The 128,232-nt window shown below is 33.1% G+C and overlaps 13 protein-coding genes, 2 long non-coding RNA genes and 1 other non-coding gene across 24 annotated transcripts; 6 read left to right on the forward strand and 10 right to left on the reverse strand.

Annotated features, from left to right (window-relative positions):
- The first annotated feature begins 619 nt into the window (after nucleotides 1–619).
- On the forward strand, nucleotides 620–691 carry TRNAP-AGG (transfer RNA proline (anticodon AGG)). The gene has a single exon. It is a non-coding gene; the product is annotated as a tRNA-Pro (tRNA).
- A 364-nt stretch (nucleotides 692–1,055) lies between these two features.
- Nucleotides 1,056–1,726, reverse strand: LOC108826711 (protein IDA). Its single transcript, XM_018600088.2, has one exon. It carries the CDS (start codon nucleotides 1,614–1,616, stop codon nucleotides 1,389–1,391), a length of 228 nt encoding a protein of 75 aa, XP_018455590.1. The 5' UTR covers nucleotides 1,617–1,726; the 3' UTR covers nucleotides 1,056–1,388.
- A 1,384-nt stretch (nucleotides 1,727–3,110) lies between these two features.
- LOC130499502 (piriformospora indica-insensitive protein 2) lies at nucleotides 3,111–5,393 on the reverse strand. The gene is made up of 2 exons (XM_056993626.1): nucleotides 4,775–5,393; nucleotides 3,111–4,384 (listed from the first exon to the last, which is right to left on the reverse strand). Exons 1-2 carry the CDS (start codon nucleotides 4,988–4,990, stop codon nucleotides 3,305–3,307), a joined length of 1,296 nt encoding a protein of 431 aa, XP_056849606.1. The 5' UTR covers nucleotides 4,991–5,393; the 3' UTR covers nucleotides 3,111–3,304.
- A 12,136-nt stretch (nucleotides 5,394–17,529) lies between these two features.
- Nucleotides 17,530–18,608, reverse strand: LOC108826717 (uncharacterized). Its single transcript, XR_001945522.2, has 2 exons — nucleotides 18,031–18,608; nucleotides 17,530–17,886 (listed from the first exon to the last, which is right to left on the reverse strand). It is a non-coding gene; the product is annotated as an uncharacterized LOC108826717 (long non-coding RNA).
- A 1,025-nt stretch (nucleotides 18,609–19,633) lies between these two features.
- LOC108826793 (uncharacterized) lies at nucleotides 19,634–21,172 on the forward strand. Its single transcript, XR_001945540.2, has 3 exons — nucleotides 19,634–20,487; nucleotides 20,578–20,715; nucleotides 20,827–21,172. It is a non-coding gene; the product is annotated as an uncharacterized LOC108826793 (long non-coding RNA).
- Nucleotides 21,173–24,416: 3,244 nt separating this feature from the next.
- LOC108826002 (CLAVATA3/ESR (CLE)-related protein 12-like) lies at nucleotides 24,417–25,547 on the reverse strand. The gene is made up of 2 exons (XM_018599364.2): nucleotides 25,515–25,547; nucleotides 24,417–25,149 (listed from the first exon to the last, which is right to left on the reverse strand). Exons 1-2 carry the CDS (start codon nucleotides 25,545–25,547, stop codon nucleotides 24,682–24,684), a joined length of 501 nt encoding a protein of 166 aa, XP_018454866.2. The 3' UTR covers nucleotides 24,417–24,681.
- A 29,542-nt stretch (nucleotides 25,548–55,089) lies between these two features.
- On the forward strand, nucleotides 55,090–57,069 carry LOC108824197 (transcription factor bHLH30). The gene is made up of 2 exons (XM_018597569.2): nucleotides 55,090–55,866; nucleotides 56,388–57,069. The coding sequence occupies exons 1-2, from the start codon at nucleotides 55,288–55,290 to the stop codon at nucleotides 56,868–56,870; spliced, it is 1,062 nt and encodes a 353-aa protein (XP_018453071.1). The 5' UTR covers nucleotides 55,090–55,287; the 3' UTR covers nucleotides 56,871–57,069.
- Nucleotides 57,070–60,508: 3,439 nt separating this feature from the next.
- LOC108823730 (uncharacterized) lies at nucleotides 60,509–63,493 on the forward strand. Of its 2 annotated transcripts, none has more exons than XM_018597003.2 (13): nucleotides 60,509–60,850; nucleotides 61,026–61,116; nucleotides 61,210–61,294; nucleotides 61,368–61,458; nucleotides 61,590–61,659; nucleotides 61,741–61,810; nucleotides 61,897–61,942; nucleotides 62,022–62,486; nucleotides 62,562–62,636; nucleotides 62,704–62,764; nucleotides 62,847–62,927; nucleotides 63,017–63,096; nucleotides 63,235–63,493. In XM_018597003.2, the coding sequence occupies exons 1-13, from the start codon at nucleotides 60,714–60,716 to the stop codon at nucleotides 63,311–63,313; spliced, it is 1,431 nt and encodes a 476-aa protein (XP_018452505.1). In that variant the 5' UTR covers nucleotides 60,509–60,713; the 3' UTR covers nucleotides 63,314–63,493. The 2 variants fall into 2 exon arrangements, with proteins under 2 accessions (XP_018452505.1, XP_018452506.1); XM_018597004.2 differs by having other exon boundaries at nucleotides 60,511–60,850; nucleotides 61,368–61,437.
- Nucleotides 63,494–65,886: 2,393 nt separating this feature from the next.
- On the reverse strand, nucleotides 65,887–66,488 carry LOC108826699 (small polypeptide DEVIL 5). Its single transcript, XM_018600079.2, has one exon. It carries the CDS (start codon nucleotides 66,389–66,391, stop codon nucleotides 66,251–66,253), a length of 141 nt encoding a protein of 46 aa, XP_018455581.1. The 5' UTR covers nucleotides 66,392–66,488; the 3' UTR covers nucleotides 65,887–66,250.
- Nucleotides 66,489–69,312: 2,824 nt separating this feature from the next.
- Nucleotides 69,313–72,021, reverse strand: LOC108823321 (serine/threonine-protein kinase STN7, chloroplastic). Its single transcript, XM_018596494.2, has 9 exons — nucleotides 71,589–72,021; nucleotides 71,423–71,509; nucleotides 71,229–71,348; nucleotides 71,066–71,164; nucleotides 70,810–70,978; nucleotides 70,556–70,743; nucleotides 70,409–70,465; nucleotides 69,730–70,143; nucleotides 69,313–69,647 (listed from the first exon to the last, which is right to left on the reverse strand). The coding sequence occupies exons 1-9, from the start codon at nucleotides 71,976–71,978 to the stop codon at nucleotides 69,486–69,488; spliced, it is 1,686 nt and encodes a 561-aa protein (XP_018451996.1). The 5' UTR covers nucleotides 71,979–72,021; the 3' UTR covers nucleotides 69,313–69,485.
- A 2,943-nt stretch (nucleotides 72,022–74,964) lies between these two features.
- On the forward strand, nucleotides 74,965–76,629 carry LOC130499543 (uncharacterized). Its single transcript, XM_056993697.1, has one exon. It carries the CDS (start codon nucleotides 74,990–74,992, stop codon nucleotides 76,532–76,534), a length of 1,545 nt encoding a protein of 514 aa, XP_056849677.1. The 5' UTR covers nucleotides 74,965–74,989; the 3' UTR covers nucleotides 76,535–76,629.
- Nucleotides 76,630–77,397: 768 nt separating this feature from the next.
- Nucleotides 77,398–79,319, reverse strand: LOC108825710 (peroxidase 11). The gene is made up of 4 exons (XM_018599053.2): nucleotides 78,757–79,319; nucleotides 78,343–78,534; nucleotides 78,076–78,241; nucleotides 77,398–77,975 (listed from the first exon to the last, which is right to left on the reverse strand). Exons 1-4 carry the CDS (start codon nucleotides 78,976–78,978, stop codon nucleotides 77,548–77,550), a joined length of 1,008 nt encoding a protein of 335 aa, XP_018454555.1. The 5' UTR covers nucleotides 78,979–79,319; the 3' UTR covers nucleotides 77,398–77,547.
- Nucleotides 79,320–87,715: 8,396 nt separating this feature from the next.
- LOC108824101 (protein SOB FIVE-LIKE 2) lies at nucleotides 87,716–89,325 on the forward strand. 2 transcript variants are annotated; one of them, XM_056995110.1, is made up of 2 exons: nucleotides 87,716–88,611; nucleotides 88,725–89,325. In XM_056995110.1, the coding sequence occupies exon 2, from the start codon at nucleotides 88,733–88,735 to the stop codon at nucleotides 89,105–89,107; it is 375 nt and encodes a 124-aa protein (XP_056851090.1). In that variant the 5' UTR covers nucleotides 87,716–88,611; nucleotides 88,725–88,732; the 3' UTR covers nucleotides 89,108–89,325. The 2 variants fall into 2 exon arrangements, with proteins under 2 accessions (XP_056851090.1, XP_018452960.1); XM_018597458.2 differs by having other exon boundaries at nucleotides 87,738–89,325.
- Nucleotides 89,326–101,096: 11,771 nt separating this feature from the next.
- On the reverse strand, nucleotides 101,097–101,807 carry LOC130499792 (UPF0496 protein At5g66660-like). The gene is made up of 2 exons (XM_056994198.1): nucleotides 101,615–101,807; nucleotides 101,097–101,542 (listed from the first exon to the last, which is right to left on the reverse strand). The coding sequence occupies exons 1-2, from the start codon at nucleotides 101,805–101,807 to the stop codon at nucleotides 101,097–101,099; spliced, it is 639 nt and encodes a 212-aa protein (XP_056850178.1).
- Nucleotides 101,808–106,623: 4,816 nt separating this feature from the next.
- Nucleotides 106,624–107,064, reverse strand: LOC130499793 (UPF0496 protein At5g66660-like). Its single transcript, XM_056994200.1, has one exon. The coding sequence runs from the start codon at nucleotides 107,062–107,064 to the stop codon at nucleotides 106,624–106,626; it is 441 nt and encodes a 146-aa protein (XP_056850180.1).
- A 3,526-nt stretch (nucleotides 107,065–110,590) lies between these two features.
- On the reverse strand, nucleotides 110,591–121,324 carry LOC108835571 (UPF0496 protein At5g66660-like). 7 transcript variants are annotated; one of them, XM_056993711.1, is made up of 4 exons: nucleotides 121,243–121,324; nucleotides 118,619–119,472; nucleotides 118,242–118,300; nucleotides 110,591–117,672 (listed from the first exon to the last, which is right to left on the reverse strand). In XM_056993711.1, the coding sequence occupies exon 4, from the start codon at nucleotides 111,772–111,774 to the stop codon at nucleotides 110,815–110,817; it is 960 nt and encodes a 319-aa protein (XP_056849691.1). In that variant the 5' UTR covers nucleotides 111,775–117,672; nucleotides 118,242–118,300; nucleotides 118,619–119,472; nucleotides 121,243–121,324; the 3' UTR covers nucleotides 110,591–110,814. The 7 variants fall into 7 exon arrangements, with proteins under 7 accessions (XP_056849691.1, XP_056849690.1, XP_056849686.1 ...); XM_056993710.1 differs by having other exon boundaries at nucleotides 110,591–112,007; nucleotides 112,577–112,635; nucleotides 112,954–119,472; XM_056993706.1 differs by having other exon boundaries at nucleotides 110,591–118,300.
- Nucleotides 121,325–128,232: the final 6,908 nt, after the last annotated feature.

Consider the following 128,232-nt stretch of genomic DNA (forward strand, 5'->3'; position numbering starts at 1 on the left):
CTGGTTCCATTCATCTGCTTTGGATTTTAGTTCTTGGCCTTTTCAGTCATTTGTTGTAGTGGTTTAGTTTTGTCATACATGTTATTTAATGGTATTTTTTACCTTTTGCTTCAATTACTTTGTATCTTTTGTCAAACACTAAAATAATACAAAAATTTTACATTTTACAAAAGAAAGTTATAAACAATTACAAAAACATTTTTTTAAAAAATAATAGAAGAAGTGTTATGGGTGGGACATATACTGTTGTAACTTGTAACCAATCATAACAACAAATCGCGTTTCAGCGAAATTTTGAGCTAATATTTAACTTTTTGAGCAGGCGAGAGCTTCGAAGGATGCGCAGCTAGAGAAGTGATGGAGAAACGGACGGGACTAGAGTCTAGAGATAGAGAAAATGAAACCTTGACTGTCACAGACTCACAAACAACGTGTTTAAAGGAGGCGCCCTTGTGGATTAATTACTGTGTTCATGCATGCGAAGCTTGTGGATCCGACTCAGGCGCTGGAGAAGTGCGAAGGGTACGATTGGTTGAATATCCCGACCCATTTGTTCTGACCGCTTGAGAAAATGGTGAAGATCAGATTCAATTATTTTTGAAACATGCTGGTATCTTAAGGGCATTTGGTCTAGTGGTATGATTCTCGCTTAGGGTGCGAGAGGTCCCGAGTTCAATTCTCGGAATGCCCCTTTGTTTTCCTTTTTTGATATTTTTTTTCAATACGGCTACATAACATGTTTCTTCTATGTATTGTGGGTTGTATTTTCTCTAATGCTTGATTCCATTATACCTTCAAACTCTTAACGTCTGATGTCTATTTATTAAGTGTATATATATCTTCTTAAGAGAGACAAATTTCACAGTACAAGTGTGTGTTTTACACATTTATTAAAGTATATCTTAACAACTTTTTGCACGTGTTAACTTCATGAGCTTTCGACATGAGTTGTCCGGTGTCTAATTGATGATAAAGTTTTGTTTTTGGTCAAACGATAAAGTTGTTAACTTCATGAACTTGCGACATAATTCAAGAACATGCCAAGACTGGGACGAACATGTGTTTGATTAAGCGGATGATGTGTAATGCAGTAAACTATGACACAAGGATTACAAGATGAGTTATTTGAATTTCTTGATCTTTATATGGCTTTCATGAGTTTGAACATATATATTAATCATATGAAAAAATCATTAGTGTATATAGACGTATGCAAACATATACAAAGAGTATATCCTATATGTTACTATGAAGATTTAAAACTACAAAACAAAAATGCAAACATATACAAACAGTATATCTTATAAGTAACTATGCAGATCTGAAACTACAAAACAAAACCCCAAAAATTACATTGAATAAACAACAAAATTATGAAGAAAAAAGAATCAATGAGGAAGAGAGTCAACGAGAGAGTTGTGTCTCTTAGAAGGAGCAGAAGGAGGAATGGGAACACCTTTGGGCAAGTAACCAGAAATAAGGCTGTCTTTAAACCCTAAGCTCTTCATATCCTTCGTCTTCACCGTGGCTCCAATTCTTGTGGCGGCCACAGAAGAGCTACTGGTCGCCAGAAACAGGACAAGACAGAGCAGAACCATCGTACGACACGGAGCCATTTGGTAGTAATAAATGTTTTTGCTTCTTGTTTTAGTTTAACTGATGAATAGAATGAATAATATGTAAGTCTATGTCTATGTGTATATATAACATGTGCGTGTGTGTGGATTTGATGGAAATAAGTGTAGCGGAAATGAGGGGGAAAGAGTGGAACGGTAAGAGAGGAGTGAATCCTACGTTAATGAGAGACTTTGAATTTTCCTTATTAATTTACTCTAAATCTTTTCAAATATTGAGTTTTTTTTGTAGCCGTCGTCGACTTTTGTTAATTTCTTATAATGTAAATAATTCCATTTTATACTTAGGAAATGGGAATCTGGTTTGAGGTGACCGTCGTTTATTTCAAGTATTTCCATTTTATTATGCCAAGTTCGTTGACGAGAATATTAAATAGTTTTATGGGCGTCATCACTGTTTAGCTAGTTTTGTTTTGTTGTTGTAATATTCAAACATTCAACAGTAATTATCATAAGATGTAGAATACTGGAATAGTAAAGCAAGATTAGCTTTTCGCTTTCGTAAGTATCATAATATCAAACTTGACTTGTGCTTTCTTGAACACCAAATATTTCGGGCACAAAAAGAGAAGACGAAGATGGTGAGATAGCATCCTTAAAATACGATACACGGCAAATAAAATTAAAACCATAGCAAAAATATATTAAGTTTCTGAAATCTTATTATAATTACCAAAATGCTAGTGCGATGATAATTTTAACTTAGACACTAAAGTGATGTGTTATATACCATATTGTAAAAAGACTAGAACAGGTAACATTGAGTATATATAGGTTAATCATGATACAGAAAAAAACTTATGTTTAATGAAACGAATGTGTAGAATTAACTAATTACACGTGCTTTTCAACAAAGTATGAAAAATACTGAAAGTTCATGCAGAAAACACGTTAAAACAATGTATACCAACCTAAATCTTTTGCGTGAGAAGGTATTTTAAGAAAGTAAGACAAACAAGTAGTTTGGAGGGTTGACTAGATTATACACTATTTGATTTGACAGCAGTTTTTATTCGTTTACTCCATTATTGATATGGATATCCACCTGATTCTTCATTTAAATCGGACTTCTTCTTCTTTTTTTTTTTTTTTGAAGATCAACTTCTTCTTCTTTGAATAGACTTTTCTCCGTATTTTACAAAATGCCAAAGCAAAGTAAAGTTCAAACATACTTACCACGTTTAGACATGTCGCAAAAGTCATACAATCCTGAATCCTCCTTTGATGAAATACTAATACATCTTTATAATCTTTATGGAGTGCTCAAAACTAAACGATAATTTCGAGTGCATTTTCTTATTAAAATAAACCCATCAAGTTTGATCCTCGTGCAGTTGTTTTGTTATTTCACTACATTTGATCGCCTTCTGATGGTGTTCACAAAAAAAAAAGATCGCCTTGTTCTTTGGTGGCTCTGCAGAAAAACAAATAACGATTTTTTTTTCTTCCAATTGAGGTTTTTTTTTTTTTTTTTTTTTTTTTTGAAAAAGGGCATATTCCAATTGAGGTTTCTTTCCTTTATTTATACGTACACATGTTATGATTGATACTTACTACTATTAGTAACAAAAATAGAAAAAAATGCACACAAGATATACTGGCAAAGTTGAATTTAAATGCATGGTTGAAAAGACCACAACTTCGTAACTTTCCAAGTTCCACGTTCTGTCTTAAGCCAAAGTCTCCGCCTTGATTCTCTTGCATTGGTTCACTCCAAAAGGAGCATGATCACGAATGTTCTTGATTTCATCACCGTGGTAACACAGATTAGGGTTTCCCCAAACACCAAGTCTTCTTCCCATCCTCTCATAGAACTTCTCAGAGAACCCCAGCTCTCCACTGATGTTATTTCCATTTACATAGAGCGCGTTGAGACAAGGCATTTCTGTTTCCATTTGAGGTAAGAGTTTGCCTCCGAGACTGTTGTTACTTAGACCTAAGAACCTCAGTTTCTTGAGCTCCAAGATTGACCATGGAATCTCTCCTTTTAACCCTGTGTTGGAGAGATCTAAAACCACCAAATTCTTCAGATTTCTCCACTTTATTCCTGATAAGTCCCCTTCTAGCTGGTTGTTGGACAAAACTAGTTCAACCAATGAACTCATCTCTTGGATCTCTTTGGTCAATCCACCTGAGAAGCTGTTGTTCCTAAGATCCAAAAGAGTCAAATTCTTTAAGGACTGTAACTCTTCAGGTAACTTTCCTTCCAAGTTATTGTTACTAACATCGAGTTTCAGCAGTGAACTCAATCCTCCAACGCTTAAAGGCAACGGTCCAGAGAAGAAATTCCTGCTTAGATCCAATATCAATAATTCGGTTAAGCCATAGACCTCCGGGATTCTCCCTGTAAACCGGTTTCCAGACAATACTAAGCGTCTGAGTCTGGTTAACTTGGCTAAATTCTCTCGCAATGAACCTGTTAACCGGTTTTCTAGCAACACTAGAGATTGAAGATTGGTGAGGCTAGTGATGAAAGAAGGGAGTTCACCGATCAGTCCCGGGTTTGATCTGATCTCAAGTGTCTCCAAGTTCTTAGAGAGATCTAGCCACTTCTCATCTGAAATTGAAGCTAGATATTGGTTTGGTGATGTGAAGCAGTTGAATATAGAGAGAGACTTGAGGTGCTTGAGCTCAGAGAGTTGTGGTCTGATGACTGGAATCTCAGTACAAGAAAGAGAGTTGTCTCGCATAGACCCAAAGCTTAAAGCAGTCACATACCAAAGATCATCAAATAGATCACAAGTTACACCCTGCAGAGTTAACAACAAAGAATTGGATATTTAAGGACGATATATATAATTGAATTTTTTATGTTACACAAAAAAGGAAGTGATATTGTTCTCTGAAACTGGAGATATAACTAATTATTATTCCACTGGTGAAGTTGAGTACACACCAAAATGGAACAGAGGAATTTTGATTATTAATTACTAAATAAAGAAAGTAAAATCTCGCTTTGTATCTTCTGGCTTTAGATCATATAAATAGAAATATGCTCTCCCTTTCTTTTATCAACGAATAGATAGAAATATGCTTACTTCAACTTTCAACCATATTCATAAGTTCAACGTCTTTTATCATAATTGGTAATGTTTTGAACAAAAAATGAGATCAAAGAAGAAAATGATGAGAAAAAGGACCTGGATCGGAGTCCAACCACATGGGTCAGGAAAAAGGTAGGAACCATTCCAAGAGTCACCAACAAACCCTTGAATTGTAAAGTAGAGAGCAGCTTTCTCTGTTTTCTCCATTGGACCTCCTTCACTTTCCTCTGTTTCTGCGCTGCTCCAATCCACCAACATACACCACACACATAGTAAAAAATACAATTGCTGCTTCTTTGTGAATCTAAGCATCTTCACTGAAGCTATAATGAGAAGATACAAGAAGAGGAGGATAAAAAAGTCTTGTGTGGATCTTATCTCTGTATTGGAATTATTCCACTTGTTGAAGCAAATCTTGGAAGATGAAAACAAAGCTATCACCACAATGTGTTAATGGGACCCTTTTGAGAACCATGAATGTTGGTTGATATGTACACAAGATTTTTCGAAGAAAACAACCCTTAACAGTATTTATTTTTCTCCAATAGAGATTAGTTTGAGACAAGAAATTTCATGAGAAAAAAGGATAATGGTTTAGAGTTCCTCTGCTTTCCATCTTTGTTTCTCTTTAGGGTTTGTTATAGAGGAGATGCCAAGAAGTAGTGACCCAAGAAAGAACAAGAGAGTAAAAGCCAAATCTGTTTCTCTAACTTATGATTACATAAAAACACAGCTGTATGTGTTATATAGACATATGTTAGCACCTCAGCAGTCCACAACATGACAAAACTGAATTTATGGGGTTAAATCCAAATAACCGACCAAGCATTTGCAATTTTTCAAAATATTCATGACAGGTTTATCGTTTGCTTAATATATGCGCATATTGGAGTAGGTTGTAAAGTTACAGGGTATATAGCCAGAGGTTTAGACAAGGACTAAGCATTAGCAATATTTTTTTTTTGTCACAGTCTAAGCATTAGCAATAAAGATTTATAAAACAAAACCTTTAAAAGCAAGGCACAGTTAACAAAGCAGGAAAAAAAAACAGAAACAATAATGGTATTGAAAATGATAAAAGAGAGTAGGTCGAGTGAAAGCGAAAGGTAGAGAAGATCCAAGTCACAAGAGGACTGTTAATTCTGCAACCTCCAGTTTTGAAACTCATCTTAAAAAATACTACATTTTTGAAAAACAATACTCTATCAATTTTAATATAAGTGTCACTTTGACATTTTCACATAGATTAAGAAAGTGAGGGAAATATATATAAGTTATTATTAATTACACATGTCTAATCAATAGTATCTGAGATAAATAAAATTATTTATAAATCAATATAATTTGTAATTTCAGCTGAAAATAAGTATAATTTCCATTAGAATTTTAAAATAACATTTTTGTATAACAAAAAAAGTTAGAATGACACTTATTATGAAAGAGAGGGAATATGTCTTACAAAAAATATCTTACATGCAACTATGTTCCTTTATGGATAATACTAAATATATATTTTTTATTTATAAGTTTGTTGTAATAAAATTCCAAATATGTTAATACTAAATAAGATATGTCTTATTATCCGTTTAGCTAAGTCATGTAAAAATATTAAAAATAACTGAATATTTGAAACTAATTAAAAATAAACACATTTCAGTTATTACATGGTTTTAACAATTAAGTTAGTAAAACTTCATATGCTGCCTAAATCATTTTTTTTTTTTGAATTGAAATCTGCCTAAATCATTGGATTTACCACAATGAAATTTTTATTCTTGAGAGAAACAGAGACAACAAAGGCTCCAAACCTCCTTGACCATTATCTTCTGTTAGTTTGTGATGAAAATATGCATTAAAAATATTTTCATTTTATTCTTTAGAGAAACGGAGACAACAAAAGTTCAAAAGCTCTTTGATCATTATCTTTTGTTAGTTTATGATGAAAATATGCTTTAAACAATATTTTTAATTTTTTTATTTCTCTCAAAATATGTGGGTTAACTCCTACGAAAATATTGAGTTTTAATTTAAATGCTCTATATTTTTAAGCTTATACTTATTAGTGTTGTTTAAAATTTTCTAATCATTTTATACATTTTTATCAGTGTATTGTAAACTTTCTTTCATGGTACATGGGCATCGTTCTAGTTTTTAACAGTTAATTTAGTAAAATTTCAGATGCTGCCTAAATCATTGGACTTACCACTATGAAATTTTTTTTTTTGAGAGAAACGGAGACGACAAAGGTTCCAAACCTCCTAGGCCATTATCTTCTGTTATTTAATGATGAAAATATGCATTAAAACAATATTTTCATATTTTTTATTTTTTCTCAAAATATGTGGGTTAACCCTTACGAAAATATTGAGTTATATGTTAAGTGCTCTATATTTTTAAGCTTATACTCATTAGTGTTGTTTATAATTTTCTAATCACTTTATACATTTTTATCAATGTATGAAAACCTCTCTTTCGTGGTACAGGGGGATCGTTCTAATTTTTTAACAATTAAGTTAGTAAAACTCCATATGTTGTTTACCACTATGAAAATTTTATTCTTAAGAGAAACGGACACAACAATGGTTCCAAATATCCTTGTCCATTATCTTATGTTAGTTTATGATGAGAATACGCATTAAAAAATATTTTCATATTTTTGATTTTTTCTCAAAATATGTGGATTAACCCCTACGAAATATTGAGTTTTAGATTAAATGCTCTATATTTTTAAGATTATTCTCATTAGTGTTGTTTAAAATTTTCTAATCATTTTAAATATTTTTATCAATGTATGATAAACTCTCTTTCATTGTACAGCGGCATTGTTCTAATTTTTTAACAATTAAGTTAGTAAAACTTCAAAAGCTGCCTAAATTAATTGGACTTCCCACAATGAAATATTTATTCTTAAGAGAAACAGAGACAACAAAGGTTTCAAACCTCCTTGACCATTATCTTATGTTAGTTTATGATGAAAATATGCATTAAAAATATTTTCATATTTTTGATTTTTTCTCAAATTATTTGGGTTAACCCCTACGAAAATATTGAGTTTTAGGTTAAGTGTTATATATTTTTAAGCTTATACTCATTAGTGTTGCTTATAATTTTCTAATCACTTTATACATTTTTATCAATGTATGATAAAATCTCTTTTATGGTACAGGGGAATCATTCTAATTTTTTAACAGTTAAGTTAGTAAAACTTCATATGCTACCTAAATCATTGGACTTACCACTATGAAAATTTTATTCTTGAGAGAAACTGAGACAACAAATGTTCTAAACCTCCTTGACCATTATCTTATGTTAGTTTATGATGATAATATGCATTAAAAATACTTTTTTATATTTTTGATTTTTTCTCAAAATATGTGGGTTAACCCCTACGAAAATATTGAGTTTTAGGTTAAGTGCTCTACATTTTTAAGCTTATACTCATTAGTGTTATTTATCATTTTCTAATCACTTTATAAATTTTTATATGATAAAATCTCTTTTATGGTACAGGAGAATCATACTAAATTTTTAACAATTAAGTTAGTAAAACTACATATCTGCTTAAATCATTGGACTTACCACTATGAAATTTTATTTTTGAGAGAAACGGAGACAACAAAGGTTTCATACCTCCTTGGCCATTATCTTATGTTATATTATGATGAAAATATGCATTAAAAAAATATTTTCATATTTTTGATTTTTTCTCAATATATGTGGGTGAACCCTTGCGAAAATATTGAGTTTTAGATTAAATGCTCTATATTTTTAAGCTTATACTCATTAGTGTTTTTTAAAAAAATTCTAATCATTTTAAATATTTTTATCAATGTATGATAAACTCTCTTTCATGGTACATAGGCATTGTTATAATTTTTAACAATTAAGTTAGTAAAATTTCATATGCTGCCTAAATTAATTGGACTTCCCACAATGAAACTTTTATTCTTAAGAGAAAAAAAGACAACAAAGGTTCCAAACCTCCTTGACCATTATCTTGCGTTAGTTTATGATACAAATATGCATTAAAAAAATATTTTCATATTTTTTATTTTTTCTCAAAATATTTGGGTTAATCCCTACGAAAATATTGAGTTTTAGGTTAAGTGCTCTATATTTTTAAGCCTATACCCATTAGTGTTGTTTATAATTTTCTAATCACTTTATACATTTTTATCAATGTAATGTGCTCTATATTTTTAAGCTTTTACTCATTAGTGTTGTTTATAATTTTCTAATCACTTTATACATTTTTATCAATGTATTATAAAATCTCTTTCATGGTACAGGGGAATCATACTATTTTTTTAACAATTAAGTAAGTTAAACTTCATATGTTGCCTAAATCATTGGACTTACCACTATGAAATTTTTATTTTTGAGAGAAACGGAGACAACAAAGGTTCCAAACCTCCTTGGCCATTATATTATGTTATTTTAGGATGAAAATATGCATTAAAACAATTTTTTCATATTTTTGATTTTTTTTCAAAATAGGTGGGTTAACCCCTACGAAAATATTGAGTTTTAGATCAAATGCTCTATATTTTTAAGCATATACTCATTAGTGTTGTTTAAAAATTTTTTAATCACTTTATATATTTTTATCAATGTATGATAAACTCTCTTTCATGGTACAAGAGAATCGTTCTAATTTTTTTTAATAATTAAGTTAGTAAAACTCTATATGCTGCCTAAAACATTGGACTTACCACTATAAAATTTTTATTCTTGAGTGAAAGGGAGAAAACAAAGGTTCCAAACCTCCTTGGCCATTATCTAATGTTAGTTTATGATGAAAATATGCAATAAAAATATTTTCATATTATTAATTTTTTCTCAAAATATGTGGGTTATCCCCTACGAGAATATTAAGTTTTAGGTTAAATGTTCTATATTTTTAAGCTTATACTCATTAGTGTTGTTTATAATTTTATAATCACTTTATACATTTTATAAATGTATGATAAACTCTCTTTCATGGTACAAGGGAATCGTTTGGATTTTTTAACATTTAAGTTAGTAAAACTTCATATGCTCCCTAAATCATTGGACTTACCACTATGACTTTTTTATTCTTGAGAGAAACGGAGACAAAAAGGTTTCATACCTCCTTGGGCATTATATTATGTTATTTTATGATGAAAATTTGCATTAAAACAATATTTTTATATTTTTGTTTTTTTCTCAAAATATGTGGGTTAACCACTACGAAAATATTGAGTTATAGATTAAATGCTCAATATTTTTAAACTTATACTCATTAGTGTTGTTTAAAATTTTCTAATCACTTTATACATTTTTATCAATTATGATAAACTCTCTTTCATGGTACATGGGTATTGTTCTAATTTTTTAACATTTAAGTTAGTAAAACTTCGTTTGCTGCCTAAATTAATTAGACTTACGACAATGAAATTTTTATTCTTAAGAGAAACAGAGACAATAAAGGTTTCAAACCTACTTGACCATTATCTTATTTTACTTTATGATGAAAATATGCATTAAAAATATTTTCATATTTTTTATTTTTTCTCAAAATATGTGAGTTAACCCCTACAAAAATATTGAGTTTTAGGTTAAGTTCTCAAAATATGTGCCTCATTAGTGTTTTTATCATTTTCTAACCACTTTATACATTTTTATCAATGTATGATAAATTATTTTTCATGGTACATGGGCATCGTTCTAATTTTTTAACAATTAAGTTAGTAAAACTTCATTTGCTGTCTAAATCGTTGGACTTACCACTATAAAAATTTTATTATCAAGAGAAACCGAGACAACAATGGTTCCAAATCTCCTTGCCCATTATCTTATGTTAGTTTATGATGAAAATATGTATTAAAAAAATATTTTCATTTTTTTGATATTTTTCTCAAAATATGTGGGTTAACCCCTACGAAAATATTGAGTTTTATATTAAATGCTCTATATTTTTAAGCTTATACTCATTAGTGTTGTTTAAAAATTTCTACTCATTTTATATATTTTATTACTGTATGGTAAACTCTCTTTCATGGTACAGGGGCATTGTTCTAATTTTTTAACAATTAAGTTAGTAAAACTTCATATGCTGCCAGAATCATTGGACTTACCACTATGAAATTTTTATTCTTAAGAGAAACAGAGACGACAATGATTCCAAATCTTCTTACACATTATCTTATGTTAGTTTATGATGAAAATATGCATTAAAAATATATTTTTATATTTTTGATTTTTTCTCAAAATATGTGGGCAACCCCTACGAAAATATTTAGTTTCAGGTTAAGTGGTCTATAATTTTAAGCTTATACTCATTAGTGTTGTTTAAAATTTTCTAATCACTTTATACATTTTTATATGATAAACTCTCTTTCATGGTAAAGGGGAATCATACTAATTTTTAACAATTAAGTTAGTAAAACTTCATATGCTGCCTAAATCATTGGACTAACCACTATGAATTTTTTTTTTGAGAAAAAGGAGACAACAAAGGTTCCAAACCTCCTTGGATAATATCTTATGTTAGTTTACGATTAAAATATGCATTAAAAAAATATTTTCATATTTTTGATTTCTTCTCAAAATATGTGGGTTAACCTCTACGAAAATATTGAGTTTTATGTTAGCTGCTCTATATTTTAAAGCTTATAATCATTAGTGTTGTTTATAATTTTCTAATAACTTTATACATTATTATAAATGTATGATAAACTCTCTTTCATGGTACAGAGGCATCGTTCTAATTTTTAAACAATTAAGTTAGTAAAACTTCATATGCTGCCTAATCCATTAGACTTACCACTATGAAATTTTTATTCTTAAGAGAAACGGACACAACAATGTTTGCAGATCTCCTTATCCCATTATCTTATGTAGATTATGATGAAAATATTCATTAAAAATATGTTTTTATATTTTTGATTTTTTTTCAAAAATGTGGGTTAACCTATACGAAAATATTGAGTTTTAGGTTAAGTGCTCTATATTTTTAAGCTTATACTCATTAGTTTTGTTTATCATTCTCTAATCACTTTAACATTTTTATATGATAAAATCTCTTTCATGGTACAAGGGAATCATACTAATTTTTAAACAATTAAGTTGGTAAAACTTCGTATGTTACCTAAATTATTGGACTTACCACAATGAAATTTTTATTCTTAAGAGAAATAGAGACAACAAAAGTTCCAAATCTCCTTGCCCATTATCTTATGTTAGTTTATGATGAAAATATGCATTAAAAATATATATTTTATGATTTTTTCTCAAAATATGTGGGTTAACCCCTACGAAAATATTGAGTTTTAGGTTAGGTGTTCAGTATTTTTAAGCTTATACTAATTAGTGTTGTTTATAATTTTCTAATAACTTTATACATTTTTATCATTGTATTATAAACTCTCTTCATGGTACAGGGGCATCGTTCTAATTTTTTAACAATTAAACTTCAAATAATGCCTAAATAATTGGACTTACCACTATGAAATTTTTATTCTTAAGAGAAACGGAGACAACAATGGTTTCAAATCTTCTTATCCATTATCTTATGTTAGTTTATGATGAAAATATGCATTAAAAATATATTTTCATATTTTTGATTTTTTCTCAAAATATGTGGGTTAATCCCTACGAAAATATTGAGTTTTAGATTAAATGCTCTATATCTTTAGCTTATACTCATTAGTGTTGTTTAAAATTTTATAATCACTTTATTTATTTTAATCAATGTATGATAAACTCTCTTTCATGGTACGGGTGAATCGTTCTAATTTTTTAGCAATTAAACTTCAAATAATGCCTAAATCATTGGACTTACCACTATGAAATTTTATTCTTAAGAGAAACGGAGACAACAATGGTTTCAAATCTTCTTACCCATTATCTTATGTTAGTTTATGATGAAAATATGCATTAAAAATATATTTTCATATTTTTGATTTTTTCTCAAAATATGTGGGTTAACCCCTACGAAAATATTCAGTTTTAGATTAAATGCTCTATATCTTTAGCTTATACTCATTAGTGTTGTTTAAAATTTTATGATCACTTTATTTATTTTAATAAATGTATGATAAACTCTCTTTCATGGTACGGGTGAATCGTTCTAATTTTTTAACAATTAAGTTAGTAAAACTTCATATGCTGCCTAAATCATTGTACTTACTACTACGAAATTTTTATTCTTGAGAGAAACGGAGACAACAAAGGTTTCAAACCTCCTTGACCATTATCTTATGTTAGTTTATGATGAAAATATGCATTAGAAATATATTTTTATATTTATGATTTTTTCTCAAAATATGTGGGTTAACCCCTACGAAAATATTGAGTTTTAGGTTAGGTGCTCAGTATTTTTAAGCTTATACTCATTAGTGTTGTTTATAATTTTCTAATAACTTTATACATTTTTATCATTGTATTATAAACTCTCTTCATGGTACAGGGGCATTGTTCTATTTTTTTAACAATTAAGTTAGTAAAACTTCATATGCTGCATAAATCATTGGACTTACCACTATGAAATTTTTTTTCTTAAGATAAAATGACACAACAATGGTTCCAAATCTCCTTGCTCATTATCTTATGTAGTTTATGATGAAAATATGCATTAAAAAAATATTTTCATATTTTTTATTTTTTCTCAAAATATGTGGGTTAACCCCACAAAAATATTTAGTTTTAGGTTAAGTGCTCTATATTTTTAAGCTTATACTCATTATTGTTGTTTAACATTTTCTAATCACTTTATACATTTTAATATGATAAAATCTCTTTCATGGTACAGGGGGATTATACTATTTTTTTAACAATTAAGTTAGTAAAACTTCATATGCTGCCTAAATCATTGGACTTACCACTATAAATTTTTAATTCTTGAGAGAAACGGAGACAACAAAGGTTTCAAACCTCCTTGGCCACTATATTATGTTATTTTATGATGAAAATATGCATTAAACAATATTTTCATATTTTTGATTTTTTCTCAAAATACGTGGGTTAACCACTACGAAAATATTGTGGTTTAGATTAAATGCTCTATATTTTTAAGCTTATACTCATTAGTGTTATTTAAAATTTTCTAATCACTTTATATATTTTTATCAATGTATGATAAATTATCTTTCATGGTACAAGGGAATCGTTCTATTTTTTTTTAACAATTAAGTTAGTAAAACTTCATATGTTGCCTAAATCATTGGAATTATCACTATGAAATTTTTATTCTTGAGAGAAACGGAGACAACAAAGGTTCCAAACCTCCTTGGCCACTATCTTATGTTAGTTTATGATGAAAATATGCATTAAAAATATTTTCATATTTTTGATTTTTTTTCAAAATATGTGGGTTAACCCCTACGAAAATATTGAGTGTTAGGTTAAATGCTCTATATTTTTAAGCTTATACTCATTAGTGTTTTTTATAATTTTCTAATCACTTTATTCATTTTAATCAATGTATGATAAACTCTCTTTCATGGTACGGGTGAATCGTTCTAAATTTTAACAATTAAGTTAGTAAAACTTCATATGCTGCCTAAATCATTGGGCTTACAACTACGAAATTTTTATTCTTGAGAGAAAAGGAGACAACAAAGGTTCCAAACCTCCTTGTCCATTATCTTATGTTAGTTTATGATGAAAATATGCATTAAATTTTTTATTTTTTCATAAAATATGTGGGTTAACCCCTATGAATATTGAGTTTTAGGTTAAGTGCTCTATATTTTTAAGCTTATACTCATTAGTATTGTTTATAATTTTCTAATCACTTTATACATTTTTATATTATAAACTCTCTTTCATGGTACATGAGAATCTTTCTTATTTTTTAATAATTAAGTTAGTAAAACTTCATATACTGCCTAAATTATTGGACTTACCACTATGAAAATTTATTCGAGAGAGAAACTGAGAAAACAAATGTTCCAAACCTCCTTGGCCATTATATTATATTATTTTATGATGAAAATATGCATTAAAACAATATTTTAATATTTTTTATTTTCTCTCAAAATATGTGGGTTAACACTATGTAAATATTGAGTTTTAGACTAAATGCTCTACATTTTTAAGCTTATACTCATTAGTGTTGTTTATCATTTTCTAATCACTTTATATATTTTATATGATAAACTCTCTTTCATGGTAAAGGGGAATCATACTAATTTTTTAACAATTAAGTTAGTAAAACTTCATATGCTCCCTAAATCATTGGACTTACCACTATAAATTTTTAATTCTTGAGAGAAACGGAGACAAAAAAGGTTCCAAACCTCCTTTGCCATTATCTTCTGTTATTTAATGACGAAAATATGCATTAAAACAATATTTTTGATTTTTTTTCTTCAAAATATGTGGGTTAATCCCTACGAAAATATTGAGTTTTATGTTAAGTGCTCTATATTTTTAAGGTTATTCTCATTAGTGTTGTTTTTAATTTCCTAATCACTTTATACATTTTTATCTATATATGATAAACTCTCTTTCATGGTACAGAGGTATCGTTCTAATTTTTTAACAATTAAGTTAGTAAAACTTCATATGCTGTCCAAATCATTGGACTTACCACTATGAAATTTTTATTATTTAGAGAAACGGAGACAACAAAGGTTCCAAAGCTCATTGACCATTATCTTATGTTAGTTTATGATGAAAATATGCATTAAAACAATATTTTCATTTTTTTATTTTTCTCAAAATATGTGGGTTAACTACGAAAATATTGAGTTTTAATTTAAATGTTCTATATTTTTAAGTTTATACTCATTAGTGTTGTTTAAAATTTTCTAATCACTTTATACATTTTTATCAATGTATAATAAACTCTTTTTCAGATACATGGACATCGTTCTAAATTTTTAATAATTAAATTAGTAAAACTTCATATGCTGGCTAAATCATTGGACTTACCCTATGAAATTTTTATTCTTGAGAGAAACGCAGACAACAAATGCTTTTTTAGAGTTCTGGCTGAACGAAGAAAATTTGGTTTAAAATTTCTTACACTATCTTAACCGTTTCTAGATAAATATTTAGGGTCTAACTAGTGACCAAGGAATGAAGAGAAATAATGCATTCCTTAATCTTCCTAACAAATTTTACCATTCGTTAGGAATAGTCATTCCTTCTCATTCCTTTTATTGTAGAGAATTAAAGAACAAATTTATTCCTCACTAAATTTGATATGGAATAACCGCTCCTCACTATTCCCATAATTTTATTCCCATCAATTATTTTCCTTTTTGTTCCTACTATTCCCGAGATGGTCACCAGTTAGACCCTAAATATATTTGCCAACCAAGATTTTAATTTTTTTTGCATTAATATTTCATTAGTTAGTATAACTTCATACGTGACTATTTCATTATTGCTCTAAAAATTTATTTATACTTGTCTTAATAATTTGTAGAGTTTATATATGAACAGTCACAACTTTTCAAATTATAAGTAATTATTTCAAAATGGTATATGTACAATATTATAGGAAGACACTTATTATATATATTAACAACTTTTAGAAAAAAAACGAGTATGTTTTTACAATGGATACATGACTCTTTAGCTAATAAATTATTATAAATAATGAAAACATATCTTTTAGATGTAAAAATACATTCATATGATTAAAAGACAGATCTGAAAATGTTTCACAACCATTTATAATAGTTACATTTTGAAAAAAACACAATTTTCATATAAATTGAGAATCTAAGAATACATCTATTATGAAAATATACTTCTAAACATTTTTTCACAACCATTTTGAATAGATGCATATTGAAAAGACACAACCTTTTAATATTAATTAAAAAAATTCAATAGTTGCATATTAAAAACACACAACTTTTTAACATTAATTGGGATTTCTATTATTAATAGATTATAATCTTTTTCCTTATAGGTTTATGACAAAAAATCATCCAGTGTCTTTTTTCTAACAAAACAGTTAATTTATCTGTTTAAAAATATTAAATATTTTCATATTTGATAAAATATTAAATTTATTAGCAAATGTATAACCCATCATATTTTACAACATGTTTTGTAATTCACTAAGTTGTTTTGGATTATGTTTTTGATAATATATTTAGTTGAAAATAAGGTTTATAATCTCTCTGGCCAAAACATATATGGAGTATTTATCTTAATTAAGCGCTCGTAGCTTGGTGGTAAAGGAGGTACAGTTGTACTGCCCGCCACCCGGGTTCGAGTCTTGGCCACAACGGATTTAACATCTCTTCTGTTGGGGCGCTGGACCCCTTTCGGAGGATAGTTGGGAATGTAGCTGCCTAGATACCAGAATTATCAAAAAAAGAAAATGAATAAAAATAAATGAATGGCGAGGAGATAGTTAAAAAGTTAAAACTCAAACGAACTCAAAGGAACAGAAGCTTAACTGAGTGGAACTAATTAGTAATGTTTTAGTTAATAAAGAACATTCAGAGAATGGATTCATGGCTAATCAAATGTTATAAAACTCTGAAACGGAACTCTAATGGAAATATTTATTTTCTAGAGCAATGAAGGTGAGTAATGGATGCTCTTGCATGGCCATCTTTCCTTTGGACCACACTCGTTTTGTACTAACATTGAAAGGTGAGGCATATCTACTATCTACTCACTCTAAACCTATTCATTACAAAAACTGAAAATCTTGGTAAGATCCTACATATAAGCCGTGTAGTCCTTTTCTTCTTTTTACCATTTTGTGTTGTGGGCTTGCCTTTTTTTGTTTGGTGATTTTCAGGCAAACATAACCAAAAAAAGATGTCAGGTCCATGACCAGGACTTATGTAACTTTGTTTCTTATCTATAGATCTTTGTGTGGTTTCCTTGAACACTAGCACTATTACAGAAAAGCATATTTGAATCAAACATTGCATTTCCTACAAAGCCCTTAGCTTCCAAGATTACACTTGCTTTTGTTTCAGTTGCTTGGAAAAGAAAGTAAATAAACAACAAATAACAAGATGTTTTTTTTCTCAGGAAGCTTCTACTTATGAGATAGTTTTGTCTTTCAGAAAAAGAGAGGGAGAAAATGATTAGGCTGTGAAAAAGACCCAAAGCTTTTTTTAATCATGCTGAAAGAGTGAAAGTTCCAATCATCCTCTTCACCACTATGCTCTTTTATTTCTTTTTTTTTTTAACTGAATATGCTCTTTTATTTCACTGACCTCTTTCCACTACGTGTAATCCTTGAACTCAGTCTCTGCTTCAAACTGCACAAAAACCATTTCTCAGAATTGAATAATTTGTATGATTAACATGCCCACATGTTCTCTTTCAGACAGAGGAAAACATCTGCACATGCTTGCAAAAATAAGGGGATGATCTTTAATTTGATGTTTCAGGGAATCATATACCTTAAAATATCTTCATGTGTTACTGCCTCTACTAATGAATCTTACAGCATTTCCACTTTCCCTGAGATAATTATCTGCTTTGCTCAGGTGCCAGAGAGACTGAAAGAGCTTGTCTGTCTCTTCTTCCAACGTCCACCAGTTTGTGATGCTGTCTTCATCGCTATCACCACCTTTGTGTTTTTTTTTCTGTATTTCTTCTAGAAGCCTAGCCTGTTCCTGTTGTTGTTGTCGCTTCCTTATCTTCCATATGCAGCTCCCTTTGAGGAGCACCATTTCGTGAGTCTCCACCTCCTTAAGTTTCCTTTCCAATCAGAACTCTTTCTACTAATCACTTAAAAAGCTTCTCTTCAGCAATTCCCCTCTTATCTCCTATCCACCTATAAAGCCTTGTCTCCTTTAATACCCACAACTAAACGAATTTTACTCAGGAGTAGACTTCACCTCAGTATGTTCTTGTTGCAAACATTTCAAATCCCTTACAAGCTGAAAAACAAGATACCTAAGCTACATATTGCTTATCGGAGATTAATGCTTTCCTAATATTCTCTTTTCTCTTTTCTCAGACTCGATCAAAGCTATAAAAGTTGACGTCCTTTCACGTTTAAGAATCTCGATTGTTGAATCAAGTTTTCACACTCTTTAGCAAATGACATTATCTTGCTGGGCCATTTTGGGCCTTTTTTCCTTTTTACTACCACATGTTTGCTCTTTGAGGCTTTTAATTCTGTTGACCCTCTCCCCCCACCCGTTTTAACTGTATGAAATTGAAAACTCTTGTTTGAATATTCATTTATATTTTCAAATTTTATCTATCTAATACGTTATAACTCTATCGATATTTCATCACATTCAACACACAAAAAAAAACTAACGGGAGCTAAATTATACATAACTCTTTATTTATTAAACTCATCCCAATATATAAAAAACTGAAAGGAACATTGAAGTTTGCTTCATTCTTTACAAAATTTAAAAATAAAAATAAATAACATATTATACATATGATTTTCTCTCACATTTTTAGAAGATTATTCAAAAAATGCATGAAATTTGAAAAATATCAATAAATAAAATTAACTATTTATTCCTATTTTTTTCTTCACTTTTCTGTTTAACAAACTATTGTCATCAAGTTAAACATATATATTTTTGCTTGCATTGTTGGAGGATCTTTGAAAACACTACCACAAGTGTTACAGTAACTTTGACAATGTCTTTTTGTGGTGCATGTTTATTTACTCTCTAAAACAAGTCGCAATGATTTTAAGAAACAGCTGTAATATACAAATGTCAAAAGTCTTGCACTAGCCACTAACAACAATTCATTTTGAAGCTTGATCCAGTTGATTAACTGAGGTCTTTTTCATTTATCATTTACTTGGGGGGTTTTAGAATCTTATGCTTTTGATATTATCTATTTATATATAATACAGTTTAATCACTCTTCCTTGCACCACGACGGATTCCACGCTGGAAACTCATGCCCTCTGCGTCCGCCACGTCAGCTTAAATGAAACGCAGTGTGGCGACCTCGGTGATCAGTGCGTTATTTCATATGGGCTTCTCTGTGTTTTGATTGCTCGGCCCATCTATGACGTGAAGATCTTCCCTTCGTCCTCTTCGCTATCGGCGACGAGATGATCGAGATTTCATAACGGTGGGCGTATTGATGTTTTCGTCTTTAATCGTCATAATTAGTGAGCCTTCGAGACTTCCGTTGGTCTGTTTGTCGGCTTAATATTTATATATATATCCACATATCTCTCCTCTGTGAATCGCGCTCTCCAACGAGTTAAGCACAGTGGGGAGCTTTTGGGTTTAGACATGTGCTCCTTGATGCCCAAGTCCCGTAATGTGAAAAACGCAGCATCTTGTGGGGTTAACAAGCTGTCTGTCGGCGAGCAGATGAGGCCAGCGACCATTGGCAGTACCCGGAGCAACCACAACTTCAAGCTTTCTGACTATATAATATCCATACGCTTCTGGGTATTCTCAAACCTTGGATATGAATTTTTTTTTCATTCTAATCTCTATGGAGGATTGAGGGTATGATTTGATCATGTGTTTAGATCGGTTATCTAAAATAGCGTTGCCAATATCTGATAAACTACAAGTGTGGTCAATTCCTTTACTTTTTAGGATAAACTACAAGAGTGGTCACTTAGCTAATCCAATTGTACATATCATTCTTTGTAAGAACTTAGCAATGTTGAAAAAGCTTCAAAGGAGAGCTTTGTTGCAGAAACTTCAAATCTAATGACCACTTTTTGTGCCAACTGATGAATGTAGAGCTATGATTACAGCAGCTAGGCTCCCATATTTGATGGTGACTACTGGCCAGACACAGCAAAAGAAGATGGCAGAAATGACATTAAGAACAGAGTGATCAAAAACTCAATTACATAAGGGTTCTAAAAGCTTCTGGGCATACTGATCTTTTTGGGAAGGCATCCAAAGGTCAGCTGCTAATGCTTAAAGTAATCTGTGCTTTCTATGAATTATACTATCTTCTTTAATAGATTGTTCTCCTTTCGCCTTTGTTTCCAGCTTGGTGAGATCATCCGTCCACTGAATGAGGACTTTCTCATAGTCCACTTGCAACCTTCTTACACACATTGCTTATGGTGATGGTATCTGGAATCGTTGGATCAGCAGTCAGTGAAAACATTTTCAGATTTGTGATAAGTAATAATTTTCCTTTCTCTTCTCATCTTTGATTTTTATAAAGTTTTTTTGTTGTATTGCCCTTGCATATAAAAATATTAGTGATTAATAACATGTTATCCTCCCTTTCAGATGTTATGAAGCTGAACAGAGGCATGAAGACATGGAAAGGCACATCTGTCTGATCTTCAAGACCAATTCCACTGCAGATTCTTTGCATTCCGACAATTTGCTGCTCTCGGTAAATCTCGGGTTCATCTTATTTATTTTTTCCTCCTAAATATGGGTCTTCATTGGGTTTCATTAGTTAGGGCTCCTAAAATTCTTTGGCATGTTTGTATATTCAACGGATCAAAAATGATATCTCACTAAAAAAAGATGAATTTTTTATATATAAGTTTAATAGCATTTCAGCTCTATAAAAAGGACATGGAAAGCTATCATGTCCCACTAATAATAGATGTATCTTTTTATTGCTTTGAAGTTTAATAGCGTTTCAGTTCTATCAGAAAAGACAGGGAAATGTATTCTGTTAATTTCAAGGATATGCATGTATTAAAAACCGGCGTCCAAATAAATAAAATACTCCAAATTTTTTTTCTTCTTCTGGACTTTAAAATACTCCAAATTTGGTAATGCTCATATTTCATTCTTGGAATATAATTATTTATTTTATAGTTATAGTTACACTCTATCTCTTACAATTTTAAATATAAACAAAAATAAGTTAAAAATATATATAACATTTTAACTATATTTTCACAAACATGAAATTTCTGTAAGTTCCTTATATTTTGATGCTTTTAAAAATATTAATAAACTTTAGTATAGATATAAATCAGTGTTATAGAATAACTTGCAAAATCCAATCAAATGACATAAAAATTTAATTTTATTTCTTCAAATAATAGAAATATATGAAGTCGAAAAAAATTATATTCTGTATAAATCTTTATAATTACACATTGTGAATAATATACATGATATAAAAAGGAAAACCATTGAAAATACAAGTTAGATCAGATCTAAATAAAAAAAATATTTTTTGAATATTCTCATTTTTGAAATAAAATTATATTGTATATGAAAATTAGTCAATGGTAATAAACTTATGTTTTCATCAAACTAGAAAAACACAACAAAAATATAAATAATAATTAAAATAGTATGGTCTCGCAACATGTCATATATCAAATAAAAATTAGAATACATAAGAGTAACTTAAGTATTTATCAAATGTCAAACTAAATAAATATAGATATTCCGCGCGAAGCACAAATAACACATGAAATATGGAATTATATTTTATAAGAGAAAACAATTTGAAAACCATTCGAAGCCCATATGATATAACATATACTACATACAAGCAAAATATATTTTATCACATATAGTTTTTCCTCACATGAAATTTTCTAAAAGACAAAAATAATTATTACATCTCTTGCAAATGTAAATCAAAATAGCTCCCACAAATCATATAAAATAGTAATTTAAATCACAAATAAAGTATATCCCGCACGTAGGGCGGACCGACCCTAGTATTAATATATTTCTATGTATATCATTTAGTATAAATGAGTTAATGTATATAGAAAATAGGGGTAGAAATACGCTTCGAGAGAGAGAAAGTAAATCTGAGAGCTTCTGTCTCTGGCGACCGGGCGGCGCGTCCGGGCGTGTGCCGGCGCCGGAGGGCACCATCTTCTCCGTTTTCCGTTGTTCTCTACACCCTCAATACTCTTGTGGTCCACCTGCTTTGCTCTCGGCCTCTGGTGAGAGAGTTCGTCGTCGATTCCAAGCCGTCTTTGGTGAGGTCTTGGCGTTTCCGGTGGTGGGCTGTCTTCTGCTGGAGTCGAGGCGCGGTGTTGCCGTCTGGATTGTGTTGGGGCTGTTGGTTTGTAGTTGTGTTTAGCTGTTTGTAAAGGTCTTGGATCTATCTCTTTATTAGCTCTGTCTGTGGTTTGAGATGGTGGAGGATTGCCTAGATGAAGCTTCTCCTTTCAGCGTCTCGAACCCATCCTCGGTCCATGGTGTCTACGTTTCTTTTGCGGCCAAGATTTGTATGCTTTTTTGTGGTAGCAAAGCAGTCTTTACTCAAGGGTTTGTGCCAGTCGATTGCTTGTCGTTCGACTCTCCTTCTGAGGTTCGGAGAGAGGTTCTGTTGGTAAGGCTTGTGTTTCAGGTGTATGGGTGTACTTCATTATTTGGGCGTAAGTTGGTATCTTATTCAAGGTGCGTGGACCAGGAAGCGGTTTCCCTTGTCGAATTATGAAGTCCATGAGATGTTTGATCTTATCGTTTGGCGGGCGAGGCAGCAGCGATAGAAATGGCTTTTTCTCTTGTTTTTTCTGCTTTGTTCCTTGTTGTGGCTTGCGTAGTTTCATCCCGAGTTTATAGGAGTTAGTATCGAGTTAGTATTGGTCTAGTTTTTCCTTCAAGTCACCCCTATGTGGGCTCAAGTCACCCCTATGTGGGCTCAAGTCACCGCTCTCTATGGGTTTTAGTTCTTGGGGCTAATTTGTTTTGCCACCAACCTTGTATGATCCTTGGTTTTCAAGTTGGAATGAATATCACTTGACGGGAAAAAAAAAATATAGAAAGTAGGGGTTGCATGTGTTACCGACGCGGACGCCCATTTAATTTTGCCTCTATAAATCATTTTTAAAAATATAGCAAGGTAACTACGCCACAAAAACCTAATCTTTGAAAATAGGTCCCATTAAAATATGATGGCACACAACACTAGGCTCATGTGAGGGAAACAACTATTGTGAAAAATATCATATATATTTTTTAAAGCGTTCTTTTTAATATACTAGAAGACGATCTTATTCACTCTAAAATTATTGTCAGTCGTTTACCATTTGTACATCTTGGTCCCTCTTTACAATTTATTATTTTGTCAACAGCATTTGGCCATTTGTAATATAAATATCTTAAAATAAACAAATTAGTTGGTGTAGAAAGAAACCAAATAGAGAAAAGTCGGCACATCCTGAGATTGAGAGACAGTGAAGCTTATGTAAAATGACAATTTCCTTATTTTTATCGAAAGGGCAGCAAGGCACGATACTGGCCAAAGTCATGTTCAGATTTACCAAATAAATGTCTTTACCGTTTAAAGTTTATACTCTACTATTTACGAGTTAGCTTAACAACACTAGACTGCATGTAAATATTATTCAATTACTCAATGTATTTTTTTTTAAGAGGATTAAATACTCGATGTATTTTAAGAAATGAAAGTGGACGATCCACATATATAAATTTTTGCTTGATATATAAGCGTGAAAAGGAAGTTATGAAAATCTAGTAGTTCATATTTCGGACGTGTGAAACAAATATTAGTACTTTCTTATCATATGTTATATTTGTACTTTTTATAGAGTTTATATTTGTATCTTATACTAAGTTCTCCCGGCAGACGCAAATGTCTTTTTACTCTGTCTATATTTTTTTGTCAAAAAAAAAAAATCTTATACTAAGTTTTTATTTTATTTCGAGCAACTGTATCTTATACTAAGCATTATTTTGTCTATGGTATAATAAGGCATCTGGGATAACTCTCAGTTGTGACGTGCCGTCGCAGCTACTGGTTAGCTAATCCCAAAGTCAAAGCAATTATTTAAGGATCCATCATTGTGATCAACGACTAATTTTTCTTCAAAATTTTATAGGGATAACTAATATACATTACAGTCAGCATAAAGTAACAAAACAAGCCAAAACAATAATCTTATCTTAATTATTTCTTTTGAGTAAACCAACATATTTACAGATAAAATCGTCATAATAAAGCTAAATATACTTGTGTACTATGATAAAAAAAAAAGTATCAAGACCAAAACTATTAAAGAAAACAAAAGCGAAAAAAAAAACTCTAAATCTTTAACATCTTCCTTGAAGATAAAAAAGCTAGGTAAAGTCTGATCAGGCTTTGGTTTGATGTTACCACTCAAATCAAGAACGTGTAATCTTCATTCATCAATGGTGCAACGGATTGGGTCCGGAGGGAACTCGGCGCTTCTCCACTCCATAACGAGGATCGATCTCATCGCCAACGTCTTTCTCGCCGGAAGGACGGTGATGGTGGTTGTTCTCTCGGTGTTGGAAAGGAGTGAAGTCAAATCTCTGGGAGAGAGCTTTTCTGCTGACTAATCCAATGGTGTAGAGACGGTGGTCGTGGTGCTTCGTCAACAAGGGCTCATACGCATTTAGAGAGTAAAGATGGTGGAGGTTGAAGGAATACAAGTGGTGGAGGAGGAGAAAGAAGAATGAGAGCCAAAGAACTATAACGAGAATTATAGAAAATTTCAAAGCCATGGAAGACGAGAGGAAATAAAAGATGACGAAGGATATTTTAGCATAACAAGAGCCAAGAGGCCAACATTTTTTTATAACCTGCCAAAAAAAACTGTTAATCAATAAGAAAAGGCCAAAAAGATGTTGTTTCTAAGTTTGTGGATGTATTTGGAAAGAAACAGAAGAAAGTCTTGCTGGACAGTTTGGAAGACAATACTGCAAAAGCTAATCAATATATTTATATATTATATAGTTGACAAAGTGTATAGTTTAAGAGATGTGAGGGAGTGGGATTTTGTCTTTTCAACGCAGGATGCTTTATCATGTGTGCTCTATTTTCATAAAAGTAATACCCAGTTTTTGTGTTAATTAAAGTTAGCTTTGGTGGTAATTCGTGTTTTTCTTTCTGTTGTTAGAAAAATGTTTGATAATACTAATAACTGATTTCCTTTTCTGTCTTTCACGTGATCTGTATATTTTTTTTTGAAACACAACTTCATATTAAACTCATCAACCATTGTTTGTTGGTACAATAAATGCAGATTCATCTGCCAAGATACGTTTTGCTAAACTATCAGCAACAACAGTAAACTCCCGAGGGATCCAACGAAAAGAAATAGCTTCAAAAGATGAGGCTAATGCTCTGATATCAGCGACGATGCTGTAGAGTTCCGAAGCATTTGAAACAGAGTTCACAGCTTGTATTAGTTGACTCGAATCCGATTCACAACAGAGGCGGGTGTAGCCGATTTCCTTGCATTTGATGACCGCTTCTAGTAGGGCCAAGGCTTCCGCTACAAGAGGGGAGCCTACGAAATATGCCGGAACAGCAAAGGAACGGGTTCTGTTCTGGTCAGCAATTGTCCAGCCAAATCCTGCCATCATTTGCTCCTCCCTCCATGCTGCATCTGTTCGGACCACAGCACAGTTAACAGGTGCTTCTACTCTTTCCCTAGTGATCTGTATATATACCATATAATATACTAATATAATATAACATTTTTATATATTTGTACAGATAAAGTAGTTTCAATTGTTTTAACGGGAATTTTTATATGTTTTATAATTAAAAAAAAACTCTAGATGTACGCATATTTTGAATTTCGAACAATAGATCAATTATAGATACTGAATCCAGACATGTCTGGTCTAGAAATTTTTCGTTGTTATGTCATCAGCGGGGTCAAAACATGATAGAGTGAATAAATTATGCAAACTGCCGGGAGAAAGATAATAACAGTGTTTGAAAAGATAAACCAACGAACCGTTGGTATATTGTTGAAAGAGTGTATAGTATTAGTAGCCAATCCGCCACTTAAATTTTTTTTGTTTGGAATAGATTTTTTTTTTCAAACGGTGAAACTATCTTTCCAAAAATAGTTTTCAATCAGCAATGGACACGCCTCGGTTAGTACTTCATTCCTCATTAACAGCGTCGTTGCTCCAAGTGCAAAGATGAAACCATTTTTACTTTAACATGATTATCAAAAAAAATTGTGTTGGGTAAATTTTTTATAGTGATTAATTCTCATCGCAAGCTGTGTTTCTTTAAAAAAAAATTAAGAATTTTTTGAAAAGACATAAAATCACTGTGCAAACAGAAAATCGAACATGCAACTTTTAACCGTCTCTAAATAAAACCATTATTATCATGAAAAATGAATATTATGAAATACACGTACATAAACAGAATCTACATTGGTTGATGATTGGTATACAAAAGCAAAACCATTATTATAAGGTACTAAACCTTGTAAAGAAAATAAAACTAATCCATCTAGGTATCTTAGAATTCAAGAAATTGAAAAAGAGGCATGATTGCAACTGAGCAATCATGAAAAAAGTATCTGGAATGGTGAAAAATAGTATAATAAAATCTTCCGAATAATGAAATATTTGATTTCGAAGTTGTGTAATCGATGGTATTATATCTGCAGGAGAAGATTGCAATAGGTCTAATTATAGTCGACGTGTGAGCAGAGTAATGAATGAACTATTGATCCATTGCCTTTACATGTGCTCTCCCAAAAAAAAATAGATATTGCGTCGTGGACTTTTGATGAAACTACGTTCATATATGACTTTCTTTAATATCTGTTTCCGATAATAAATTTGTTTCTGTCATAAAAGGTTGACTTTGATAGATGCAAGGTGTTATTTTCTTCTTGTTGCACAATATATCTTATTAAAACTTGCATATATTAAATCACTTTTTATAAGGAAAAACAATAGAGGTATATATTAATATATATATATATATATATATATATATAATAATACTATGAATCGTTTATATGGTGTTTTATACTTATATTGATGTTTTACGGTGCCTAATTTAAATAATTATACAGTTTTCTTTATCTGAGAAGCTTGGATTTTGGAAGATTTATGCATAAAAATTAAAGTTAAGGATATAATAGCATTTAACGTAAACTTCCCATAAAATATATATATTGGTTTGGGGTTCGGTTACTGCTAAAGCATAGAGAAGAATTGCATCCAATATATAGTACAGAAATTTACCAAAAAAAAAAATATATAGTACAGAAGTTTAAGTTGAAACCTGAGAGATGAGAGAATTGGAAAGTATGCTAACAAACAACTATGTAATATATCTGATATTTGAATATTTCATAATAGTTACATACGAAGATGATAATAGACCAAATGGGTTTGGAGAGTTAGAACACCTCCCATCGGGAGTTATTAGATTTTAGAAACTTTTGGTTGGATTTTTCTTACTCTTAAAAAAACTTGCAATTGAATATTAGTATTTATATTATATGTGTATTAAATATTAAGAAACTTTTGGTTGGGAATGTTCCCAAGTTTTTAGAAATTCCTAACTAAATACTAATATTTATATATACATACATATGTATATTAAGAAATTTTTGATAAGATGATGTGCATATATTTTCAGCTCTATACATGATTTTTGTTTGCTTGGGAAAGAGATCAATTTTTCGTGGCTGAGATATTTACATTCGACTCATAACTTCTTTCTTTCGCATTAAACAAGAAAGACAAGGTTGAAAGAATAGTATATGTTATGGGAAAGTCTGTTGGGATTTAACTAGCTAATGTTTAACTTTTTATTGTCTAATTAGTACGATATTGTCCATTTTGAATTTAAAAAATAATTTTCTACATATTATGTTAATTAGAAGTTGGTTATACTTAATCTTAAAAAGTATTATGTTAATTAGAGTTCGAAATCTCTTTATATATTAAATTCTCTTTTGTCTAAACTTCTGATATGAGAATTAGATTGACATCTCTCAAAATCGAGGTTTAAACCAAGCTAAGTTTTTTAAGAAGTTGGTTATACTTAATGTTTTAATTAAGTAAATTGTAATACATATTTTAAACGATAAGGCTTGACATGGATTAAGATTAGTCAGTGATATACCTAAAGTTTAAGATTATCTATACAATAATAAATGCTGCATATATGGTTTAAGATTCATCATGGGGGCTATGCGATTCACGATACACCATAGGGTTAGCATATGATTTCAAAGTTTTCCACTGTGATGTAAATTATGATTATTGATTATGAACGTTTACAAAGTAAAAATAACTTTTTGAAGCCTTTTAAAAGCAGTAGATTCTTTGATAAATGTCAGTTAGTTTAATAAGAATTGAAATAAATGATTTATAAACCATGCGCTTTATAAACTCACATTCAGACTAAATCTTGGACATGTGAACGCTTATATTTCTGCATCCAAAACTTTTTAAAACAAAAGATAAATTTGTGTGTTACAAATTATAAATATTTATATATTATATTTATGCATGTGTGTTTTCTGAACCAATCACACAAATTATATAATAAATATATATTTTATTTATACATTAGTGTATTCCAAACCAAAATCCAAACTGATCCCTAAAGGTCATAAAATTATTTCTATTATTATTTATAATTTTTGCAGTAGCCAACCATACATATATACACTTTTTAATCTGATTAATTTAAGTTCAAAAATTTTATTAAAAGATTAGACAATGAATGTATGTTGAGAGAGAAGTCATAATATTGTTCAAATGTTTTTACAAAAACTTGTATTGTGAATCTCTCATAGTGAAGAAAGGAAAATATGAAGATGTTGTAAATTTGATTAAAGGTCTTACAATGCACGAAAGAGGCTCTTGAGTGGATTATGGAACAAGAACTGGTGGGTAGTGTGCAATTCCAAACAAGCTTTTTAACTGTTTATATTTTGCCTTGCACTAATGCTGAGTGCTCGAAATATGATTGCACTAGTAAAAAACGCAAACATCAAAATATTTTCTTATACTGGAGAAGTGTGCAATATCACAAATCTTGAAAATCATATGCAAACAATATACAAGAAATATATACTGCCAAATGCCACGAAACTATCTTCATTCATAAAATGGTAAAACCAATTGCTGCCCTCTAAAATATGTAAAATATATATAGATTTAGAAAAAGAAAACTAAATGGAATTCTAAAAAGATACTATTGGGTTGAGTGAAGAAGAAATATCTAATATAGGAGTACATTGCAAACGAAACATTGTTAGAAATTTAAAACTAAAAGTATGTTTATTTGTTATTATGTTTCTGACTTTAAAATTGCAAACACTAGTAAAAGCATAAAATGTTATGGTTCACTTTACCTTCCTCCTTCCTAAATCATGCTTGCATAAAATTGAGTCGTTGTGTTCGCATTTACTCTGGTCAGGAAATATTGACTCTGATAGCTGTGCTTAAAATTTTCATTTTTCTATAATTTGGGTCCACATGATTCACATGTAAATACCGTCGAAGCGACCTATGCCATTTTTTGTTATTTGACACAACTTCAACTTAAAATTCATCATAAACGTTATTACAACATATTATTAATAGTTATATTCGTAAAAGCCTTCTACCTTTTTTTTCTTTGAAACACAAAAAAATATCATCTTCGAGTCTTAGTAGTTGTGGAAAACATTTTAGCAACCGATTTTTATCTATGTTTCAAATAGGTTATGAGGTTCAGTCCAAAACTTCTTGCAGTGAAAACGTAGGCTCATTAATCTCTAATAAATTTCTTTTTTTTTGGTAAAAATGTTAAAAATCTCTACTAAATATTTCCGACAATAGGGCACAATAATTTAAAAACTAGGGATATGATTAAAGAAAAGAGAGATTTCTTAGCAATTCTATTAATGTGTTCGTCGTATAATAATATTTGTATGATAAACGACCGAACAAGATCTCCCCGATCAAACCAAGGGAGCCCTCGATGAGGCATATTGTAATGAATTGAAGGAACAGTTTGTTTGGGCTTTAATCAGCGACATAAAGTGTGGCAGTTGTATGTTTCTTTAGGTCTTACATGTTCTTGTTCGTTTCTCGTACAGGTGAGTTAGTTTGTCAAATATCAATTCATATTCATTTTTACGTACATAACTAAAAAATATACAACCCGAATGGATTAAATAAAAAGTAATTAAATATATTTTTGGTGTAAGTAATTAACACATTTATTTTTAAAAGTCATTTATTCTAAAATGTAGTGGTCATGTAGATTATTCGGAATATCTGAATCACAGAATTGAGGTGGGTAAATTTCTTTTTGATGATTTTGGTATTTTGATGTCCTCGAAAGAGATCCAAGTGTGATGACCATCAACCGGAGCTAGCTAAACTAGGGAGCCCGCCGAAAGTATTTAAGGGAACTATCTTTTTCATTTTATTTTAATTAACGGTGATCAAAACTCGAATTTAGATAGCAGAACTCACGGGCCGTAAATCTTTTACCACCAGATTACAAGCGTTCAGTTAATTTTTCTTCTTCTTAAAGTATCCAAATATTCTTATTATACTAAAATTCTTCTGAAATGCATATGAAAATCTCATAATGTTTCTAATTCAAGATTCTGGACTCAATTTTCATTATGTTTACGTTTATCAATGTTGTTATTGCTTTTAATTAAATAATGAAGAAATATAAGAGACTATGATTCAACGAGATCTCCCATATTCCGGCTGGCATAGGAGTTTTGTAGCCCACACATGCAAATGCAAGACTTTGTTTTTGGACGGACGGCTCTTTCTTAGACCATCTCCATTGGGAGTTTTTAAAAGTTCACACAAAAACTAAGAAAAAAATAGTATATTAATGTCTCTGCAGTGAATCCAGGATGCGGAAGGTCTTCGCGGTGAACCGAGTTCATCACTATTCTATGGGTCTTACGCGATGTGGCGGCCCACAACTGATTCATTTTTTTTTAATAAATTAAACCGAAAAAAATACAAAAATAATAAAAAAATACCTTTATGACCCTTCTTACCGGTTCTTTGATGGGGCCGGGTTGCTCTTATGTTTTCACTAGACGGTTCATGGCTGGATGAATTGCTACAAGAAAAAGAAAGTTAAACGAAATTTAGGGCCAGGGTATTTCCTTTTGTACTTTAGATGGGCTTAGTCTTCTTATTGGATAGCAGGCTAAATGATATTTAGAACCAGTGGCCAAGAAAATAGAAGGGCTTTTGACATATTATTAGAGCACCAATTAAAACAAAGCTCTTTAGACGAGGCTCGTAATGGACCATTACTAACGGTGGATGTGGATGGTTTTACGACATTTGTTTAACGCTGATTTATTACGATATTATAATTATGCGAAAGATTACATAGATGATCCATTTTAAACCTCTCTTCCGTTGTTTGCATAATTGTTTAATAAACCGCTCTCTCCGAGATTTGAAACCTGGATTTTCTGCATTCTGCAATAATTTGTGTATAGTCTGGGATTCGAACCCCAGACATGGATGTAGAAACCTTTAAACTTTCACTATTAGGCTACGGTGTTTCCACAAGTCACTATCTTTAAATTATAACATTTTGTCTGCGAAATGTAAATCAACTCCTATCTTAATTATATTTATTCCAAGTCTGGCTATTATTGAAAAGTAAACTAAAGAAACAAAAACGAGTTTGTTAAATATATCCATAGACACAAATACATATAATTAAAAAATATATTTAAACCTAAAGTGAGTTAAAGTTTAGTAACTAGAGAAACAAAAGCGAGGTCACAATTTAACACCTAAAGAAAAGAGCTGTGGACCGGAAATGATGCAAATGCATGTGGTACGAGACGTCAAATTGAAGCAACGGCAAAGTCTCGAGAATGTATGTGAGATGTACGACCTGTCTCTCACGGCAGAACACACTTTGTGTATTATATATAATTACGCACACGATATAGACACTCGCAGGCACACGTATATGCAAATTAATGATAAGCATGTATGCATGTTAACAATTAACATTCGTGTGGTACCAAAACAAAGGGATCGAAAAATTCTTGATGTTCCTTTTTGTCATAGAAAGATATGTACAGTGTATCAAGTATTTAACAATAGCTTCACATGCCCCTGGGGGGGGGGGGGGGGCAATCCACATATATAGTCGATAGAACATTAATATCTGACTTATCACGATTTGGGTGCTACCATACAAAGAGATAAACCTCATCCGAGAAAGGAGGCATTTCTACGTTGGGAAATATTAAATTCCACATTGGAAAATTAGACAAGAGATGTATAATATATAAAGAGATATCTAACTCTAATTAATACAAGGATTTTTAGAAATAAATCTAAAATTAAATCTATGTGGGTCAATCTCTAAAACATAAAGTGGATAATATCGTACTAATGAACGATAAAGAATTAGAATTAGGCTCATCATAAACCCCAACATACGTGACACAAATACAAAATGGCCACGTGTTTTGTGATAATTTTGTGATAATTTAATTACCAAAGGAACATTGTTTTTTTATTTAAAGGAACACTAGAGTTTGGTTTTCATTTTGATTTTGATTTTTTTGTAAATTTTTTAATAACATTTTAAACACATATGTTATTTAGATATTTTTAGGTTTCTACAAAACTAATCAGACCCGAAATGATCCAACTTGAATCCTATCCGAAAATATATAATATCCAAATAAAGTTTAATTTTAAAACCTAAAAACCCTAATATCAAAAAAACTATTCACTCGAATGGGTACTCTGATGCCTATGTCTAACTGAGTTTGTAATCAAATAAAAAAATTCTTTGTTAACCGGTTTAATTTTTGTTATGAATAAACTAATTTCATTTAAACTTGTGAAATTATTATAGTTAATACGTATCATAAATGATGTTGAATTATTATAGTAAATATATTTAATAAAGTATTTAGGAAGAGTAAGAAAAATAATATGTAACTAAACACTTTTAGATAAGTTATGTTATTTACTTTGTGATAAATGCTGTCGATATAATTAGAAAATACAATAAATAAAATAGTTTAAAATTAGTTTAAAATGAAAATCTAGAGTAAACCATTTAAAAATAAGCAAGTATTATTTTGTACATCAATTTTAATAGAATGAATTGTTTACAGTTGTTTGGCGAACATAATTCGATTCAAGATGTCCAATAAAGTAATTAATAGGGAAATTAGCATGGATGACCATAAAAAAATTAGTTCAACAAATAACCATATGAAAGATATGGCTAGAATATGTTATACACTATTATGTAATATTATTATATATACCCTTAGATAATCTTAACCTCTGATTCATTTTATTTTTTATTTTTCTTGTTCTCTTTTCTTCCTTTCCCCTCTCATTTTATTTGCACTATATTTTATTTATCAACATAATTTAGCCAAATAAAATATTAGAGTAAATTATACATACTAATATAAATTTCTTTCAAAACATAAAAAATGTTTTTTATACGAATATCTTATTCTATCTATCTATCCTATTAAAAGTGAAATACAAATATAAATTAACCCTCACTTAGTTTATATATTTACAATCATTGCCACTGGTTTTAATAATACATACATTAATATTAACAAAGCCTCTCACGTAATACACCAAAACAAATCAACAAGCCCATTAACAAATTTTTAACTCAAATATTGATGTGTGTTACTAAATCGAATAATGTCATCTATACCTTTATTATTGTTATTGTACTATTTAAACATGGGTACCACCAACAATTCCAAAGCTTATTTATATATAACTATCACAAAAAGTTGTTAAATATTTTAGTGATAGATATGAACCAAACAGATTAATTTTGTATATTCTAATGCTTCAACTATAAATTATCTAATTATATAAAATCATGACCATATTTTTAAAAATGTTAATAGAATTTTCTCATATACATATAATCTACCCAACTATATCTGATCTATAATTTTAGATAAGTTATGTTATTTACTTTGTGATAAATGCTGTCGATATAATTAGAAAATACAATAAATAAATAGTTTAAAATTAGTTTAAAAATGAAAATCTAGAGTAAACCATTTAAAAATAAGCAAGTATTATTTTGTACATCAATTTTAATAGAATGAATTGTTTACAGTTGTTTGGCGAACATAATTCGATTCAAGATGTCCAATAAAGTAATTAATAGGGAAATTAGCATGGATGACCATAAAAAAATTAGTTCAACAAATAACCATATGAAAGATATGGCTAGAATATGTTATACACTATTATGTAATATTATTATATATACCCTTAGATAATCTTAACCTCTGATTCATTTTTATTTTTTATTTTTCTTGTTCTCTTTTCTTCCTTTCCCCTCTCATTTTATTTGCACTATATTTTATTTATCAACATAATTTAGCCAAATAAAAATATTAGAGTAAATTATACATACTAATATAAATTTCTTTCAAAACATAAAAAATGTTTTTTAATACGAATATCTTATTCTATCTATCTATCCTATTAAAAGTGAAATACAAATATAAATTAACCCTCACTTAGTTTATATATTTACAATCATTGCCACTGGTTTTAATAATACATACATTAATATTAACACAAAGCCTCTCACGTAATACACCAAAACAAATCAACAAGCCCATTAACAAATTTTTAACTCAAATATTGATGTGTGTTACTAAATCGAATAATGTCATCTATACCTTTATTATTGTTATTGTACTATTTAAACATGGGTACCACCAACAATTCCAAAGCTTATTTATATATAACTATCACAAAAAGTTGTTAAATATTTTAGTGATAGATATGAACCAAACAGATTAATTTTGTATATTCTAATGCTTCAACTATAAATTATCTAATTATATAAAATCATGACCATATTTTTAAAAATGTTAATAGAATTTTCTCATATACATATAATCTACCCAACTATATCTGATCTATAATTGAAAATAATGTTAATAATTTAACATGACTTTATGCATTTTTAAAAATATTAAAAAATATTTTCTAACACAAATGAATGAATAGAAACATATTAATATTTATTCTAATTGGTTGTAAATACAAACAAATTCAAATAAACTCTATGATTAAAAACATATGTTTCAATAATTTGGATATATAAGAAATAACTAATGTAATTTGTCATTTAATTTATAAAATTAGCATAGAATACATTATTAACAAAATCACACTTATATAAAATATAGTAGATATTAAACATTGCAAACCGAAAAAGAACATCCGCGGGCGCACGGATCAAGATATACTTTAATTTCTCAAAATATAAACAAAATAATATATTACAAATAAATCTGAATAACATAGTTTGAATACCTAAACTTAACATATAAATTGGTTTGATTTTAATATTTGGATAGAGAATCAATAATTATTTTAAGTATTTTGGTGTTTTGAGTATATTTAACTATTTTAGATATTTATATTTGACTATTTATATATATTTCAATTATTTAAACCAACTTAAAAGTACTGTATATATTTTAGATGTTTTTATAAACTAAATCTAAAAAATAATATATATAATTTGAATAATTTTGATATTTAATCAATTTCGGTTTGGTTTTGGTACTTCTTTTTGGATCGGAATCGGTTCGATCTTTTGGATTCATATTTTTGCCGAACTCTAATATTGACATGAAAACAACATATTTTATAAAAATACACCCGCACGGGTGTGCGGGTCAAAATCTAGTTCTATATTATTTGTATAGAATAACACATATTTAAAATCTCTTCTTTTCCTACCTCTCTCCTCTCTTTCTCTCTCCATTCTATTGTTTGTATAGAATAGACAGTTCCAAAATTGTCCTATCGTTTCTCCTTCCCCATGCTTTTCATGTGTGACTTCCATAATTTTTGATGGAAGTTAACGTAACTAAAACTCTATTTTTTGCTCCACATCACTGAGGGATGCATATGTGCTGCAGCAAAGCGATAAGCAGTTGGAACATTTTCAACTTTTAACTATGATGTACTTTCTCCATAATGGTTTTAGTTATCATGATTTTATGTGGTTTTGCGCTATTTAACGATGTATGTTGATATATTTGTATTTTTTAAATGGCTAAACTCTACATTCCGAGGAAATGGATGTACTCTCTCTCTCTCTCTCTCTCTCTCTCTCTCTCTCTCTTCTCTCTCTCTCTCTCTCTCTCTCTCTCTCTCTCTCTCTCTCTCTCTCTCTCTCTCTTCTTCTCTCTCTCTCTCTCTCTCTCTCTCTCTCTCTCTCTCTTCTCTCTCTCTCTCTCTCTCTCTCTCTCTCTCTCTCTCTCTCTCTCTTCTCTCTCTCTCTCTCTCTCTCTCTCTCTCTCTCTCTCTCTCTCTCTCTCTCTCTCTCTCTCTCTCTCTCTTCTCTCTCTCTCTCTCTCTCTCTCTCTCTCTCTCTCTCTCTCTCTCTCTCTCTCTCTCTCTCTCTCTCTCTCTCTCTCTCTCTTCTCTCTCTCTTCTCTCTCTCTCTCTCTCTCTCTCTCTCTCTCTCTCTCTCTCTCTCTCTCTCTCTCTCTCTCTCGTTTTAATGTCTTCTTCTCTCCAACATCTCCAACTGTTATCTCATCGTCTCACTGGTTTTTTCCTCCTTCATCCATGTGGTGGTTTTTTTGTCTTCTTCCACCGTTTCTTCTTCATCACTACCTTATGTACCAACAACAATGTCCCCTTTTCCGCTGCTTACAAATACATTTTCTCTTTTGCTGCTGTCAATTACCAAAAATGATCAACAAAATAACACATTTTACTATTTGTTTTGTATTCTACAATTAACATATATAATAGAAATGTAACACAATATGTTATATGTATTATATTTTAGTTATATTATTACTATGAGTCAATTGTTTTATTCCACTTGTTCCAACTTCGCCCACAATTGTTCCATCAGAGAATCACTTTATTGCTATGGTTATTTCCTAATTTTTCTCCATCATGTGTATTCTGAAAATTAACCTTAATTAAAAAGGCTTATTATTTTTTTAAAAAAAAAGCACGAACCCACTTTAGTTTATTATTCAAGCGAGAGCTAGAGGCCTAGAGTAGTAAAAGATTCATGGACGTCTTCCTATGCAGACGAGGTAAGATAGAATCCTTGATAAATGATACATTGATTATTTTGCTTGAACACTTCAGACTAATTTATAAACTGAAAGTCCAATAATTTCCTGTGTACAAGTGAATAGGGTTATAATTTATCAACTAGATTTATGAACGTCTTCCTATGCAAACGAGCTAAGGTAGAAACTATAGATTCCAAGTCAATGTGTCAAGCAAACAACCAACAAGTTTCCAAGGTCTAGAACTCTTAGATAGATTATTTCATTTTCATGATAGAAATCATATGTAATCAACATTAAACATCAAATCCATTTGGTCTAATGCAATCAAACATGCATTTAAATCAAATCTACTAGCCATGTAACAATTCTAACATTAAATCACTTTGGTTAATCATGCTAAAGAAATACTAAGTTCACTTAAGCATTTTAACAAACACCTTCAATAGTCTAGATAAGAATGATAAATTTTAGTCTAGCATTAAGAACACTTATTAAGCATGAAAACAAGCAAATGTGACAATAAACATTTTAACTCTTCAATAATAATCCTAAATGTACCTTACCATGAAATCAAGATTTGTCAACTCACTAATCCCAATGAATAAAGTTAAGCACATACAAAGTTCAAGACTAGTCATGTTTAAAAAGAAAGATAAAAACTAAATACTCAAGATTCAAAAAATAAATTGCAGAAAAGATTAAAAATATTTGCTCTTTCACCAAGAAATAATTATCTTAAGATAGAAAATAAGATAATTAGGGTTTTGTCCTTAAAATATATTTATAGGTTTCTTAAAATCGAATTGGGTTGATCCAATAAACATATATCAACCCGAAAAGAATTGTATAAATGTAACTCAGAATCATAACACGGCCTGCTTTGGACTGTGGTGACAGCCAGTGGCCAAATGATCTAAACTGTGGCTTCTGTCAGAATGCATTAGTAGGCACGGTCTCCATCCTCTCTTCCATGCCTCAATTTCGCGGGCGATCCTATCCTGCAATGATAGCTCATGTCTTGCTCCTCGCTTCCCTAGCTTGATACCGTGGGCAAGCTCATCCTGTGGTGGTAGCATGTGGTCCTCTCTTCGACCTCCTCTTGGCTGCATTGGTAGCATGTGTTCGCCTCTCGATCAAGCTGATTCCCTGTTCTTCGAACATTGCATTGACCCACGTTGCTAGCTTGTGGTCGTCACTTTCTACTCTTTTATCCATATTTATATCCAAATCCTTCCAAAATTTAACTAGAACCATTCCACACCTGAAATTACACAAATGCAAATGTAATTAACCTAAATGTACCTAAATGCTATCATAAATGGTGCAAAATAAAGTTAAAAAGGTGGCTAAGACAATGAAAATCACAATACGTCAGATATGTTATGAAAAAGAACCAAGGATCTCGTAAGTATTAAAGGACAAAGGTAAAATTATCATTTTTTGGACAATTAGTAAAATTATTATACAATAATATATTCACAGTAATAAAAGATAGCTTTAATGATTTTTAAATATACATTCTTTTTAAAATTATATACATTTTTTACATTGCTATAGAATGCGGATACTCTTAGTTCATATGACCTAGCTTCTCGGACGACTTGAAAATGTCTATAGTAAGCTTCGAATCCACGATACATTTGCAAGATTTTCTCCGTTTATTCGTCTGAAATACGTAAAATATACTGATTTCTTATGAAAGTATGGTGATCATGGTGAAATGTAAGTTAAAAGGGGCCTATGAAACCGTTACTCATGACAGCATTGACTGTGTATTATGGTAATTATGAGATATACTATTATTTAAGGATCCATTTTGACCCCAAAAAAAAATTAAGGATCCATTAGTACCTATTTTCATTTTTTTCTCTTTTTATTAAAGTTTCATGAAGTCAAGAGTAACACTAGTGCTTTGTGAGAATGATTGCAAATAAATAGTAGTACTAGTTTGAAGTAGTTATGGAGCAAAAAAGACCATTGTCTTACCTCGGGGACACATTTGTTTTGGGGGATATGGACTATATTTGACTATCCCCACAAGATAATTTAGAATAAGCTAATTATGCATTATGAAACATACTTTTTATCAGACCAGACAAAAACAAAACTCATAATGTTTGATCTCTGACTCAAACCACATAAGTTTTTTGCACATTGCTTTGTTTGCTAATTAGACTACTATTCTAACTATTTATTAGGAAAACATAGAGTGGTAAGATTACGATTATAGTGGTGTAAGATATTGACTCGCAACACATAAATTAATTTCACTAATTACATAAATCACACATGTCACTGTATATGTGTAGATAGAGATTATTTATCATCATGCAGCTAGTATGACAGTATGTGTAGGATTTTGCTTTGATATGAATTTGTGGATATTAAATGCATTTTAGAGTTCTATTTGAGTAAGTCAACTACTGAATAAGTGAAACTGCAAGTGTGTATAGTATTTACAATTTATATCACATAGATACCAATGCATAAAATGTCAATATACGCACATTAACACACATGCACATCTATATAATGATTGCAGATCGTTAATGATCAGTGATCACATACTAAGCTAAATGGTTAATTCATGTGTTTTTAAATTAAACTAAGCTAAATGATTAGTTCATGTGTTTCAGTTTTTATAAAATCGCAAAAATTATGTATATTTTTGGAAATAATTGAAAAATCGATGATCTCTTATGTAATAATTTTAATGTGTTTGCAAATGGTATATAGTATACTGTACACACATGAGACTTAAGTAAATGTAATCATGTAGTAAGCGTGACGCAATATTCAGGGGTCGTTTAGTGGTGATTGATGTGCTAAGGTTTTGGTGGCTTAGTGATCATCTGTCACTTGAATATGTTAGTTCAATACTTCAATCTAATTTTTCTGGAATATTATATAGATATATAATTATATATTTTCTCTATTTCATAATAAACGTCGTTTTAAGATTTTTCTGTTACGCAAAAAAATTATTTTATAATTTCAATGCATAATAATATTTACTTTCAAATTAATTGCAAACTACATTAATTTTATAAATAATTTTATTTATCTCAAATAATATTGGTCAGAGATGTAATTAATAATAATTTGTATATATTTTATCACTTTTTAAATTTGTGTGAAAAATGCTAAAGCGACATTTCTGAGGAAGAAGTGATATATATGCATGTGGAAGAAAAAGCGTATATATATACTGAGAAGGTACAAAAGAAGAAAAAGTATAGGGGACCAATAGACCCATGCGTGTAACCAAAAACTGACCCTTTGTTCTTTATTTTTCTTAGTGGAAGAAAACTAAATTCGTAAAAGTGATTGAGTCAATCTTTGCATCAATGGCTCGTCTTAGAGATGTTGTAAGCTCCCAACAAACCGGTCGATGAAAAAATAGGTTGATCAGACATTAAAGAATCTTGGGATTCTTGTGTCTACTCCATCATTTCATATAATTAGTTGCTGGTCGTATATATATTTTTTTTTTTGTTCACGATAAACTTGCATTAAAATAAAAGAGTTTAGCCCGTGGGCCGGCCCATTACATAACTTGGGTTTCTGAGAATGAATTTGGCCAAAGCATCAGCCTGCCCATTCTCAGCCCTTGGAAGAAAAACAAAAGAAATGTCGACAAACAGAGAAGCAAGCGATTCAATGTCTTTGACGACACCATAGATCTCTTTCTCGAAGTGTTTGTCGGTTAATGCCCTGATAAGGGTTTGGTTATCGGAGAGCATCCGAAGCTTGGTGATCCTGAGAGAAGCTGCTGAGTGGAGCGCTGCTCTCATCGCTAAGGCCTCTGCCGTAAGCGGTGAAGAGACGTTGTGATGAATTTGGCCTCCTCGCAATTCCAAGTCCTGAGAGGGATCCGTTATGATCCAAGCTAGTCCCGCCGTGTTTGATCCCCTATCCCACGCTGCATCAGATTTACAAATCGATGAGGTCAGTCGCGGATTGTGGGGGATCGATGCCCTAGGAGTTACAGTTCTCCTCGTTTGCGTGCCTTCCTTCTTCTCCTTGAGAGGTTGAGCTCGGATCCATTCCCTTGCTAATCTAATCCCTCTGGTAGCTGTATCCATTGCGGAGACCGTCCTGTTCTCAAAGATCAACATATTCCTAGCTGTCCAAATAGCCCAGAGGATCCAAGGTAGGATGTTGGTGGAGACTCCCAGCGGGGGGAGACAAATACTTCTGCGTGAATTCACTAACGCCGATGAGACTCCCGTTTGGTCATTGGGGTCAAACACTGGTGACAATTCGATGAAGCTCCATACCCTTTGCGCAAAGTCACATTTGAAAAAGAGGTGAGCTTCCGTTTCTATCTCTCCACATCTTATGCACTTTGCTTCTTGTCTAATTCCTCTTCTTTGTAGATGTTCGCCTAGCGGGATTGCTTTTTGAATAACTGACCATACGAACGTCTTGATCTTGGGCGAATACTCTCCCTTCCAGACATCTTTGATCCATTCAAATTCATCTTGATTAGGGGGCAAAGCTGAATCCTGGTGGCCTCCTTTCTTCCCCCGGAGGGAGTGGTAGCCAGATTTTACAGAATAAACTCCATTGCTCGTTGGATACCAGATGAAGCTATCCTCGGCTCCTGATTGACTTGGTTGCAGAGCTAAGATCCAGGATGAGAGTTCCGGCAGGACCTCCTCCACCCGCTTCGAATTCCACCTTCTATCATCCGTGAGGAGGTCAACCACCATTAGGTCGCCTGCTTCCTCAGTGACGGGACCGTAAGGTATGATCTTTTGTGATGTTGATACCCATGACTCCTTCCAAACTTTAGTTGACATGCCATTTCCTATTGCTTTTCCAAGGTTAGCTTTGATAAGGTCTCTTCCATGGAGAATGCCCCTCCAACCATGAGAGCAAGATTGGGGTGTTGAGGCATCAAGGAAGCTTTTGTTTCTGCAGTATTTCCCGGTAAGAACTCTTGCCAACAAGCTTTCCGGATTTGTAATGATTCTCCAGCTGATTTTAGCTAACAGGGCCTGATTGAATTCTTGGATTTCTCGGAATCCTAGACCACCATCCGCTTTGTGGTCTGTTAATTTAGACCAAGCTATCCAGCTCATCTTTCTTATTTGATCGTCATTGTCCCACCAGAACCGTGTTAATGCAGACTGAATCCTTTTGCAGAGGCTTGCCGGAAGGAGGAAACATGACATGGAGTATGTAGGAATAGCTTGCAGCACTGATTTCAACATAGTCAACATAGTGATTTCAACATAGTCATTTTACCAGCTGGTCGTATATATAAAATATATATTATATATGTAATATGTCTACATATCACAATACAGATCTTCAAATATATAGATGCAATAACTCTATATCTCAATCTGTTAAAGAATAACTTTATTATAGAATAAATCATTGGATAAAATATAATTCTATAATAGAGTTAAATTATTTTACAATGAATATGAAGAAAACTATAGAGTACAATTGGAGATGGTTTAGCACATATACTACTTGGCAAAACATGCATTAGCACGCATCACTTATGTATATAATACCAAATATGCGCCAATATACATCACACTATTTTAGGGTTTATAACACGACTGCATTCCTTGACGATCTGTTTTTTCGCGGTTGTCTTGAGTTCTAAGTGTATAGTAGACTGTTAAGAAAAGTTATGGCATATAACACAAAGCAAAAGTTACCAAAAATGGTCTAAAGAATTGGAGCCTGCGGGAATGAAATGGTGAAAGTAAGAGGCAGAAATGAAAGTGTAGCTTTCTTCGTGTTAATAAACAAACATAAAATGTTAAGTTAGGTCTTATGATTCGGCCTCTTTTACTTTTGTTAACCAGACTTCTTACAAAGACTGCGTCTGTGTCCGCACTTTGCCGGTCAAACTCTTTATTATGTGTTTTTTTACTTATATGTGTTATTTGCCTTTCTGTTCCAAAACTCTTCTGTTTCACTCATCTCTCGCCTCTCTAAATATAAATATATAATATTACCAGCTTTAACAAAGACTAGAAATCTTATATAATAAAAGGAGGTGGTTTTTTTCATTTACAGAAAAGGTAAACGAAATGAAAGATTTTTAATTTTATTTTAGTGAATATTTTACGTAATTTTGTATCTTTTCGTTTAAGTATCTTGAAGATGGAGTCTGTTATGTAAAACAATTGCAGCTCTTCACTTTAATATAATTGATCCTTGAGGAAAAAAAAAATTAAGACAGGACGGAGTAATAATATTGCTTGCACAAAAAAGTATTTTATTTTAACATTATTGTCATGACTCTATATGTACTCCTTGTTTCATTCTTAATTCCGAAAGCTATAAGAAATTGATCAATTCAAATAACTTGTCACATAAGTACATAACGTCGTTATGATTATAATTCAAATGCATTGTCACCGAAGGAGTAACACATCAAGGTGGCTAAAACATATAAATGAGTTAATTTTGATAAAAAAAACAATGCGAAATATAATACAGATGGAGTATTTTACAAGAGGAAAAAATCTCTTACAATAAGCTATTATGTTAAAACTTGAGAAAGAGAGAGAGAATGATGAAAAGGTCATGGGGACGCCATAAAGGATTAGCGTGGGAAATGAGCTTGAGAGAAAGAGCACTGGTTTTTCATGAGCAAAATTGACCCCCTACTTTATTTCTATTGCCGGGCTCAATTATTCTGTTATTTTGGCTTTTATCAACATATTTTTGCCTTCGAATACGATTTGAGCAGTGTCTCAGATGTTTCTAACATAGTCGGTCAAACTTTAACCCCGATACCTCATAATCGTTTACCATACTATATAAAACCAAAGAGAACTGCTCTATTAATATCTATCTTATTAAAAAAGAAACATTCTATTGGACCTAACATTTATTTTGTAAGTTTTTAAATTAAATACACCTTTATACTTTATAGTTAAACTTACATTAAATCATTAATGTTTCTTTCTTTATACTATTATCTATGTTTCCAAACAATATATTTATTTCTTTATACTACTATCAATGTTTCCAAACAATATATTTTTTTATACTACTATCAATGTTTCCAAACAATACAATAATTAATCTTAGTTATGTTATATCTATCATTTTCTTTTCAAAATTTTGTAGAAACGTCATATTTTCATAAATTGTAAAATAATGAACTTTAAAATTTGGAGTATAAGATTACAAATTATGAAATTATTACAATTTAAATCAAATTAGATTACATATCGGTCATCCAACAGTTCAATCGGTTAATCTCGGGTTTTAGTAATTTTTTTAATATGAATATTTTAAAAACCTAAATTGAATTGTCAGATCTCCGAATTAACCGGTATAATCACAATCGGGCTGAATTTAAAAACGCTGATTTAAATGCAAAAATATTTTAAATACACACTTTTAAAAATTACCAAAATATTTGTTAAGTTATTAGTGAATTTTTTGATCGTAAAATATTCCGCGCTTCCAAAGCGCGGGTCAAGATCTAGTTTTATTTTATAGGAATTTAAAGGAATATATTTCCATAGAAGACCGTACATAATTCTGAAATAATCAAATATTACATGCTAGCTAGCTACATGACATAAAGGTCTTATCTGAAATTAATGTGGACCGTCTTTTTGCCACTGATTTGGCTTGGTCATGTATTACATTCTTGCGATAGGAGAAAGTAGATGCATCTTAAAAGATATTGCATGTTACAAAAATCCACATCGGATAATGGAAATGATCTTTAAAATACATAAAATAGATGGACTACTTCACTAATTATTAATTGGTTTTAAATTAAAAGTTCATTTAGTTTTACATAACATAGTATCAAAACCCGATCCGAATAATTCAATCCGATCCAATATCGATCCAACCTAAAGTTGGTTTACCGATTTTTGCCTAAACATTCGTAGATTAACGTTCAAACAACCATCATCTTGAGGGAACGTATTTAGTACAACGGTCTCACATCTGATATTAGAATAGATCTTTAATAATATAGTAATAAATAGATGAACCACTCCACTAATTACCAATTGGTTTTAGATTAGAAATCCATTTAGCTTACATGTATTTTTATCTCGCTAATAAAAACAGAGTATGCACATTCGTGCATGGATACATGTGCATGCGAATTTTCTAACGGAGACTCGGTACTGTATATTAGTAAATATTTGTTTGTAAGAACGAACTAGATCATGACCCGCGCGCCTGCGCGGATTTATTTTTTGATTCACATATTTTATATACATATTGTATATTATTTAAGATTTATAATATAAAAAGTTAGAATGATCCGGAACAAAAAAAATCGACCCGGACAAAAAAAATCAATACCTACTTAGATCCAAATGTTGAGAACTCGAAGAACTCATACCTGAAATGAACAGATTTATACCCGACCTAGTGAGCTAAATTTCAAACATAATATCTTTTGTTATATTTTTAATTCATTTTTTGGATTGGTGAGATTTACTATTTATTCGGAAGATTTTTGGCTAACTTAATGGTATATATTCGTACGTTTCTTTTTTTCTGAACAGGGAAAAAAAAAGATTTGGGTCTATCTTATATAACAAATTGCTGCTATAAATAATTTTTATAAAAATTAATTTGTGACAGTAATATTTTTTTGTTATAAATTAGTATATCATGGTTTATAGGTTCAAAGTAGAGAGTTAGTCGTCTTCATAGTATTGTTAATATTGATAGATGCAAGTTAATAAATACAGATAATATATTGTATTATTAGTAATCTGTCGTATAGTATTATATGTTAGTAGATGTATTATTAATAATCTATCTTATAGTATAATATTGTAGTGGATGTATTTACCTTATAGTAAAATATATGCAATATAAGGAAACATGCGTAGTGGATATAATAATAAGGTAAGAAGTGAAAAACTATGGTAATGGTTGATATTAGTTATTTATAAAAAGACATGTCTAATAATAAGTAAATTAAATAACATTAATTACATAAGGTCCAACTTTAAAATTCACCTAGAAAAAGTTGTAATGTTTCTGTTTTAATAAGATAGATTTTCAGAAGTTGACAAGAACAAATTAATTTCTACTCGATAAAATTTATTAAGAGCTTTTACAATGAAATGAAAGTGCGAAGGAAAGCAAAAGGGCTTTTTGATTGCAAGCTTGGTAAGGTCATGATGATGCGGCCAGCCTTTTTTAGTCTTTGGTCGGTCCGACAATCTGTGTGTTTTGTATTCACTCTGTGTTTAGTTTCATTTTTTGTATTTATTTATTTCTCGGTTATAGTTTTTCTCAAGCTCCCATGGGCATATATCCTATAGGATGTAATGTAAAGTAAAATATGGACCGATCACAACGAAATAAGACAATACTAGTTTTGACTTTATATTACTGTGATAGCTACACTCCTGAGTTGAGCTTTCCGTAAGTTGAAAGCAAATACGACTTGCAGAGTGACTTTCCAAGTTGCTGACTATCCATCCATATTTACATTCATCGGATAAATTTTTTTACTTAGGAAAGCCTAGAAGTTGTAAAAGGTTTATCCATGTATCAAGACATATATTTATATGCATCTCTACGTATATAGACCCATGTATATAAAACCAATAATAAATAATTTGTAAATTTTGACCAAAAAAAAGAAAACTAATTTGCAAGTTATGTCGTCTAAGACGTTCTCACGAACAATTGTGATTTTAAGACGATACACACTATATATATATATATATATATATATATATATATAATGTTCTTATTATGTATATGTGAGGATCAGCAACGATTAAGCTCAGATATATTATCATATAAGTCTGGACATGGATCGGATATCCGGGATTTTAAAGTATTTGTGATTTGTTTTGTATGTTACGGATATTTAATTTTACGATTTGCTCTGCTTCGGAGAAATACGGATATTAGGAAAAATTGATATCCGGAAAATAAATAGATATTTGCAGATATTTACGAATACTTACAGATATCTCATATATTTTGATTAGTAGAAATAATCTTAAAAATTTGATATAAGTTTATTTTGTAGAATATATTTTTGTATGATATATAAGATATATATTAAAAGAAGTAGTGAATTATACATATTTTGTAAAACTTTTAAACTTAGTTAATAATTATAATAACACAAAACTTAAGAAAAAAATTACAATTGTCATAAATTGTTTCTCTTCCTTTTATGTAATACTTTTATATAAGTAATAATGTGAATATAATTTGTCAAATCATATGTTAGAATAATTAATTATATAATTTTATACATTTAAAACTTTAAACATAATCAAGATATACATGTATTTATATATTATCGATCGGATCAGATATCCGCTTCCCAAAATTTTAATATTTGTGATTTGCTTCGATTTTGACGGATGTTGACTTTTAGTATTTGCTTTACTTAAAAAATTATGGATATTCAGAATTTTTGGATCGAATCGAAACGAATAACAAATCGAATCAAATTTAACGGATAACATGTCCAATTTAGTTTTTTCGGGTATGGATATTTAGGAGTCATTCGGATACTTATTAAATTTGGTTCAATTATTTTGGTTTTGGTTCTATGACAAAAATGGAAACTAGCTAATATTTATATTTTTTGGTTCAAATTCAATTTCGGTTTGATACTATTTTCTTGGTGTAATGTCAGATCATTCGAATAAAAAACCAGACAGTTTGAATTTTTAAATATCAAGAAATTTGGTTAAAATATAATTTAAACATTCCAAATAAAAAATATTCGGAAAATTTAACTTTTAAAATGATTCAGTTTATAAATAGAGTTCTAAAATATTTAGTCATTGAAAATAAATATAATTAATTTAAGTATATTAACTATTTTAAATATTCATGTATCTATTTTATTCTTGGTTTAGTTTCGGTTTGGTTTAAATTTCTTCAATTCAAATAATATAAGCACAAATATTTGTGAACATTGGTTTGGTTTTAGTTTCAGTTTTGATTTCAATTTTGTTACAACTTTTCGACTTGGTTACTGGTTTTCAAATTTCTATTAATTTGCCAAAACCTAATGATAACGAATATATTCATGATTCACCAAAAAAAGTCATAAATGGTTAAAAGAAAGTGATCACTGTAACGAGTTCAGGTGCCGAGATCATTATTTTTTTTAAAAAAAAATCATTATTTTTTGTTTAAAAAATATTCCACCAAACCTCTGTTGAAACTAGATCAGTTGAAACTAGATCAATGTATGCTTTTTTGTGTATGTGAATACAATATAAGACTAATTCTCTTATATTAGTCTCTCAAGGCAAAACTCACTCAAAATTTTGATGTTCTCAAACTCATACATTTCTATCCTCGCTCGATGGATGTATTTATATATAGCTAAACATAAAATCTAATCCTACTAGTAAAGACATATCATATAGATAACTTCTATGACATCATTTATCTTTATCTCAAACATAACTTAGATTAAGATTTATCTTTATCTTGCTCTCCAAATCTTCATGCTTGTTCCAATAACTTCAAGCTTACTCCAATATTGCCTCCCTTAAACTTGAAGTTAATTTTTGAAGTATCTTGAACTCCGATCAACTCTCATCTCTCTGAACTTCATCCTCCAAGTCCTTTTGTCAAAATGTCGGCATTTTCTTTGCTTCCACAAATGCGTTCCACCTCCACCTTTCCATTCTCGACACACTCTCTTATGAAATGGTACCTCCTTTGAATATGCTTTGATCGTCCATGAAAGACCGGATTTTTGGTAAGTGAAATAGTTGACTTGTTATCCACATATGGTGACTCTTTCACAATCATCGCCAGTGATCTCACTTAAGAGCTCATGAAGCCATATCGCATGCTTCGCCGCCTCAGTAGCTGCCATAAACTCAGCCTCGTAGAAAGACAACGCCACACTCTCTTGCTTCTGAGAGCACCAAGTAATGGGGCTTTCATTGGCATAAAATATGTGTCCAGTTACACTTCTTCCATCATCAACATCCACATTAAGAGAGCTGTCACTATATTCCAATAATTTTACTCTGTTCTCACGTCTGTAAGTAAGACCATAGGAGAGAGTTCCACGCAAGTATCTCAGAACCTATTTTAAAGCCGCATCGTGTGATTCTTTAGGTTCAAGCATGTATCTGCTCAACACTCCAATGCTGTACGAAAGATCAAGACGGGTGTGGAGTAAGTAACGTAGGCACCCAATACTTCTCCTATATTTCTTCTCGTCCACACCTAACTCTTCATGTGCCTTTGATACTTTCAGATTCATATCCATTAGTACTTGAGTAGGATTGCAGCTATCCATACCTGACTCGACAAGAATTCTCGAAGCATATCGTTCATGTCTCAATGTGATGCCATCTTCATGCTGAACGACCTCAATACCCAAGTAATACGTGAGTCTCCCCAAATCACTCATCTCAAATTTGGCAGCCATCTGCAATTTAAACTCATTGATCATCGAGATGTCTGAGCCTGTGACGAGTAAATCGTCTACATAAACAGCCACAATAAGAACATCTGCATTCTGCCTCCTTTGATATAACGAAGCTTCTTTGGAGCACCTTGTAAAATCCAAATCTCGAAGTATCTTATTTAGTTTTTAGTTCCAAGCTCTAGGTGCTTATTTGAGACCATAGAGAACCTTAGAGAGCTTGTATACCTTCTCTTCACTTCCTTCTACCTCAAAGCCCTCAGCTTGCCTTACATAAACTTCCTCCTTAATATCAACATGGATGAATGCAGTCTTTACATCAAGATGATACACTTCCCATCCATGTGAAGCCGCCAAAGCAATGCTAAGTCGAATGGTCTCTATCCTTGCGACTGGTGCGAACACTTCGTCATAGTCTATTCCGTGTCTCTGCACATAACCTTTTGCCACTAGTCTTGCTTTATATTTGTTCACACTCCCATCAGGATTACGCTTTATTTTTAACACCCATTTGAATCCAATGGCCTTTGCTCCAGCAGGTAGATCAACCAGAGACCAAGTATGGTTCTTCTCAATAGAGGCAATCTCATCTTAACAAGCCTTTATCCATACCGTTATGTGCTTATCTTCAGAGAAATCCCAAGGCTCTTCATTGATCGACATTAAGAGCCATTCACACTCCGTTTCAGCCAACATAATATAATCAAACAAGTATCGGTGCTGTTTTGATTCTTGTTGATCGTCGAAGCTGCGGTTCTTCATGAATCTCATCTTCATCGTCTGAGATTTCCACTATCTCATTATCAAGTGTCTCGTCGCTACGTGTTTCTTTGCTTACTTCCTCCACCCTTGTGTTGCCATTATCTTCCTTAGAATTCACGTTAGAGAACTCAACTTCTCTAAGTCCTCTGTTTCCAAATTCTCCAAGATTAATACTAAACGAGCCTGCTCTGTTTTCTTCTATACGATCATTCCAATCCAACATTCTTCCTCCATAAATACCACATTTCTGCTTACCGGGATTCTTTTACTCACTGGATCAAATAGACGGTAGGCTTTGCTCCCTGGTTCCGTTCCAAGATGCACCAAAGCACGAGACCTATCATCCAACCTCTTTCTATGAGGAGTCTATGTTCTTACGTAACCAATGCAACCGAACACTCGGAGATGGGATATGCTTGGTTTTGTTCCTTTGAACATCTCGTACGGAGTTTTATAAGCAAGGGTTCTTGTTGCAGAGCGGTTGACGAGATAAGTGACGTGTTTCACGGCCTCGCCCCACATGTAATTAGGAACTCTCATGTGTTTTAAAATACTCCTTGTCATCTCCAATATTTTCATGTTGCGTCTCTCGACTACGCCATTCTGCTAAGGAGAGTATGGTGCAGTCAAGTGCCTTTGGATCCCATTCTCTTCACAGAAGCTATTGAACTCACGATATGTAAATTCCCCTCCTCTATATGTTCTGAAGCTTTTGATAGGAACTCATGTATCTTTCTCTATTGTTGCCTTAAATCCCTTAAATCTCTCAAACGCTTCACTCTTCTCCTTTAATAGCATTGTCCACATGTAGCGAGAATGATCGTCAATTATCACAATTACATCTGTTTCGACCGATCGTTGGAGGACTTATTGGTCCGCAAAGGTCTCCGTGCAGTAACTCAAGTTTCTGTGAAGCTCGGAACTTTGATGCTTGGGGAAAAGATTACTTTGTTTGTTTTCGAAGAAAACAAGAGATACAAGTATTCTTAGTGATCACAATTTTGGGTATGCCTGTGACAAGTTCCTTATCGATCATTAACTTTTTGTTATCGGAGTTGATCTGGCCCAATCTCGCATGCCACCTACTTGATTCATTCGAAGTTATTACTTGTAGGCACTTCGTGTTCTCAGCCTCAAGCGCTACTCTATACTAAAAGTTTCTTCCTCTGTTAGTCTTTATCAATAACTTCTTTTCTCGATTATAGATGTATAAATAATCCTCCTTCATTCTCATTCTGAATTCGCATCCTGCCTCTGTTGTTTGACCCAAACTTATAATATTACTCCCAAGAGCAGGTATAAACTACACGTTTGACATGTTCTTCTTCACCCCATTCTTGAAGATAAAGCTAATGGATCATTTTCCTTTAATGTCAATGCGAGAGTCATCTCCAAACTTGACCTTTCCCGTGACAGTTTCATCGAGTATGGTTAAGTAAGAGAAATCTCTAGTCATGTGATTGCTAGCCCCATTATCTAAGTACCATTCATTGCTCTTATCTTGGCTTGTCTCAAAAACATTGGGGTTTACTCTTTGTTCATTGAGGAACACCACCTCATGTAGCATCAACTCATCTGCCTCGTGTGTTTCATCTTCTTCTTTAGTCTCTTGAGTGTCTTGCAATTTCAGTAAGCGATCAGGGTAGTCAGTAGCGTAGTGTCATAATTTGCCACATTTGTAGCAATTCACTCGCGATGCATCTCTGACTTCTCTACCATAATTGTAACGACCAGGGCCTCTTCCTCTATAGAATCTACGTCCACGACCACAGCCTCTTTTTCACCACCATAACAACGGTTATATTGCTGCTCTGAATTAGTATACATCAGCTTGTTCTGCTCTTCGGGTGTTTCCTCTTCATCACAGATGCGTTCCTCGTAAGCTTTTAGGCGTCCAATAATGTCCTCAAAAGTAGTTGTCTTAAGGTCGAGCACATGTTCTAACGCAGCAACAATGTGTATATATTTTCTTCGGGGAAGGCTCTTTAGAAACTTCTTGACGAGCTTTGATTCTTCTATTTCTTCTCCGAGTGCAGAAGATTTTGAGGAGATTTCGGAAATCCTGCTGGTAAACTCATCAATGGTTTCAGCTCAGCTCTGATCCTATCAGCTCCCATGTGTCTTATTCGCTTCCCAAACTTTCTTAGCTGTGTCTAGCCCTCAGATCTGTAGAACTAGTGTTTCGGGAATAGATTGAACTAGCAGTGCTATGGCCATGTTGTTCTTCTTATCGTCTCCTTCTTCTTCAATAATCTCCTATACGTCATGTACTTTCAATAAGATTTTCATCTTGATTGCCCAGACCGTATAATTCGTGGAGCTCAATGTGGGACACTTGATCGACGATGATCCTGTGTCCTTCTTTGTTGTTATAGAGATCGTAAGATCTCCCATAGTTTCAACTTTGTTGCTCTGATACCAAGTGTTGAAACTAGATCAATATATGCTCTTTGTGTATGTGAATGCAATATAAGACTAACTCTCTTATATTAATCTCTCAAGGCAAAACTCACTCAAAACATTGATGTTCTGAAATTCATACATTTTTATCCTCACTCGATGGATGTATTTATATATAGCTAAACATAAAACCTAATCCTACAAGTAAAGACATATCTTATAGAGAACTACTAAGACATCATTATATTTATCTCAAACACAACTTAGATTAGGATTTAACTTTAGCTTGTTCTCCAAGTCTTCATGCTTGTTCCAATAACTTCAAGCTTACTCCAACAACCTCCAGACAATGGTCAATATTACAACTCTCTCTCACTCACTCACAACAAATGTGTTTACTCCTCTCAAGTTTTATCACTCTTTCGCGCGCATGCACGAGGCTCTATTCTTGTATTTCAACATTAAGATAACCAATTGGGACCTCTACGGCTCTACCTGTAGTCGAGACTCTCGGATCGTGTACCTCAAGAATCACAAGCTTCTTCATGACTCTAACAACAAATAACACACACACATCGACTTTTGGTGAATTTGGAAGTTCTTTTTTCCTATGTGTTTGATTTATCACTTCCTCGATATATATCTGATGGAAAATATAATTAGAAACAAAAGATAAGTAGACCTAGATCATATGGTGGTTCTTACAAAATTAGTTTACGTATATTCTAACAGAGTAATAATAACTAAGTAATAATACACGTTCTAGCCCTTTTTCCAAAAAAAAATAATAATACACGTTCTCCACGTAATAAATTATTTTATAAAATATTTGTTAAGTAAATATGTTTTTGAAGTATATAAAATAACAATAAAATAAATATAAATATACTTTAATAATTTGATTAATTATAAAATTCAATTCAATTCAAGTATTATATTGTTTCTAAAATTTCGAAATTAAATAGTTATTAATTTTTAAAATGTTATATGATTTAATTTAAATGTTATATATATATATGTTTAATTTGAAAATCTATTAAATGAGGTTTTCTACTCATATGGTTTACGATAATTTAAATTTTTGTAATAGAAGTTTTAAACCATTGATCAGAATTTTTTAATATGAGACTTTTAATAATTTTAATAATTTATAATCATTTAAAAAAACTCACGATATAAAATTATTAAAAATTTAAACTTATTATATAATTAATGTAATTATTTAATTTATTACAGTAGTAAAACATTATAAAATGATAGATGATATAAAAATTGTTATCACATTTTTATTATTAATTATCATATACGTTGTAAATCACATTTTTAATCCCTTATATTTCATTTAAGGAAAATAAAGTTATTTAACGAAGTTTTTTTTTTGGTGAGAAACATATAGTAACGTTACGTATCACTACCTTAATTATGAAAATGCTTCGCAAATACTAATATATAGGTGATAGCCTTGTTTATTTCCAGCTCAATTCGAAACCTCATTATTCTCAGTATCAAATTAGACGAACACTGGATAATGTAAAGGTCACATTTTATCCCATCTTGGTCAAATGTGATCTAGTTTGCTTAGTATTAATTTCGAAAATGATCACTATTTTGTAATAACCAATGAATAAAACTGAACACTATTCTACGATATGTTATGTGCTTATACAACCCAACAAATTATAACGTCCTGGATTTGTGGTCCAGTGATAAAAGTTCAACCTAGAAGCCAGCAAGTTTTGAGTTTTATCTATCTACTATCTGAAACTACAACACTTTGCTCTTAGAAACCCACACGAAATGATATTTTGTTACGGTCCATTTACATATCCAAAAAAGTCTATCAGTAGATTATACCTCTTCTATAGAGTAGTCTAAATCTTTCATAGAGGATTTACCTAGATTCATCAAAAAAAGCTAAGTTTAGTGGTCTACTACACATACAACTTTAATAATTACAACCCATTTGTTATTGAAGTAAAAATATAAACTGTTTACTTATACAAATCATATATCGACAATGAAGTATTAGATCTACATGCGTAGGTTAAAGAGAGGGATAATCTAAAGAAACGTAAACCCATTAACCTTTTTGCTTTTATAATAATTCCACCACAACACAACATACAAGTTGCAAACTCTATATATATTCTTGGAACAATATAAGTGCTCCTACATAAATCTGCATTTGAAAGCAAGCTTTTGTCTCTTTTTAACTCTCTAAACTCTTACCTTCTTTTAACCAACCTTTCCGTACTTCTACAAACACACATAAAAATATATAGAGAGAGAGAAAGAGAGAGAGAGAGAAAACGAAAAAGAGAGAGTAGAAAGATGGAGACTTTTATGTCTTCATAGAAACTAGTGATGTGCGCAAAGAAAGAAGAAGTAGAAAGCTCAGGAGCCATGAACAACATACAAAATTACCAAAGTGACCTCTTCTTCCACCAACTCATCTCCCATAATCATCACCAAGATCCTTCTCAATCCGAATCCTTTGGAGGTCCAAGTAATAACGCCGGATCCGGATCCACTATCTTCTCTCAAGATACCGTTTCCCCAATATGGCCTACTTTGGTCCAACCACCGTTCGATCCGTTTCCTCCTCCCTCTCAAGCATCTTTCTACGGGAGTTTCTTCCATAGAAGTCGAGCTCATCATCAGGGACTACAGTTTGGGTACGAGGGTTTTGGTGGAGCCACGCCAGCAACACATCACCATCACGAACAGCTTCGGATCTTGTCCGAAGCTTTAGGTCCGGTAGTGCAAGCCGGGTCAGGCCCTTTTGGGTTACAAGCTGAGTTAGGGAAGATGACAGCACAAGAGATCATGGACGCCAAAGCTTTGGCTGCTTCAAAGAGTCACAGTGAAGCTGAGAGAAGACGTAGAGAGAGGATCAACAATCATCTTGCTAAGCTCCGTAGCATATTACCAAACACCACTAAAGTAAGACAACTTTTTTGTTACAATTTTTTCTCACAGATTACACATTCATGACCATGACCATGACCATGACACACCATTTAGATGCAAAACGTAAAAAATATATATAAAAGAATATTGCAAACAATGGAGAGTTGAGATGGACAAACATAGCAGCGGTGACATGAAAGTTCATGTCACATTTCGTCTCTTTTTATTTAATTTTACATTTAGGTTTTAAAAAAAAGAACCAAGTTATTCTCTTGAATAATGAATCTTCTAGGGTATATGTTAAATTCCCGAGGAGAGAATCAGTTAGGGACTGTAGAATAAATAAAAAGTGTGGGAATATGGAACGTCGATGTCGCTTCATGCTTAGTTGATGTAATAAAGAGAAACAATCGGCGCTGCTCAAAAAGAATAAAAGCAAACCAAATCATCACTTCGTCGACCACATGATGTTCTCCTCGATAATAACAAATTTATGTTTGTGATTATGTTACGTTTGGGATAATGATATGTTTTATCTTTTGGTACGCATGCAGACTGATAAAGCGTCGTTACTAGCGGAAGTGATTCAACACGTGAAGGAGTTGAAGAGAGAGACTTCAGTAATCTCGGAGACAAACTTGGTTCCAACGGAGAGCGACGAGTTAACGGTAGCTTTCACGGAGGAGGAAGAAACCGGAGATGGCAGATTCGTAATCAAAGCGTCGCTTTGCTGTGAAGACAGGTCGGATCTATTGCCGGACATGATCAAAACGTTGAAAGCGATGCGTCTCAAAACGGTCAAGGCGGAGATCACGACCGTAGGTGGACGAGTCAAGAACGTTTTGTTTGTCACGGGAGACGAGGGTTCGGGCGAGGAGGAGATGGAAGAGTATTGTATAGGGACGATAGAGGAAGCTTTGAAGGCGGTGATGGACAAGAGCAACGTTGAGGAATCGTCTTCTTCTGGGAATGCTAAGAGACAGAGAATGAGTAGTCACAACGCTATTACCATCGTCGAACAACAACATCACAGGTAATCAATTTTTAATCGCGTATTTACGTGTGTGTTCTATGGAAATGAATGTTGTTTGTCACGTTATACCATAGATATGAGTGTGTTTGTGTGTGTATGTATAACGGAGATATTTGTATTCCTTGGCGCTTTGTTTGGTTCTAATATGTACTTTTCGTTTGCTTGTTTTGTTGGGAGTTGGTTATATGATTATTTTTCTTCTCTAGATATGTATCCGCCAAAAGATGATGCCATGGGTTTTGCAACGTTTCTCTGTGGAATTTGAGTTTAATTCTCGTGGGGTTTTTCGGTTGTTAAAGTGAAACCAAATAGAGACAATATTGAAGAAGAACATGAAACGTACCAAAGATGATGTGTGTTATTAATTGATTTTTAGACGGGTTCGGTCCGGAGAAAAACAAAAAGAGACAAGTTTTGGGTTCTGAGCTTTGTACGTTGATGCCCTCTGACTCTTTTGCCTTGTGTATTTATGTGTCTCTTGTTAAAATCTTGTTCGTGCAAAGAGTTTACATATATCCATTTCTTATAAACAACCAACTTTGAGGAATAAGACGTAAAAGAAAGAAAGTAACATTTCCCGTGTTTCTCAACAAAAGCATTTGTCTCAAGAAGCCAAGTTAACAAAAAAAGTTACACAACAAAAGTAAACAAAAAGAGTGATTTTGCTCCTGAGTAGAATATTACATATTTATTTTAGTAAAAAATATAACAAATTTATCTCTGTTTGTTAAAACTTATATTATTATTATTATTATTATTGTTTTAAGCTTCTATAAATGCGAAGTAACTAAGGGTGAATAAGTGATTGTTAAAGATCAAATCGAGGAACGTATGACCGCTTAATATGCATGATCGACAGGTGATATGTGATTGGCCATGACGAGTAGATTACGTAATCGACGTCGTATTTGTGTAAGATTGCATCACTAGTTAAAGTACATAAGACGTTATTAATTATGATGTTTGGTACGTACTATTGTACCCTAACTGCCATTTCATGTCTTTAACATTTCTACCCAAGTGACGGTCTTATTAACCGTCTAGTAGCGACTCCTCTTTTGGCTGTTTTTAGATATGACAATCTCTTGTTTTTGTGCAGCCTTTTGATTCTATTTTGACATTGTCTAATTTTAAGAAAAGCCCAAACCAAGCCCAAACTAAGCTTTGAACTCTGAAACCAATTATTGAGTTTTTACTTTTTAGTGTTTTAGTTAAATTTGATATTACTTTTATATGATTCGCTATATGTTTTTTTTTTTTGAATAAATGATTCGCTATTTGTTGCTTCACAAAAAAAAAATTAAAATATATATAATCAGCTGATCAGTTCAACTGAATCAAACAGATAACTACATGACTTAGAAATATTAATCTTCGGTTAATCTAAATAAGCAAACTAAACAAAAAATTGTTAAATTCGGTTTAGAAACTCCGATTCTGTTAAATGTCAGCAGCTCCCTGCCAGGATTACTGCAGTTTGTGCTTACCCCCATTTAAGAAAAAATAAACCCATTATTTATCGTTATTAAACCATTGGTGTTTGTCAACCGCCAGCAATCTTATCAGCATGAAGAATCTCTTTTTTTTTTTTGTCGTCTGTTAAATTATATTAAGCTGAAAGCATAGTTCTACAACCGCTACCCGCTTTACAAAACAGATTTGACTAAAATCCAACCTACCAAAGCCAAATCACAGGAGACAAAAGAACACCCCTGCACCTATCATTAAACGACTGTTAAACAAGACCAGTCACTATACCAAAGACCAAAAAACCGAAAGATCAGACTGCAGGCTCTTATCCAGAGGATGAAACGACCTCACTATCAAATAGGTTACGTAGCCAGGAAGGTGCTCCCATCGCTACATACGAACTGTGCCGGCCTCCTTTTGTTACACTTTGAGCAATGAGGTGCGCTCCTCTGTTGTTCAACCTGTTTTCTTTAGTTACCCTCCACCATTCAATCTTCACCAGAGACTTCATAATCCTACCAATCTCCCCTTTGAAGTTTGGCCACGCTTTTGGCCTCAGAATCATCTGTGTCAAATCTCCATCTTCAATCGCAAATATCACCCGATCGAAATGATGATCACAGATGCTTTCTATAGCCCAAATCATCACCTCCAGTTTAGCTTCCCTGAGGCTTCGAATGAAAGAAAAGGCTCTTCTACTGTGTAGAATTACCCTTCCATTATGGTCACGCAAAACCCAAGCTCCTCCTCCTATCTGGCCGTTCTTTGCCCAATCTACCCCGACGTTGCATTTCAACCATCCTAATGGAGGGGAGGACCATCGTTTTTGTTGTTCCAGCTCGTCTCTCTTTTCCTCCATTTCAAGAGCTTTCTCGTGACTCTGCGCTAGAAACCATAATTCCGACTCTTCAATAGCTTTTGCCACCAAAACCAAGAAGTTATTTTGTGAACCTTCAAACAACAGTTTGTTCCTGTTTTTCCACAAAAACCATACAATCCATGGCATTGCCTTAGCTGCTTCCTCAGAGCACTTCTTGTTTGAACCCAAAGACAATAGATAGTGGAAATTGGAATAATGAGAAACCACATCAAATCCATTCTCCGGGGAAGGAACATTGACCAGCGCCCATATTTGCCTAGCAATAGGACATGTGAAGAGGATATGATTGATCGATTCCCCTTCAAAGCCGCAAGCCTGACAGCAAGAATCCATTTTAATCCCTCTTTTAACCAAAAGTTCTCCTACCGAAATGGCATTACTCAAAGCTCGCCAAAAGAAAGTTTTAATTTTAGGGGGTGCTTTGAGCTTCCATGCTTCGCTCTTTAATCCATTCACAGAGGGCAAGGCCTCAGCATCTCTGATTTCTTCCATTCTCGTCACTCTGGTTTTCAACCAATAACCAGACTTGACAGAATATCCCCCATGCTTGTTATGCTGCCATACCCAGTAATCATCTTCTTCAAAGACTGGTTTCATCAAAAGAATTCTGGCCACATCTTCATCATAAAACAAGTCATGTAGCGTGTTGAGATTCCAGCACCTGTTCTCTTGGTCAATCAGCTTATCGACACACAATAGGAGTTGTATACGTGCACGACAAGACGTTGATATTTAATCAAAGAATGACAGAAATGCCTTTGTACTAATGAAGCAATTATTTTAGTTTAGTTTATTTAAGTAACGCTTGTTTTAATTTTTTCTTTTATGTAATGCTACATACAAAATATTTTTCTTCTCGAGAAAAAAAAATTCACACCTTAAGTATTTAAAATTTTAACTAAATTTATTTTTTAAAATTAAGAGTTACATGATTGTTTATAGTTAAAAATTGTTTAAAGGAATGTTTAGTTAGTTAACTTTGATAAATTTATTAGTATCTTCTTATAAAAATTACAATTCACTGACATAGTTATTTAATAATTTCGTATTACATATTGTATACTTAATAATCGATTTTAATTTTTTTTAACACACGTAAAAATTGAATATAGGAAATAAAGACAAAACGTCTAATAGCATGTCAATTAAAAGAAACATTTAGCCATATTAAATCTAATATTTACATTTCCAGAATTACCCCTCTGTGTTTTCCCAGTCGTACGCAAAAACAAAAGGGTATTATCGAAAAACCAGCTTCTTGTCTTCTCTGCCTTCTGGCGTGGAAACTCAGCCTTTGTTACGAGTCGGAAAATTAAAAAAAAAAAACTGTCTTTTTCCTCCAAAGCAAGAACGATCCTTTTCCTCTCTTCTCTTCTCTTCTTGAAATTTTCCGCGGAAAAAAATCTCAAAACTTTATCACAATCAGATCTTTCAAATCGAGCTGAGTTTAATTGAGAGAGGCTTTAGGGTTTCTTTGTTTTTTTAAATAGATTAAAAATGTTGGTGCAGAGGAGAGTAATGAGCTGGAGAAGAGTTTGGAAGTCGTTTCAAGCGGTTCTTGCTCATGCTCTTCTCTTCTCCTTCACCCTTCTTCTCGCTCTCAAGCTTGATCATCTCCTTTCTCACTCTTGGTGGTCAGTTTCTCTCCTCCTTGACTTTCTTTTTGATGGGTTTTGATGGTTCTCTGTGTAATTGAGTTTTGATTTAAGTGTAGTTGAGGCAGAGGATAATAAAGTTTGGATCTTTTGTGTGTTTAGTTGTGTCTTTAAAAGTTAAAGTCTTTATCATGCTCTGTTTTTTTTTTTGCAGGTTTGTATTTACACCGTTGTGGCTGTTTCATGCTGTGATAGCTCGTGGTAGATTCTCGTTACCTGCTCCTTCTATGCCTCATGATCGGCATGTATGATGTTTGTTGCGATTATCATGTACTTATACTCTTTAGTTAGTTTAGCATCCTGTTTTGTATAACCTTATGGGTTTTGTTTGGTGGCAGTGGGCTCCTTTTCATTCAGTAATGGCGACTCCACTCCTTGTTGCGTTTGAGATTCTCCTCTGTGTTCATCTTGAAGATCAATATGGTAGGATTCATTAATCTTATTAAATGATGGTGTTTGTGTGTGATTATGATGATAGAGCTCTGTGTTGATGCAGTTGTTGATTTGAAGATTGTCTTCTTACCTTTGCTTGCATTCGAGGTAGCGATTTTGGTAGATAATGTCAGGTATTTCATCGATATTATAAGGTTTGGTTATTGTTTCCACCCTTCTCCAGAGTGTGCTGCGTGATTTAATTTAAAAAAAAAGTGCTTTCATCTTGTTTAGTTTCATTGAGGCGATGATGACTATTAAACATGCAACTTCTTCCTTCCTGCAGAATGTGTAGGACACTCATGCCTGGAGATGAAGAAACTATGAGTGATGAAGCCATCTGGGAAACACTCCCTGTAAGTTTCTTCTTCTCTAACTCCATCTGAACCTTTGCAAACTTGTTGGTTCTGACATTACTTGTTTGTTTGTTTCTGTAGCACTTTTGGGTTTCCATATCTATGGTTTTCTTCATCGCCGCCACAACCTTCACTCTCCTTAAACTATGTGGTATGTTATTGCACATTACTATCCTATTTAGCTAACGATATAAGCTTAGAGGTGTTCCTGAAGTTACTATTTCGAGACTTATGTAGGTGATGTAGCTGCGTTGGGATGGTGGGACTTATTTATAAACTTCGGGTAAAAACTATTAAAACATCTTCTCTTTAGTAGTTATGTAATGAACCAATCTTCAAAAACTCTTTCACAATCTATACAGAATAGCAGAGTGCTTTGCGTTTCTCGTTTGCACAAAATGGAGCAACCAGTCAATCCACAGGTACACACACGTACCGGAACCTAGCTCATCTTCGATGGCTGTAAGATATCTTGACTGGAACAGAGGTTTAGTCGTGACCGCCGACGAAGAGAATCAGCAGAGTAATAGAATCTGCGGTCTCCAAGACATCGGTGGACATGTAATGAAGATCCCTTTCGTTACTTTCCAGATCATCCTTTTCATGCGCTTAGAGGGAACGCCTCCTTCTGCCAAGAACATTCCTGTTTTAGTTCTGTTTGTGCCTTTGTTTCTGCTGCAAGGAGCTGGGGTGGTGTTTGCTACGTATAGGCTGGTGGAGAAGTCTGTCTTGTTGGTGACTAGTGGTGGTGGTGGTTCTTATGGAAGATACTTTACTGCCACGTCATCGGCTCGTGAGTTCTTGGGGTTCTTTCAACATGGTGCAAGGTATTTATTTGATCTAAATGGTGAATCTTTCTGATGACGTTAATCATTTTTGTTATAATGTATGTAAATAAACAGATTGCTTGGGTGGTGGTCTATCGATGAAGGAAGCCGAGAGGAACAAGCTAGGCTCTACTCTGGAGAAGCTACTGGGTAAATAAAGCTGATCTCTCTCATCTTTTTTTTTGGTTTAACATAACTTATGATTGTATGTTTTCAGATACAACACATTCTCACCAGAGGTTGTGAAGAAGATGCCAAAGTCTGATCTAGTTGAAGAGGTAAAGAGATTGTTTTAAAGTCATTTCATTTTTTTTTTTAAACATTTGTGAAACCAAAGAAAAGATCTGGTCTTAAAACCAGATATGGAGACTACAAGCTGCGTTGAGTGAGCAAACAGATATCACTACTTATAGCCAGCAAGAGTACGAGAAGCTTCAAAACGTAATACAACCACTCGCTCTATTTCATGATTTGTCTGTTTAATAGGGCCAACCATGGATGGTAGTTGACTTCTTTATCGCTCTTTTCAGGAGAAGATTCTTTGCAGAGTTTGTTTTGAAGATCCCATCAACGTTGTTCTACTCCCTTGTAGACATCACGTCCTCTGCAGGTAAACCAAATACATTTTGGTCTGTATTATGATTTTGCTAATTTTGATATTTTACTTGTTTATGTGAGACACATCTGTTTTCTTGAAATGCCACTTTGTAAATTTTTGTTTTATGTCGTGTGTTTTTGTGGGTTGCAGCACGTGCTGTGAGAAATGCAAGAAGTGTCCGATATGCCGTGTCCTGATTGAGGAACGCATGCCTGTATACGATGTGTAGATTTTTTAGACGACCATAAATGAAGATATGTACACATTCTTCTTCTTTATTCCGGTTCGTTGCTCGTTTGTTTTTTCTGTTTTTAGTGATGAAGCAAGCATTTATAAATAATATATATATGTAACACCTTGGAATTTGATTGTTTTTTCTACCTAATGTAGATAAAAATATTGTAAACCATTGTCGTATATGTCAATCATCAACCTTTGTTTCAACAAACAAAGTTGCGAGGTTCAGTTTTTTTTTTTTTTGCTTCATGTAATTCATTTCTGTTCATATCACTCTTTCTTTCACTCATTAACATAAGCCCTCGAACAATATGCATTCTCTTCATATCATAATGTGGAGGAAAAAAAAAACAGTTTCTCTGGCCTAATCATATAGTCCAGTTTTTCTTTTTTGCGGTGGTATTAACAAAAAGTAGGTATAATCTTGATACATATCGTGTGTGTGTGTCTGCGTAATCTGATAGGTTTTGTTATTATTCTGTTTACTCACTGCTGCTCCTTGGCGTGCGAATTTTTAAAAAGGAAAATATAGATGAGGAGACGTCTCTTCAATGTGGCCGACAGCAACAATAGTTTTTTCATTTCACAAAATTGTTAATACCCTTTTTATATATGCTCTGTGAATCTCTCTCTACCTTGTTTATATCATTATATGTATATATATATCAGAAAACTTAGTTTCGATGGTAAGAATAGCTCTCTCTAGAGTATTTCCTCTCCCTTCTCTCTAGAGCTACATCACCGTGCAACTTGTGTTTCCGGCCGACGGCGTGGCTCCTCTCCCTTCTGTTGTTTTTTTTTCTTTTCTAATCCTGTTCGGCTTTTCGTGTCTTAGTTTTCCGGCGTCGCATCTTTTCATAGTGGACGGTCGGCTTAGTCTCCGGCGCTACACCTTGACGATGAGGGTGAGCGGTCGGTTCTCTGCTTCCGCATCGTACGGCATCTCCGTTCTTAACGGCGGCTCTGGTTGGATTCCGGTTTCCTACTGTAACTTGGGTGTGTGTGCGGCTTTGTTTCAGGCGGAGACCTCGATGTTTCGAGGAGCTACTCCGGTGAAGGAAGCGATGGATTAGAGGATTACGACTTCCCTGGCTTTTGGAAAAGCTCTCGGAATTGGCTTCGATGTAGCTCTTACTTTCAACGAGTTCAGGTGAAGATAATGAGTGTGGTTGCTGTCTCCGGCGGTGTTTCCGGAGGACAAGTCTCAGATGCAAGGATTCGGATTGTTCGGCCGGCTTGAGAGTCCGATCGTGGTCCCCGGCGTTTGCTCCGTCGTGTTGTCGGTCATGCGGTAGTGGTCAAGACATGTGCTCTCGTGTGGAGTGAAGGTCTAACATGTGGCGGTGATCTCGACGCGTGTAAACGCATTTCATCGGGTGGGCTTGATATGAGCCTAAAAATTTTCCGGTTTTATTTAGGTTTCATGGGCTTTGGTCCTTTTGGTGTTGTATTTACCTTAGACCTGTAATGGTTCTTGGGCCTTTGGGCCTGTTTAATAAAATTTTATAGATGGCAAAAAAAAAACTTAGTTTCGATGGTATCAAATCAATTGTAACAGAAAAATTCAAAGTCACAATATTATTCTATTTCATAATTGATAGTTTTTTTCTCTTAATAGACATGAACAACAACAGACACCAGAATCCCTTGGAACTTTATCTGACGAGAGAATAAAATCTGTGTGTTCCCTCTGTGTTTTTGGTGTCGAGTCGATCAATAATGTGCGTGACATATGGGAAATAACAAGTCAGACACTAAACGGGCCAACGGCCTTTACAACTTAAAATATTACTAAACGGCCTTCACAATCTTTTTTTTTTTTGAATGAATAAACGGCCTTCACAATCTCCTAAATCTGTATATAACTTGAGTATTTTTGGTTTGCTTTGCTATACTACAAATTACAAAACGGTTATAGTAAGCAGTTTAGGCATTGAAATTAAACCTATTTGTCTTGTAACATTTTCTCCTCTAATGGAGTTTGAAACTTGAAATTAATGAAAGCACTGTTTGTCCAAAAAAATTCTCCATCTATGATAAAAAATATTTTTGTCTTTCTACTTTTACAATTTTGCTTCCCACTTTTAATTTTTTTGACGTTCATGACCTGCCATCGAACTATTTTAACTTAACTTAAAAGTTTAATTTGGGTTTCAAGTTATGAAATATTTGCATAGATACTATTTACGTCTGTAAACACTTGAACCGCATAAAATATCCTACGTTATCTGATCCAAATTAAAAGAACTAAAGGCTAAACCACAATCATTTCTTATGTACTGAAATTTATATTTTTTTTAGATCTGAGATCAGAACATATAATTTTCTAATATCGCTCGAGTTTAATTTTTTAGGTTTTGTCTTTGATATCGTCAAACTAATGAAATATATTACGTGCCAGTGGTTACTTTGCTCAGCTATAATTTATGTGCCAATGGTGAAGAAAATATAACGAATCATGCATCCTGTTTCTTTCATTAAGTAAATATTTTGAGAATTAAATAATAATAACCTATAGTTGTATATATTATTATTTTGGTCGTTTAACTGCAAATAATAATGCAATTCTAACAGTGAAAGTACAATTCAACCTTCATCAATTTTGGGTCAGAACTTAAGGTAGTTATGTAACAACCAGATCTCATAAGATAAACTTAATCAACCAGAAAGAAGAAAACAACAACAAAAGATAATCGAAATCAGCTACTAATTTACATCTGAAAACCCTTCTTTGGGATGAAAAACTACAAAAATACATGCATAGCTCCTTTCCGTATAGAAAGCCAATACATATAAGCTTCTTCCCAGGGGTTACATAAGCAACATCCGCAACAACAACAAACAAAAGAACTAAATATTGGGTTAGTCTTCCTTAAGCCGATAATGATGGTGATGATGAAAATGATTTGATTTGTTTCTTCTTTTGTTATTAGTCATGCCAACAAAGAAGCATGACAACACACCTCCTTATGATGTAAAGTTTAGCCTTTTGCTCTCTAACCACTCCTCCAACTCCTCGGCTCCACATCTTCCTCTTCGTTCCTCCTACGCTCGAACTGTTCGTCTTCATTTTCGCTTGATCCTTTGGAAGTGAAATGTGATCGACAGAGAGAGAGAGAGAGAGAACAATTAAGGTGTCTGTGTGGATGATAATGAGGAAGGCAATGAATGATGAATGAAGAAGAGTATTGTGCTTTATATATACAAGTGGGAAAAAGGTGGCTGAGGACAGAAACCGAACCGTACCGGACTAGACCGGTCCACCAAAGAGGCAACGAGTGGGTCCATCGGGGGTTGTGCACTGTTCCCTAACTCACCGGACAGTGTGTCCCTCCATACCCACGTGGACCCTCACCGTGAGGAATCTTTGCCCTAACTGTGATTATTTATTATCTTATCACATGATATATCTTCATGAAACCTTTACCCAAACTCCCCCAAATTGTAGAATCGAATATTACTAAATTACCATTTTAATAACAAAGGAAAACCATACCGATGATCAAAGTGAGCCTATATTTTTGAATCCGATTTTGGTTTAATCTTTGATATTTCGGTTTAAACCGACAAAAATCCTAAGTGCAATGTATCAGTTGGTTTTCAGAACCGAATTCGACGTCAGCAAAAAACGTCACCAACCAAAACTGTCGGGACTAACTAATAGTCTAATACTAGCCATCCAAAATCAACACCTACTCGGTCCCCTGACGTTGCTAATAGTCTAACACTAGTCTAATAATTGTGATAATGAAAACTTACATTTGATACGTTTGATTGGTAGCTCACTCATCAATTTCATGACCTGATGATATTTCCATATCGACAAATTCTAGTTAATAAGTAATATGTTCCAAAACCTTGTAGGCACCTGCATGGAGATATATATTCAAAGCATCGAATTTATGATTATCTATAATTTTCCACTTTGAGTCAGATTTAAATTATTGCTATACACAATAATATGGAATACTACTATAGACTATACAAAAACGCATTGCGCCGAAATTGGTGAGAGAAGTTATTAAATACCAAACTATAACTAAATGAGGGACAGTTAGGCGTTAATTAGGTGGCATGATCTTAAATTACAGATTCTTCTTCTCATAATTCAGATTCAATCAATCTTTTTAGCAAAAACCGACAACGGGTTGGTATGATTTCAAGAAGTAATTAAACCCTATTTTAAGTTACATTAATTGTTAACTCAAAGGTTATAGTAGGAGTAACATTAGCAAATCATATATCACAGCTATATCACAGTTAATAATACAGTACTCCTCTAAGATAAAAGTTAAATAATATAATTAGCTACACAATTAACCAAGTAGAGTTTGGTGGTGTGCTTTGATGTGGTTTACGCGCTGTTGTCATTGATTATAGTGAAGTCCTCCTCGAACTAGGAGAGTGGAACCGCACGTGAGGTTCTCGTGATTCACAAAATGCCTCCAGCTTTTGGTCGTCTAAAAGAACAAGTTTATAACAAATAAAAATTACATTCTTTTTTAATCTATGGTTTTATTATGTGAGTTAGTCTCTGTCATTCTTCTTTCCTTTCAATCTTGTCGTTCTTTTATCAACCAACTTTTTCTTCACCCCTCGTGGTTGTAACAATTCATTACTTCCGTATACTTAGACCATCTCCAACCCACCTCTATTTTAATCTCTATTTTTTCCTCTAAAATAGAGAAACTCTATTATAGAGGTGGATTTGCTCCAATGTATGCCTCTATAATAGAGTTCCTCTATTTATAGAAGAAAATATAGAGATATGCTATTTCCATCTCTAAATATAGAGACAAAAAGTAGAATTCCTCTATATTTTCCTATAAAATAGAGAAACTCTATTATAGAGGCATACATTGGAGCAAATCCACCTCTATAATAGAGTTGCTCTATTTTAGAGGAAAAAATAGAGGTGTACATTGGAGATGCTCTTAGTTAATATAAAAGTTACGTACGTGTGTGCTTTGTGTGCAATGGATAAACGTGAGAGAGATCATTCACACCTTTCAGATCCAGCAAAACAACTACTTTTATTTTCCTTTTAACCAAGAGCATGTGGCCTAGTAATTTGCTGGAGTTGATAGAGTATATTCATCATGTAGATGTAGTAGGTAAAGACCCAGAAGCAGAGATCGAGTACTTGTACCATCTGCGAGCGAAATAGTTGTGCGTCTATCGTAGCCACTCTAAATGTTATGAATTATGAATTTTGTTTGTTAAATATTTGGATTTATTAGGATTCAACTCTAAAATCAGTTAATAATAAATGAGTTGATTTTTTATTATTTTTATTATTTATTTTACTTTCTTACTATCAATATAATTATTTTTTTGACATTTCTACATGCTCATGTATCAACTTTTGAGACATAGACAATTGTAAAAAATGATATCTAGGTATGATTTTACATAGAATGATTCTGATATTATGTTTTTTTGAGTGATTCTGATACTATGTTAAATTCAATTATATCATAATTTTTCAACTGAAAACCAACTAGTAAATAATAAATTGATCTTTACCTTTTATATACACTATATTGGTTCTTCAATTACTAATGTGGATTTTTCTTTCATTTACTTCCAAGATTAGTAAGAATTTCGACACATTATCTATCTTATTATCTAAAAAGAGAATTTTTTTTTTTCACATTTTAACTAATGAATATGGTTCCCTTATACGATTAACGGACGCATGTGCTCTCCTCTGTGAAGAGAGCTTGAGTGTGAGAAACGACTTCAGCTTCAACGGCGTACGGAATTATTATTTTGACAATTTTCAAATAGGCAAGCACTTACTTCGATAGCCAGCCTAAATATCGCTTGACGAGATACTTCTCTGACTCTTCGTGCGGAGCTCACGGTTTTCTCAGGTCCAAAGCCCGAAGGGGTAACGTGCTAATCAAGAAACTTGCCTTTTCTTTTTAATACTATATGGTTTCACTAATTCCTATGACATCAACAAGTATTCACAAGAGTACTCAAAACTTCAGAAACAGTCAGAGTCTACTGCATGTGTGTGGATTTAGGTACAATGTTTTTATTTACGGTTACTTGCTTTACAAGTAGTAGTGATAATTTACTAAAGGCTAATAAGATATACATTGAGATTTACACTATTGGGATGAAAATGAAACACTGATAGATGATACCGCAAGTCCTCACTCCTCTCTGGGGATCCACCTGTTCCACCACACGGTCTTGCGGCCATCGGCAATCTCATCAATAGTCTCCGCAACTGTTTTCACAAGCTTCCTCTTAAGCCTAAGCGCTGATGCGAGAGCGTTTCTCTGCGCACTCGCTTTCTTTCGAGGCTCTTTCTCCTATAACAATAACACAAAGAATCCACATTAGGGTTTAAGGTCATTTCACACGTTACAACTCTTTGAGGTAACAGCCACAAACCCTAAGTTCCTGAAGCTGCGTTTCCGTGAACCCTCCATCTTTTTCCGTCCCGGACCTTGCCATCAACTGAATCACCCAGTTTGCAGCGTCGCTGTAGTCTTGTTGCGTAGCCCTGAAGTACTGCATCCTCACGTTTTGCATGACGGACAGCGCAAGCAACCCTTGTCTATCGAAATACGGGTGAGCGAGCGCTGCTTTTGCGCTGATTCTTTGTCTTGCTTTGAACCGGACCATCGATGTAAGAAGCTCCCATCCGATCCCTCCGTCTAGGTCTAGTAGCTCAAACCCTTTACGGAGATCAGGGCCTGCACGAGGCTCCACTAGTTTTCTCCACGCGGTTAGGTCGTAGTCGCATCTTTTCAGCTGGCGGTTGAACTGAATGAGGTTGCTGTCAGACCGTAAGGATGGGAATGCCTAGGGGAACGATATGAGCATGGTCAGAACATTAACTTAGCGTGATTGGTTCGTTTCCCAACACAAGGAAGATGGTAAGAACAAAACTAGTTTCTGCTCTGAACAACCCAAACAGCAGAACCAAAGGCCCAACCAACAACACACTAAACATCCCTAAAAACATTAAGAACAGTATCTCCTATTTACTTCAAATCTTAGATAACATGCATGAGTCAAAAAACTCAAGAGAAAACTAAATAGCGATTGGTGGATTGTTACTCATTACCATTTGAAGGAAGATGAGGCCGATGCTATAGATATCAAACCTATCAGGCAAATTCATCTGATCAACACAAAACCATAAACATTATTAAGATCCAACACTTAAAAGTTCATGAAACTATGATAGCTTTATATTAACTAAAGTTAGCACCTGCCACAGAACAGGGGAAAGTGCAGCTGCAACAGGTGCTGAAGGTGCAGATGGAGTTTGGGTGCTCATGATGTATTGCTCAGGTGCTGCATACCTTGGATCCAGGAGAAATTCTTTTGGAATGTAGTTAATACCCACTCTCAAATCAGCAGCAGCTCCAAGATCGATAATCTTGAACGCACGAGAGCCTGTTAAAGTTCACCAATATTTATCCTTTTTCGACAAAAGAAGTTCAAGAACTAAGATCATTTTACCTTCCGAGAAGATAATGTTCTGAGGCTTAACATCCCTATGAACAATCCCGGTTGAGTGGAGACCATCCAACGCAAACAAGAGCTGCCTCATGATAGTCTGAATAATTATGTTCTCTCTTTCCAGCCCTTTAGGCAAATTCTGAACTTTCCCAAGGATGATAGTTTCCACCTACACGATTTGCCTTCAAAATGTGACAAACGTATACAGGAGAGATGTCTTGCAATACATAAAAAGAAAAAGATGGAAAATACAGACATTATAAGGGAAGTCTTTACTCTGCAGCAAACCAGCAAGTGTAGATTCTCCTTCATACTTCCATAACAGCCAATACTCAGGTCCTTTCTTTGAAGACTTCTGCAATGGTGACAAAGATGAGTAAAGTGAAAAAACTATCATCTACAAGGAAGATCAAAACCACCTCGAGAAAACCGTAAACAAAGTCAGCACAACTGCTCCCACAAGCTCTACGAACCCTCTCGTTCATCCAAATCTCCACCGCACCGTACTCAGTCGCCTTCTTCACCACATACTCACCATCCTACCAATTTTTTTAAAATAGTAACTTTTAGGTTAAAATCTCAGCTTATAACAATTTGAATCAAAAGCACTTACGTCATTAGCACGTTTCTTGGACAGCGAAGCTCTATAAACAACACCAAACGAACCCTCACCAAGTTTCTTCCCCAACACGAAATCATCCTGCAAAAAAAAATCTAATCTGAGAATTCGCGGGCCATAAAATAGTGTTTCATTGGGCTTGGCCCAAATCCGGCCCAACCTTTCTGAAAGTGGGCCTGAACAGTCTCTCAGCGAAGGCGAGAACGAACATGTCGAAGAACCCAGGAGCGACGCCAGGTGTGGCCCAGAGATAGGAGAGAGCGGTGAGGGCTAAGGCCACTCCAGGCGCGGTGATCGTTAAGCCGTTGGATTTGGGTAAGGTGCTGCGGTAGATCATGTCGCCGCACTCCATGACGGTGCATGGGAGCCCGACTCCGACTCCGAGGAAGAGGTTGTGAACGGCGTCGATCAGGTGAGCGCGAGGGAGTTTGTTGACCGTTGGTTTGGAGGTGGAGATGGTTTGGGTTAGGGAGAATGGTTTGAGTTTCTTTCCGAGGAAGGGAGTGGGAGTTCCGATGTAAGCTCCTCCTGGAGAGATTGTTGTGGCCATGGCACAAGGAAGAAGAAGAGGACGAGAGAGGGAGAAGAAGAAGAGATAAGATATTATTTCTTTTTGTAAATGATAATGCAATGTCCTCGATAATGAAGGCCCATTAATGGAGACTAAGATAACCGCAGCCCACTGAAATATTCGTTAAGGCCCATTTGTCGAATGATTACTCTTGCTCAGTGTTCTAGAAAAAACGGTCAACGCGGTCGTTTAGGCGGCGCTTAGGCACTAGCCGTTACATGACCGTGACGATTACTTTTTAAAACCGCCTAAATAATTACAATATTGTAATAATAAATAATATATTATTTATTATTCATAAATTATAATAATTAATATATTGTAATCTATATTCTTATGATAATAATTTTTATCATATATAAATAATAGTTTTTAGTATTATTAAGTATAAAACATTACATATATTTAATATATTGTTCTAATTTATAAATGTCTAAACCGCTTAGTCGTTCTAGGCGTTAGGCGTTAGGTCGCCGCCCGTTTAGCGCCTAACGTTTTCTTGAACACTGCTCTTGCTTATGCGTTTATTTCATGATATTTAGGCCTGGCCTGCAGGGTTTGGTTTATATTATTACAAAATTTATTAAATCATGTAACTAGTAGTTTACGAATATTAAATTTATAGTGTTTATATTATACTAAATAGAAAATATAATATTGAGCACATCCACTGGAAAGCTCTAAGTAAGTATCTAATAATTAAAATTAAAGACAAAAATAAGAAATTAAGAGAAAAGTATAAGAGAGGTTAAAGATAAAGTTTTGAAATTACATGTTTTTAAAACCTCATTGGAACTTCTCTGTACATTTGGCAAACAATCATTGGATTTTTTTAATTTAAAACAATTAAAATTAATCAGTTATTTTTATCAAATTAAGATAACAAAACTTTTTTTTATAACTTTCAAATGAGCAACAACTTACCGTTGTGGTTGCTCTTAGATTGGTATTTAATTTTAGATTTTAATTTTTTTAATTTTTTAATTTTTGATAAATTTTTAATAAGTGGCAATTTTTGGTAGCAATACTAAAACAGTTTGCAAGACATTATTTCAATACAAATACAAATTCAAATTCTTAGTCTTTTAATGCATATTTGGCGTGTCAATCAAAGCTAAGATTTGAAGATATTACTGCTTCTTTCTTCTAGAACCTACAACTCGTCTTGCTGTTGTTACCTTTAGGAATATGATTGTTGTTCTTCGCCTGCACTTGCACTGGTTTGGGTTGTTTGGCTTTAGGTTTCTCTTTCTTTTTTGTATCTTTTTCAGCTTGTTTGATCTTTTACTTTTTAAATTATGCTTTATTCTCTGCTTATTTCTCTTCATCATTATTAGTTTTTGTCGTCTTATGTCTGCGGCGAGGAGCAGACTGGCGAGAGCCTGCAGCCTTGTTTGATGGCTTTTTGGGAGGACCTTGGCACTGCTTTGTCATTCATATCAAAGATTCGATAAGTTGGAAGTTGCACATGCATGTGCAAAAGTTTTAATTAACAAGAAAGTGTCGATTAAGTTTTGTAAAGTTATTAGGCAAAATGGCTGCTTACTTGTGATGTAGTTGGCAAATGTGAAGATGGATTCTCTTGACCGGAAGGTGCTGCCTCTTTGTGCTGTTTTTCCATTTGAAGCAACTCAGAAGTTGGTATGTGTTTACAATCTTGTTCCATGCATTGAGCAGCAAGGCCTAACACTAGAATTGTCTCTTCAGTTGGGAAATTTCCCTCCAACTTTGGATCCAAAAAATGCCGCATGATCCCACAACTTTGGATCCAAATTTGTAAAAAGTTTTCATATTAAAATGCACAAATAGTACAAGTATGAGTACTCATAAGTCTGAGAAAATTTGCAGCAAGAAAATAGTTTATTTGCTTCAATAATGTATGTCTCTAAATCTAAACTATACTCTTAGGCGCCATATTGGTATAAACAATACATTATTTCTGGGAGGTTGCCTTAGTTTTAAAATTATTTGGGGGTCTCATCCCAACAAATTTACAATCTTATTCTTATAAAACTAAAATTTATATTCAAAAATTATACAGAAAATAATTTAACAAAAGTAAGATGCAAAAATCTTCAGATGGAAACACTCATTCAGTCATTTATAAATGATTTTTAAGCGAACAACAATTGTAAATTTTATAATAGAGTGGTATGTATAATTTATGTTTTTACATATTGAAATTGCAAACAATTTTTTATATAGTTCGTTTTGTGTCTTCAATCACCATAAATTCATATTCAAACTTCCAAACACAGAATTATATATATATATATATATATATATATATATATATAAAAAGATCAATTTCCTTTTAAAATAAATAAATTATATATGAAAGTTTTTTTTTTTTTTTGACAAATGCGAAAGTAAATTTGCTAATGCATGTTGATGTTGTCATGTATTAACAAATCTGCAGTTTCTTCGAACTTGATCTCCATCGACCAAGCTCTTACTAAAAACTATGCACACATGCACGTATTAAAGATAAACAATCCAAGCCGGTGAATGCGAGAAAGAGTGACCATTCTCCTAAAGGTAACTACATCAACATTCAACACACGTTCTAGGTTCTAGAAGAAGAAAACTAGCATTTTCGAATCTTCTTTTTGATTGAGACAAGTCAAATATGCTTTCGAAGACTTTGAGAATTTGTATTTTGTATTGAAATAATAATTTGTAAACTGGTAGATACTTATATTATTTCCATTTCTTTTGTTTTTTCTATTTCTATTTTATTTTTTGTTAATTTTCTTTTCCGGTATAATAAAAGACTATACACGCGCGTTCAGTTTAACAAAATCGAAGAAATTAATTATCAAACTGGAAAATACTAATAGTTTACATACTTTTTATTTGTAAAAATTTATAGAATTAAATAGATAATATGAAATCTTGCAAATTTTTGATATCTTCATATTTCACAAAAGGCTTTCAACATTATTTAATAAGAAAAGTAAATCGATGATATCTCATTCTAAAAAAAAATAATGATCCACGGAATGGAGGCAGACAGGTTAGGTCTTGTGGCACATCCAAAACGTTCCTTGGCTGGAAAATTCTTCACAAGTCTCGTACCACCGTCCCTTGACAGAACAGAAATCTCACTGCGGCAGCAATGGAGACTTTCAGGCAGCTTGAAGGTTCTCCCATTGGAGAAAGACAATATTATCTTATTTGAGTTCGAGAAGAAGAGAGACAAGAAAGAGGTTGTAAAGGGTGGACCTTGGAACGTTGATGGCACCATATTAGTCCTCAAGGAATGCTCACAAGACATATCCATGGTCGATATGGATTTCTCTGTTTCTTGCTTCAATGTCAAGGTAATAGGCCTACCCAGATTTAACTACACTGAAGATGATGTTGAGAAGATTGTGAAAAATCTTAGTGATAAGCCATGGATTTCATATAAATATAAGGAGTTTACAAGATGCTTTTGTGTTAAAGTTGAGATAGATTTGAAAAAACCTCTGCCTCCTGGGTTTTACATTAATGGTGACGGTCCTAGGTCACCTTTCGTTCAGTTCAAGTACAAGAACCTTGGTGAGTTCTGCGAACATTGTGGTATGATTAGCCATAGGATATGTGGAGAAGCCGCAAAGATGAGACCTTTGACCCGCAAGTTTAAAACGCGTGTGTATGGACCATGGCTTAGATACGACCATGAAGTATTGGCTTGTAATGGTTTACCCGTGAAGTTGCACTATTCTCAGCCTAAACCGTTTGTTGACATGGGTTTAACGTACGAGGATACAGTTACTTACGCGCAGTTCATGGTTGTGGTTCAAGTTGATACTCTTTACAAGAGCGAGCATGAGTGGGGAGGCAAGAAACTGGTTCGTTCCTTGTTAGTAAGTGGGGACAATGATTGCTTTCGGTTTTCTTGTTTTCCGACACAAGTCATTAAGGATGTTTTAGCGTTTGAAATCGATAGGATCTCACCTCTGGCGAAGTTGAAGTCAGAGGACAAGACCAGCATCGTCCTTGGCCTTGTGGCTGGCTTAATGAAGCAGAGGAAGACTTGGTCGAAGAAGAGATGGATTCCTTACAAAGTTCGTGTCGAGAAAACAGTAATGGTGCCACCAGTGGATATGGAGGTTATGCTTGAAGAAGCCAAAGATAAAAAACTACATGACACCATTTTTACTAATATTGTTAAAATGGTAGGCTTCCCTTTAGGTAAGTCAGACGATTTACTGATGAAGACTATTCGAGATGCGATCCGTGAGGTCGGTCAGACTCAGTTCCCAGATTCTTATGTTGAGTCGTGGCTGAGATGTGTGAAAAGGCCGGGGTACTATTCCATATTAATTTTGAAAGAAGACTGTCACAAGCGTGTCAAGGTGCTTGGCCCTGATATGGATTTGTTTGACACATGTTGTATATGTCAAGACGATTTCTTTCTTGGAGACTGCGCAACAATTACTTCTTGTTCTCATGTTTTCCACTCAAGCTGCATTAAAGGATGGATCAATAAATCCACCAAGTGTCCACTCTGTTGTGTCCAGCTTGAAGTATATACTCGTATGATTTAAACCAAAGTCAAGGCTTTGATATCGAGTCTTTATGTCTTTAGTGAATGGACTGGTGATATCGAGTTTTATGTCTTTAGGCTTTGATATCACACCTCATCTTTTCAGAAAGACTTTCGATACAATTTTTTTTTATCATGCTATTTTGCGAGATTATCTTCAAAAAATTAACTACACAAAACATGCTGTCTCCTATGCCCTTTCAGTTGTTATCAGAACATCACTATCCATGTTCTGAAAATAAAGCATTCGTAGCCACGGCGAGGTAATGATTCTGGTAGAAATGAAACAACACAGTCCAGCATTAAGTAAATATTTTTGACAAAGAAACAAACCCTGCTCAGTGCAATTTTGAGAGAGAGAGAGAGGGGAAAACTAATACTCCATCCGTTCCTAAATGATGAATGTTCTGGAAAAAAAAATTGTTTCAAAAAGATAGTTTTTTTACATTTTCAATGTTTGGTTTAATGAAAAATTGTAAGTTTCAAAAAAAATTAATGGTGTTTATTGAATTTTTATGGCTAAAAGTTGTGGAAAATTGTTATTCACAAAAAACAATGCACTTACAATCAAAATTTAATGAGTTTTCTTAATATATGTGAAAATTCTAAAATAACTATCTTTTAAAAACAGAGGAAGTATCTCGTAAAATCTTCATACGAAAAAAATGCTTTTAAGCGAACAACAATTGTAAAATTATCATAGTATAGTATGTATAATTTATGTCTTTTTACATATCGAAATTGTGAACAACTTTCTTTTTTTCTCTGTAATTCATGTTGTGATTTTAATCACCACCAGATAATTTACGTTACACTCCTAAAGTTTACAGAATAGTCGATTAACCTTCTCCTTGGACACTATAGTTAATTCAAAAATAAAATTATCTTGTGGTTTCAATCACCACAAATTCATATTCAAGCTTCCACACACATAAACGTATAAATAAGGAGAATAAAAAGATCCATGTCCTTTAAAACAAAAATTATATGAAAATTCTTTGTTGATATATGTTTTCATGTATTAACGAATCTGCAGTTTCTTCGTACTTCACCATCGACCAAGCTCTTAGAGTTCAAAATGTTCCCCATCTTCACCATCGACTTAGAGAACTGCTCGAAGAAAGCAACCGTATCCTCCGCGTACTTGCTCACTATCCGCCGCGTCTGTATACCGAACATGCTCGTGTACATCTCCTGGTCCGAGTTCAGCAACCCTTCTCCTCTCAGCAGCGTGTGGTAGATCGAGTTGTCGAAGAGATTCGGCGTCACATTGTCCATCGCCGTCACGTTGCTGTCACCTTCTCCGCTCCTCTCCGGACACAACTCTCGGAGGCTCGCCAGGTACGTCTCCGACACAGGATTCAGGGCTGACGTCGCCCGAAAATCACCGTAGATCCGTGAACGGAAGTTCCTGCATTGTGCCTTCCCGATCGTGTGAGCTCCTACGTACATGAAGTGATCGGTTTGATGTTATAATAATCCGGTCTACAATAATACTAAAATCAATTCCCGGTTTAGTTTGGTTTAGCGGATTGATCTTACCGACAAGAGCGACCATGTCATCAACAGAGAGACCCTGGTAGTAGAATTTAGAGATGATGCTGACTAAACCTTCTTCGGGAGTTGGAAGGTTCGTTGTCGCGAGCTCATAGCTTGCTGTTTTTGAATCTTTTCTCCCGACCGGAACGTCCCAGTAAGGCCCACCAACCTTTTATCAAATCAATATTAACATGTTTTCATAATTTCATATGATACTATATAATATACATAACTAATTGTGATAACCCCCCATGAGGGATTAATATATACCAGGATTGTAGCATCTCTAGCAGAAATAGTGAGAAGATCAGCGCAGGAAACGACTCCAGGACATTCTGATTCGATTATGTTCTTGATTCTGTCTACAAGTTGGTATCCTTTCAATGAATTTATGTTGGGAGAGGCTTTCTTCTCTCCCTGTAGTGTCTCTGTTTCGTCTAGTAACACCGATGCATCGCATCCCTGCAATACAATTTAATTTAACACTTAAAGTAGGTAAGCATCCATACCATTCCATAAAGCAACCATTTTAGATAAATTTGAGCTAAACTCTGTCTTTTCTTCATCAATAATCTACCAAAGAATCGGTAAGTGTAGGAAGAAGAAGTGTCCAATTTGGCTGAATGAGGGCAGCGAGGTGGGGAGGTTTCTTGCGTAACAAGTAAGGTGTGTATATGTACTTACTTGGACAAAGCAGTCGTGGAAGTGTAAACGAATAATTATGGCGGCATTTCTAGGATCTTCCTTCACTATGCATTCCATTTCTTTCTTGATGACGTCAAATACGGTGGGGCAAGTAGACTTGTAATAATCTAGGGTTAATGGAAGATCCTTTCCCGGCACATCAAAGGAAAAGCATGGGATAAATATTGCATGAATGATAAAGATCACAAGGAGGAGTTTCATTGTTCTTCTCTTGAAACCCTTTTTAATTCAATTTTGTGGGAGGTAAGGACTGGGAGAAATTGGGTGGGACTTCAAATAGATATATAAGTTTGAGAGAACTAGGCATTGTAAGGTTTTAGATTTCTTGTGTCAGAAGGGTCTTGACAAGGTTGGTAAAGGGAGATGCAACTAATTCTGTGAGATGGTTGGGGTTTCCTATGACCTAAAGATAAATCAGATGAAAGTTAATTTGAACAATAGTACAGATGGTTACCACACCAAAATCATATATTACCAAAATATAAACTATTTCCACATTTATATTCTGATTTTCTTTCAAAACTTTTTTTTTTTTGCATGTTTTGCATTAGCTACTGTAACCAGGGGCGGATTTTAAATTTTCATTTCTTTAATTACTATGGTGTCTATGAAATGCCCCCAACTGAAAAATAGACATAGTGTATATGCTCCCACCTGAATACATTCCTACATCCCCCCTGGCTGCAACCATGTCATAAAATTGATTCTTGAAACACATCTGGAAGTCTCATTGTTTTTGTAGTTTGCTCAACTGTTTTTATTTGTTTGGTCGTCAAATTGACCTTTTCTATGGTCACAAAAAAAATTCAAATTAACATATATAATTTCTTTGAAAAATATATATAATTCCATAAGTCAAATTTTATATTTTGAAAATATGATTTGAACGCCTCGGTTGTGACACGACAGCGACACTAATGCAAACCCTGCTCCAAATTATGTAATATCTCATCTTATTTAGCTATAAAATAGAGGTGAATTTGGAAGTATAACCGCCTAATTTCTGTAAATTTCGTGAGTAATTTTGTGAGATATGTAGGTCGCCAAAAGGTTACATGAATTATTTTCAGGTCGGTATTGTTTTGTAATTATAGTGCTAATTGTTCTTCTCTTGCTCTGTCTCCTTTCCTTCAATTAACGAAAGATCAAAAGTAGCCAAGTAGGAGGGAAATTATGATCCACTCGCTGGCGTCATATTGAATTATAAGATCTGATTAAAGAAGACACTTAAGAAAAAATAATAACCACGTAGTTCAACAATCTATGATAAATCTTAAATTTATATCTTAATCGTCGTCACCTTGTTATCTCTTTCTTATTATCTTTCTTATTAATAGGGAAGCATTTTTGAAAAACAACTTTTGTTTTGTACTTTAATTACAACAGTGCCATTTTGATGAGGTGTCAGCATAACAACGACTTTCAGCTTTCTTTATTTCTCTACCCTCTTAGATCTAAATAAATTACAAGGAATGCCATTGGACTGACTTAACTGTGATATAATGTTTGGCGATACATAATTTTTGAATTTGTATGGTTTTATCTTATTCCCGTAGGCTCTGGCACACGTGATTATAAGCCCTTTTTCCAGGGCACTAGAAATTAAAACTGTTAATTCATAAACATGAAATTAAAATTAGCTGACCTGGTTACGTAGAAAAATATTTGAAGATCGTTAGAATTGTGTGGCTATTGAATCAATTCTTAAAGTAATTTTTTTAAAAAAAATACTAGAAAGTCCTAAGAAATATTTGTATATTGAATCAATACTGAATTTGAAACTGAACATAACGCTTGAAAAAAAATTATACAAGTGACGACATGTACTCCTGTTCTTTAGAAATGTAAACATTTCTTATTCCTTATTGAATGTTCTTCATTCTACAATTTTAATATTGATGTATGAGTTTTTACATGGAGTGAAAGCACATTTTGTAGTTACTAGAATCCACAATTTTAACAACCTACTGAGCTGTTTTTAATAATATGCTAAAATTCTACTAGGCTAAATTTTTAGCAAAAATGGGTTTCCCTAACGGAGTGTTTATTATTATATTAGAATCAAAGTTTATTATTGAAAGTTCTATATTCCTTTTTTTTTTTTTGTCATCAAACATACAGACTCATATTGACTCTGTACACCAAACTGGTAGCTCGGCATCCATGTGAATGACAAAAGACGATTGTTGTCTGGCACTACGTGCTAAACGATCCGCCTTTGTATTTGCCGTCCTTGGTACATGAATGAGCTGTGAACTATGGAAACTACTTTGTAGAAAAGTTCTATATTCCTAATATACTATAATCTTTGTTCCCAAATATGTATATACGTGTTTCACATTCCATGTGAATGTGAATCTCATAAAGTATATAAATATATCATTTTTACAACTATGTTCTTGGTGAACACGCATGCTTGATCTGCAATGAAATATCTATTTAAGGTAAAAAAATGAATTCATTTCGGTAAAGATATAAATGTATTGATTCACAAGATCGCAATCTATCAATGCAGATCAATAATATTTACCTAATGTTTCAAATCATTGAATGTATAACGGTATATATGGCATTGCTTCACGTTATATATTCAAAAATTAGTATTCAACGAATTACTATAGGAAAGTTTTGACTCAAACCGATATTAGTATGGAAATGTGAACAATTTGCGCTGCAATTATTTGTTCATTTGAAGCCGTATATACGTATTTATATACTACGATCAAATGCATTAATTGGTTTGACATTGGTTTTTCTATATAAACTTTCACTTACCCATTTTAGCCAAAAAAAAAAAAAACTTTCACCTACCCATGTAGCCAGACATTCTAACCCAAGCATAAACTATTATCTCTTTATACAATTTAGTTTTTCCCAAGTTTAAAATGGCTGGGGATTTATAGCCTTTCAAGTCTTTTCGAAAAATACCAGAAAAAATGTCGTGGAAACAGTACTCTGGTGCTGTTGGTGAGACAATCGAGATGATGTTGATCGATTCCAAAGTAAGCAGTTATCATGCACTTGGTGTAAATGTCGACTTATACATAAGTATCCTACCTTTTGACCCAAAAAAAAACATAAGTTTCCTATTGTATGTATTGTTATAATCTTTTTACTATGATGATATAGGGAGACAAGAGTCACAAGACCCATTCCACCGTTAAGGAAGATTTTTTTCATAGCCAGCCACCGTGTATTTTAAATCTTTTTAATATGTTTCATATCTAAATTTAATAACATATTATACAATATCAATTTTAAAATTATGCTAAATAATGATTGAACTTATTATTTTTTTGTCACTTATGTTTTAAATTATTAAAAGGCAAAAAAAATGTTTTTGCCCAAAAGCCTTTATAAACCATGAGCCGGCCGTGGATGGTGAAAGTATTGAGATGGGTATTTTTGATGCTAGAAGTTATAAAATACATAGGATGATGTTTACGCTTACATTTTTCTATATTGTACTGCTTTCTATTAAAGTTCCTATACTCTGATTTTGTTTGTTTTAATAAGGAGGCAAGTCACGGAACCGTGGAAAAGATTTGTTCGGGCAATATTACTCCAATTCTGAAGCAAGGTGCCAGTTAAAAAGACACATGAATGGTTAGAATATGAGATAATTAAATATTAAGAATTCTTTTTGAGTTTAAATATAAAAACTATTTAATACGTTTTAACGGTTAAAAATTTGCATAACAGTTTTACTTTTAGTTATCCGAAAAACTTGATTTGTTTCAAATTTTATATGTTATTGTTTAATTTATATGCAACTGTCTACATGTTTTCAAGATGTTTAAAGATACTAGACTGGTTATTTTTTCATTATTACTAATAGCAAGGCAAACTAAAGTCAGTCCGTATAATCAATACCCAAACATTTGTACAACTACTTAGTAAGTGTGTTGCTAACCTTTTCATCAGCAGGTATGGTTTATTCCAGTGAAGAGAACTCTCTGTTCTAATGTCATGTCCCAGTAGAATGCATACACGATGGGAACTGCTCATGTAAAATTATTGGCCATTACTCTAATGAAAAACAGAAACATAAATGGTTTGTTTTCATCAATATATTGTTTCAGTAAATTATTAAGTTTGTTGCAGAATAAACAAACTCAAAATCTCGATCCAGAATAAATAAATCAGCAATGTTGTGTGAATATTTTGTCATTGTTACACACATCTGTTTTGATTGTATATCAAGATTTATTATAATTTTTGAATATTACAAAAGTCATATGTGTTCTACTTATTTAGGTATAAACAGTAGTAATTTTACAACTGGCATGATTATTAAAATTTATAGAAACTATCTACGAAAATGTAAATTTCAATATATTATATCACAAAATTTTCAATCCACGCAAGGCATGGTTTGGTTATGACTCTACGAAGATGCTGTGTATAAGTTTGTTTGGTAATACTAAAAGATGGATGTAAAATATAATGAAATTTTATTAATATTATATATTTTATTATTTTCTTACCAATATTTTAATATAGGTTTGATTTAAGTAAACATAAAATTATGATAAAAATAATTTTGTTTATTTAAAATAATGTTTACGAAATAATAATCTTAGATATATTTTTATCTATTTATTTCCGTTAAATATATTAAATCAATCGGTGTACAATCAATGAAAAATTGATATAAAATTGTATAACTATAAAAATTAAAACTAAACAATGTTTATAAAATTTGTAGATATATAAGAAACTAATGGTTTTACGAATATTTTTTTTTTTGAAAAATTGTAGAAATTTTGAAATTTTTATTAATATATATTTTATAATTATAAAATAAATAATTTGGTTACACTTAAATGTTCTTTTTAATTTCAATTGATCCTGGATCAATTGTTAACTGTCGGCATTATTATCGTTAGAAGATAGAAAAAATCCTAAAAAAAATTAACCAAATTTTCGTGATACACAATTTTAGAATCAAGTTCTTTTGATAAGTTAAATTTTTTTTATACCAGGCTGTTTAAATAAATAAGAAATTTTCCACCAAGTTAATACCTCCACCAAATTTTTTAATTTGATACAAAATATTGAAGAAGTTATATATGGTAAATTTAATTTAAGATAATAATATACTTTGTTACCAAGTCTATAATTTTGACAATTAAAAACTAATTGCCAAATATATTTGTGGTAGTTATTGAAAATTTACATAAATAATGGTTCAATATATAACACTAAAATATGGTTTCGAGATGATTAATCCTAATTATTTTAATTTTCAAAAAAAAAAAAAACCGAAAATCTATTTGTGCGTATTATATATATACGGTTGAGTTTTCCCATAGAAATACCATCAATTTTTTTTCAAAACTTTTAATTTATGATTATAGGAGTATCAATGATATCATATTTTAATTGTTTGATTTGGACTTCTATATTTTTTCTATGCGTACCAAATATTTATAATTAGTTAATTATTCTATATTGAAAAAAAAATACCAAATATATTTTAACCACAAGAAGATATGTATTCAGAAATCATCGGATTTTACAATATGAAAACATAATTTTTTGAAGAAATATTTTACCCTGCGCAAGGCGCAGGTCTTATCCTAGTTAACTTATTATTTTAAATATATTTTCTGTCTTCAAAACGGTTTTAAACAAAGGTTATGTAGGGTAGGGATGCATTAGTTGGAGGAAACTTGAGTTAGGTGGTTTTGGTAAAGCGGTACGAGCTTTGGATGACGTCTCTTCGTCATGGCCTCTTAGTCTTAGATATTTGAACCTCTTATACTATTGCAGTTTAAATCGACGATACAAAATATTAACATCCGAACGATTAGATCATCCCCTGATTATTTGATCTAGAGATGAATCTACCGTTTATTATTTGAAAGATTGGCCCCAACTTTCTGTTTAGTATCAGGCTACTAATTCAAGGGTTGCTAGAATGAGTATTGGATTGCTGTTTAGTATCAGGCTACGAACCCAGCATTTATTATTTGAAAACTTTCAAGTGCGTTCGGATGGGCCCAACTCAAAATCTTTCAAGTGCGATATGTTAAGCTAGATGAGCTTCACACTTAAAATCAATTGGTGATTAATGGAGTGGCTCATCTATTTTATATATTACTAAGGATCTCTTCCAATACCTGATGTAGGACCTTTGTTCCTAATACGTCTCCTCGAGATGATGGCTCTTTGAGCGTCAATCTCAGAATGTTTGGACAAGGATCGATGGACCGATTTTGGGCCAGATCGATGTAGATCGGGTTGGACTGCGTGGATCGGGCTCTGATACCATGTAAAGATAGATGAGCTTCACATTTAAAACCAATTGGTGATAAGAGGAGTGACCCATCCACCTTATATATTACTAAGAATCCCTTCCAACTACCGATGTGAGACACTTTCTGTCTAATACGCCCCCTCGAGATGATGACTCTTTGAGCGTCAATCTCGAAATGTTCGGGCAAGGATCGATGGGCCAACTTTGGGCCAGATTGATGTGGATCGGATTGGACTGCATGGATCGGGCTCTGATACCATGTTAAGCTAAATGGGCTTCACACTTAAAACCAATTGGTGATTAGTGGAGAGGCTCATCTATCTTATATATTACTAAAGATCCCTTCCAACTACTGATGTGAGACAACTATGTGTCTAATACGCCCCCTCGAGATGATGGCTCTCTGAGCGTCAATCTCGGAATGCTCGGACAAAGATCAATGGGCCAATTTTGGACCAGATCGATGTGGATCGGATTGGACTGCGTGGATCGGACTCTGATACCATGTTAAGATACATGGGCTTCACATTTAAAACCAATTGATGATTAATAAAGTAGTTCATCTATTTTATATATTACTAAGGATCCCTTCCAATATCCGATGTGGAACCTTTGTTCCTAATACGATACACCAGACGGAAAAACAAGTATTGGTTGGATTGCTGGTTATGTTAAAAGAAGATACACATCTCCTTGATTCAAGCCACTCGAACCAATGGACTCATCATGTCTTAGATATTTTGATGGACAACTTCGTGAGAAGACCAACCTCTTTAAACTTTGATACTTATTCCATGCAACGGTACATTCACTTTGGAAGTGAGCGGCCCGTCTTGCCTAAGGTAAGTAGATCAGCAAGTTGGAAACAAGATTCCTTCAATTCAAGCGATGGGAAGAACTAGATATGAAAAAGCTATGGAAGTGTGGGCAGTGTGGGTTGCTTCAAAAGATGATATGTCATACGTTGATATGAAAAAGCTATGGAACTGTATTCATCACAACCAAAACTTGTAGTCTTTTAATCATTGGCTTAGTTGATTCGTCACAAAACAGAGGTGCATCTATTGTAAGGAATATTTTGAGTTGAATTAATTCTACATTCATTTTAAGAAAAGAAAATTAAAGATTTTGCTTATGTATGTTGAGACGTTTAGTGTTAGAGAATGGATTAACCTTCACATCCTCAATGTTATTTGTCAGATGTTTCTGACCTTCCTCTTCTATAATGTATTTTACCTTCAAACCTTTGTCATGACCCACACATATATTTAAACTACTTATACTGTAATTTAGAATCTTAAATTCTAGGAGCGCCAAAAACGTACACTTCAGTGATTTAATTGGTGGTCTTCTGAGACCCGCATGAATAATATAAAAATAAAACCTAACACAATAAATCCGTCTATTGATCCAAACAAAGACTCGACCATAATTGACTTTTATGAACTTATTATAAAGCGAGATGTCCTTTCACAATCTCCCCACGGTCTCAATTTCTACAAGTTTTCATTTAGTTGAGCTATGATTACTTTTTGTTAGAGGCTTATATATGTATGAATATAGTAAAAGCAAAGAATTTCGAAACAAATAATAGTATAAATGTACATATATATATATATATATTCAATTATTGCACTTTTAGGATACCATACTACAGAAGAGAAAGAAAACAAAAAAATGGGTCGAGAAATCTATCGAAAGGTATGATGTTACAGCGGAGATTTTTGTCATCTTATCTAAGATGGCAACCAAATCATGAAAAATGCTTGAAGAAAGTATAGTGGTGTGTCTAATTTAAATGAGAGAAGTTTCCAAAGTGTATACACACATCCAATAATAATTTAATAATTTCACATGGGAGACTTATGAGTAAGAGACAAATGAATCCATGGGGAAGTATACCTGACAAAAGCAGGCATTCAAAGCAAAGCAAAAAAGTTTGGTGCTAAGGGACATACCCACTTTCTTCTTTAACAGCAACCAAGCAACATGGCATTTACTAATTCACATTTAAGAAGCCTTGTTAGCATATTAGTTCTAAGTTCATAGACTCATCATATACTAACAAGTTATTTTTTGGTAAACCATATACTAACAAGTTAAGAAAGCAATATTCTAGAACCCATCTATATACATATGAGAGTGAAAGAGAAGCCAACTCAAATTATCACCTTTTTTTCTCAACTACTTATCCACGTAAGTGTCAAAAACAAACAATATCAATATCAAATCATGTAATATTTCTGAATTATCTAACATATTGGCCAAAAAGTACTGTCAGCCTAATCCCATTACTAATAAATAAAGATATTATTATGAGAGAAACAGTACACTCACTCGTGTAGGATGAATGATAAATAGTACAAAGACCCACATGAGAAAATACAAATGAGTCTCCCAAAAAAAAAAGCTTGGAGGCATTAACGATGTGTACAATTCTAATAAATCCTAATATACATCCACTCATGAGACCCACAATGCGTATTATTATTTGTACTATGATGATCAAATTTTCATAAAGTCCAAAAACTGAATTACTTGAATGATCAACAAGAAGGGTTAAAGTCACCATACCCGTTTATAATGTTATAGATGGTTTCTCCCCCACTTGATTTTGCTTAGCTGTAACCAATATGAAATCCAAATGACTGTAAAAAATGCAAAAGATGAAAGCATAAAAGAGAAGTTAGAAGTAACTTACTAATCTCTTTTTTGTCCTTTTCCTCAAGAATATAAAGACAGTCAGTAAATCCAGTTGGATTACCTTCAATGCAAAAAACTCTATATTTTGGGAGAGAGGAGAGAGAAACCAAAAAGCTGCAACACTTTTTATGACCAAGACAGGACTGAGAAGGAAGAAGAGTATTAAAGGAATGAGGAAGAGGAACAGCTCTTAACCTAATTAAGAAAATAGGTTTTCATATTCCTTCTTGTTTGTTGAGTGGGTCTCATCTTATTTCCACCTCAAAAAAGCTGAATCTTTTTATCGTTGTGGGATTGATTGCAACTCAGTGAATGAGAGAGAGTGAAGTAAAAACTAGTAAATGTTATGTCTATCCTATCATGTGGTTTATTATCAAAAAAAAAAGAAACAAAAAGGTAAGTGTTAACCAATGAGCATTGCTTACCCAACACTTAATGAGAGAGAGCTCAAAACAGATAACTCTGGTTTGGTAGGTATTGATGTACTCTGTCTCTTCTACGGTTTGTGTGGTTCGAACCGTGTTTTGGGAACTGCTATAACATTCGATTTCCTATAGATATATCTCTATAAAAGAAAGTGGTAAAGAGAATTAAATTTTTATAGAGAAACTGTACTATTTTTATTTCAAGAAGCCGCTTACTAACATTTTCTCCTTCATATCTACTATATCTGAAAATAGCTTGTCTTGTAGTTCTTCAATTAAGAGAAAACAATGGTCTTAGAATTGCCATGTGGTGATACATGCTCCTAGTATTCAATTATAAGAGTGATTCAATAGGCTCCAGCATTTTCTGATTCTAAAGCTCAAGAAAAAAAATATCAGACACAAAAGACACTGAGGGTAAAGAGATTGGGAACTAGCTGTGAGGTAAGTAACGTTAAATAAAGAGAAAAAAGCTAAGTTAACTTTTTTTGTGTTGCCAATGGAGTCTCCAACAATCCATGGAGAAGGTGCTGAGGAGAAGAGTGGTTGTGAATCAGGATGGACTATGTACATAGAAGACACCTTCCATGGAAACCATCCCTCTGAGGTTGTCTATGAAGAATATGATGATGATTTTCGTTTTAAAAAGGTAGATGATGAAGATGCTGAAGATGGTGATGGTGATGATAGTAGTGAAAATGGGAGCGATGACTCGATGACTTCTGATGCATCTTCATGGCCAAGCACTCAGCATCAAAGGAACATCAAGAATCATGCAGCTGCAAAGAAGAGTAATGCCAAACAAGTCAGTCATAAGACAAAGAACAGGGCTTGTGAAAAGTTCAGCGACGAAGAAGAGGAATCTGAGTTCAAGGCTAGAACAAGAACCACCACAACTACTCGTGTTCAAAGTAGAGGCAAGGTGAGCAAAACCAAATAAGACTCCTCAATACATGGTTTTAGTTTCTATTTCTATATCCAGTGTCAAGGAAAAAAAAATATCATAATCAAGACCATGTAGTTGTTTACTTTTATTTGAGATTTATGTGTAATTGCATTGCTTTCTGTAACAGGATTATGTTTTTTGCTTAAAGCAAATCCCGTTTCTGTAACTTTATGTGCCTTGGAGCTATGCTAATAATATCTACCTTTGCTGCACATACTCCGTTCTAACACAAAAAGGGAACAGAAAAATTCAATAATCCATAGCCAATGAAAAAAAAGCAAAAACATGTACACGAACTCGGAACTACTCATTCATTCAAACAAGTTCAGATCCAAACGATTTGATTTTCGGATAAAACAAAGAGGTTGATGACAAACCAAGAGTTTCCAAGGTTTTTACTAGGTGTGGCCCCAAAATAGCTACCACACCATAGCTTTGCCTGTTAACAAAGAGTTTCTGCTTTCAATGCCTTCACATGATTCTTTTTTTAACAACTTACAATCATTCAAGATAAGTCATTATCAACGCTCACAAAACTTTTCATAAACCAAAAATTCATAAAATAGTAGTATTTTACAACAGGAAAAGAGTTATATATACAAGATCCAAAAAAAAAAGAACCTGTTTGCGATATTCTTCTCACTTTTTCAACACAGTAAGAACCATGTAGCTTTTCATGTTCACAACAGTAAACTTGGCCAACGTTTAACCCTCAATTTTTAAACAGTTAATATATATCGATTATTTGGCTCTATATTGTCCAAATATATATATATATATATATATATATATATACGGAACATTTGACCTTTAAATGGTAATTGTTTCAAGTTCCGTAAATCTAGTCAATCCTAAATAAATATAAATGTATCTATCAAAAATAAAAACAAAAGAGCAAGAGTTTCTACTACTAGAGATATTTCAACTGAGAGTCAAAAGCTCAGTAACAGAGTCAATCGATGGATCAATATTTTGGGATAGCATGATGCATAACTGTAACTTGTAATCAATATACATTTTAAGTCTTAGAAAATGACTGAAAAGTTATTAGACTTATTGAGGCACATTGAATTGAGAGCAGAAAACAACAAAGATTTTTTAGCTGGCAGCTTGCTAAGAGAGGACCGCCTTCACGTAGATGTGATTCTCAAGTCACTTTCGAGACTGTAATCTCAAATCCACCATGCACGTGCAGAAGCAATAAACAGGTAGATGATAATGAAATGAGGGTCGTCCAATCTAATTCTAAAAGACCCACAAAATTGTGAGAGATTAAGACCCGGAAAATGCACAACACATTGGACTTGGTCTACCAATTTCAACTTCAAGAAGACCGTAGAACCAAACGAGCAAAGGCCAAGAACCAAGCATTTCAATTAAACAAATGGCCTCTGCACACGTTCCACTGGTATTCGAAAATGACATCCAAGGAAAAGATTAACAAAAGGCAACCACCAATCTTTAAGATTATGGATGAAGATGGTCGAATTTGAAAGAGGATGAAAATGGTCGAATTTAAACACCTGTGTTTATCCTCACTATTCAACCAGAACCAGTCTTCCACGTAGTTTAATGAAAGCATTGGTTTTACCTCTCAGATTTTATGGAGTCAGTACACAAATATTTTTATAGTCTCAAAATAATTATTCTACAAGTATTAAAATTTAGACTAAAATGTTTAGTACCTAAAAATCTTAGAGCCAGTCATGTATTCGATCTCCGAGCTCTCTCGTGAACAAGAAAAATGGAATGTGGACTTGTTCGAACTCAGGAGTCTGGTTCCACTTTGCAATATAGCTGAACCTGAGACCTGAAAATATAGATTGCCTCAAATTAAAACAGGAGAATGTGTACTAAACTATTAATATATGTTTGTTCAATAGAAGTGTTCTGTTTAATAGAAATGTAAATGAGTTTCGCCATACAGATTCTTCTAATAAGTAATATCATCCATACTATGAGTAAATTTTCGGGCCGGATGAGATTATTCGGAAAAACTTATTCGGGTAAACTGAAATAATAATGTAATAACAATTTTTTTTAACTATGAGTAGGTTAGACGCCGAATTTTGTAATCCTCCGTATATTTTATTAGTTTGATTACAAACATCACTAATGAACATGTTTTTATTAATCTCCTGATGTGTTTATGCCGCTCTTCATGTTGAATGGTTTTTTGAGTGTTGGTTCTCCTTGATTGAAATCTCAAGATGCTTCAGATCAATTAGAACATGGCATGAAGATTTGGAGCTTCTCGTCGGTTATGGTGATTATTAACCGAAAATATTGTTGTTTTAAGCATATGGGGTTCTAGTAAGAATGACTCAGGTTTAGATCTAATCATTATTCACAGACGGTCAGTTGCACAAGGTGTAAAAAACAGTATAACATGCTAATCAAAGTCGAAACTTCATGATGGAGATGATTGGGTTTTTTCAGTTGTACCACTATAACAGTGGAAATGTTCGACAAAGAGATTAGGCTTAAGTGATGGTGACCTGAGTAGTGATAATTTTGACATTTCCAAGTGTTCACGTTGAGATGAGTGTTCTAGAATTAATCATGTGTTTCCGTAATACCTATCTCTAAAATTTATTGTATTTTGTGGGCAAGAACAATTTGCACGGTTTGTTTATCCACCATTTGAACTCTTAACAAATATCAAAATGTTGACAAAAAAATATTTATAACTTTTTCCTTTTAATTTAGATTCAGTTACAATATTTGTTCTGCATTTCTCATACAAGTAGAACAAGAGAGCATTTGTATGAGTTTCTTGTCTTTAAAAATGTTACTTTGGTTTGCTGAAAAACTGCAGAACTAATTAAACAACAATTTGCGTTATATACAATTGAAAAATTGATTTAATTACGCTTGCTTTGATTTATTGTATTTATATCGAATTATTTCATAACTAGAGAGGCAACTTCTTTGTTAGTAAATAAAATAAAGGAACATTTCTGATGAATTATCTCCGGCTAGATATTAAAACGGAGGGGCTGGGAGGAGCGGCTCTGACATGATGGAGGAAAGCGACGGAGCAGAGGACAGAGACGATGAGAGCATAAAATCCAAATCCGATCATCAAAGAGAAAACAGCAACGATCAGATCCATCGCCGTGTGAATGCTAATTATCATCTTCAGATTCTCGAGTTGGTTACAACTTACAACGTTGTGATGTTTTAGACAAAGAAGAAGCAGCGAGGGTTGAAACTTCGAAAAAAACAGAATACTTGTACTTGCCTTGGGACCAATGAAACTCGCATTTGCCACGTTACGTGATAAACTCCAATTATCAAAAGGAATTCGGCAAAAAAATCATGAAATTTGCACGAATTGCCATAATAAATACGAATATATTGGCTGGCCAAAAAAACACCGAACTATATTTAACTTTAAACTTTAATCAGTAAGTTATCACTGACTCGCCAAATTAAACACACCGTTACAGAATGATTAAACGACGTTTGCAAAAATCGTTAACTAAAACGACGTCGTTTTGAGATGGAATGAAACTACATCGTTTTACCTATTTTACGTCGTTTTACCTATTTTTATTATCAAGTAAATATCATTTTTATTTTATATTACCAAAAAATAAAATAGGTAAAACGACGTAAAACGATGTCGTTTCACCTATTTTTATTATCAAAAATATGTTGTTCGCATGGATCGAACCTGAGAACTCATGACCAAATGACGAGGTTTCTTGCTACTAGACTATTTTCACTTTTAAGAATATCCATAACATGTTTTTTTTATTGAGTATCAAACAAATCTCAAAAATCTAAATTCTTTTTAAGAAATTCCAAAAAATCTTAAAAATTCAAGAAAATTCTGAAAAGTAAAATTAAAATTGAAATTACAAATAATTTTTTTTTAAAAAAATCAATACATTAAAAATTTCAAAAAAATCTAAAATAATTCAAAAAATGCAACGAATTAAATTTAATGATTAAAAAACTTGAAACATATTTTTAAATAAATTAACGTATGTAATATAAAATAAAAATGATATTTATCACACTATAGATTTTAGTATGAATAATGTATTTAAGATAAAATAGACAAATGATAATTAAGATACAATAAACAAATGATATTATCACAAATTTCTTTCTAAAATATAATAATAATTAAATGAAAAACATTTGTAGTGTGATAAATATCATTTTTATATTTTATCTCAAATATATTAATTTATAAAAAAATGTATGATTAATGTATTTAAGATAAAAAAACTCAAATGATCTTAGATACATTAATTTTTATAAAATCTTTTTAATGTTTTGATTTTTTTTTAAATATTTATAATTTCAATTTTAATTTTAATTTTCAGAATTTTCTTGAATTTTTAAGATTTTTTGAAATTTTCTTAAAAATAATTTAGATTTTTCGAGATTTGTTTGATACTCAATAAAAGAAAACATGTTATGGATATTTTTAAAAATGACAGTAGTCTAGTGGCAAGAAACCTCGTCATTTGGCCATGAGTTCTCAGGTTCGCCACGCGAACAACATATTTTTGATAATAAAAATAGGTAAAACGACGTCGTTTTACTTAACAATCTTTGTATTTAACATTGAGAGTTATTCTTAGGTTCACCCCCTAGGGTGAACCTCAAGGTTCACCAACCAATAGTATTTGAGTATTTGATATTTGACATCTTTTTAAAAAAAAACAAAATTTAATTTCTAAACTATATTGTATTTTAAAAATAAAAAATATAAATACATAAAAAATAGTAATAGTTACAAAAATAAATAAATTAATATTATTAAGCTTTTAGTAAAATATTAAATCATATACCCTAAATCCTAAACCCTAAAATCTTAGGTAAATCCTAAACCCAAAAATTTTAGATAAACCTAAACCTTTTTATAAATCCTAAACCCTAAATCACATATATTAAAAACTAAATCATAAAACACTAAACCCTAAATCCTAATCACTAAACCCTAAACCCTTGGATAAACCCCGAACCCTTGGATAAATCATAAACTCAAACATTATATATTGGTCGGTGAACCTACAGATTCATGAATTATCCAAGGGTTCGGGGTTTACCAAGGGTTTAGGGTTTAGTGATTAGAATTTAGGGTTTACTGTTTTTATGATTTAGGTTTTAATATTTATGATTTAGGGTTTAAGATTTATCAAAAGGCTTAGGGTTTACCTAAAATTTTTGGGTTTAGGATTTAGGGTATATGTTTTAGGATTTAGGGTATATAATTTAGTATTTTAGTGAAGGCTTAATAATATTAATTTATTTATTTTTTGTAGCTATTATTATTTTTTATGTATTTATGATTTTTTTAATTTTAATCTAATTTGAAAATTCAATTATGTTTCCTTTTTTAAAAGATATCAAATATCAAATACTTAAAGACTATTGGTTGGTGAATCTAAAGGTTCACCCTAGGGGGTGAACCCAAGAATAAGTCTAACATTGATTAACCACCGTCTTAACTGTTAGTTAACGGTGTCTTAATTTGGTCGGTCAATCAAAGTTTCTTAATAAACTGATAAAAGTCAACAAAAGTTCAGGTTTTTTTTAGCCAGTCTCGAGTCCATGTTTCTTTTGGCCATTCTTACCATGTTCAGTGTTTTTTTGGCCGAATTCCCAATTATCAAACCATTTTTTAATGCAATACTATCTTTACTTTAAACCAAATAAACAAATTAATATCTAAAATGTAAAATAATAAAATAAAAATACAAGGAAACAAAAAAGATATCCACAAAAAAAAAGTTATTTCAGAAAGAGAGGCACTAGTATAGGAGATGTCACAAGAAAAGAACATAATTTAGTAAAAATAATAATTAATTGTGTTATCATGGTTAGAACATTTCCACACTCCTCCGTTTGTCTATCGTTTCCAATTCCGTTGAAATTTAACACTGCTCTAACCGATGCAACAGAGCTCATTTTGGTGAGAACCAAGAGTTTAAAGTGTTTGTCAAAGTCACATGTTAACGTGACAATCTGCAAGTTAGAAGATATTGTAAGTGCAAAGATGACACCACAATAAGTAATGCAGAAGGTAAACCAAGAGAGACAATTACACAAGCACACTCAATAGCTTTATTAGAAATCGCCTTGTACAATTCAATTACAAGTTCTGCTTAATCAGCCTCGCTAGCCTGTTAACACCCTAACAGCTGCTACTGAACAATTCCTAAGCTACCCGCTTATGTCTCTCCACCGTCAAGTACTTCAGCCCCTGCTTCAGCACGACCCAGAACACTTCCAAGCGCTTCTCTCTCTCTATAAGATCAGCCTCTGTGTCTCTGTCTCTCTACAGACGACCCATAGCTATCTTATATAGTTCTCCATGTTCCCGAAACCCTAGTCTCCAAAGAACCACAATATGGACATCTTCCATATCAATAAGTGCAACTTTCCTTTTCTTGGAATGCACTTATTCCTCTTCCTTTAAGTCATAAACTTGCTCTCCAAGTTTATTCCTCTTTGCTTTTTCTCCAAGATACTCCCTTGCTCTCTAAGTCTACACGACTCCAGCTCAGCATCTCGACTCCACATGGTCTTCACCACTCACTAAGACGTCTGCTTCAGCAACCACGTCAGCGACTACTTCAGGGCGGACATCTTTACATCAACAGATATTGAAGTGTGTTTGGAATCTTCATCCGCAAGTGGCTCCTTCAAAATTCCTTCTAACATCTTATCAAGCTTATTAAAGCTTGTGTACCTATCCTTCTATTGCTTTAGATGTTGTGTTTTTTAGCCATGAGGCTTGCACATTGGGTATGTCCAATGTTGTGCCCTATTATTGTAATCGATTATGCTTAGTAATGAAGTTGTGTTAAAAAAAAACAAAGACAAGTAAGGAATTGTTTCGATCATGATTGGTGCAGAGAAGTGTGTTTTCAAGGGGGAAATACATTTATTTTAAACAATCTTATATATTTGAATAGCCTATTGCTCCTCTCTGTCTAATAAAGAAGAAACTATGGTGATCACGCATCACATTGACATGTACAGAGTCCTGATCTACTACACTCACAGACACAAGGACTACCAGGCCTGCATTTCGGAGGACAGAAAACTCTGCAGTCGTTATCTACCGTGCAAAGTGGAGTGTACTTTATTGTAGCTGCTACCGGCGGCATGCAGCTACCGCCAAGACAATTCGCTTCTTCCTCCACTATCTCTCTTGCATCAACCAAATACGAACCTTCACATAGACACACCCCGCAAACTTTAATACAAAGCCAAACTAAAGAATTATATAAAACAAAGAAGAAGCATACAAAGCGCTATGAGTGTGAGGGAGAACAAGAAGACAATCTTGAGATATGTTTTTTCCATTGCTAATTGTAATCTTTAGAATATTTTGTAGTTTATTTTTATTGTACAAGTGATGATGAAGTGAAAGTTTGATTGTCTTCTTATATAGATAAGATTTGTCAACAAAAGAAAATATAAGAAAGTTAAAAAGGCAACAAATCTTTTGTTCGAAGATATGCAGATTTTTTTTGAAAAAGAAAACAAATCTTGGGTTGTAGGTTCACCGACCAATGAAAATTGTTTATTTCATATGTAGATTTTTTTCGAAAAAGGAAATAGAATATTTAAAAAATTTGTTTTTAAACAAAAGATAAAAAAAATAAAAAGTAATAGTAGCTATAAAAAATATATCTTTTTAATATAGTTAAAACTGTCCGTATTAAACTCTAAATCATAAATCCTAAACATTAAACGTTAAACCCTTGAACTCTAAACCATTAGGTAAACCCTAAATTCTTGGACAAAAAGATATTCCAAAAGTTTAGAGTTTATCCAATGATTTAGGGTTTACCCAATGGTTTAGGTTTAGTGTTTAGAGTTTAAAATTTAGTATGAACGGCTTTAATAATGTTAAAAAAATCTTTTCTTTTTGATAGCTACTACTATTTTCTTTATTTATATTTATACTTTTATTTTAAAAAAAACAAATTCTAAATATTATTTTTTATTTTTTTGAAAAAATTTACATACGAAATAACTAATTTTCATTGGTTGGTGAATTAAATTCTACCATGACACATATGGATATCACAAATTCTATAATAACCCCTTCTTATTTTGTATATATTTTTCATTTAAATTTAATTAAAAAATATCTAAAATAACAAAAAAAACTAAAGACTTCAATATAATTACGAATCTATGTCATTCATATCCAGACCCAATCTATAATCCGATCCATACTTGACAAATAACCTGACCGACTCAACTATTAGCCCTGATTTTTTTTTTCTTCTTCTTTCTTTTCTCTTTTTTTTCTTCCCATAGATGTTTCTTTCACCTTTAAACAAAATAAAAAAATTCCTTCAAATATTCACTAACTTTCTCTTTCTTATTCCAAATCGATTAATCCATAGTCGTATTTAACCAATTATGTCTTATCTAAAGTCAAATTCCATTTTTTTCGTACGAGATTTATGACAAAAAACGCAGAGTATTACTAGTACAACTAGTATGACTCTAAATAGTACAACTCGAACTGGTACAACTAATACAACTCGATCTAGTATGACTAGTACAACTAAAACAAATATAACTAATACTAATACATTGAGTATAACTAGTATAACTGATACAACTAAAACACATATAACTAATACAATTTTGTAATTAATATGGTAACTACACTATGATCCGTGCGACGGCACAAGTATTTATTTTCTGTTTTTAGCTCATTTTCTTTGTACTAAATGATGTATTTGGAATATTTGGTGGTCGTAAGGGTATTTATTTTCTGTTTTTAGATTTTTGTTTGTATTAAATGATATATTTGTAATATTTGACCATAAATTTAGATGGAAAAATATTTTTGAGCAGTTATGACAAAATTAAAATTAAAATTAAAATTAAAATAAAATATTCTGAAATAAATTCAGCTATCTTAATTAAAATAGAATAGGGGTATTTGGAATTTCTATGAAAATAAATTTGTTAAAAGAAATCTTACACTGTTATTGTTTATTCTTAGAAGTTGATCTGTGACTGTCTGAAATTTTGTTAAAAATAATTATTTTTGGACTAAATGGTATAGTATGTATTTGTAAATTTAAATGTATAACATGATTGTTAATATAATATTTTAAAATATAAATTTTTATTTTTTACTTTGAATTATTATATTTTATGATTTTAAAAATTTATTATATCACAATGTATCATAGAAACAAATCTAATATTTATAATTAATTGGGCCTTATATATATTATATATATATATATATTAGTAGACTACGACGCTTGTACATTTAGTAGTGACTTTTATATGAAAGAATATCAAATTTCAGAGTATCTCGGATTATTTAATATCATTCACTATTCTATTTTTCTCAAAGTTTTTCAAAAAATAATTTCAAAACATAATCAATACAATTAAAACAGCAGACTGATTTTTGAGATATCCATAATCTTTTAAAATATTTACAGGACTGCCACTACTATTTAATATTTATAATTATTATTATTTTAAATGAAAAATGAATATTCCGTTTGTTTATAAACCTATGCATAACTAAAGACCACTTGACAAAAAAAAAACTTAAGACCATTTAATAATTTGTTACTCATCCTCTATAATTTAACTAACGATATAAAACATAGTTTTATAATGTTATCATACACATAAAATTATATCGTGAACTCATAGGTCCAAAACGTGCGTTCAGTTCGATAACACACTATATATATTTACAACATTATAAAATATTCACTATGAACAAATAACTTATGTTAAAAAAAAAAAATTTGACATGAAAAAAATAATTTTGACTTGCGCATATATTAATCAAAAAACTTTAAGTCTATGTTAATGTTAAAAAAAAACATAACGGCTGGTGCAATCAAATAACAATATAGGACAACAATATTTAGCAAATTCGTAATCTATATTAGGCTAACAATATTTAGTATATTCATCCGAACAAAATGGTAACAAACTAAAGTATTATAAGCATATTTGGTTACCATATTGGAATTATAGATTTAATTTTAAAATGATTTGCATACACAATACATATTAAATCCATAACTTATACAAATATATTTTTAAAAATAACATGTACAATATATATATTTTTTCCACAAAATTGGGATATTCTAACTTACTAAGATATTTTTAAAAGTAACTTGTGCAATATAGTAAATTCATAACTTATATTAAGATATTTTCATTAAAAATGGTTTCTGCAATATATTTTTCCCTGAATGTTATAGATAAAACTTACATATTAGTTCTTTTAAATAATCATTTTATTTTGAAATTTCACAAAATATTTTTATGTACAGTATTATTTTGCACATCATTTCTATTACAACCTTTAAGGCTGGGAAAAAAATTCGAAATCCAAAAAAATGAATCAAATCCAAAAAATAGTTATGAATCCGAACCAAAATTAGTTAAATATCTGAATCATTTCAATTGATATTTAAAGAACCGAAACGAAAACCGATTTAGTCCAAACTAAAATATTTTGAGTATACGAATATATCCAAATCATATTTATATTCCTGAATATATTATTTATTTTCCGAGTTGACATAAAAAATCAAAATATATAAGATATTTTGATATTTTCTAAAATATTTGAAATATATACTAACAGTAAAAAGTAAATATCTAAAAATTATACAATATTCAAAACACCAAAACTGTTTAAAATATCTAATGATTCTCAAACAAATTTTCACGCCAAACAAATTTTTATTTGAAATTTAGGTATTCAGTATTTTTTACTTTTAGATTTTCAATAATTTATGGTATATGAATTTCAAACGGGTTATCCAAACTTGAACCAAACCATCAAATATCTGAACTGAACTTGGACCGAAATTTATAAATATCCAAAGACTGAAAATTTTAACCGGATCCAAATGTCCACCCCTGACAACCTTAAGTCAAATCAAAATACTTAATCTCCACAAAATTTATTCATGTATATACATTTTTCACAAACATCATTTGCAAAATCATTATAGTTTCAATGCTAAAGAAATTGTTTGTTTTCAAATGTCATTATAGGTTTCATAACATAAAATTAGAAATATTTCTAAAAGTTTAATCCCGCGCTTTGAAAGCGCGGGTCAAAATCTAGTTTGTTCCTTTAAACTTACCATTCTACAAAGTCCAACGACTCCAACCTTATGCTTTCCATGTTATAAGTTTTGAAATCAGATGATTCTTTGAAGAAGGAACTCTCTGAAACCAGATAGCTGAATCTTTTCTTATCTTTATTTTATTGTCTAGCTACAATTTTAATTTGAAGTTTTAGATTTTAAAATTTATTATTTTATTTTAGAGAACAAATACCATATTAGTTATTGTGAAACTATGCCAGGTAAAATCATATTTTTTTACAAAAATATGAAAAAATAAATTAGTTATATATATATATATATAATTTTATAGATATTTTATTTTTATTATGTATGTGTATCTTTAAGAAAAATAGAAATTAAAATTAAAAACCTAATTAGAATTAAGAAAAAAAAATTAGTAATGCAAATTATCTATAATTTATAAGTCATTAAGGATATTTTTTAGTTGACCATTATAAGAAATTGATTTTTATTATCTTTTTTTTTTCTATTTTAATGTACGTTTTCAAAAATAAAAAACTTTTTATTTTACTAATTTAAAATATATATAATTGATGACAAAAAATATATATACACAAAATTAACAAGATTAAAATTTATTTGCTTTAGATTATAAAATGAATATATTTCATTATCTAAATTAAAACGATGAAATAAAATTCTAGTTTCATGTTTATGGTGATTTTATTTCACTTAATATAACAAGATATATAATACAATAAATTATTTGAACGTACATAAACTGATCCAACCGTATATGATGGATATTGCCGACGGGACATGACAAACTGAAAGGACATGAGACGTAAGAGTCCAGTTTCGCAACACTTCAAACATTAATATAATACATTGATAGGTTACTACTTCCCTTCCGATGACACTGAATTGGTAATGTGTTCCAGAACTTGTAGTTTCCCAAAGGCAACACATGAGATACACTTAGCCACAGCTTCACCAACTTCCCGAATTGTACTAGCAAACGCATCCACTTCCTTAAGGATTGCTTCCACCACAGGTTTTGCGGCCTCCTCTTCTCTTTTCCCCACAGCAACCTCCACAGACCCCATAATCAGTGAGAGACTCGCAATAAGCTCCTCGACTAGGCTATGTACCGTATTTGTCCACTTGATGTTGACATTAGTATTTTTCTCCATAATATTGACCACCTCTTTCTGTTTATCCAAATCCTTCTCACGGTTCTTCATCATCTCATTGACATATAGTCCTAAAGGTGTGCTCAAGAGGTTCAACCCAAACGCAGTAACTTGCGCCAAGGGAGGTACGGCTACTATGTTTGAACAAATCTCTACGGCCAAAAAAGACATAATCACAGTAGAGAAAAAAATAGTCGTCAGTCTCCTCCTTCTCTTTAATTTACCCTGTTGTTTATCAAGCTTCGTTACCAGCTCATGGACCTTCTCTAAAAGCATAAGGTGCTGCGTGCGTACAGACTTCAACTGATCCTTGAGCTCGTCACCAAAAGGATCTCCCCTAGCTTTGACCTTGTTCAGCTCCTCTAACGTTTCGGCGTACTTGGTCTTCTTCAGGTTTCCACCAATATTCGTGTCCATCGACTCTTTCTCAAACTGTTGGATCGCGATTTGTTGAGGAAGGTTCTAGGAGTCTAGAACCGATATACACGGAAGAGAATATGATGGAGAGATTATAGGAGTTGTAATATATTGAGATAAGGTTGTTGTAATATCTGAGTCTATCTAGTGTCGAGTATCCGATGTATATATATGATGTAACCTACGTTGAAGTAAATAACAAGTATTCTTCTAAGCTTTCTCTTGATCTTTCATGGTATCAGAGCCAACAGAAAATTAAAACTTTCTGTGAGTTCGTAGACAAGAGAACGAGAAGAAAATGTCTGGAAAAGAGATTGTGAGTTCATCGGGTATAGCAGAAGAACGGAGGTCTCCGTACTATCTTGCGCCGTCAGATAACCCAGGGATTTCGATCTCTCCGGTGGTTCTCAATGGAGAAAACTATGCCGAGTGGGCATCTGAACTAGAAAACGCCTTGCGTGCCAAGCGTAAGTTTGGTCTTGTAGACGGAAGCTTGAAGATGCCGGATGAAGTGGAGAAGCCGGTGGAGGCTGAGATGTGGAGAACAGCCAACTCTATGGTCGTGGGGTGGATCAGGGCTTCTATCTCACCGACGATACGATCGACGGTTCCCTTCTCACCGGACGCCAACAAGATGTGGACAGAGCTAAGGAAGCGCTTCTCAGTTGGAAGTGCGGTACGAGTGCATCAGCTCAAGTCGGAGTTAGCCTCCTGTAAACAAGATGGTTCTACTGTTATGGACTATTTTGGAAGGCTTTCTCAAAAATGGGAGGAGTTGTTGAACTGCAAACCGATTCCTACGTGCAAGTGTGATGCAGCTGAGAGCTATGCGAAGGATTATGAGGAAGAGAGAGTTCACCAATTCCTTCTAGGACTTGATGAGGCGAGATTTAGCAATGTGTGTGCGCATATCATTGGATCGGAGGTGCTCCCTGATCTCAACACTGTGTACCAACGAGTTGTTAGAGAAGAGAAGAGGCTCGGGGGTACGCGTCTTGAAACCAAGGAGGCACCAGTAGGGTTTGTGGCAAGGTCGTCACAAGAAGAAGGTGCAACAGGGGCGGTTGCTCGTGGTCGTAGCTCTGTTGTGTGTGGACATTGTGGTCGTACTGGTCATGAGAAGAAGGAGTGTTGGCAACTTATAGGGTTCCCGGAGTGGTTTACTGAGAGAAACCAGACGAGTGGAAGAGGTGGAAGAGGTCGTGGTCGCGGCAGAAGTACCTCACCACGAGTCAATGCAGTGCAGACAGCGGGCACTTCATCCTCTGGAGGTCAAGGCTTACCAATACCGAACATCAGTGCTGAGCAGTGGGCGTCACTTGCTTCCCTGATTGAGCGTCAAAGGCCTGCTCCTATTCCGGATAAGTTGAATGGTACTGTACAGACCGGTGAAGTTATCATCGACACCGGAGCTTCCCATCACATGACGGGAGACTTATTGTTGCTTAGTGATGTCCGGAGTATCATACCTTGCCCAGTAAGCTTCGCAGATGGGAGTCATGTGATGGCTACCAAGAGTGGTAGTCTGCGGTTGTCGATGAAACTGACCTTGGAAAATGTTCTTTTTGTTCCAAATTTGAACTGTACTCTGTTATCAGTTGCAAAATTACTTCGTCAAACTGGTTGCTTGGCTGTATTTACAGATACTTTGTGTATTTTGCAGGACCGTTTTACGAGGACTCTGATTGGAGCCGGTGAAGTTAAAGATGGTGTTTATGTTTATCGGGATGTCACAGTGGCGAGAGGACACAGAGTTAAGGCTTCAGAGGATCAGACTTTGTGGCATCGACGTCTCGGACATCCTGCGTTTGGTGTTTTAAGTTCTTTGCCTTTTGTTTCTGGTGTTAAAGATGTTTCGAATAAGTTTGGTGGTTGTGACATTTGTTTCCAGTCCAAACAAACAAGAGAAGTGTTTTCTACAAGTATTAATAAAAGTTCATCTTCATTCGAGTTGATACATGTAGATCTTTGGGGCCCTTATCGAGTCCCATCTTCTTGTGGTGCTATCTATTTTCTTACAATAGTAGATGACTTCTCCAGGGCAGTTTGGATTTATCTCTTGTTAGAGAAGAGCGAAGTCAAGCGAGTCCTACCGAACTTCATTGCACTAGCGTCTCGACAGTTTGGCAAAAGTGTTAAGACGGTAAGGAGTGATAACGGGACAGAGTTTATGTGTCTGTCTAAGTATTTTGCAGAAGTAGGGATCGTGCATCAGACTTCTTGTGTTGCGACGCCGCAGCAGAATGGAAGAGTGGAGAGAAAGCATCGCCATATTCTGAACATTGCGAGATCGGTTCTGTTTCAAGCTAATCTCCCGGTTCGCTTTTGGGGAGAAAGTGTGTTGACTGCAGCTCATCTCATAAATATAACTCCGACGAAACTTCTTAATGGTAAGACGCCGTATGAACTTTTATATGGCAAGGCTCCATCGTACCGTGATATCAAGACGTTTGGGTGTTTGTGTTTTGCACACAAGACGAGAAGAGACAGGGATAAGTTTGGTTCTAGGAGTGTGAGGTGCATCTTTGTAGGTTACCCATATGCAAAGAAAGGGTGGAAGGTGTATGATCTTGACAAAGAGGAGTTCTTTGTCTCGAGAGACGTGGTGTTTGACGAAGAAGTCTATCCATATGAAGAAAAGAAGATGGAGCAGACTTCTTGTGTTCCGCGTGTGCTGAGTGAGGAACACGAAGAAGATGACCAGTGTGGTGAGATGGCCGATGAAGAAAGCAGTCATGTAGAGGCTGAGGAAGCTGTAACGATCGTGGAGAAGAGTGCTTCGGGGGGTACTGATCGAGTTGCAGAAACTGGAACAGATGGAGCTGAGAAACAGAGTACTCAGGGGGAGAGTAATGAAGAACTTCTGGGTCGGGGTCATAGAAAATCAGTTCCGTCGGTTAAGCTGAAGGATTACGTGACCTACAATGCAAAAGTGAGTTCTGATAAACATAACACTGTCGCTAGCTCCCGATCAGAGACCCCGTCAAAACGGTCAGGTAAGAAACAATCCTTGTATCCTATTACAGAGTTTGTAACTGATGCTTTCTTCTCAGACCACCACCAAGTTTTTCTTGCAGCTGTTAGCGCTGGTGTGATTCCGAAAAACTACAAGGAAGCTTTCAATGACGAGAGATGGAATAAAGCAGTATCAGGAGAAGTGACTGCTCTAGAGTTAAACAGAACTTGGGATGTGGTAGACCTTCCTGCTGGGAAGAAGGCTATCGGAAGCAAATGGGTGTTTACTATCAAATACAATGCGGATGGGACAATAGAGAGATATAAGGCGAGACTCGTGTGTTGTGGTAATCACCAGACTGAAGGTGAGGACTATGAAGAGACGTTTGCACCAGTGGCTAAGATGGATACGGTGCGTTCACTACTGCAAGTTGCTGCAGCCAAAAACTGGGAGGTTCACCAGATGGATGTACACAATGCCTTCTTGCACGGAGACTTGGAAGAGGAGGTGTATATGAGATTACCACCAGGTTTCAAGTCGGATGATCCTAACAAAGTATGCAGACTTAGGAAGTCTTTGTATGGGTTGAAGCAAGCTCCAAGGTGTTGGTTTGAGAAGTTATCAAAGGCATTGGAGAAGCTTGGTTTTGTGCAGTCATATGAGGACTACTCACTGTTCTTTTACATACGAGGAGACAAGAGTATACGAGTCCTAGTCTATGTAGACGATCTGATCGTGGCAGGTAATGATCTCATGCTGATAGAGAAGTTCAAGAAGAAGTTGAGTGAGATTTTTCATATGAAGGATCTTGGAAAGGCAAAATATTTTTTGGGCATAGAGATAGCAAGAGGTCCGTTGGGAATGTATCTGTCACAAAGAAAGTATGCCATCGACATCATTAGTGAGGCTGGCATGCTTGGGAGTAAACCTGTCGCTACACCAATGGAGGCCAATCATAAGTTACTGAGGAACAAAAGTCCACTGTGTAAGGATCCTGCGAAGTTTCGGAGGGTTGTGGGACGTCTAGTATACTTGACTATCACTCGACCGGACTTGTGTTACTCAGTACATGTGCTCTCTCAGGTTATGCATGAGCCGAGAGAAGATCACTGGGATGCGGCTATGAGGATCATAAGATACCTTAAGGGTGCTCCAGGACAAGGTATAATGTTGAAAGCAGAGTGCGACTTGCGTATAAGGGCCTACTGTGACTCGGATTGGGCATCTTGTCCTCGTACTAGAAGATCACTTTCGGCATACATGGTGTTGTTGGGAGATTCACCAATTGCCTGGAAGACAAAGAAGCAAGACACCGTGTCGCATTCGTCAGCAGAGGCTGAGTATAGGGCTATGGCGGATGCGTTAAAGGAGCTCTTGTGGTTGAAGAGACTACTTGCGGATATTGGAGTGATACATGAGGGTCCGATGGATTTGTTTTGTGACAGTAAGTCGGCTATCTACATTGCAGCAAATCCAGTGTTTCATGAGCGTACGAAACATGTGGAGAAGGACTGTCATAGTGTACGAGATGGAGTGAAGGCTAAGATCATTGCTACACGTCATGTACGGACGAATGAGCAGTTAGCTGACATCTTGACGAAGGCATTGGGGACGCCTGCGTTTCGTTACTTGTTATCCAAGTTTGGAGTGTGTGATCTACACTCTCCAACTTGAGGGGGAGTGTTGAGGAAGGTTCTAGGAGTCTAGAACCGATATACACGGAAGAGAATATGATGGAGAGATTATAGGAGTTGTAATATATTGAGATAAGGTTGTTGTAATATCTGAGTCTATCTAGTGTCGAGTATCCGATGTATATATATGATGTAACCTACGTTGAAGTAAATAACAAGTATTCTTCTAAGCTTTCTCTTGATCTTTCACGATTCGAATGATCACAATGCTTAGTTTTGCTTTACTGGTGCAGTTCCCCACTGTATTAAATAGATCTAAAGTACTAGTGGAACTCTCAAAATAGAGATCAACCAAAGACCTTAGCTCTTCGTTCTTCAATAAATCTACGTTGGCGATAATGCTCTCGGCCAACTTTTGGTTCATTTCAACTAGAAACCCGCATACCGACTTGACTGCGTTTAGGGAGAATTTTTCAGTCTCGACTCCTGTAGTGAGCGAGCGATTCAATTTGCTAAATCGTTGGTCAAGCGAAGAACCAAAGGATTTGAGCTCTGGATCTTCTTCACAAGCGTTTGTGTAAGAAATCAGGTTTGGTTCGTTGGTTCCATTCCTATCGGAACTTGAGTATTTCGACAGTAGTTGAGAGACTAATCCAACAGCCGCCATTGACTTTATACTACTCGAGCTAATCTGGAAACAAAAAAGAAAATCAAGAAAATTAAGGCTAAGTATTCACAAAACTGTTCTTACCATTCTTATATTTCCTAAACTAATTTATTGTTGTTCACTGCTTTTTTTAAGAACTAATTACCACTGATTCATTTGTTGTAAACATATAAAAAAATATGTATAATATGAAAAAATGATTGTGAATTACACGAATGATATCCAACTACATGATCAAATGTCTAAACAAACATAATATATTGAAAACTACACTAACTATATAGTCACATGACAACATCTCGAGAAATATAATATTGATATCAAAAAAGTCGGTTGGCTTTAGAATTTGGCACCACAAGATAATTTCTTTTATAAGAAACAGATCATAACGCATATTCAAATGATCAAAAACAAAATGAACAAACATATATCGAACATTCAAAATGCACTGTTATACATTAAAGAAACAGTAGATAATATGTTAAAATGTTAAGCATCATCATCACGAATTACCGGGTTACAAATCTAATACCCTTTAAAGGCTATCAAATTACATGTAAATTTCCTTAGCAACATCATATAATAGTTTAGGGATGTTATAATGTGATTCATATAGTTCTTTATTAAATTATTTTGTCCATACAGGTATTAATCATTTTTCGGTATAATATCTCCAATCATAAGTCTTTCTTTGTTGAAAACTATTAATATGAAAAATATCTGACGAGTCTAAGTTTCTTAAAATAAATTAAGAAATGAAAAGATATTTCTAGAGTTATTACAAATAAAGCTATATATATTTGGCATCATATATATTATATATATTTAAAAGTATTAAACTTAAATTAGATTTTGATACGCCCTTAAAAAAAACAGGTATATTTTTAGTTTATATATATAATTTTTAAAAATTTAACTTTTATATTTAAGTATATCTCAAAAGTCAATCTAGATTATACATATGTTAAATACTGTTAACAAATTATTAAAAGATATGAAATATTAATAATTAGATCAAACATTTATCAATTGTTCATGTATATGTTTTAATAGAATAGATTCAAATCAGTTATAAAATGTTCACCACCAGTGCACTATCTGACTATCCCAAACATCACGTCTACAATCATTTCTGAAATAGATCTAAATTAATTTAGTTATAAAAGTATGTCTAGCCGAATGTTTTAAAATGTCTAACTAGATTATGATCCGTTCTTTCAAAAGACGGATATATTTTTATTTATTTTTTTGAAATTTTTAATTTTTATATTTAAATTTGAATTTAACATAAATTTAATTTGATATGATAGTTCATTAAATAAATAAAATATATTATTAGATCAAATATTTATCAATTGGACATGATCATATTTTAACAAAATAGAAGTCCCAACATTTTGATCAAAAAAAAAAAAAAAGAAGTCCCAACATTTTTTTAATTTTTTTGGAGCTGTTCGAATTTTTTTTAATCCCGTAATACTTAAAAGCAAAGAGATTACGCATATGAAGAAGAGATATGCTTGAAAAAAAAGAAGTAAAATTACCCGGACTTGGATAAGAATCTTGCTCAAAACAAGAGAATGTCGAGATTACTCTGATTTTCAGATATCTATCGGTACTGGATTGTTGCAGTTTTAAACTTAGCAAATACACATCTATATATAATCAATAGCCAGCCACCCGTGAAACTGTGGAAAAGACGTCGATCGTGCTGGGACTTGGGGAATAACGCGGAGTAGAAAAGTTCACCCTCGAAACTATGGAAAAGACGTGCATCGTGCTGCAAGTTGAGGTTAATAACGATTAACGCAGAGAATAAAATTATTAGGTTCAACTGGTCTTTTATCTATCATTGAATGATTATCCTTCATGTTTCTAAATTACTTAATTACCTCAATTGATTTTTTTTTATTTTCTTCTCCTACCATAGTTCCAGCCTTCCAGGTCAATCTTCTCATCTTTCAATCCTTTTCTACATAAAACTTTCTTCTCAAAGTTTTTCCACGTAATTGCAGACATTACTCAATATATATGAAATTATAATTCAATATATAACACTAAAATTAATTCAACTTTATAGCAATTATTACAAAATATAATTTTATTTACCTCCTTTTTATCTTTCCTATTTTTAAATTACCATATTTTATCTTTTTCTCATATTCCATAATTTCACAAACATATTCACATTTCAAACATTTTTCATGTTTTCATCTAAAGTTTTTTTCTTAAAATCTTTCCCACAAACTACATGTGGTAATGGCAATTATATATAATTTATAGTCCACTAAGGTTATTTTGTAATTGACCATTATAAAAAATTAACTTTGTATTTAACTATCAAACTTTTTTATATTTAATGTACGTTTTTTTAAAACTGTCTTTTTATTTTACCAATTTAAAATATACATAATTAACAAGAATAAGATTTCTTTGTTTTCACTGTGTTATAATATTAATATATTTCATTATCTAAATTAAGCTGTTAAAGCTTAGATCACTATCTTATAATTCTTGCGCTTTAAGGTAAATGATGGACGGTCAGTGTATTTCTGGTTCGACAATTGGCTAGGAATGGAGAAGCTTTTGGAACTTTGGAATTTGCAGGGGATGTAGGGACATTGTATTTTGGGATCTCACGTCAGGCAGGCTACACTAGCTGATGCGACTCAGGAGGCTGTTTGGAACCTGCAAAGTAGAGGGAAGCGCAGGTACGCTCTCATATATGAGAGGATTGAAGCTTTCACGGCACCAAACCAAAACGCTGGTGCTGATATAGCTCTACGGAAGCATGATCATAATGATTTCAAGCCGAATTTTTCAGCCACTAAAACTTGGGACTCTATGCACGCCAAGAGGGGGAGAGTGAACTGGCATGGACTGGTCTAGTTTGCACAGGCAATCCCATGCCAACATTTTATATATTGTCTGGCTTGCCATGAAAGAATCGCCTATCTACGGGTTCTCGTATGAAGCAATGGGGCATTGAGCAAGGATGTGTTCTATGTGCATGGTGAAAGAGATGAAATTAGAGAACACTTATTCTTCGCTTGCCCCTATATGTTCACAGTCTAGTCCAACATCACAGGTAGCTTACTTGGTCCATATCACCGAATTGGGATGACACTTTGGATTCTCTTTTAGCAACAGGCCGATTGCAAGATGGATAAGGTACTTCTCCGGATGTGTTTTCAAACAGCAATAACCACACTGGAAAGAAAGGAACTCCAGGAGGCATGAAGGAGGCTGGGTTTCAGTGGAAGCTACAACTCGTGCTGTTGATCGTTCAATGCGAAACCGTATTTCTTCCTTCCGTTATACAGGAGCCCATAAGCTGGAAGGTTTACTTAAGCGTTGGTTTGCCGTTTGAGGTCCAACTACGTTGATTTTCTATGGTCATCTTATTATCCAAAGTTTCTTTCTATATTCTTTATAGATGGTGAAAGGTAGATAGGTTATACTCCATACTGTACATGGCTACTCCCAGTTCTCATTAATAAATTTGAAATTTCATCCAAAAAAAAAATATAAAACAATATTAATATATTTAAACTTACATAAACCAATCCTATCGTATATGATGGATATGGCCGACATGACAAACTGAAAGGACAATGAACCGTAAAGTCCAATTATGATTCACACATAAAAAATGAGTTTCTCACACTTCAAACATTAATATAAAAGTATAAATATTTTGGATATTTTTTTGATAACCTTTCCAAAGGTTTTCTATAGGCATTGGATAGTTTACTTCTTCTTTCCTTTCGATGACATTGAATTGGTTATGCGTTCGAAAAGGTGTGGTTTCTTCCCTCGCGATGACATTAACTTGGTTATGTGTTCCAGGACTTGTAGTTTACCAGAAGAGACACACGTGCTACACCTAGCCGCAGCTTCACCAACTTCCTTGACAGCCGTAGCAAACGTATCCACTTCGTCACGGATTGCTTCCATCAAATTTTTTACGGCCACCTCTTCTCTTTCAACCACAGCATGCTCCACTGAAAACAAAATCGATGAGAGACTCACAGTAAGCTTCTCGACTAGGCTATGTACCGTATTTGTCATTTGGATGTTGACATCCGTGCTGTCCTTCATTATATCGACCACCTCTTTCTGTCTATCCAAATCCTTCTCACGGTTCTTCAACACCACATTGACCAATACTCCTACAGTTCCAATCACGTAGTTCACCCCAGTGGCAGCCGCAACCGCAGTATACAACCCCAACGGAGGTATGACTATGCATATACAAATCTCTGCGGCCAAAAAAGACATAGCCGCGGTAGCGTAAAGAATAGTCACCCATCTCCTCTTTTTCTTGAATATCTTCTTTTTACTATCAAGCTTCACCGCAAGCTCATGGAACTTCCCTAAAAGAATAAGCTGATCCGCGCGTACAGACTCCATCTGATTCTTATACTCGTCACCAAAAGGATCTCCCATAGCTTTGACCTTGTTCAGCCCCTCTAACGTATCCTCGTACTTCTTGTTTCCTCCATTATCTGACTCTTTTTCAAACTTTTGGATCGCTATTCGGATGCTCACAATGCTTTGTTTTGCTTTATTGGCGGAACTCCCCACTGTATTAAATATATCTAAAGTCTTGGTGGAACTCTCATAATAGAGATCAACCAAAGACCTTAGCTCTTCGTTCTTAAATACATCTTCGCTGGCGATAATGCTCTCCCCCATCTTTTGGTTCATTTCTGTGACACCCGTCACTTTCTAACTAAATGGCCACGTGTCAACCGACACCTCAACAAATAACAATGTGACACCAGTCTCCACTAAATAGTGAACGGCGGGCCACCAACCATAACACATAATACAAAAGGCCATATACCTAACTATACTCTCAGCCCAAGCCCAAAATAAAATCCGAAGGAAAAGTCCAGTAGCACCGAGTCCGTCCCGTATCACATTGATGCTTGTCTCACCTGAAATAGGGAAGAAAGAGGGGTGAGCGATAGGGGAATCGCTCAGTGAGGTATGGGGTGCTACCCCGAAGTCCATGGACCCGGTCATAACACTCTGAATAAAGATAATTTAAATCTAATACGTACAAGCACGGCACCTAAAGTACCCAAGCAACAAACAATGGTCCTACGCGAGGTGCGCACTCGCTGCCCACTAACAGGCCAAAATAAATACAACACCCGCCCGAGATAGTGCTCGGTATCACCGCCCGTAGACGATTTATCGACCCACCGAGGTTACAGCTTAACCGGTCGACTAAGGCGGCTGTAACCTCCAAACAAGCTAACAGGAACACCTTCCTTTAGCCATCTACAAACAAATCTAACTAAAGATTACATTAAGTGAAGCAATCAATGTTGAACCATCTAACACCCTAGTTCCAGTTTAAGCAAGCAACCTAACTAAGCAAGCAACCTAAGCTAAACAAGCAATGACAGACTCGATTTCACGCAGACGGAACATATTAAAAATAAATTATATTTATTCAAAATCCTAAGCCGCATACGAGAAGTTCGGGAATAGCCCTCACCTTAGAAAATGTAGAGAAGTGGTATCTATGAACTTCAGATGCTCAAATAGACTCCAAATCTGAAATCAGGGCGAAATTTCGGGTCAGAACGCCCTTCGAACGGGTGAAAACGGGTCTGGTCAAAGTCTACGGAAAAGTCAACCCGCTGGTCAAAGGTCAACCCGGTCAAACCTTGACCAGAAATCAATTTGACATAACCGACCGGTTTAACCTAACCGACTCTAACCGAATTGAAATTAATTTAAATCGGGTCAAACCAGTCAACCGACCGGTTTACCGAGTCAACCGAGTTGACCCGCTGAGTCGACTCGGCCGAGTTGACCGAGTCACCAGCGAGTCTCCGGCGACGGTCACCAGCGGTGACGGCGGAGGCTTACCGGCGGTAACGGCGGTCCGGCAGCGGAGAAGCGGTGTTCCGGCGGCGGCGAACTACGGCGGAGCAGCAGTGGTCCGGTGGTGGGGTTGGCGATTTCCGGCGAAACTTCGGAGGGTGCGTACGGCTTCGTCCGAGCTCCGATTGCGGCGATTCTGGTGGCTATGGATTCGTCTCGACGAGAGGAACACGATGGTGGTCTTGCATGCACGAAATTCGCGACGGTTAGGAAGATATGGTCGATTTGCCAAAACGGCCGAAACAAAGCTTAGAAGCATGGTGGCCTCCGGCGGTTTCTTGCTGTTGTGAACGGTGGGGACGAGCTCGACTTGGTCTTGGCGTGCAGTGGTCGATGGCGTGCTCCATTGATGATTAAAACTCTCTAATAGCTTCACTTCAAAGATTTCTCACACTCTTTTTCTTGAACTCTCTCTCTCTCTCAACTTCTCATTTTCTTTTTCTTTGTTTGCAGGTGGAGAAAACAATGTTGCCAGGATTAGGAGGTGGCTATTTATAGACAAACTTTGGGTCTTATGTAAATGCACGGACGTTAGCATGCTAACAGATTCTGAAAATCAAAGTCGGGTCGTTACAATTCTCCCACACTAATAAGGAATTCGTCCTCGAATTCGAGTCTTCCGTTGACTCCTCAATATCAACGTAACAAATCTTTGAATAATCCATCTGCTATGTCTCTGAGGCCTCCTACTGAATCTCATCTCTTTTCTAACGAACTCTGACATACATAGTCGACAATCCATTAAATACTTTCACTTGACGATCTCTAACCTCCACTAACTGATAAGATGCACACAATTTTTCGGAAGTCATCTGGCGGCTGCTGTAAATTGAGCTCTGGCTCTATCCCGATTTTTCTCGGTTTAATCCTTTTAACTTCTGAATCTTATATATCTTATATCATTTCTGAAATGTCCTCATTTTCAGGTATACTTGATCGCTAATCCGTAACTTCAAATCCTTACGACGTTTAACTTCATAATTCCTCTGACGGTCATGATCTTCCTTAAATCTAACTTTAAGCATGTCCATTTGCTTTACTCTTTTTTGAACCATTGATGGTCTTATACTTGTTGCTCCCCCACTTTTGTCTAAAAGTGGTGTACGGTGAGGCTTACCATAAAGAGTTTCATATGGTGCCCACCTAATACTCATATGATAGCTTTCATTGTAACTGAAATGTGCGAGAGGTAGATATCCTCGAGCTTCTTTCCCACTCAAAGATACAAGCCCCGAACTATTCCACTAAAGTCTGAATGATCTTCTCTGTCTGGCTAACTAACTGCGGATGATAATCGTACTCAAATAAATATTTGTCTCAAGCGTCTTCTGAGAAGCTCTCCAAAATGCAGATATAAACTTTGCTTCCCGGTCTGATACAAAGCTGGCGAGAACTCCGTGTAACACAACTGATCAGTTCTGTCTGTCTCCTTAATTACTAAAAAAAATAAACTTACTCGGTGAGTCTATCCAAGACTATGCATGTGGTGGTCGACAATCCAGTAACAATATCCATAATCACCAAACCTCGTTTCCACTCTGATAAAAGCAAGCTCAACATAACAATGATAGGTAACTCGTCCTCATACATAATCATCTGGCATATCTTGTGCTGCAATGCAATGTAGCTACAACCCCTTTTTTTCCTACTAGTCCGAAGATAATAACACCTCATATCTCTGAATTTCTTAACATTTTCCGGGCAGATAGGAAAACGCAAGTGGTGTACTTGCTGTAAGATCCATTTTCTTAATAGCTTATCGTCCGACACACAAACTCGGTTTTAGCACAAGTACATCCGGCTCAAAACTGTAGAATATCCAAATCTCTCAAACCTGATCTGTTTAACTAAAGCCATGTCGCTAACATGTGCTTGGTGTACTCTCCACAGTAAATCTGCACGTCTAGTGATCGAAAACCAGTTGTATCCTCCTCTACTGAACTGAACATAATCCCCGAACTTGCAAGTGTTCCAGTGATCTCTTGAACCTTCTTGTTTCTTAAGACATTGCTCATGTTCCACTTGGTTGACCTTACCAAATGACACGTGATATCCAATCTGTAGACTCTTACCAACTCAAAACAAATCATAAGTACTGCCCAAAGTATAAGTTTTAAAGAGTGAACGTATAGTTCAGATTTTGATGGTCCCAATGAACCTCAACTCCGTTCCGTACAATTACAATCTCCAACTTTCAACGCAAATGCAACTGATGCTAACTCCAAGTCGTGCATATAATGATTGGCCACAAACAATATGATGACTGACTGCGAACATAAAACTTAGTACACTTCTCGCTATGACGGTGATGGCAACGGGGACAACTCTGTTTCCCATACTAGTTTTCTGCTCACTTCTGGGACTATGATGCCCTTCTAGAATTAGTCTAATCTGCTAAAAGAAGTTCTTGTCTCCCTGCTAGACTTACCTCCTGATGAGTAGCTTTCTCCACTAAATCTTTCAATCTGCAGTGATTGACGTAACAACATCTGGTGTGAAGCTCTACTCGCATCTCATCCAAAATTCTCTAATTAGTTCTCCTGCTGAAATGCCACCTCTAGAAAATCTTCAAAGTCTACTGATCCCAATCTCATATTCCTTGATAATCATGGTTCTTTGGTTTACATGCTCGATGGCGCTCTTCTTCCTATCCATAGCTTCTTTTGCAAAGTACTTCATGTCGACTCTTGGATAAAATCTGCAAAGGTAACTTTATCATGTCCAATGTGACTCCATCGTACTCCTTTGCACCATACTAGCGCATCTTCACGCAAATACTGCATAGTTAATCTAAGAAACAATTCTGGTAGGCACTCAATAAATTCCTAGTTTCCTCTTCAACTCATCTCCCAATCACGTGCAACTGTAGTATCCATTGTTCCTCCAAATTGCTCCATATCCATGTTCCTCATCTGACTTGATGTTTATGCAATGACTTGATCCTACTGCGTCAAATACAAAATCCGCAATTGCTCAACATACTCCGATATACTCCAGAAATATATCAATGTGTCGTCGATAAATACAATCATGCAACTTATCCAAGTGCTCACGAAAAAATTTATTCTTAAGTTTCATGAATATTATCCAAGCATTCGTCTCCCCAAATGATACCATTACAATCTAATAATATCTACAACATGTACGGAGGACCGTATTCCGTACACACTCTTCAGCTGTAACAATCTGATGGTATCCCGTTGACAAGTCAATTTTCGAAAACGATGAATCTCCATGCAGCTTAATCCAATAACCCATCAAAAGACGAAAGCGGTAACTATCCTCAATGGCTATATGTTCAAGCCTCTGTAGTCTATACAAACCATGAAAACTCTATATTCCTTCTTAACGATCAATACTGGCGCTCCCCACGTTGAAGTACTCGGCCTGGTAAAACTCCGGTCTGATTTATTTTCCATCTGTCTTTTCAGCTCGGCCATCTCTACTGGCACTAATCCGTATGGAACTTGTGAAACCGGTGCTATCCTTGGTTCCAACTCAATTGCAAAAACGTGTCTTCTATCCACTTATGGTCTTCCAAAATCCTCAAATACATCCTCATATTCAGCAATAACTAGAAAGTCATCCGACTAATGTCGTCCATCATCTTGAACCATCGAAATGGTCACCCAAAAATCCATTTGCATCTCCATCAATAACTCCTCAGCATAATGCAATAATAACAACATCTACTCCAAGAATCCGAACTCTTGCCCTTTGAAAAATCAACAGTACTTGATACCATGATAACCAATCCACCTTAATAGAGACATCATAAAACTCAGCTCCAACTCTGACGATTCTTGAATAACCTGACCTCTCCACGTACGACTAGTACAACTCCGATGAATATAAATAGCTCCCAACGTCCTATGCCAGTTGTCTAACTGACACATCTCTGAAATGATAAACACATCCAAAAACTGGCAAGCATGCTAAGTGTAACTCCAACATCAACACAACGCAAGTTGCCACACCCTAATTCAAAAGCGATCTCCACGAGTTTATAACCCCTCCAAAATAATCACAATACTCGTACTCATACACAACACATGCCAACCAATGGCTCAAACCTCACATCACATAAAAATCATGTAACAAAAACTCGTGGGACGATGGCTTGAAATCGGGTGGTGGCAGAAACGTCACATATCCACTCCTGGATAACCTCGGTGTAATGACTGAAGAAACGGATAAACTCCTGAGCAATCTGAAAAACTGAGACATCGCACATCTGCTGAAAGTCTTGTAGATTACTATTGGCCGAAGAACGAATGACGATGATTTTACTCATCGTCATAAAAAGAGACAATTGAGTTAGTAATTACTGGACAGAATGGTGCTAAAAGAATTTCCAAAACTTTTTTTTTTATTATTATATATTATATAAAATATTTGAAAACGTTGAAAACCGAATCCCCTGACCGCCATCCCGGGACAGAACCGGGACGGAACCGCGCTCTGATACCAAAAATGTGACACCCGTCACTTTCTAACTAAATGGCCACGTGTCAACCGACACCTCAACAAATAACAATGTGACACCAGTCTCCACTAAATAGTGAACGGCGGGCCACCAACCATAACACATAATACAAAAGGCCATATACCTAACTATACTCTCAGCCCAAGCCCAAAATAAAATCCGAAGGAAAAGTCCAGTAGCACCGAGTCCGTCCCGTATCACATTGATGCTTGTCTCACCTGAAATAGGGAAGAAAGAGGGGTGAGCGATAGGGGAATCGCTCAGTGAGGTATGGGGTGCTACCCCGAAGTCCATGGACCCGGTCATAACACTCTGAATAAAGATAATTTAAATCTAATACGTACAAGCACGGCACCTAAAGTACCCAAGCAACAAACAATGGTCCTACGCGAGGTGCGCACTCGCTGCCCACTAACAGGCCAAAATAAATACAACACCCGCCCGAGATAGTGCTCGGTATCACCGCCCGTAGACGATTTATCGACCCACCGAGGTTACAGCTTAACCGGTCGACTAAGGCGGCTGTAACCTCCAAACAAGCTAACAGGAACACCTTCCTTTAGCCATCTACAAACAAATCTAACTAAAGATTACATTAAGTGAAGCAATCAATGTTGAACCATCTAACACCCTAGTTCCAGTTTAAGCAAGCAACCTAACTAAGCAAGCAACCTAAGCTAAACAAGCAATGACAGACTCGATTTCACGCAGACGGAACATATTAAAAATAAATTATATTTATTCAAAATCCTAAGCCGCATACGAGAAGTTCGGGAATAGCCCTCACCTTAGAAAATGTAGAGAAGTGGTATCTATGAACTTCAGATGCTCAAATAGACTCCAAATCTGAAATCAGGGCGAAATTTCGGGTCAGAACGCCCTTCGAACGGGTGAAAACGGGTCTGGTCAAAGTCTACGGAAAAGTCAACCCGCTGGTCAAAGGTCAACCCGGTCAAACCTTGACCAGAAATCAATTTGACATAACCGACCGGTTTAACCTAACCGACTCTAACCGAATTGAAATTAATTTAAATCGGGTCAAACCAGTCAACCGACCGGTTTACCGAGTCAACCGAGTTGACCCGCTGAGTCGACTCGGCCGAGTTGACCGAGTCACCAGCGAGTCTCCGGCGACGGTCACCAGCGGTGACGGCGGAGGCTTACCGGCGGTAACGGCGGTCCGGCAGCGGAGAAGCGGTGTTCCGGCGGCGGCGAACTACGGCGGAGCAGCAGTGGTCCGGTGGTGGGGTTGGCGATTTCCGGCGAAACTTCGGAGGGTGCGTACGGCTTCGTCCGAGCTCCGATTGCGGCGATTCTGGTGGCTATGGATTCGTCTCGACGAGAGGAACACGATGGTGGTCTTGCATGCACGAAATTCGCGACGGTTAGGAAGATATGGTCGATTTGCCAAAACGGCCGAAACAAAGCTTAGAAGCATGGTGGCCTCCGGCGGTTTCTTGCTGTTGTGAACGGTGGGGACGAGCTCGACTTGGTCTTGGCGTGCAGTGGTCGATGGCGTGCTCCATTGATGATTAAAACTCTCTAATAGCTTCACTTCAAAGATTTCTCACACTCTTTTTCTTGAACTCTCTCTCTCTCTCAACTTCTCATTTTCTTTTTCTTTGTTTGCAGGTGGAGAAAACAATGTTGCCAGGATTAGGAGGTGGCTATTTATAGACAAACTTTGGGTCTTATGTAAATGCACGGACGTTAGCATGCTAACAGATTCTGAAAATCAAAGTCGGGTCGTTACAATTTCAGTTAGAAACCCGCTCATCTTTTTGACTGCGTTTATGGAATAATTTTGATCAGTCTTGCCTCCTGGAGCGAGCAAGGTCTTCAATTCGCTAAATTGTTGCTCAAGCGAAGAACCAAGTGATTTGAGCTCTGGATCTTCTTCACAAGCGGATGTGTACAAACACAGGCTTTGTTCGTTGGTTTCATCCTTATCGGAGTTTGAGTATGTCAACAGTAGTTGAGAGACTAATCCAACAGCCCCCATTGACTTGATACTGAAGCTAATCAGGAGAAAAGAAAATCAAGAAAATTAAGGCAATGTTTATTTAATTTTGTTCACTGTTTTTATGGAACTAATAAACATATTATAAAGAAGAAATGAATTAATTACTACTGATTCTTTTGTTGTAAACATACTACTCCCTCTGTTTCATTATAAGTGTCGTTTTAGACTCGTGCACACGGATTAAGAAAGCATTTAATTTTGCATATTTTCAATATAAAAACATCATTACCGATACAATTCAACTAATAGAAAAATAGAATGTAGAATAAAGTTAATAAATTTTGCATTGAAACTCTAAAACGACACTTATTTTGCAACGAAAAAAATTCTCTAAAACGACACTTAATATGAAACGGAGGGAGTATAAAACAATTATAATATGAAAAAAATGATTGTGAATTACACGAAACATCTAGACAAATATAATATTAGAAAACTACACTAACTATATAGATCACATGACAACATCTCTCGACTCATATGTGCATGTTGTTAACACAATAAATATAACTTTGATATCGAAAAATGTGTTGCTTTAAGAGTTTGGCGTCACCAAATAAAAATTTCTTTAAGAAACAGATCATAACACATATTGAAATGATAAAAAAATGAACACATGCATATATCAAAATTTCAAAATGTAATGTTATATATTAAGTTATTAACGAACATCATATAATATATTAAAATATATCAAGCATCATCATCATGAATTGCCGCGTTACAAATCTAATACTCTTTAATAGTTATAAAATTATGTTAATTGTGTTAGCAACATAACATAACACATCATAATTAAGGATATTATCATGTGATTTATATAGTTTGTATAGTTTTTACTAAATTATTTTTGGTCATGTAGTGGCATATTGTTTTTTTTTCTTTTGTAACTTAAAGTGGCATATTGTTCGTATAGCTATAAATCATTTATCCGTATAATATCTCCAATCAATAAGTCTTTCTTGTTGAAAACTATTAATATAAAAAATATCTAATGAGTCTAATTTTTGTAAATAAATAAAGCAATGAAAGAATTTTTCTATAGTAATTGCAACTAAAAGCTATATATACATTATACATATGTAGTTATTTCTATAGTTATTTTTCTATAGTAATTGCAAATAAAATCTATATATACATTATATATAGTTATTTCTATAGTTATTTTTCTATAGTTATTGCAAATAAAAGCTATATATACATTATCATTTCTAGCATTCACATATAGTTATTTCTATAGTTATTTTTATATAGTTATTGCAAATAAAAACTATGTAGTTATTGCACTATCTATTCTATTAAAACACAACTATGTCGTTTTTTTTTAAAACACAACACAATTATATCTAATTGATAAATGTGTGGTCCACACACATTTTTATATTTAATATATATATATATATATATATATATATATAATTCAGATTGATTTTTGAACTATGATTAAATATAAAAGTTATTTTTTTCAGAAAAAATAAAAGTCAGAATCTAGTCTAACTATAAAATTCCATACATCACGTTTAGAATCATTTTTGAAAACGATCTAAAATAATTTAGTTACAAAATTATCTAAAGGGACAATTTCACTTTTATTTTACTTTTTGTATAATAATTCATGTGTACCTTTATTATTAATATATTTTCTAGGCAAATATCTAAAGGGAAAATTTCACTTTTGTTTTACTTTTTGTACAGTTATTCATGTTTACCTTTATTAAAAAGATATTTTCACAAATATTTTATTCATTAAAGAGGAAAAAATTACCTGAACTTGGATTAGAGAATCTTGCTCAATACAAGAGAATGTCGAGATTACTCTGATTTACAAGTATCTATAGATATTGGATTGTTGCAGTTATAAACTTAGCAAAACGCACACATATATATAATCAATAGCCAGCCACCCTTGATTGTTTTTTTTTATTTTTGGGGACAATAACGCGGGGAAGAAAAGTTCACCGTTTCGTCGAAACTCATGTGGAAAAGACGTGCATCGTGGTGCAAGTTGGGGTTAATAACGCAGAGAAGAAACTGATTGGGTTCAACTGGTCTTTTATCTATCATTGAATGATTATCCTTCATGTTTCTAAATTACCTCTATCATTGAATGATTCTTCTTAGCTTTTGTTTAAAAAAATTTCAAACCACATTCGACATTTGAATTAATGTATTCTAAACTATATTTCATGGTATATAGTAATTATTCTAATTTTTTAATATTTAAGTTTGGTAAAATTTCATATACTGACTAGATTTATGGAATTAACATTATAAAATAGTCATTATCTAGAGATCCTAAAACAACAGAGATTCAAAACTCTTTGACCATCATCTTATGTTAATACTCGATGAAACTATACACTAAAACCAGATTTTCATATTTTCGAAAATTTTCCAAATCCGTGGGTTAACCCCTTCTAAAATAATAAGTTTTTGGTAAATGCTCTATATATCATAAAGTTTATACTCTTCACTTTAGTTTAAAATTTCCAGACCACATTATACATTTGAATTAATGTATTCTAAACTATCTTCCATGATATATATGAATCATTCTAATTTTTTAATATTTAGTTTACTAAACTTTCATATACTGCCTAAATTATTGAAATTAGCATTATAAAATCTTCATTATCTAGAAAAATAGAGACAACAGATGTTCTAAACTCTTTGACTATCATCTTATGTTAGTACTCGATAAAACTATACACTAAAACCAGATTTTCACATTTTTGAAAATTTTCCAAAATCAGTGGGTTAACCTCCTTCAAAAATAATGAGTTTTCGGTAAATGCTCTATATACTGAAGTTTATACTCTTTACTTTTGTTTAAAAAAATTCAAAACACATTCTACATTTGAATTAATGTATCTAAAACTATATTTCATGGTATAGGAATCATTATAATTTTTAATATTTAGTTTACTAAAATTTCATATACTGCATAGATTAATGGAATTAGCATTATAAAATCTTCATTATCTAAAGAAACGGAAACAAAGAGGTTCTTAACTCTTTGACCATCATCTTATATTAGTTCTAAATGAAACTATACACCAAAACCAGTTTTTCATATTTTTAAATTTTTTTTCAAAATCCGTGGGTTAACACCCATTCTAAATAATGAGTTTTAGGTAAATGCTCTATATACTGAAGTTTATACTCTTCACTTTTGTTTAAAAATTTCAAACCACATTCGACATTTGAATCAATGTATTCTTAACTATCTTTCATTGTATATATGAATCATTCTAATTTTTTTAATATTTAGTGTACTAAAATTTCATATACTGCCTGAATTAGTGGAATTAACATTATAATATCTTCATTATCTAGAGAAACGGAGACAAAAATGTTCTAAATTCTTTGACCATCATCTTATATTAATATGATGAAAATATACACCAAAACCAGATTTTCATATTTTTGAAATTTTTCTAAAGTTCGTGGGTTAACTCCTTCTAAATAATGAGTTTTTGGTAAATGCACTATATACTAAAGTTTATACTTTTCACTTTAGTTTAATAATTTCAAACTACATTCTACATTTGAACTAATATATTTTAAACTATCTTTCATGGTATATAGAAATCATTCTATTTTTTTAATATTTAGTTTACTAAAATTCATATACTGCCTAGATTACTGGAATTAACATTATAAAATCTTCATTATCTAGAGAAACGGAGACAACGGAGGTTCTAAACTCTTTGACCATCATCCTATGTTAGTCCTCGATGAAACTATACACTAAAACGAGATTTTTCATATTTTTTGAAATTTTTCCAAAATCCGTGGGTTAATTCCTTCTCAAATAATGAGTTTTCGGTAAATGCTCTATATATTGAAGTTTATACTCTTTAATTTTGTTTAAAAAAATTCAAACCACATTCTACATTTGAATTAATGTATTCTAAACTATATTTCATGGTATATAGGAATAATTATAATTTTTTAATATTTACTTTACTAAAATTTCATATACAGCATAGATTAGTGGAATTAGCATTACAAAATCTTCATTATCTAGAGAAACGGAGACAACATAGGTTTTTAACTCTTTGACCATCATCTTATGTTAGTTCTCAATGAAACTATACACCAAAACCAGATTTTCATATTTTTATTTTTTTTTGCAAAATCCGTGGGGGTTAACACCCATTCTAAAATAATGAGTTTTAGGTAAATGCTCTATATACTGAAGTTTATACTCTTCACTTTTGTTTAAAAATTTCAAACCACATTCGACATTTGAATTAATATATTATAAACTATCTTTCATGGTATATAGGAATCATTCTATTTTTTTTAATATTTAGTTTACTAAAATATCATATACTGCCTAGATTATTGGAATTAGCATTCTAAAATCTTCATTATCTAGAGATACGGAGACAACAGAGGTTCTAAACTATTTGACCATCATATTATGTTAATACTCGATGAAAATATACACTAAAACCAGATTTTTACATTTTTGAAAATTTTCCAAAATCCACCGGTTAACCCTTTCTAAAATAATGTGTGTTTTCGGTAAATCCTCTATATACAAAGTTTATACTCTTCACTTTAGTTTAAAAATTTTAAATCATATTCTACATTAGAATTATTGTATTCTAAACTATCTTTCATGGTATACATGAATCATTCTAATTTTTGAATATTTAGTTTACTAAAATTTTATTTACTGCCTAGATTAGTGGAATTAGCATTATAAAATCTTCATTATCTAGAGAAACGGAGACAACAGAGGTTCTAACCTCTTTCACCATCATCTTATGTTAGTGCTCGATGAAACTATACACAAAACAAGATTTTCATATTTTTTGAAAAATTTCCAAAATCCATGGGTTAACCCCTTCTAAAATAATGAGTTTTCGGTAAATGCTCTACATACTAAAGTTTAAACTCTTCACTTTAGTTTAAAAATTTCAAACAAAATTCTACATTTTAATTAATATATTCTAAACTATCTTTCATGGTATATAGGAATCATTCTAATTTTTTAATATTTAGTTTACTAAAATATCATATACTGCCTAGATTATTGGAATTAGCATTATAAAATCTTCATTATCTAGAGATAAGGAGACAACAGAGGTTCTAAACTATTTGACCATCATCTTATGTTAGTACTCGATGAAACTATACACTAAAACCAGATTTTAACATTTTTGAATTTTTTTCCAAAATCCATGGGTTAACCCCTTCTAAAATAATGAGTTTTCGGTAAATTCTCTATATCCAAAAGTTTATACTCTTTACTTTAGTTTAAAAATTTCAAACCATATTCTACATTTGAATTACTGTATTCTAAACTATCTTTCATGGTATATAGAAATCATTCTAATTTTTTAATATTCAGTTTACTAAAATTTCATTTACTGCATAGATTAGTGGAATTAGCATTATAAATCTTCATTATATAGAAAAACGGAGACACAGAGGTTCTAACATATTTCACCATCATCTTATGTTAGTGCTCGATGAAACTATACACAAAACAGATTTTCATTTTCATTGAAAATTTTCCAAAATCCGTGGGTTAACCCTTTCTAAAATAATGTGTTTTCGGTAAATGCTCTATATACTAAAGTTTATACTCTTCACTTTGTTTAAAATTTTCAAACAATATTCTACATTTGAACTAATGTATTCTAAACTATCTTTCATGGTATATAAGAATATTCTATTTTTAATATTTAGTTTAATAAAATTTCATATACAGCCTAGATTAGTGGATTAGCATTATAAAATCTTCATTATCTAGAGAAACGGAGACAACAGAGGTTCTAAACACTTTCACCATCATCTTATGTTAGTGCTTGATGAAACTATACACTAAAACCATATTTTCATATTTTTGATTTTTTTCCAACATCCGTGGGTTAACCCCTTCTAAAATTATGAGTTTTCGGTAAATGCTCTAAATACTAAAGTTTATACTCTTCACTTTAATTTAAAAATTTCAAACCACATTCTTCATTTGAATTTATGTATTCTAAACTATCTTTCATGGTATATAGGAATCATTCTAATTTTTTAATATTTTGTCTAATAAAATTTCATATACAGCCTAGATTAATGGAATTAACATTATAAAATCTTCATTATCAAAAGAAACGGAGACAACAGAGGTTCTTAACTCTTTGACCATCATATTATGTTAGTGGATCAATGAAACTATACACTAAAACCAGATTTTCATATTTTTGAAAATTTTCTAAAATCCATGGGTTACCCCTTCTAAAATAATGAGTTTTGGTAAATGCCCTATATACTGAAGTTTATACTCTTTACTTTTGTTTAAAAAAATTTCAAAAGACATTCGACATTTGAATTAATATATTCTAAACTATAATTTATGGTATATATGAATTATTCTAATTTGTTAATATTTAGTTTTGGTAAAATTTCCTATACTGACTAGATTAGTGGAATTAGGATTATAAAATCTTCCATTTTCTAGAGAAACGAAGATAACATAGGTTCTAAACTCTTTGACTATCATCTTATGTTAGTACTCGATTAAACTATACAACAAAACCAGATTTTCATATTTTTGAAAAATTTCCAAAAATCCGTTGGTTAACACCCCCTTCTAAAATAATGAGTTTTCGGGTAAATGCTCTATATACTAAAGTTTATACTCTTCACTTTAGTTTAAAAATTTCAAACCACATTCTACATTTGAATTAATGTATTCTAAACTATCTTTCATGGTATAAAGGAATCATTCTAATTTTTTAATATTTAGTTTAGTAAAATATCATATACTGCCTAGATTAGTGGAATTAACATTATAAAATCTTCATTATCTAGAGAAACAGAGACAACAAAGGTTCTTAACTCTTTGACCATCATCTTATGTTAGTGCTCAATGAAACTATACATGAAAACCAGATTTTCATATTTTAAAAATTTTCCAAAAATCCGTGGGTTAACACCCCCTTCTAAATAATGAGTTTTCGGTAAATCTTCTATATACTAAAGTTTGTACTCTTTACTTTTGTTTAAAAATTTTCAAACCACATTCTACATTTGAATTAATATATTCTAAACTATCTTTCATGGTAAATAAGAATCATTCTAATTTTTTAATATTTAGTTTACTAAAATTTCATATACTGCCTAGATTAGTGGAATTAGCATTATAAAATCTTCATTATCTAGAGAAACGGAGACAACATATGTTTCTAAACTCCTTTGACAATCATCTTATGTTAGTCTTGATGAAACTATACACTAAAACCATATTTTCATATTTTTGAAATTTTTCAAAAATCAGTGGGTTAACCCATTCTAAACTAATGAGTTTTCGGTAAATGCTCTAGATACTAAAGTTTATACTCTTCACTTTAGTTTAAAAAATTCAAACCACATTTAGATTTGAATTAATGTATTCTAAAACTATCTTCCATGGCATATATGAATCATTCCTAATTTTTTAATATTTAGTTTACTAAACTTTCATATACTGCCTAGATTAATGGAATTAGCATTAAATATCTTCATTATCTAGAGAAACGAGACAACATAAGTTCTTACCTCTTTGACCATCATCTTATGTTAGTGGTCAATGAACTATACACCAAAACCAGATTTTCATATTTTAAAATTTTTTTCCAAAAATCGGTTAGTTAAAACCCCTTCTAAAAAAATGAGTTTTCGGTAAATTCTCTATATACTAAGTTTATACTCTTCACGTTAGTTTAAAATTTTCAAACCACATTCTACATTTGAATTAATGTATCTAAACTATCCTTCATGGTATATAGAAATCATTCTAATTTTTAATATTTAGTTTACTAAAATTTCATATACTGCCTAGATTAGTGGAATTAGCATTATAAAATGTTCATTATCTAAGAAAACGGGGACAACAGAGACAACAGTGGTTCTAAACTCTTTCACCATCATCTTATGTTAGTGCTCGATGAAACTATACACTAAAACCAGATTTTCAAATTTTTGAAATTTTTTCCAAAATCAGTGGGTTAACCCATTCTAAACTAATGAGTTTTTCGGTAAATGCTCTATATACTAAAGTTATACTCTTCACTTTAATTTAAAAATTTCAAAACCACATTCTACATTTGAATTAATGTATTCTAAACTATCTTTCTGGTATATAGGAATCATTCTAGTTTTTTTAATATTTAGTTTACTAAAATTTAATACACTTCCTAGGATTAGTGGAATTAGCATTATAAAATCTTCATTATCGAGAGAAACAAAGATAATAGAGGTTCTAAAAATCTTTGAACATCATCTATGTTAATACTCGATGAAACTATACACCAAAACCAGATTTTCATATTTTTAAAAATTTTCCAAAATCTGTGGGTTAACACCCTTCTAAAATAATGAGTTTTCGATAATGCCTATATATACTGCAGTTTATACTCTTCACTTTATTTTAATTTTCAAACCACATTCTACATTTGAATTAATGTATTCTAAACTATCTTTCATGGTAGTACGGAATCATTCTAATTTTTAATATTTATTTTACTAAAATACATATACTGCATAGATTAATGGAATTAGCATTATAAAATCTTCATTATCTCGAGAAACGGAGACAATAGAGGTTCATACCATTTTACCATCATCTTATGTTAGTACTCGACTGAAAACTATACACTAAAACAAGATTTTCAAATTTTTGAAATTTTTCCAAAATCCGTGGGTTAATATTGAGTTTTCGGTAAATGCTCTACTATACTGAAGTTTATACTCTTCACTTTAGTTT

This window comes from Raphanus sativus, chromosome 9, assembly GCF_000801105.2.
Source record: "Raphanus sativus cultivar WK10039 chromosome 9, ASM80110v3, whole genome shotgun sequence".
In the NCBI taxonomy this organism is placed as follows: domain Eukaryota; kingdom Viridiplantae; phylum Streptophyta; class Magnoliopsida; order Brassicales; family Brassicaceae; genus Raphanus; species Raphanus sativus.

Bases quoted from the DNA above. Each gene is read 5' to 3' on its own strand.
- LOC108826002 (XM_018599364.2), bottom strand. From the start codon at position 25,547: ATGAATCTGCATTTATTGTACCAACAAACAATG. The intron at 25,150-25,514 runs GTTGATGAGTTT...CCACAAACTTAG, and splicing joins TATTGTACCAACAAACAATG to AAACAACATCTTTTTGGCCT.
- LOC130499543 (XM_056993697.1), top strand. From the start codon at position 74,990: ATGATCCACGGAATGGAGGCAGACAGGTTAGGTCTTGTGGCACATCCA.
- LOC130499792 (XM_056994198.1), bottom strand. From the start codon at position 101,807: ATGGACACGAATATTGGTGGAAACCTGAAGAAGACCAAGTACGCCGAA. The intron at 101,543-101,614 runs GTAAATTAAAGA...TTTTGGCCGTAG, and splicing joins GAAGCTTGATAAACAACAGG to AGATTTGTTCAAACATAGTA.
- LOC130499502 (XM_056993626.1), bottom strand. From the start codon at position 4,990: ATGCTTAGATTCACAAAGAAGCAGCAATTGTATTTTTTACTATGTGTG. The intron at 4,385-4,774 runs GTCCTTTTTCTC...TTAACTCTGCAG, and splicing joins GTGGTTGGACTCCGATCCAG to GGTGTAACTTGTGATCTATT.
- LOC108823730 (XM_018597003.2), top strand. From the start codon at position 60,714: ATGTTGGTGCAGAGGAGAGTAATGAGCTGGAGAAGAGTTTGGAAGTCG. The intron at 61,943-62,021 runs GTAAAAACTATT...CAATCTATACAG, and splicing joins GACTTATTTATAAACTTCGG to AATAGCAGAGTGCTTTGCGT. The intron at 62,487-62,561 runs GTATTTATTTGA...GTAAATAAACAG, and splicing joins TTCTTTCAACATGGTGCAAG to ATTGCTTGGGTGGTGGTCTA.
- LOC108823321 (XM_018596494.2), bottom strand. From the start codon at position 71,978: ATGGCCACAACAATCTCTCCAGGAGGAGCTTACATCGGAACTCCCACT. The intron at 71,165-71,228 runs GTGGTTTTGATC...TCACCATTGCAG, and splicing joins TTGTTTACGGTTTTCTCGAG to AAGTCTTCAAAGAAAGGACC. The intron at 70,744-70,809 runs GTAAAATGATCT...GAACTTTAACAG, and splicing joins GAACATTATCTTCTCGGAAG to GCTCTCGTGCGTTCAAGATT.
- LOC108824101 (XM_018597458.2), top strand. From the start codon at position 88,667: ATGGAGTCTCCAACAATCCATGGAGAAGGTGCTGAGGAGAAGAGTGGT.
- LOC108835571 (XM_056993711.1), bottom strand. From the start codon at position 111,774: ATGAACCAAAAGATGGGGGAGAGCATTATCGCCAGCGAAGATGTATTT.
- LOC108824197 (XM_018597569.2), top strand. From the start codon at position 55,288: ATGTGCGCAAAGAAAGAAGAAGTAGAAAGCTCAGGAGCCATGAACAAC. The intron at 55,867-56,387 runs GTAAGACAACTT...GTACGCATGCAG, and splicing joins TATTACCAAACACCACTAAA to ACTGATAAAGCGTCGTTACT.
- LOC108826711 (XM_018600088.2), bottom strand. From the start codon at position 1,616: ATGGCTCCGTGTCGTACGATGGTTCTGCTCTGTCTTGTCCTGTTTCTG.
- LOC130499793 (XM_056994200.1), bottom strand. From the start codon at position 107,064: ATGGCGGCTGTTGGATTAGTCTCTCAACTACTGTCGAAATACTCAAGT.
- LOC108825710 (XM_018599053.2), bottom strand. From the start codon at position 78,978: ATGAAACTCCTCCTTGTGATCTTTATCATTCATGCAATATTTATCCCA. The intron at 78,242-78,342 runs GTATATATTAAT...ATTTGATAAAAG, and splicing joins CTAGAGATGCTACAATCCTG to GTTGGTGGGCCTTACTGGGA. The intron at 77,976-78,075 runs GTAAGATCAATC...TCATGTACGTAG, and splicing joins TGACATGGTCGCTCTTGTCG to GAGCTCACACGATCGGGAAG.
- LOC108826699 (XM_018600079.2), bottom strand. From the start codon at position 66,391: ATGAAGACGAACAGTTCGAGCGTAGGAGGAACGAAGAGGAAGATGTGG.